Source organism: Amblyomma mixtum, chromosome 3 (assembly GCF_055824585.1).
Source record: "Amblyomma mixtum isolate Tamu chromosome 3, ASM5582458v1, whole genome shotgun sequence".
In the NCBI taxonomy this organism is placed as follows: Eukaryota; Metazoa; Arthropoda; class Arachnida; order Ixodida; family Ixodidae; genus Amblyomma; species Amblyomma mixtum.
Window position 1 is genome coordinate 249,722,748 of NC_143014.1, and position 142,648 is coordinate 249,865,395.

The 142,648-nt window shown below is 48.3% G+C and overlaps 1 protein-coding gene and 1 pseudogene across 1 annotated transcript; one reads left to right on the top strand and one right to left on the bottom strand.

Moving 5' to 3' along the window:
- Positions 1-2,833: 2,833 nt before the first annotated feature.
- Positions 2,834-83,205, bottom strand: LOC149354299 (cytochrome P450 4V2-like). Its single transcript, XM_089575954.1, has 13 exons — positions 83,176-83,205; positions 82,488-82,683; positions 76,724-76,833; positions 75,496-75,578; positions 61,873-62,072; positions 60,663-60,729; positions 57,289-57,415; positions 44,840-45,022; positions 33,954-34,127; positions 33,124-33,190; positions 19,970-20,149; positions 6,377-6,513; positions 2,834-2,923 (listed from the first exon to the last, which is right to left on the bottom strand). Exons 1-13 carry the CDS (start codon positions 83,203-83,205, stop codon positions 2,834-2,836), a joined length of 1,644 nt encoding a protein of 547 aa, XP_089432080.1.
- A 175-nt stretch (positions 83,206-83,380) lies between these two features.
- Positions 83,381-93,239, top strand: LOC149354300 (uncharacterized; annotated as a pseudogene).
- Positions 93,240-142,648: the final 49,409 nt, after the last annotated feature.

Genomic DNA, 142,648 nt, shown 5'->3' on the forward strand with positions numbered 1-142,648 from the left:
CTGGAAAAACCTAGATGCAGCCTTTCATGGCTGCGAACAATCGAGATTAGTCTGGTCGCTTCTCGCGCCACGAACAAAAGTGATAACGACCCTTTCCTGCTGCCTTGAGCGTGAACGAACACACACTGCAATGATACGTGGCAATATCCCATTTGCCAATCTCCTTTCACGCTGAGATTTTTAAATGTTTTGTGAAATGCTTCCCAAAGCTCATAGCTGCCTTATAAATATAATTGGACACGTTGAGGCTTCGCTGTGTAACGTTTTTGAGAAGTGCGATTTTGACGCCACCTCTTATGTTTTTGCAGATGAACCTACAGATATGTACAGCCTTTGTCAAAAGTTTGGAGCCCAAGGGGTTTTCTTTTGAGCCACACTGTGTCGTTCTTAATGGATCTCTGCGCTCCAAATTTCCTGGACATGAGAAGATTTCTGGTACTGCTTCCTGCAATAGGTAGGACTTCCATGAACGCTCCTGGAGAACCAATATAAAGCTTGGAAGTGAACACCCTGGGCTCTAAACTTTTGACAGACTGTACCTGTTAGGACTGCTCACATGAGACTATGACGGTGGCCTAGTCGTTTGAGCATCCGTCTCGCATGCGGGGGTGTGGGGTTCCATACCACGTGCCGCCGGGCACCCACCGGTGATACATTTGTTTCAAGCTTTTCCCTGCTTGGTGCTCGGCTTCTTTAGGGTCAAATGGGTCTCTCACCCTACCTTCGGAAGACAAAAATACCTTGTGCCATGGCGCTCTATGGCCACAGATGCCCTTGCCCCATAAAAATTCATCAAAATGACTGCTGACATCGATGGTCCTCGCGCCAATTAGTTAAAATCCTAAATTATATTTTTGATGAGCTAGGAAATGGAATTGTTTGCCATCATAGATGGGTAATGTTTCAATTTCAATTTCAATTTATTTCCCAGAAGGTTCTGGTCGGCTGACTGGGCTAAAAGCTGTGCGTAAGCAGCTTGACGAGGCCCCAGCCAGCCGTTACAAGGCATAACAGCACACATTAAAAGAATATTCATATACATAGAGAAGCAAATAGTTGATACAACAAGGAAACAAAAGAGTATCATGGATTCAAGTAAAGGCAGTGAACATATAGTTATATTAAGAGGAAACCAAAAATATCAATTCGGCAAATAACACTAACTGCAAGGAAATATACATACAATCAACTCAATAAATGACAGCAAATCTTACACACTTTATGAACGCTTTAAACGAGAAATTTGTTAAACAAACTGAGGAAAATTGGAGAGAAATTTTGGGATGGAGCCACGAATTTAGACTGAAAATGTTGGCGAACCGCAACCAGTCAAGATGAAGAGAGAAAATAAATGGACCCCTGACTTTGGACTTTCATATTTTTTTCTTTTGCAGCTCTCTTTACTCTGACAACACAGAGTGTATTGGGGTACGTGTATGCCTTTTTTTGTAATTTTTGAAGGCTATGCAAGGAACTGGTTACTATCTGTACAATTTCCTGTCGACTGGTCGTTGGTATGAATATAGTCTGCTACTGAGTATCTTTTCCTGAAAGCGACCTGTTGGGCTGCTTGACTGAAGCCTAATCTTTGTTGATTACGTTACTACCATCCTGTAAGCATGAGATCTAAATTGATCAATAAATTTTGTCTCTAACATCCCCTTTCTGACAGAATACTATGTTGGTAGAATACTTCGTCTTCCGCACGCTTGAGGTCACGAGACACTGCACACAGACGGTGGCAAGTTTGCTTAGCACAATGTCTGCCCCATGCGTCTCATCTTATATATATCCATAGAAATCTCTGCGTATATCTGTGGTGCCGTGGCTACTTCATTTTAAAACACAAGGAGGGAATTTTCAGCTTATTAGAAATTTCCGAAATCTTTCATTTATATTAAGCTGCGTCATCTTGGAGCTAAATATAATTTAGAGCAGCTTCTTTTGCGGATTACGGAGATAGGTAGTCTAGATCCCTACCCAACATTACTTCAAAACACGATCTACTGCTGAATGGTATACAGCCTTCCCTCTGGATGTGACCATGTGACCATGTTAGCACACTTCTAAAAAAGCCACGTCACAGGAGAACATGGTACAAGAAACACGATGCTAAAACAGCTAAAAAACAACAACAACGACGGACCGAGCGCCGAATACCAACTAAGGTTTTAGCACAAAACAAATGGAAAGAACCTACATGACGGCCGCTGGAGGGGGTGGGAAATAAACCCAATTGCAGAGCAATGGGGAGGAGAATAAACTGTGGGAAAGGTTGGCATAGGGGGCAGGGCAGTTGGGACACAATTGGATGGCGACGTAATTTGTACACATAAAGCCGTCCATGCAGGTGGGACAAGTGTGTTAAGTTGTATATGTCGAAGGATGTGAACCTCCCGCACGGAAAGACTAGGATGTGGGTCGGGGTAGAGTGTACGGTGGAGGTGGAGAGCGTCGTAGTACTCTTGTATCGTGGCGCGCGAAGGGACAGTCTCAACCCGCCCTCCGAGGGGCTTGGCCAGGGGATCAAGTGTGCCGGGATAAGAGTTTCACGGTCGAGCTGCTTGGCCAGCTCATTGCCGTCAATCCCAGAGCGCCCAGGGATCCATTGAAAGAAGAAAGCGCAAGGCTGCAGCGACACAAGTGCGGCCTCATGCTCCGTGGACAGATGTGTTGGCTGCCTTGGACTCAGTGTGGGAGCGAATGAAAATGTTGCGTGTCGTGAATGATGGAGACGATCTCGTGCGGAAGAATGTCAGGGGAGTGTAGGAACGGGCCGCTAGTGTAAATAGCAGGAGTATAAAGAGGACTTGACTACCGGAGCCTCGAGGAGTTACAGAGGCATCCGTGGACGCAACTCCATGAGTATTGAAGGGGGAACTATGATGAGAGGCAGCAGCATGTCGGTGGCCATCATGCTGTTCTGGTGACATATTGGAGGGAAGAGGAAGTATACAGAGGTTAGATGGCTCTGGAGGGGATGGAGGGAAGTGTAGCTTGGTTGAAGATCCAGCGCCCATACACTGTACTGAACAGGCGAGTCATTTGTCGGTGGTGGTGAAGAAACAGGACAGCGTGAAGGGGATGGAAGAAACCAGTGGCATAAAGTTTATCTTTGGAGGTGATTATTGGGAGGTGGAGAACAGCCTTATAGAGGCAGTGGAGAGCGGTGGCGAGAGTGTTCAGCTGGGTCTGGGTGAAGGAGACGTACGCCACCCCCTCCCATGCTGTCAGGACCTGGCTGGACTGCCTTGGAGCTGAAGCTGAAGAAGAACAGCACCTCGTCGAGCAGCAGGCCATCGACGTCTTAGGCGCCTACGTGTTGCGCCTAAATAATACTACCACTGCTACTGTCGCAGTATACAATCATCAATTTTTGCCGCTTTATACTATGCGATGTGTGCAGCTGCAGACAAACAAACTAATAATGGTGAATATCAAAAATAGCATATTCTCATAGCATAAATAGCATAACCAGGCGTCCTCAAGGCATTACACTGCAGAAATTCTCCCGGACCCTTAAAGGGATGCTGAAAGGTTTCCCAGAAAAATTGAGTGGAGAGATGCACTTTACAGTTTTCCACCCTCGGAATTCGAATTTCTCGTCGCAGTTAGGCAAAGGAAAGCGCAAACCTATTTTATTTTGGTGAGAAGTGCAGCAGCAGCCTCGGGCGAGCTCGCGCGCCTCGTTGCCACCTGTGATTGGTTGGGTGCCTCGTGACGTCAACAATGGCGCTGTCCCGGTCGGCTCGGCCGCCGCCGCTGCACATGAACCGCGGCGCTCGGCGGTTCGAGGTTGTTAGTTTGCTTCTTATACGACGATGGAACACATCGAAGATTACCCGGAGTATCTTGGCGTCATCCCCTACATGTTAGAACCGATCGCAAAGAGCAAACCTCTCCAAGAAAGAAACGATGCTGGCTGCATGCAGGCTCGATTCATAACATACAAGTTCGCACAGCTTTGCGACAAAACTCGTCTAGGTGACAAACGTGCGCCTTCCGTTTTGCGTGCCAAGATGGGAGCTAGCAGTAAATTGAAATCCTTGTTTAGGCGAGTTGGCTCATGCTACAAGTCGTTGTAAGAATACTTTCATCCGTTTGCGCCGCCTTTATCGTGCTTGTTCTCAGATCTAGCGGCAAGGGATTTTTTCACCAACTAGATGGACTCGTGCTGCAACCGAGCAGGACGAATCGCAAGGCTGGCTGTAGCACACTTGGCGCACAATTATATAATATTTTTATTAATTTATGAAGCCGTGCGGTAGTCGGCAATTCTTTACGACTGCATGCGTTATTAGAGATGTATTCCTGGCAGCATTGTAAACACTCTACTTCCAAAACAGGTGTTCCTCCAACCGCTGCATTCCAGTGTAGAATGAAGAAGACTGCTGGTGCTGCCAAGAAATTAATGAAATTATCAGAAAACAGACGGTATTGCACCGGGTTTCAGTCGAGCTGACTGTTGACAGGCCCAGTGAATGCATTGTCGACAGGCTTTGGTGATAGTTCTAATCACGAAAATGGCCAGAGCATAGCACTGTTGCCTTTGACGGCTTGAAATCCCCTCGCTTCACAGCAGCGACTCACTTCGTGGAGAGCTTCTTTTTTTGATGGAAATAATGAAAGACCACATCGTCGCGGCCGCGGATGTTCGTGCAGCCGAGGGCTGCGCAGAACGCCGGCATGATGGGTCCACCGCTTCATTCGATGCTGCACACCTTTTCTGTACCTCACCACAAACATAAAAACGCAGAAATAAAGAAACACACGGCAGCTCGAAGCAGCTTATGATGGCACGCACACAGAAACAAGCACGGCCGCGGAGGCTGTGAAGCGACGGATCACCGGTGTTTACGTCACCACTCCGCGGTTTCCGGTTTTGGCTCGCATCGTCAGGGTCATCAGCAGCGCTCGGCGGACCGCGGGGGGGGGGGGGGGGGGGGGGCGGAGCTACCGCGTAATTTTAAACGGCGATTACGTGGCTCCTAAGTTATGAATCTGTAAAAAAATTTCACCCGCATGATTTATAAAGTTCCCACATCCACACTTGAGCATTTTAACGAATTCGAAAAACTCTTCAGCTTCCCTTTAATAGGAAACATCACACACGTTGCGCCTTTTTGTTACGATCGCTACATTTGTCGTCATGAGCATCCAATTCTCTCAGACAGCTACCCTTATATACCGGGTGATTTTTTTCAACCTTTACAGATTCTTATTTTTAAACCTATGAGTGATGCGTCGATGCGGTCTGTCGAACACAATTGTACAGGAAGGTGGACACTATGCCCCTCATATGGATCAATAATGAATCGATTAATTAACTAAAATAACGAATAAACTCCATTTTTTATTTTAGGGGGCAAGGTTATATTGCGAAATTGATGGAGGTCAACATCAAAGGTTAGATGCGTTTTTAAATTTCCTTAAACGGCAATGCGTTTTGAACTATCGAACGTCAAAAACACGCATTTGAAAGCTCGTTGAGCTGACTTTTGCGCATTGTATATTTATAAAATGGCGTCCCTCACGTTTTTTTGGGGTCCAATACAATCACACTGGTTGTATTTGATGATGCAGAAAATAACGATTTCAGCTACGGTACCACGCGCAGCGATGCAGTTTTATAATTAGGTAATGCGGAAAAGCCATTGCAACAAGCTTTCAAATGCGTCTTCTTGACGTTCGATATTGGGAACCACATCGCCGATTAAGAAAATTTAAAAACAGAGTTCAAATTTGATGTTGACGGTCATCGATTTCGCCTTATAACCTTGCGGCCAAAAATAAAAAGAGTTCATTAGGCAGTTTCATATTATAATCGTCTAATTCATGATCCATATATGATGTACATGCATAGTGTCCGCCTTCCTGTACAATTATGTTCAACAGACCGCTCCGCCTTTTGTTGTAACCTCCTCTGCTGCCCATAGTTCTGGCCCTTTTACTCCTCTGTTCCCTCGCTATGTGACGGCAGCCAATCGGAATACTCTTCTGGTTAACGTTTTTGCGCGTCGCTTAATTCTTTGTCCACTCTGGCGTTTTGCGACAGGCGCCATCTCGTCGATGGCATAAACAAGGAAGACCGCTTTGTGCAGCTTATGCAGGCTGAAACACTTCGCAGGTTAGTCTTCGAATTTAAAGGACGTAAACTGATGAAGCAAGTGAACCCTGTGAAGTAAGAAACCATTCTCTAACGCCGGAGGTTGAAAGCTGTAATAAGCGACGCTAAAGCAGCCTGTGAGTGTATTGAAACAACATTTTGTCCTCTCAGAAGAAAATTTTAGTCACAATTCTGTTTAAAAAAAATTTGTAGTTTTGTGTAACTGGTTTGCCGCGATTACTATGTATATCCACGTGGCCTTAACCAGACTGCAAGTCCTCCTTTGGGCTTGAGAACGATCTGAAAGGTCATCTGCACTTCTTCCAGTGGACGCATAGCTTCTATGCTGAACTTGGTGAGGATCTTCGCCAGCACAACCTTCATCTCCGTCATGGCGAACTTCTGACCTGAAAGATGGAAGCGAGGTAGATTGAAATATGGCGCATGGAGCTAAAAATTTTTGCCGATAATGTTGCTAAAGATTATTCATTTACAATGCGTACGCATCTTATGTAGTATTTCCCAATAGAAGCAGTAGTTGCGTTATGAAGAACGCTGTTATAGAGGGCTTAAATCTGAATTATACCGAGCTTAATTCATTGATCTGCTTTAAAATGTCTGTATACTGGCAGTTTTTTTTATTTCGCAGTTCACAAAAATGTGCTTGCGCGGTGAAGCATGGGCTCTGCAGTTAAAACTACATGATAAGCCACCGCAGAACGCGGAAACACGCGCGCACGCACACGCACACGCACACGCACACGCGCACGCGCACGCACACACACGCACACACACACACACACACACACACACACACACACACACACACACACACACACACACACACACGCACACACACACACACACACGCACACACACACACACACACACACACACACACACGCACACAAACAACCGCCGCTAGGCTTAACCCACCCTTACGAGTGCATTGCAATGGCAATGGGGGTCCCTCCTGTGCAAGTACTCTTGTTTTCATAGATTCAGAGATCGCTAGGTATCGTCATACCACTACTGGCGCAGTGGTGCAGGGATGCGTCCCTGCGCCGGAAGGTAGGCGTTTCAAACACAGCCATCGGTTGGGCCTGCCAGGCACAGGTTGCTTCTCCCGAGCTCACGTAAAGCTTATATTTTTCATAGATAGCTTCTCGACCAATGAGCTGATACGCGGTGCCACGATGGGCACGTCGAAATTACACTGAATTTCTTTGAACTAATTTCACTGCAACCTGCCATGGTGGGCAAGTTGCCACAAACCAGTGTCCACCGTGACAGGTATGCCACTTGCTTTTTGTGACATGGGGGGACGGACGGCGGCTTTTCCCGTAAACGGGACCTGTACTCTGATCGCATCAAAATGAAATACTTTTTGCGATTGTGCGCAGTTGCTACAAGAACTCGCTAGAGTTTCATGAATGATGGACTCGGTACCTATACTTATTTCTATTCAGCTTTGTCTCTAGATTGGTTTAATATCATTGAGAGTGTTACGTCTCGCCTTCGTCGTGGGGAAGACAACGACATGGCAGCAGCGAAACGCCGACAAACCCCGAGACGCGCGTTGGGTGAGCGCCTGGATTGCCACGGAAGCCGCGTCCGTCTGCCCGGTTGAGCGAGCGTTTCCCGTACACCGAGTGTGAACGCGCGTTCGAAATGCGCGTGAACGCCGCTCATGGACATTCCGTCGTCTGCGCTACGTGGATGGCATCGTTCCCCTCTCCCAGCGCGTGACGACGGCGTGATCTCTCGGGAGTGAGTGAGTGCGTGTGTGTCTGTGATTGGTGCCAGTGAAACCCGGCCCCCATCTAGGGACCCTAGGGAAGGGAACTCTTAAAAAGCCGGCAGCGGCACGGACGAGGAGCTTTTTGTCATCATGGTCTTCTGATGAGCTGTCGTGATGCAGCGTTCCTGTAGAGCTCACTTGTAAAGGTGTAAATATTGTATAAAGTCCTCTTTCATTGTCTTTTTCCAGCAGCCTCGTCTCAGACGTCCCTCATTCTCTCTCCGGCACACGACCATGCTACCTCGTATGTTACAAACTGGTGGCAGCGGTGGGATGCTGCTACCTCGTCCTTAACAAACTGGTTGGCAGCGGTGGGACGCGAAACATCGGACGCCAGCGGAGAGTTGCGGACAACGGGACGCTGAGCAGCAGAACGGCGAGTCGGGGGCAGTGCAACAGCCCTGTGTGATGACTGGTTGCCTGCAGCGGAACGACTGCGCTGGATTCTTGGCTGCGAGGCTGATGGAGACAACGGACGCCAGCGGAGAGATCTGTTCAACGGGACGCTGAGCAGCAGAATGGCGAGTCGGGGGCAGTGCAACAGCCCTTTGTGATGACTGGTTGCCTGCAGCGGACCGACTGCGCTGGATTCTTGGCTGCGAGGTTTGGTGAGTGCGTGACTTTGTTCTGCTGAGTTTTGCCAGGCTTTTGTTAGTGTCAGAAACAGAGCTGGTAATTGGGTTGTCGTTGCTGCTGGGTTAGTTGCAGCAAGACAATAGCGGGCAGTAGAGAAGCAGCACTCGGAGCAGCCATGGATTTGAAGACGCTGCGCAAACCAAAGTTACTGGAGCTTGCGAAAGAGTTGGGTCTGGATGTATCAGACAAACTCGGAAAACCAGAACTGCTGAAGGCTATTCTTGCGTTAGAGGCTGAAGAGGACGAGCTTGCGGACTGAGCGGTTGGGTTTTCCGCGTGGTTCTAACGCTAGCGGAGCACGAGTCACTTTGCAGTGCCCTTTGGGAACCTGCACATGCGAAGGAAGACTTCGGGGTGCGCTGAGCTCCAGAACCGCCGAGAGACAACTGACTCCGGTTGAGACCAGCCTCAAGCGACATCCCTCCGGACAACGGATGCTGTCCCCTGTCCATCGGGATCTCCTTCCCCCGGCGGGGCAGTCTGTTACGTCTCGCCTTCGTCGTGGGGAAGACAACGACATGGCAGCAGCGAAACGCCGACAAACCCCGAGACACGCGTTGGGTGAGCGCCTGGATTGCCACGGAAGCCGCGTCCGTCTGCCCGGTTAAGCGAGCGTTTCCCGTACACCGAGTGTGAACGCGCGTTAGAAATGCGCGCGAACGCCGCTCATGGACATTCCGGCGTCTGCGCTACGTGGATGGCATCGTTCCCCTCTCCCAGCGCGTGACGACGGCGTGATCTCTCGGGAGTGACTGAGTGCGTGTGTGTCTGTGATTGGTGCCAGTGAAACCCGGCCCCCATCTAGGGACCCTAGGGAAGGGAACTCTTAAAAAGCCGGCAGCGGCACGGACGAGGAGCTTTTTGTCATCATGGTCTTCTGATGAGCTGTCGTGATGCAGCGTTCCTGTAGAGCTCACTTGTAAAAGTGTAAATATTGTATAAAGTCCTCTTTCATTGTCTTTTTCCAGCAGCCTCGTCTCAGACGTCCCTCATTCTCTCTCCGGCACATGACCATGCTACCTCGTATGTTACAAACTGGTGGCAGCGGTGGGATGCTGCTACCTCGTCCTTAACAAGAGTCACTATAAAGCCCCCACAAATATCCTTTTTCCGCCCTGCGTTGAGCTTCACACAGTACCGGAAAGCGCTCAGCTATTGACTTCATAGGTATATCCTGTTGCTCCGCGCTCCTTTTGAACAACACACTATATTCCCGGCTGATCTGCATTTTCGTCGGACGTTTCTCGTGCTTCCGAGCAATCTGACGAAGCGTCACTTCTTAAATCCTGTCCAATATACGAAAGCCCAAAGGCTCTAGGAGCAGCCGCTGACGTTAACCCCAGTCACATGTGCGTCACACACTCGGATAGTATAGGCCCATTCACACTTGCGAGTCGCAAAGGGCACGCGACCAGCAGTCGCTTGCGACCAGGCAGCAGCTCGACAACACCGTTGTTCACACTTGCAAGCGCGACCAGCGGGTCGCCTTCTCGTTAGATTCTCCTTTTCAGCGAAAACTCTCGGGAATGACGCTGTTCGCGCGCTTTCGAGAGTTTGGTCTGTTTTGGCCGCGCCTCCTGTACTCGCGCTCGGTCGTCTGAACTGCTATTCGCAATGTACTACAACGACCCGAGTGAAGATGAGGTTGTCGTGACGGTTTTGATGTGCGTACAAGCGTCATGATGACAGAGGCGCGCTTCTCTGCAGGGCCGGCCTACCAGCCTGCAGTATGCCGGCCACTGGCATCAGAAAAATGCGCCAATATTGCTTGTTCGCGTTCATACCAAGCCCTTGGGTAGAGGAATGTAAAAAAATTAATCATTTTTGAAGATCGCTGGCAAATACCAAGTAGCTGGTAGAAATGATGACTGCAACACAAGCAAATTTCTTCCCATAGCCGCTTTGCTGCTGCTGCTCAATGCGGCTCGACTGTTGTCTGCTAGCCCCGCTGCTGAAGGCGTCGCGGAAGTCGAGCATGTTTTGATATTATTATGATACGAGGTCCGCAATAAAGCGGTGACGAAAGCAGCATCTAAATTACTAGCGCTGGCCAGGATCCGAAGCGCCCTCAGCTGCGGCATCGGCATGAAACCGGTTAGGCTTAGCGACGACTAGGGCAGCCAGCTGGGAGCAGCGCAGGTCGTCGCCCGGCGCACCCGCGAGCAGTGTCGTTGATAGCTTGGCTCGCTCGCTGATTGGTTCAGCGGTTTGCGACTCGCAGTCGCGAGGCTGAAAAATCGAGCAGCGAGCGACTGGCCCGCGACTGTCGCTTTTCGACCAAAACGGTCGCGCGACCTCTGCGACTCGCAAGTGTGAACGGGCCTTATACCGTTCGCGCATTCAGACCCGGTCGTATCGGCAGATTTAAGAATGTGAGCGTACAATAAGTCTGTCTGCCTTCCCTCTTAACCTCTTTTTATCTTCAAGCCTGTCAGTCATGTGGTAAGGGAAGAAAATTGTGTGAAATCGCTTCACTAGCTTGGTGCTGGCTTGATTTTACACACGCGCCCAGTTGAATAGGAGCAGCAAAAATATTACGCAACCGGGAGGGGAGAGGATGGCCATATACCGTAAACGACAATCACCCTTCAATATACTATATTTACTCGATTCGTACGCGCCCTGGATTGCAACGCGCACCCGAGAAAAAAAAGCGCAGTCACTAAGACTTTATCGCGCACCAGATTTTCATGCTTCGATAAGGAAGTACGCACTTGAGGCCGCCACATTGCGACGTGGGTCCGTACCCAAGATCACTTTATTTTACAGGGTTCGCTTTTGTTAGCTCATTCCGTATCCGTAGTGCAGACCTGCGCTGCGATAACATCATGGTGTGTCGATTCTTCGACGGGAGCTCCGGCGGTGGTGGCGCACTCGGCGAACTGTGCAAAGCGCCAATACGCTTGTGCGCCTTGGGTGTGCCTCGGCGCGGGACTAATCGGCTACACCAATGTGCGCTTAGAAATCCTCCGCACGAAAGGTCGGTTTTTAAGGGAAAGCCTTTAATGGCTCATGCTCGCGGTGTCCGTCCTTGCGCTGGAATCGTGCCAACTGTGGCCTTCCTCCGCGCAGCGGCGCAACCTCTTCCGTAATTACCTTTCACCTTATTCATTTTCACTATGGGCCCTCTTTCTGTTCCTTCTCTCACTCCCACTTCCTCCATTCCTCTGCAAACGGATCACGGGTGTCCACCGAGAGATGCGAGACAGTTACTGCGTAATTTCCTATCCTCAAATAGAATTTTCATTTTCTTCACTACGGCTCATCTTTGTCTTTCTTCTTTCACTCACACTTCCTCCCTTCCTGTACGGTGCGGTTCGGGTGTCCACCGCGACGGTTGCTAGGCAACGGCTCTTGCAGCCGCATCAACAACATAAAAGCGCGATTCAGGCGTCCACTGACACAGGGAGCCAGTTTGCGCACTTCTTTTCTTTAAAATGATCGGAGTGTAAAACGTCAACGCCAACGCCAATGAACACAATGAACGCCGAATGGACAACGGCGACTGCGACGCCGCGAAACGGGAGCCAGAGAGTTCGCTCTGAAACACTGCAATCAAAACAGAGACCGCAGTCCAGTGTTGCCACGACACATAAAAAAATAGTACTCTGCTGTATTGTAGCTTCTAAGAAATAGTAGAAAAATTGGCCACGAGATTCTTGGCGATACTTTTGAAAAACCCGGGGATCCAGAGAGCCATTGTCAAGCACGAAGAGAAAAACAGCCAAGCCCTCGGATGGCATATTCAAAGGCGTCAGGTGGTAGTTAGTACCTGAAATCTTTAGAGTATAGTATCTTCCAGACAGGGGTGATTGGGAGATCGCTGGGAGAGGCCTCCGTGCTGCAGTGGACATAAATATAACCTCGACGGGTGAATCACTAAATTAATAATTTAGTGATTCGAAAGTTCGAAAGTTTTGGTTTCATTGTTGTGGACTTGTGGCTTCATAGTTGTGGGGTACGGTAGTGCACCCACTTTCACAAATTCACCGCCTCACCTTTTCCCTATTTTGCTCAGACAGAGGTAGCGCCACGTTTGAGAGCTTGTTTGAGAGTCTGGAAACGCAAGAATGTATGTTAGCCATGGAGGAAGGAAAGAATGATGTTAACCTCGGAGCCAACCGCATTTTTTTTTCGCTCTCTAGGTGGCATCACATTAATACAAGTTCTGTACTGAAAAAGTCGTAGAGTTAATATAACCAACTGGAAAAAGTAGCAGCTTTTGCTTTCGTTTCAGTAGAAAAGCAAGAAAATCAGTATATTCAAACGCTTTATCACTGAATCAGCAGAAAATTTTAAAAATCAGTAGATCTACTGATAAATCAGCAGCCGTGGCATCACTGCCGCAGTCACCAAAGACCATAAAAACCGCACATGTGGGAAGCCCGCCACGCGCCAAGCGGTTCGGGAAAGCGGCGGTGGGTGAACCACAAGGCTTTCGCCAAGCACACTTTAGAATGTCCAAAGTGTCTTCGGTAACTTTTTTTTTGTGGCGTAAGCTACACTACGCGGATTGGAAGGAGTTTCGCGTTCCCATGCGCGGCAGACGTGTGACGTCACGAAAGGCGCATCTGCGTCGCCCTCGCCGCCGCCGCCGCCGGCGCGCGCGCTTCTCTCCGCCGCTCCGCCGGTCGGCGCATACCAGAGGCGTGACGTCACGGTCTCGCCAGACGCGCCGGAGGCGGAGCCGCGTGCGCCCGCCGCTGTGTTTACGACTGCCGCGCGCTGCTGCGCATGCGCGAGGAGGGCGCACCGTGCGTATATAATGCGCGGGACATGCGGTTGATGCCAACGTTTATAGATACTTTTTTAGTTCCGTAACTCCTCCACTGAAAGCGGGCGCTGCTTGTACCCGGGCGGTGAGAGGGCGCTGCAGTCGAGGTTTGCGCGGTCGCCGGCGCGCGCGTTGCTCCTCTCCTGCAGTTACTACTTAGCCCGTGCCCGGGTCTGTCGCTGCCTTTTTTGTCCATATGTGTTCCTGTGTGCTCTGCGAACACGTGGTCCCCATCGTGCACTAAGAACAAACGCTGCTGGCCGTGAAGCAGCTTTCGAGCGCGACGATGCCCACTTGCTTCGTGCCCAGCTGTACCAGCGGGTACAAGAGCAACCCGGAGAAATGCCATCCGTACGGAAGCAAGAGGAAATATCAAACTCATTGCATCAAATCAAACCGTTAAGTCCCTGAGGGTGACATTGATGTCAGTGCTGTGCATTATAGACTTCCTACACAACAAGAGCCTCAGCTATATACTCACAGCGAAGTTAAACCAAGACCCGCTTGAGGTAACGAGACTGGCACGTTGAAAAAGCCTACAAATCCTCATATATAATGTGTTTTTTTTTAATTCAGAGATTTTTGGCCTAGTGAGGTCATTAGGAGGTGACGAAGACCACCCTACAGTGACCAAGTTCAGCCAATTATTTAGGCTGCTTTCTTTTACACACCTGTTGAAGTAGCTGTGAAAGGGAACTGTGAGACGGGAACTTTTTTGCCGCGGGAATTCAATCTACAAGTTTCGAGCATTGTTAGAAACTGCGATTTATTGCCCTGTGTGGCCGATTTCCCTAATTAAATTGAATTAACGCCCGGCTCCCGCCTTTTTTTTTTAATTCTGCCTCGTACGGTGGGCGGAGTCAACCAATGCGGGGAGTGCCTTTTACCCAGTCCCGTGGCGGCTTGCCGCTCTGCCATCGGCGGAGTAATACGTAGTAGTCCGTAGAAGCAAATAGTCCGCGCGTATTTTTATTTCTGCGGGCTTATTTTGCGGTTATATTATCTGCAAATGAAACTATTTATTCGCGGAAACCTAAAAAACAAAATGAAGCGAAAGCAAAGCCTCCACGGAGCTGGCTGAAAGGCACTCCCCGCGTTGGTCGACTCCGCCCACCGTACGAGGCAGAATTAAAAAAAAAGGCGGGAGCCGGGCGTTAATCGATTTAATTAGGGAAATCGGCCACACAGGGCAATAAGTCGCAGTTTCTAAGAATACTAGGAACGTGTAGATCGAGTTCCCGCGGCAAAAATACGAGTTCAGATTCCTCTTCAGTGCACCTTTAATTAGTGCCTTCGAGAGCCTCGGAGAAAAGCGTCGCGACGCTCTCATCCAGAAAAAGGCTAGAAAGAACAGATCTGGAAGAAGCTGATGGCGATACCTTTCAGGGACCTCTCCGATGCCTCCAACGACCACAGATACAGTGTTCCATCACCAGAAGAAACAGCCTTGTACTATTTGGAAAGCTATGTGGCTTTCAAAATGAAAAATAAAGCGCAATATGAACTCTGTGACGCAATGTGACGCACTTGGCAGGCAGGATTCTCTGCCGCGTGAGGCTATGCTCATTATAGAGCGCGAGTATGTTAGTGGCAGTCTCGCGTACCCTTCCGAAAAGATGTTTGCCTGGGTAAGCCCGGTAGAGGGTGCTATAAAACAGGCTTGAAAGGGCGAGTTGTTCGGTGACCTGTTTTGGAACGTGCTGGATTCTCTTGTAAAAAAAGGCACGAATGGTGTTGGTTTACCAGAGCATGCTGAGGTGTTCACAGCTCAATTAATTTACTTTTATTAAGTGACGCGCATGCTCTTCTTTGCGCGAGCAAAGTGCTTGGAAAATAGTAGCGCCGTTAGAGCTCAAAGAGAGCGAAAGTAGGCGAAGCTTGTCTGACAAATTAGTTGACAGCAAATCTGTCAACAACGATATTTAGTGGATTTGTGAATAAAATTTTTCTATTTAAATGCCAAGGGCCTTGAATTACTCTTGCATTTCGCCTACACCGGTATCGAACTCGCGGCTTTCGGGAAAACAGCCGCGGGCCGTAGCCACCGAGACAGCGGCGGGTTTTATTTGCACCAGTATTTCTGTAATAAAACGTAAAAGTAATTTTGCGCGAAATGCGTGACACAACAGCCAGTCGCGAAAAACTGGTTCGGCGGATAATCCGAATCTATTGAAGTAGTAAGGTTAGGTTCATCTCACGAGAAGCAGAATCGAAGCATGCATGCATTTCGTCATTGCCCGTACAAAACGGCCGCTTGTGAGACGGCTCAGAATACCGCTCTTAAGTTCGCAAACGCGCTAAACACACATATGTTATAAAATACCTCCGGACAAGAGCCGGAAATAAAAAACAGCAGTCACGCAGCGATGATTCCAGTGCGAGTGCTCGTGCTAGCACGCTGCACGCTAGCAGACGACTCTCGCTCTCCTAGCACAACCCGCGATTGCAGCGCCGCGGTGGCGGGGACGGCGACAGGCCGCCTGCTGCCTACGGGCGCTGCGAGGAGTTATGGAACTAAAAAAGTATCTATAAACGTTGGTTGATGCAGCGCGCTCTACATGGAGGTTAAAGAGAGTCGGGCCGCTCGCTGAGAAGACTGGAAAACCTCAATTCCTCATACCCCTAGGTTGTCGCCTGGCAGTTAGCCGCTTACGCTGCGTATATCCTGGCATAGCAGAGCTAAGCCACTGCCAATTTTTTTTAAGGCGAAAGCCTGTAATGGCGCATTCTGTCGACCAAAATTCTGTCACACTTTAGCTGTCACTCAAACTAATGACGTCATCGGTTGTTCCTGCTGCGCATGCGCTTGGCGCCTGACAACTTCGAGCCACACATGATGGAATTCAGCGAAGATACATCAGCAGAATGATTCAGCCAAATGCATCGGTCGAATGATAAGAATTAGTAACAAAAGCGTAGTCTTTCATTCGCAAACAGCGTGCAATCAGCAACGGAGGCAGTCAGATCGGCGCGAAAAGGCTTTCGCCTCGCGCACTTGAGATAGTCAAAGTGCTCCCCTATTCTTTTTTTTTCTTCCTGGCGTCGTAGTAAACTGGGCGTGTCTTCGCAACCGACTGTTCCATGTTGGCTCAAGTCCAGGTCCGCGGCTTACTGACGGGACACTTCAGATGCTCGCGATGCCTTGTTAGGCAGTATCGAAAATATCGATGCTGGTTGGTTGGTTGGTTGGTTTATGGGGTTTAACGTCCCAAAGCGACTAAGGCTATGAGAGACGCCGTAGTGGAGGGCTCCGGAAATTTCGACCACCTTGGGTTCTTTAACGTGCACTGACATCGCACAATACACGGTCCTCTAGAATTTCTCCTCCAAAGAAATTCAACCGCCACGGCCGGGATCGAACCCGCGTCTTTCGGATCAGCAGCCGAGCACCATAACCACTGGGCCACCGCGGCGGCTATGTAATATCGATGCGCGAGAAGTTTTTATGCACCCCTGCCCTGCCCTACATGCTCTGCCCAAGCGCATATCTTCCTCTTGATTTCGACCAGGATGTGATTAACTCGCGTTTGTTCCCTCGCCCACTCTACCCGCTTCCGGTCGCTTAACGTTATTAGCTCGCTGCGTTGTCCTTAACTTAAGCTGAACCCTTTTCGTTAGCCTCCACGTTTTTACCCCATAGGTGAATACCGCTGAAATACAGATGTATATACTTTTCTCTTGATGGATATTGGTAAACTGCCATTCATGATCTGAGAGAACCTGCCATATGCGCTCCACCCCATTCTTATTCTTCTAGTTATTTCTCTCTTACGATCCTCATCAGCGCTCACTACCTGCCCTATGTAGACGTATTCCTTTACTATTTCCAGCCCCTAGCCGCCAATTGTGAACTGCAGTTTCCTTGCGAGAATGTGGAACATTGCTTTGGTTTTCTGCATGTTAAATTTTTTTTTAGCCCCACCGTTCTGTTCTCCCTATCTAACTGATTGATCATGCTTTGCATTTCATCCCCCTCTCGAATTAGCAAGTCAGTGTAATCAGCGAGTCGCAGATCACTTATGTATTCTCCATTATCCCTCATTCCCAAATGTTCTGAATCCAGGCCTTGGAATACCCCCGTAAACTGGCGATATAATATCATTGGCGAGATCGTGTCTCCCTGCCTGACACCCTTCTTTATTTTGAATTTTATTGCTGACTTTATGGAGGACTACAGTAGCCGTGCAATAGTTATGAATATCTTCAAATATTTTCACAAAAGACTCTTCTACACCCTGATTCCGCAATACCTGCATGACTGCTGAGGTTTCCATTGAGTCAAATGTTTTCTTGTAATCAGTGAAGGCTATAAATATGGGTTGGTTATATTTTGTGCATTTCTCCATCACCTGGTTGATAGTATGAATATGGTCCATTGTCGAGCATCCTTGACGAAAGCCTGCCTGATCATTTGGTTGACTGAAGTCTAAGGTTGTCCTGACTCTATTAGCGATTACCTTCGTAAATACCTTGTTGGCAACAGGCCGTAAGGTCATAGGTCTGTGATTTATCGAATCCTTGCCGTCTACTTTCTTAAGAATTAAGTTAGTATTAGCCTTCTGCCAAGCTTCTGGCACGCGCGAAGTTATAAGGCATTGCGTATAGACGGTGGCTAGTTTTTCAAGCAGAATCTCCTCTCCGTCCTTCAACAGAGCTGCTGTTACCTGATCCTCACCAGTTGCTTTCCCCCTTTTCATTGCTCCTAAGGCCTTGTTTACTTCTGCTTTCTTTACTGGCATGATGTTCTATTGCTGCGCTCTACTCCCAGTCTCATTAACATTCTGACTGCACTGGCTACTGTACAGATTTGTGTAGAACTCTTCGGCTACTTTACATGGAGTTTAAAGTCCCAAAGCGACTCCGGCTATGAGGGACGCCGTAGCGAAGGGCTCCAGAAATTTCGACAACCTGGGTTCTTTTAAGAGTGCACTAACATCACACAGAACGCGGGCCTCTAGAATTTTGCCTCCATCGAAATTCGACCACCGCGGCCGGGGTCGAACCAGCGTCTTTCGGGTCAGCAGCCGAGCACCATAACCACTAAGCCACCGCGGCAGCTCTTTGTCTACTTTAACTATCTTATCCAGATCGCTTATGGTATGGCCCTCTTTGTCTCGTAAGGCATACATCTGGTTTTTACCTGTGCCTGGTTTCCTCTTCACTGCTTTTCGATTCTCTCCATATTAAACTTCCCTATGTCGGCTACCTTGCGCTCGTTTATTAACTTCGATAGCTCTGCCAGTTCTATTCTCTCCGTTGGTTAGACACTTTCATGCTTTCGCGTTTCTTAATTACATCTGTCGTCTCCTGATACAGCTTGCCGGTATACTGCCGAAGCATACTACCGCCTATTTCTAATGCGCTCTCCGTGATGATAGCTGTGAGATTATCGTCCATAGTTTGAACATTAATATCCTCTTCCTCATCTAAACACGAATATGTGGTCTGCAGCGATATCCTAAAATCCTCTACTTACCCTATTAGCGCTAACTCGTAAATGGGCTTCCGTTTCACTAGTTTCTTTGGTTCCCTTTTCAAGTCCAGGCTAATTCGAGACCTTACTATTCTGTGTTCGCTACGCACGTTTCCGAGGAACTTCACATCCTGCACGATGCCAGCGTGAGCGCATAGTGTAAAGTCTGTTTCATTTTTAGCCTCACCATCGGGCCTCTTCGACGCGTACTTCCTGTTCTCTCGTTTGCGGAATAAGGTTATCATGATCCGTAAATTATTTCTGTATGCGAACTCTACTAACAATTCTCCCCTGCTGCTATCCCATAGTCGCCTATCGCCTAGTCTCCGGCCTGCTTCCTGCCTACCTTCGCATTGAAGTCGCCAAACAGTGCAGCGTACTGCGATTTTACTTTGTTCATTGCCGATTAGACGTCTTCATAGAAACTTTCAACTATCTGGTCAACATGGCAAGATGTAGGCGTGTAGGCCAGCACCACCTTCGGCTTGTATCTCTTTTAAACCCAATTACGCTGTCACCCTCTCGTTAGTGTTATAGAACTCCGCCATGTTCCCATGCTATATCTTGATTGATGAGGAATCCCACACGTAGTTCACGTCTGTCCGCTAGTCTACGATAGCACAGTACGCGCCCGCTCCTTAGTACTGTATACACCTCATCTGTCCTCCTAACCTCACTGAGCCCTATGACATCCCAATTAGTACCCGCCAATTCCTCCAACAGCACTGCTAAACTAGCCTCACTGGGTAAGGTTCTTGCGTTAAACGTTGCTAGGTTCAGTTTCCAATGGCGGCCTGCCCGGAGCCGATGATTCTTAGCACCCTCCGCTGCGTCACAGGTCTGACCGCCGCCTTGGTCAGTTGCTCCGCAGCCGCTGGGGACTGAGGGCTGAGGGATAATTGGGTTGTTCATAGAAGGTTGCGGCCAAGTACTACACCAGGGTGGCCAAACCATGCTCTGGTGAGGAAGTGCGTTGTCGGTTCTATTCACCGAGATCAGGCCGAACCCCGGGCCTCGTTATGCAACTCCATGGTCACGCGGAGTTTTTTTTTTCATACTCGGTGGAGAATCGCAAGGCTCCGGGATTCGAACCCAGGCCTCCTGGCACGTGAAGCGGATGTTCTACCTCTACGCCATCGCTGCACCTCATCTCGCATTCCCGCAGTAAAATTCACTTACCCATGCATGTCTTCGGGCCTGCTGAAAAGGGTATGTAGCTGAATGGGTGCCTGCTACTTTTTTCCTTCTGGATAAACCTCTCCGGTATGTACTCATCGGGGCTCTCAAATTGCTGGGGATTTCGATGCAGGCTGAAGACGTTGATCATGCAGGAAAGACCCTTCGGCAATGTGACGCCGTCTGGAAAAATCAGAAATGTGTCAATTCAGAGCTGTTTTTGTCCTCCATGCAGTGGGAGCTTTGAATTGACAGTGAAATTGGCTTGTGCCGTTAATCCACAAAGACAGCGGTGGAGGTAGTGACCTAGCTTGTGGGTTTCTAAGTGGACGCAGGCCACCAACCACCGCGGGTTCGAGCTTCGCGCGAGCCAAGGGCCCCGATCAGCCGTCACCACACACACACTGGGACACCGATGCGGCGCACTCAACCTCCGCTGAGCGTTGGAGAGCGCTGCGCCGCCAAGAAATAGGCCTCCAAGTTCACCAAGGAGACGTTTATTCACGTCGTCCTTCAGCAGTACACACACACTCAATCGTCACCCCGTCCCGGGGGCGCGCGAGGAGCAAGGCTCCGCTGCGCGCACGAAGCGACTCGAGCAATGCGCGCCGCTAGCACGCCGCTGCAGAAGAATGTCCCCGCGGCAGTGCTGTGATCTCCCTCTCGTGTCGACCGTTGGGCCGGTTGCGAGAGAGAGTGGGCAATCAACGCAAGGTACGCCTGTCAGAGGTCGCTGGACCCCGCTGGACAGGCTCGAGCCACTGCAGGTCATAGGACACGTGCGGGCGAGCTCGAGTATGCACTGGTCCGAACGGCAAAGGCCGGCACGGACAAAACAGTAGCGTACGCACCTTACGCTGTCTCGGAGGGATCCCTCTCTGGGCCCCGCTCGGACGGTCGCGCGGGGCGCGGCCGCCAAAGCGGGTCCCGAAATCCCGCCAAAAGGCACCAATGGCAAAGGCCGTTTGGGAGCCGGGGCAGAGCTGTGGCCAAATGACAGTGATTAGTCACCTAGCCGCCTCTCCACCGCCTGAGGCTGGAGCAAGGGAAAGAGGAGAAACAACGCGGGAAGCCGGCACAGCCGCGCAAAGGCAACGGCGGAAAGCCAGGATTCCCACATCCCCCTCTCCTTAAATGCCCTCCTACCCATCGGCAAAGCACGCGGCCAAAATAAAGAAATCAATACACAAAAAAAATAAGCTACACCTTCAGTTCCAAAATAAAGAAATGAATACACAAAGAAACTAGCTACACTTCAGTTCCAAAATAAAGAAATGAATACACAAAAAAAACTAGCTACACTTCAGTTCCAGCGAGAACAACGTAAAAAAACAACACACCAACACAAAGGAAAACAAGGCAAACAAACAAACACTGCCATACGCTTCAGTAAATCAAAACAGCTTGCAGATTATATACACGGTACACAAGGCGATGTGAATTTAACTGTACAACTATGTGACAGGTGGATGTCAGCCTCAAAGTTCGATGGCGCGGCCCAGTGGGCCGGTCGGCGACTCACCGCTCGCAGACTTCAAGTTGAACGGGTTGGGAGGGCCGACGACTGATGGCGGTCTTCTTTCCGTTGATGACGACGGGGCCGCGGCAGAACACTAACCTCGCGCCCTTGGGCACGACATCACGTTCGGGCACAAGACAGTTAGTGCACCCCTTTCACGCCGGCTGAAACGGGCGAGGACGTTCGGCGGCGTCCTGATGTGTAACCTTGGCCACAGCGAGGGGTCCTTCTCCTCCTCGCGCTCACGCAGAAGCACACAACGGCACAACTCACAGGCGTCGCCTTGGCTCATGGTTACGCGCGCACACAGCCACAGCCACAAACACGCATACACCGGCACGTGCGCGGACGCTGGTCGGCGAACGATCCCCTCATCAGAAGCGTCCAGAGGCGCCGCGGGCGAGGGTCAAAGGGTGCACTTTCCGCCCCCCATCGCCCCAAACGCCCCGCCAACTTCCCCTCCATACGGGCCGCACAAAACTCGCACCGCGACACACGGCTTAACGAGCCAACCACCCACAGTCGGGCCGGAAATGAGAAAAGGCGCCGTACAAACGACAGGCAAACTCTGCGCTTCAAATGATAAGTGCAAGCGAGAGCGGCTGAAGTTTACATATGTACAAGTCTGGTTAAAAAAAACTGTACGCCAACGCAGACGCATGTTGCCTATGTACATCTCGGTACGTTAGAACAAAACAAGACGAACAAGCAGGAAACGAAAGTGGCTAGAAACTGACTCAAACAAAACAAATAAATAAACTGATGAACACACAAGGTTGGAACTGAGCATGCTGCCAAAACAACAAAAAATAACACACCGTGCTTCGCCTGGGTAGGGCCTGACGAGAAAGCTCGCCAGCTAGCTGAGGCTGCGTGTCTTCGGTAGCGGAAAAGTCCGCCGTCCGGCATCAATCACACCGGTGACCGTCGACTCAGATTGTACCGGTGCTCCGTACGCTTGCGTTCCGCAACACCAGTTGTGCATTTGCGCTTGCCTTTGATACCAATGGGTACCGGCGCAAGCTCGTCAGACCGTGACGCGTAGGCCTTCAGGTAAATGAACCCCTGCTTGCTCCTGGGGAAAGGCCCCATCAAATCGCAGGCGGCCATCTGCCACGGACGCACACTGTCAATTGGTTTCATCATTCCAGGCGGCTTGCCGCCCCGTGACTTCACCGCTTGACAGACATGGCAGGAACGGCAATAGCGGAAAATGTCACGCTTCATGCCGGGCCACGTCACCGATTGACTCAGTTTTGCAAAAACTTTGGAGCCACTCAGATGACCGGCCAGTGGTTCGTCATGAGAGAATCTCAACAGTGCGCCTCTCAGACTTTTGGGGATAACCACCTTGAACGAGCAGGGTTGCCAGATTGGGCTATTAATAGCCAAATTGGGCTACTTTTTGTCCGAGTTGGCGTCAGAAATTTCGTTTTGGCTATGTGGCTACTTTTGGGCTACATCTTTTTCATGAGTGAAAAAAAAAATTAAGGTAGTTATAATGTGCTCTGTTACAATTATACAGTGAGAGAAATAAGAGGCATGCTGGAATCAAAATGCAGGCTATAGCAGGTTAAAGAAATTGAGCGCGTCTGCCACAAAATGACAATATGTAAACGCTGTGTTCGAGAAAACTTATGTGTTTCAGGTGGTCAAGGATCATGGACTTTCGATTTACGTGAAAGTTGCCCCCTGGAAACACTTCACGACCTATAGATTCCACTTAATCCGCGGACTAACGCCGCCCGCGCGCGCGCGCCACCGAACATGGACTGTTGCCGTCTGCACATGTGAGCGTTCTCCCATTGACGGTGCACCACGGGTGATCATGGAACCAGAATAGAGGGAAAACACTAAGACAACTTAAGTCTCCCTAAATGGTGTGAATGCGTAAGCATTAAATGCTACTGTTTCGCTTCTGTTGGTTTCGTGATCCTCACATGTTAACCGTTAACCGCGTAGACGTGGCCTAGTGGTTTGGGCGTTCGCTTCGGCTGCGGTAGGTGGCTGGTTGGAAACCCACCGCCAGGCATGTCCTTTTCTTGTATTGTTTATTCTGGTTCTGCGGACACATTCTGCTCAAGATACGCATGAGGCAAGTAATGCTTACGCATTAATAAGGTCTTTTTGTGTTTCTTCCTATTCTCGTGGTGGACACAGCAAGCGCGGCACTCGCAAGAGCCTACGCTTTTTCTGCAGCCTCAAGCGGCACACGTGCAGCCCTCGAGATTCATTGCGAGCGACGTGAGAGCGCCGTGTCCGTTGCGTAATCTGCGTGCACTCATGCGGAGCCATGGAGCCATCCTTCGGCGCGGAACCCACTGTAACTAACGAAGGCGGAATGTAGCTTCAAGAAGGCGCATGCTTTTGAGGTGACGCTCTCAGTGAGAACATTTCTCTTAAACCATATAAAATTGAAATGTGAGGCTGCGTAAGTATAGAGTAAGGTATTTTCACTGTCGATGTGCCTAATCTGCGCGCGAACATTCAAAAGGGGAAATATTCCTAAACTAGAGCTACGATTGCGTTATATAGCGCCGCCGTTCTTTTCCGCGTGCAGACTGGCTGCCGTCATCCGCCTCAGGTGATATGGCCTACTGCCGCGCCTGCAAAGTGGAACTGCGGCCCCATCTTTAGGACCTGGTTAGCGCACCTGGTTAGCCGCACTGGTTAGCGCGCATGACGGATGCGAAACGTAACAACGGAAAGAACACGCCGTGCGCACCCCCTCAGACATCATGTGCGGGACAGAAATCTAATATGTAAATATTGCTGCCGAAAATTAATTCATATAACAAGAAATGTCGTCACAAAAACAAATATTTTTGGCTACTTTTGGGCTACGCAAAAATTTCGCTTTTGGCTACGTTTGGGCTACTACGGAGGCCAATTTGGCTACCTGAGGTCGTAGCCATCTGGCAACCCTGTGAACGAGTCGATGGACTCGTCATCGGTGGCTATGTACTTCAGCACGAGCCCGTCCTGGTCCAGCAAATATGAATCCCCGGGGTTCGCCGCGACACACGCTGGCTTCTGGCCCCCTGCGCCCGCTACAATACCAGTAGCGTCACGGCGCTCCGTCTCCCTGAGACCGTCGCTCACCTCGCGACAATAGGGGTCATTTTGCTGGGCTTTCAGTAGCTCTTTACGGCTGAAAACGATTCCAGTCATCCCAGAAAGGAGCCTGGTCTCGTCCCCACTCAGGTTTGCAGCCAAAATTTCCGTTCGCGTCGGCACCTCCGAGGCGCTCACGAAGAGCTTTGCCTCTCGTACGCTTTGCGAAGCGCTGCTTGTCTGGTTAGCGGAATGGGTTAACCCGTTTGCGGGCTCCCCCTCCTTGCCGCTCGGCGGCTCGTCCGCTGTTTCGCCCCCTCCGCTTACAGGCGTCAAGGCGCCGCTGGCGAGTGGGGCACGGGATAGCGCGTCAGCTACCACGTTCGTGCTCCCCTTTCGATACTGCACCGAAAAGCCGTAATGCTGTATCAGGAGAGCCCAGCGCGCCAGCCGACCCGCAGGCTCGCGGAGCCGCATCAGCCAACTGAGCGCACTGTGGTCTGTCTGCACCACGAATTGCGTTCCATCAAGGTAGACGTCAAATTTGCGCAGTGCAAACACGATGGCGAGGCACTCCTTCTCGGTCACGGAATAATTCCTCTCCGAGGGCAGCAAGGAGCGGCTGGCAAAGGCCAGCGGTTGCAGCACGCCATCGAATTCCTGTAGGAGAACTGCTCCTAAACCCAGATCGCTCGCGTCAGTCCGGACTACGAACTGTCTGGTCAGGTCGGGTAGCCTGAGCTGCGCTGTCTCGGCAATGACATTAGACAGGAGGCGAAAGGATCGCTCTTGCTCGGGCTCCCATCGCCACGCGGCAGTCTTTCCCAAGAGCTTGGTCAAGGGTGCCTGCACGCGGGCACCGGATGATAAAAGTTGGCCATTCCCACACAACGGCGCAGGCCGCGTACGTCCTTGGGCGCGGGAAATTCGAGTATGGCTCGAAGTTTCTCCGCATCTGGCTCAATGGAGCCCCGGCCTCAGCGACTGCACCCCTGCCTCAGTGCAGGCTTGTGCGGGCTGCACGAACGAGGGAGGCAAGGCTCCTAGTTCGATGAGCGGCGTGGTTTCCACAGGGAACCGGGCCAGCGCCTCGCCGTTCCCAGAGCAGAATTGACTGCTCGCGGGGCACGGCGGCTGCTGTTCAAAACTGCCGGTTGCGGCAGCGTGACACGAACTCCTTTCGCACTGGGTGGAAAGCGTGCACAGCTGAGGCATGTGACCAGCGGATGCACCGCAGGGTGCTCCCGGTACAGCTCCAATGGGAGCCGCGTGCTCGACATTTTGAGTTGTGTCGCCGTAAACCCCAATGGGGGCCGCGGCAAACCACGGTGTCTAGCTATTCGAAGGAACAGCAGCCAGCGGATAAAACGACGCTACAATTCCGTAGGGAGCCGACATGTAGCTGCCGAGTGTCCCGCTGGGGGTGTTAGACATGCGCAAGCGTGATCGGCAAGGCGACCTGCTCGGCTAATGTGCCATCAAAGGCGTAAGCGCCAATGACTTAGCACGTTGGGCGCCAGTTGTGAGTTTCTACGTGGACACAGGCCACCAACCACCGCGGGTTCGACCTTCGCGCGAGCCAAGGGCCCCGATCAGCCGTCGCCACACACACACTGGGACACCGTTGCAGCGCACTCAACCTCCGCTGGGAGGAGAGCGATTCGCCGCAAAGAAATAGGCCTCCAAGTTCACAAAGGAGACGTTTATTCACGTCGTCCTTCAGCAGATACACAAACACTTAATAGTCACCCCGTCCCGGGGGCGCGCGAGGAGCAAGGCTCCGCTGTGCGCACGAAGCGACTAGAGTAATGCGCGCCTCTAGCACGCCGCTGCAGGAGAATGTCCCCGCGGCAGTGCTGTGATCTCCCTCTCGTGTCGACCGTTGGGCCGGTTGCGAGAGAGAGTGGGCAATCAACGCAAGGTACGCCTGTCAGAGATCGCTGGACCCCGCTGGACAGGCTCGAGCCGCTGCAGGTCAGAGGACACGTGCGGGCGAGCTCGAGTATGCACTGGTCCGAACGGCAAAGGCCGGCACGGACAAAACAGTAGCGTACGCACCTTACGCTGTCTCGGAGGGATCCCTCTCTGGGCCCCGCTCGGACGGTCGCGCGGGGCGCGGCCGCCAAAGCGGGTCCCGAAATCCCGCCAAAAGGCACTAATGGCAAAGGCCGTTTGGGAGCCGGGGCGGAGCTGTGGCCAAATGACAGTGATTAGTTACCTAGCCGCCTCTCCACCGCCTGAGGCTGTTGCAAGGGAAAGAGGAGAAACAACGCGGGAAGCCGGCAAAGCCGCGCAAAGGCAACGGCGGAAAGCCAGGATTCCCACAAGCTGCAGTGAGAAAGAGGGAAAGTGACAGTGGTAGTGACAAAAATTAGGGTGGTAAAAAGGCAAGAATAATAATAGCGCCCGGCCCGCACCGCAGTGGTAGTGACAGTGGGAAAGAGGGCAAATGGTTGTGACAGTGGGAAAGAGGGCAAAAATGATCAGTGTAGATGAAACACGGCATGATACTATAAAGTATTGCGGTTATGACGATAGACAAGTCAGCTTCCCAACATTTTTATTCAGACAGCAAGAAACGGTATTAAACTTATTATTCACGAACTTCGCGTTCATGGTGGATCTTGAAGCCTGATTCCAGTAAAGTGACTTGAATTTCTTCAAAAGGGGGCTTAATATTGGTTACATGTTTAGAGATACGAAGGTTAGGCAATGTCTTGAAATGAGCTTTACGATTATTAAAACGATATCTGAACAGTGTTTCTGTTTGGCCAATATATTAAATTTTGCAGATTCAACGTTCGAGGATGTAGATTACGTTGCCGGTATCATATGAGTAGTTAGCCCGAATTTTCACATGAAATTTCGATGCAGTGCTGGAAGTGTTGTCATCTGCGCGGAAACTTTGTAACGCGATTTATTGCATGGATGGCAGCCGACCCGCACACTTGTGCTTGCTTTAGATGAGTCGATCACTTTGCATGAGAATTACATGGCGTTTTTTTTTTAAATGCCCTCGACGTCCGGAACCGATGCTGAGTGGGTTAGTACCAGGTTGATTTGTGATTGATCGGACGGTTGGTTTTCGACTTTGAGGAGTGCCTCGCGGGGAAGAAGACCTGCGCGTTCTATCGCATAGTTTATTATTCGAGCAGGGTACTTTCGTTTTATCAGTCGCTCCGGAACGCCCCGATTAAACGAAAATATCCAGCGCCACTAATAAACGATGCGGTAGAGCCCTGCGCCTTTGTTCCGTCGGTTCATGGCGCACACAATAGACGCACCTTGCGGCATCGCGCTCAACCCCACACAGTGACACACCCGTGTTTGGCAGGACAGGTGAAAAAAAAATAATAATTACAAAAAGTAATAGATGTCCGAAACAGAGAATCCAAAAGAAAACAAATTTTAAAAGTAATGAAGTAATTGTGGCTTTGAAATTACGGCACAAAAATGCAATAAAACGTATTTCACTCTCCTAATTACTTGTTTACTCTTTACAATTTAGTTTCTATTGGATTGGAGCGCGCAGACGAACGGATTGCACCACGACAGGACAGCGACAGGCTCAGACATATGCCGGACTCTTGCCACGCACCTGCCATCCTTACACGCTACATTATCACTCTACTCAGCTCTGAAACGCGGCCGGCAAGCTCGGCGTTGGGAGCTGCCCGGGTAATTCCCGCAGCCATTGTTGAGGCGCTCGATCACTACGTATGTACAGGTAGACTACTACTGCGCGAGTAATTAAGTGGCCAGCAAAGACGATCAAATCTGAATACCGTTTGAAAAATTGATTCGGTGAAAAAAAAAGGGAATGTGAAGCAGGTTCGCCCACTTGGCTTTTTGAATGGTGATCTCGTCTGTGAGGAGCTCTGAAGTTCAGAGAGCCAAATGAAAGAGGTTTCATACACGCACAATTAAAACATGCCTCTACAATTTTATGCGCTCATTTTTTTTGCGGACCGCAATGTCTAAATATTAAAACGTCCTCGAAGCGACAGCATTGACATTTCTTTTTTAATGAACACTATTTCGTGGGTTGACGTCATGGTGCTGGCCGCATTTCAATAAAACGAAAAGCAAAAGCGTCTCTTTATTGTGTAGTATGTGTTAAAAGGTTCAGAGTGGACTAAATCAATATGGTCTTTCCCAATGATGTTCTGCACAGCGCACAGATGAGCTTTTGGGAGCTGAAGACACGCCGTAAAAGATCTTGGGACAATGGATGCCCGTCGAGAAATCGAATGAAGGACCTCCTTCAACGGTTCCTGAGGCTTCAAATTTCAAGTCTCGAGTGGTAACACAAAACCAAGCAGATGAGTAGCGCATTTTACTAGAACTGGTGGCGTGTGCTTCGCTGATAGTTAGGCAGCTGGTACGACTCAAGCCAGAGATGCTCTGTACTGTAATGGTAATAATAATTAATAATACAATTTATTTCTTTTCATGAGCAAGCATTACGCTTTGCGCTGCTTAAGTACAATTCTGCTTTAGTGCGGCACAGGCAGCCAGTGGCATAGCACTGCGAACACACATGGATTACGGTACGTTACAAAATTTATACACATATGGTCCAAAGAATTTTGCCAGTCAAAATACAGCTATACATCCATATTCAGTGAAGGATAAAAATAGAGAAATATATTGGAAGAGAAAATAACAAAATGAAGTCAATTTTATTGGACACAGCGAAGTCCAAGCGTTATATTTTTGCAAAACACTCGTTTTTATTTCATCTTAGCATTTTGCACTGAGTTTATTTTCAGCGCATCTACATAAGTGAATGAACCGTGTGTCAGGCATTACAACGCTCCACTAAAAACGCCGCTGTAGTGCATCCGGCTACAGTATATCGGGCTAAAACTTGTGAGAGCGGTCTTTCACTCCTGCTCTTCGGTCACTCAAAGGTGCCATTTAGCTTTTCTTCTAGAGTTGAACGTGACCGAGCTTGCGCATCCGCAGTTGCGTGGAAATCGCACTGTGAGTGACGCTGTTTAAACTCGTTCTACAAATGGAGGAGTTAAACGTTCCCTCTGGTGAGATTTTAAAGCTGTAATTCGTTCATTTTCGAAGCTTTCCGGGCAGCAGGTGAAAATTGGAACAAAAAGTATTGTTTGTAATTTCTGTTGCTAGAGAAACTTCGGATAATCTAAGCCACGGCTTAGTTTAAACTTTCGACGAGAGCTGTCATCGTTCTCAAATCTCACATGTAGGGGGCGGCTGCTTAGCGTTGACGCTTCCTAGTTCGATTAAGGCAGGTCGGTCACCTTGCAATGGAGTATGTGTGGCTAGTTAAGTGGTGGCTGATGGAGCTCCTAAAGAAAAGCAGTGGGTGGGTGGGCATAGGGTGCCTCAATTCGCGCAACCCCTCGCAGGGTGAAGTCATTCTTTGAAGGGGTAAACGATACCGTTTCGAAAGGCGACGTTCATGGCGCTACCCACGCTACACTGCTGCGGGTTGGGAAGACGCGAGCGGGGCGTTTTTTTTTTTTTCTGGGGGGGGGGGGGGGGTGGCAGGAAGGTGGGGTTGACATATGAAAGAGAAAGAGTTTCTGCGGTTTGCCAAGGCTCCGGCGGAGCCCTTCACAACGGCACCTCTTTATGCCTTCCTTCTTTCACTCCCTCTTTTAGCCTGTTCCTCACGGCTTCTTCCGCGTCTTTCGATGGAAGCGAAACGAAAAAGGTGCCTGAGGGCTGTGCGATTTCAGTGCACGTTAAAGCTCCCCAAGTGGTCGAAATTACTCCGGAGCCCTCCACTACTGCACCTTTCTCTCTTTCTTCTTTCACTCCTACCTTCCTCCCTTCCCTCATGGCACGGTTGGGGTGTTCACATAGAAGTAAGACCATTACTGCGCCATTTCCTTTCCTCAAAAACCGCTAATTAAAATCCCCTAATTTGAAAGCTTCATGGTTGACTACGACTGACGTTCTCAACACTGCAATCGCATAAGCTGTTCTCCGTGTATCCGATTTCGCATTATCGTTCATACAAGTGACATTAAACTTATGTGTAGTTGGCAAAGCTAGCTTCGGAGATAACGTGAACGGACACTGAGAATAGACGGCAAACAACATTTCTTCAAACTCGTTTGGGCAACAGCTCTCGCATGTAGCGGTTCCTAGAGGAAAGCCCAGAGGCTTTTTAAGCCCACCGCACTGTGGAAGGCGCCTGCAGATGAAGGTGTTTGCTAGTTTGGCTCCGCCCAGCGCAGTGGCTCAGTGGTTAGAGCGCTCGGCTACTGAGCTGGAGTGCCCGAGTTTTAACCTGACCGCGGCGGCCGCCTTTCAACAGATGTGAAAGTCGCCCGTCTACTTTCACTTTTCCCATTCGAAGGGTGAGAGTGAACGGCGGGACTGAGAGCCGGCGGTTAGTCTTGAGGAAAGTAACAGTGCAGTAGCTGTCTCGCTTCGCGGTAGACGCCTCAATCTCAGTAGCGTTACGCGTAACGCTTCGTAACGCGTTACGTCTGCCGTTGTACCCCCTAAACGCATCATACAAAGCTAACAGAGCTTTCGCTGTAAAACTGTAACCTTCGCTGTAGTTTACCTCACCTCTGAAATAACCATTTAACGTTCGTAGAACGTCACTTAGGCACGGAATTCCTCCAGTCGCACATCGATTACGTGACATCACCCTCACTGCTTTTCCTCGGCGCGGCAGCATACAGCCTGTGACTGGGGTAATCGGTGATGGAAAACAATCTGAAAGCGGGGTGTGTCATGCCACCTTTTCTTGTGTCCAGTGACTGCGCTTTTTTCTAATGAGATTTATCGTTCAGCGGGCAACGAAGACGTCTTGACGCGGCTGGTGAGGACGTGGTTTACTGCTGCCACTAAATGCAGTCATTAATTTCACATTGAGAATAAAAGGCTACAGAGCACCAGTGATGGATCATTTTCACCTCCGATGCTTATTTCGGTGCTTTCTTCACATTCTTAACGCAGCAACCCCCCCCCCCCCCCCCCCCCCCCCATTTTCTTCTAAGTGAACTCTACATACAGCTGCGCGGTGCCCGTTGGCTGCCTACGGAGTGGACCTCAAAATGGATGACGCCTTAGCACACGACGTGGCGGTCGTCACCCTGCACAACGGGTGGGGGGGGGGGGGGGGTGCAAATCGAGGCCTGGGCCCGCAACTTCAAGTCCTGGCACAGCTGAGGCCCGGAGAAAGGACGTATTTTCCAGCCCGACCTAGCCCGCGGGCCACGCCAGGGCTTTCGGACAGGCCCGAGCAGAAGCAGCGGTTTACTGCTTTGCTTCCTCGCAAACGTTGCTTGTACAGCCTATAGCAGCTACGGTGAGGTGTCCCTTTGCAGAGCAGTGCTCTGCTCGAGCGTTCTACTCAAGAGCGACGCTGAGTGTACACATTAATTAAGCGTTGCACTCAGGTGCTTATAGCTGTTTCTGTGCGTGTTTTACCGAATACAGCCAGTGAGTCAGCTGTGGAGGGGGGGGGGGGGGCAACTCAAAGCAAATCAGGCTATGAGGGACGCAGTAGGGAAAAGGTTCCGAAATTTCGACCACCTGGGATTCTTTAACGTGCACTGACATCGCACAGTGCACGGCCCTGTAGCATTTTGCCTCCATCGAAATGTGACCGCCGCGCCCGGAATCGAACCCGCGTCCTTCCGGTCAGCAGCTGAGCTTCATAACCTCTGAGCCACCGCGGCGGCTTCTAAGGGCGGGAGAGAGCTTAAATTATTGATGTCTGCGGGACGAAGATTTTTTGTTTGTATTCATGACCAGGAATTCGGGAGAGCTCCCAGCCAGGGCTACTAAACCTAGCGGCCTATCACATTTTGTTCTGCGGCCAATCTCAGGTCACGGATGATGTCAACGCGCTATATTTTAAGGTTAAAAGCCATGCGCCACCCGGTGCCAGCGAAAAAGAACTAGCAGCGTTTGTCCCAAATTCCTGGAAATGGTAGTTAGTCCATGTGGTACAGATGGCAAGGAAAGTTCTACTGGTAGATGGGAGTATTGCTCTTTGAGTTTTATCTGATGCAGCCTCAGTTCATCACAAGACGTCTGCGTTGGCCAGGGGATCACATATGCCATGTACTAGTTTCTCGGGCAAGGTGACGTGCCTTATGATTACGTGCGAACCCCGTGCACTAGAGGTACTGCGTATTGTTACTTTGACGGGCTCGGGGTTTTCTTGGGTGTCAGTGAGGTCGTAGTGTAAATCCTCAGTGGTGTATCGGTGTTGCATTGCACGAATGAAAGACATAGATTTTGTGTAAAGATATGGATTTGATTAGGCGAAAAGTAAGTGTGAAAGTTCATCTGTGGCATGTGTCACGGCGTGCATCCCCAATCGTGTTGTGTGAAAACAACCATGGCATCAAGTACGCCTGCTAGCATCGCGTTGGTGGGCGGTTATTAAATGCAGCCTGCAGCATACAAGGTCAACGGAGCCAAATAGATGGGAAAATATTTTATTCTTTCTACCCCTTGGGTTTCCTCATGTTAACTTACTGCTATTGAAGTCTCACAAATGTTTCAATTAAGCTCATCATTTCGAAGTTACCGTTTAAAATTTCAATGATATGTGTGCGCGAACCGAAAAATACCTTACCAAGGGTGACGTCTTCGTCTAGAAGAGTTGCGATTATGGGAAACGGTGGGTAAAGCCGCATAGCCTCCTGAAATGTAAGAAGCCCCCCTTTGTTACCGCCAAGAAAGACGCGAAAAACGTTCCCTGTATACACTGGAGCGTAGCTCGTACGTTTTCTATACGCTCGCGTCTACACCGCATTTGTCTTTAACCATTGTGACATTCGGAAAGCTGTAAAATGATGTCAATGCTTGGATGAGAACGCTGTGTCCGATATCTTGCCAAATCTTCTGACACATGTGCCAGGCAGCACGATAAATTGCTGAGGTAGATTTCATACCTTGGGACATGGTTATGTATTGGTATCTATTGTGTAAGCACTGAGCACGAATCTAATGAAACTTATCTGTCGACCAAGTGACTGATGCATTCACTCATTCGCACACTGGTTCACTGACTGGCCGATTGGTTCAAAAAACAGATTGATATATATTCACTTCTTGCGAATAGAATATAATTAATCGTGGTATGAATAATAATCGCATTTCTAGAAACAATTGGCCAACAAGCTGAACAGAAAGAAGGAATAAAATGTTTTTATTATTTAGATTCGTTTTTATTCCAATCAACAATGCTGATAATTTAAGAAGGTGAACGTCTATAAGATTCATATTCTCATCACTGACCGTACTCTCCTTGCGGAACCGTGAGCGACAAATAGACTCAGCTCGGATAACACCAATTTTTCTCGCAGTTCTGTGCTCCTGGCTATCCAGTGGTTGAACGAACAGCAAAGGCAAGCTATGGCCAATTTCATGATAGAGACAAGCTCATGCACGCACGGTACATGCCTTTATACAGCATTCCATGAATTGTAGATTTTTCAGGTCCGCCATTGTATAAACCCGGTTGGCGTCGACACCCATGACGTCATCCAGTTCCTGCTGCACTTTTCGCTGTTTTTCCTGGTGGAGGCCGAGGAGGTATAGGCACCAGCTGAGGGCGCACGAAGTTGAATCACTGCCCTGTAAGCATTTTTGTTTTGTTGGGTTACATGCGCAAAAGTTTCAAAGATTCTCTTATCCATTCATGCCAAAAGCGTCGTAAGCTGCGCACTTCGCGCAAAAATGGGAGATAATTTTGTTAGTGAAGGCGAAGCCCCATTCCACATTAATATTCATTGTTGTTCATAAACCTGCTTCTAGTAAGGTACCGGGCGTAAACAACCGAAAGTGTACCTTTGTCGTGCTATGACCGCTTAGTTTGCATTAGCTTCGTGGTTACAACCCTTCACGCTCAGTTGACGAAAACTCTGTCTCAGGAGTGCATTCAAAGTGCAGCCTGTAACTTCCATTTCGTAATTAGCCTACTTTGTTCCCCTCACTGAGACCACTGCGTCGCACTTTAATTTTACAACGGTAGAAAGTTTCAGTTTTGTATTATTCGATAATATTGCTGACGGGACAGTAAATCTTGCTGGATGCGTTCGTTATAAATATCACCTGCTACTAATCGCGTAGTAGAGATTGAAATGAAAGAAGTGGGCTATCGTCACGTATTATCGGTTAAAGACTTCATTAACGTACATAGTCGTTGAAACAGAAACCAGCAGTCTGGCTGCATGGTGAAGTGGATAACCCCACAGCATACCCATGGCCCTTCGTTCTAGGATAAAATCACCAGATTTTATCCGATTGTTGAACTCTGAACAGGTTTATTAACAACCGGAATAAACCTGATTACTACCCGATTATGCTCCTTCAAGATAATACACAAGGGCAGGACAATGAGGGAATCGTTATGATATAGTATACCAAGTGTTTCAGGGAAGATGATCACTAATTTTTAAAATCGTTTTTTTTTTCGTAAAGAGAAGCATTTTGCGGTATAGTAATATCAGTGTTGGCGAAGGTAAAAAAAAGGCCAATCATATTAACTAATAAAGTGACTAACTAAATTCTAATAGCTAATTTTGCAACTATTGCCGATAGTCCCCTGATTACAATTAGAGATTGTGGCCGGCTGTTAGTAATAGCCAGATAAGTTTTTAGAAATTCGAAAACACCGTTTGCCTCGGAGCTGTGCCCAATAAATTTTGGTGACATCGCGCCAAAATACATGCGCTCTCGAGAAGCTTGCAGGCAAAGAAACCTCTCCAGTGCACGTAACTAATCGAAATAGCCAGAATTTGAAGGGCAACACAGCCTAGCGTAACCGTATTTTCAAAATTATAAAAACTGATATGGGTATTACTTACGGTTGACTACACGCCTGTCAGTAATTAAGGATCCGAAGAGTAGTAATTAAAAGTTTAACTATGCAATATTCGCTTACCACCCTGATAGCACATCTATATATATATATATATATATATATATACAAGGTCTGTTCTGAAAGTAGTAGGACTGGTTTTTTCCTTGGCGAACGGGCTGACGAGAGGCGGTCTGCGCGTGCAGGATCGTTGAAGGGGGATATTGGGAATGCTGAGTAAAATCGGCAGTCGGCTCTCGGCCGTTAAAGACAGCAGGTCGCTTGTACTGTGAACCCCTGTCGAAACGTCTCGTCACGCAGAGTCATGGAGCGTTTACTGGATCAGCGATACGCGATGTTACGGTCGAGGTAGCATGGACGTGCTCCGGAGAGTGAATTGAGGGACGCCTGAGACGAGGCTGCTGGGAAAAGACAATGAAGAGGAATTTATACAATATTTACAAGTGAGCTGCAGGAACGCTGCATCGTGACAGCTCAACAGGAGAGCATGATGACAACAACTCTTCGGCCGTGCCGCTGCCGGCTTTTTAAGAGTTCTCTTCCCTAGGGTCCCTAGATGGGGGCCGGGTTTCACTGGCACCAATCACCGACACGCACGCACTCACTCACTCCCGAGAGATCACGCCGTCGTCACGCGCTGGGAGAGGGGAACGATGCCAACCACGTAGCGCAGACGCCGAAATGTCCATGAGCGGCGTTCGCGCGCATTTCGAACGCGCGTTCCCACTCGGTGTACGGGAAACGCTCGCTCAACCGGGCAGACGGACGCGGCTTCCGTGGCCATCCAGGCGTTCACCCAACGCGCGTCTCGGGGTTTGTCGGCGTTTCGCTGCTGCCATGTCGTCGTCTTCCCCAGGACGAAGGCGAGTCGTAACAGACTGCCCCGCCGGGGGAAGGAGATCCCGATGGACAGGGGACAGCATCCGCTGTCCGGAGGGATGTCGCTTGAGGCTGGTCTCAACTGCAGTCGGTTCTCTCTCGGCGGTTCTGGAGCTCAGCGCACCCCGAAGTCTTCCTTCGCATGTGCAGGTTCCCAAAGGGCACTGCAAAGTGACTCGTGCTCCGCTAGCGTTAGAACCACGCCGAAAACCCAACCGCTCAGTCCGCAAGCACGACACAATCCCCACTAAGCTATGCCAGGCTCTTTCCCTCAAACAAAGTCAATTAATTAATCACTGGGAGTAGTTCCGCAGCACTGAGAAAATGCCCACAAATCGGCACATTACACCACAAAGCGCATCTCAATTTTAAAACAAACAAAACCAATCGGTTCAAAATCCTAGATCAGGAAGAAAAACTACCAGCAAACTGCAACTATGATGCTGATTCTTGCGCTAGGGACCTCAACTTAAGCCATCGGCATTACCTTTGAGACTCCCCTTTTTGTGATGTATTCCGATTCGTAATGACCCCGACATTATTTCATTCTGCATAGCAGCATACTGCCTTCACCTTGCATATCCCCGCAAGGATTCGCTCAACATCGAAGCCAAAGTCACCTTAATTTCCCCAAATTCCAAAAAAAATCAAGCGACTCCAGGCGCTTATGCTAGTGGCCTAAATGGCCCGTCTGGCTAGTACTTTGCGTTTTAACGGACGCTGCTACACATGGGCACCACTAGTGCATTTTTCGAAACAATCTTTGTCCAAAAGGAACGCTTCCAACGTAACAAACGCGTCCGAAACCTATTCCTGCTCAAAACTTCTTTTTTTTTCACTTTTTTTTTCTGCAAAACGCTTTTTCTGCAGGAATGGTTTAAAACAGCAGAGACATCCTCGGAATCCGCTGCTAACGAGCCGCGCCGCGGCTCAAAGGGGTCGCCTATTCTTCAACCGCGCCCTGCGCGGACGCACACCAACAGTGGCTTTAGCAGCCGACAATCGACAAAAATCAACTGCTCTTCGACACCTGCGAGCCTCAGACGCCACGCGACATTGATTTGTTTCGCACACCGGCCGCGTGTCTCCAACACCCAAGTAGCGTCTGAACATTTGAATGCGAGGGGTTGACGGACGCGCATGAAAGAAACGCCTACGAGAACTCCTTTCTCGATTCAACAGTGTCCTTCGACTGGAACGCGTTCTGCGGCGTTCTTTCATGCGGTAGCTGGGCGTCCTCTGCGACCCGCTGTGAGGTTCCACCGTCCTGCAAGAACTACCGCGGGGTCGCCGCGATGGGTCAGGTGGCTTTCGTTTTTTCTGAACGCGCCCACTCAGTCTGGCCCTTTTTCGGCGCCTGTCGCGTCTGGAGTACTCGGTTGACTCGCGGTCAATCTCTTTAAAGCAAAACGACGTCTCCAAATTTGGGCTGCTATTGTTCGCCGGCCGCATCGAAGAAATGTCTCCCTTGATTCCCTCATTGCGCCGGCCGGTGAGCTCACTATTCCCTTCCTGAGAGAAAACGCCAGCCTCACTTTTCAAAATAGCCTCGGCCTCAAAGTTAGAGACGGCCGCTTCTTTATTAGCACTGACAGTGCTCTCGAACAAAGCAGGTCGCTCGGCTTTGTTTTCGATGGGATTCCTGCAACTCACAGTTTGCTTTTGGTTCCCATTACTCTCTGCTGAGAGCAACAACTTGCCCTCCTGAGGCTTGCTGTTCGATCCTACTACCCTAACGCTCTGGCCTGCAACTTGATCTAAACCACACTCGATGGCTAACGTTGCGATCTGCCCTTGGGTTTCAGCGGTGCACTCGGGTGACTCGCAGCCGCTCTCCTTACAGCAAAGCGCTGTGTCCAAAACTTGGCTACTAAGGTTCGCCAGTCGCATCGAAGGAGGGTCTCCCTTGATTCCTTGACTGCTCTGGCCCGCAAGCTCACTAGTCTCTTCCTGAGCAGAAGCATCAATCTCGCTTGTCAAAGCAGGTTTTGCCTCAGGGCTAGAGACGGTCGCTTCTCCCTTATTAGCGTTGTCTGTGCTCACTAACGAAGCAGATCGCTCGGCTTTGTTTTCGGTGGGAATCCTGCAACTCACAGTTCGCTCTGCATTCCCATTAAACTCGGCCTTCACAGAACTTTCATCATGATTTTCCTCAAATAACCCAAGGACTACTTTTCCCTGGTCACGGAGACCTTCGGCGTCTTTCTCCTGGGTATTATCCTCCCGACCGCAGGAATCCGCCTCCGTCCCGGAAAGTGCATGCTTCTCTGGGCTCAATACCAATGCATTGCCCCTTTCCTTATTTTTAGCAGTGCCTACATTATCCCCCAAGCCCTCACGGCTTGTGGATCTGCACTTTTCCTCGTTGCTAGCCTTAGTGCTTACATCATCGCCCGAGCCCTCATGGCTGGCGGATCTGCACTCTTCCTCGTTGCTAGCCTTAGTGCCTACATTATCGCCCGAGCCCTCATGGCTGGCGGATCTGCACTCTTCGCTAGCTTTTCGACCGAACTCATCGGTCCTCGCTGCCGAAGTGGCCTTTCTTTCCTGGACCAAACCTGTCCTATGCCGCCACTTCTGCACAGCACTCGTGTCATCCGGCGACTGAGCAGAGCTTCTAACTCTGTCCCTGACACTATTGCGGTGTAACTTACCACCGTCAATGTGGCCTTCCAAATCTGCCTCCGCGGGAATTCGAAAGTATCGGAGGAGCGCACTTTTGGTTATCGCATAGTTGCGGGCATCCTCGTCAGACAACCTCGCCCAGACATTTCCGGGTTCACATGGGAGAAATCCCATCAACACAAGTGGCCAATAATCCTCGTCTAGCTGCTCCTCCATGCAAATTCTTTCAAAATTTTCCAGAAAAGTTTTGAAATTTTCGCCTTTTCTGAAAACACTTAAGCGAGATCGCGTTCTAATACTTCTGAGCGTGTTAAGTTCACGCGAGAGTTCCCGCATCTCTCTTTCGTATTCCTGTTGCCGCTGCTCTCTTTCGCGTTCCTGTTCCCTTTTCTCTTGTTTTTCTTTACGTTCGCGTTCCTCTTTCTTTTGTTTTTCTTTACGTTCAAGTTCCTCTTGTTCTCTTTTTGCCAATTCCCTCTCCTCAATAGTCTCAAGGCATTCCGCAAGCTCGTCATCTTCAGCCTCTAACGCAAGAATAGCCTTCAGCAGTTCTGGTTTTCTGAGTTTGTCTGATACCTCCAGACCCAACTCTTTCGCAAGCTCCAGTAACTTTGGTTTGCGCAGCGTCTTCAAATCCATGGCTGCTCTGAGTGCTGCCTTCTCTACTGCCCACTATTGTCTTGCTGCAACTAACCCAGCAGCAACGACAACCCAATCACCAGCTCTGTTCCCGACACTAACAAAAGCCTGGCAAAACTCAGCAGAAGAAAGTCCCGCACTCACCAAACCTCGCAGCCAAGAATCCAGCGCAGTCGGTCCGCTGCAGGCAACCAGTCAACACACAGGGCTCGTTGCACTGCCCCCGACTCGCCGTTCTGCTGCTCAGCGTCCCGTTGTCCGCAACTCTCCGCCGGCGTCCGACGATTCGCGTCCCACCGCTGCCAACCAGTTTGTTAGGGACGAGGTAGCAGCACCCCACCGCTGCCACCAGTTTGTTACGGTCGAGGTAGCATGGACGTGCTCCGGAGAGTGAATTGAGGGACGCCTGAGACGAGGCTGCTGGGAAAAGACAATGAAGAGGAATTTATACAATATTTACAAGTGAGCTGCAGGAACGCTGCATCGTGACAGCTCAACAGGAGAGCATGATGACAACAACTCTTCGGCCGTGCCGCTGCCGGCTTTTTAAGAGTTCTCTTCCCTAGGGTCCCTAGATGGGGGCCGGGTTTCACTGGCACCAATCACCGACACGCACGCACTCACTCACTCCCGAGAGATCACGCCGTCGTCACGCGCTGGGAGAGGGGAACGATGCCAACCACGTAGCGCAGACGCCGAAATGTCCATGAGCGGCGTTCGCGCGCATTTCGAACGCGCGTTCCCACTCGGTGTACGGGAAACGCTCGCTCAACCGGGCAGACGGACGCGGCTTCCGTGGCCATCCAGGCGTTCACCCAACGCGCGTCTCGGGGTTTGTCGGCGTTTCGCTGCTGCCATGTCGTCGTCTTCCCCAGGACGAAGGCGAGTCGTAACAGCGATCAAATTTTGGGTAAATCTTGGTAAAACGGGCAAAGAGACTCAGGGCATAATTAAGGAGCCCTATGATGAAATCGCCATGGTTAGATCAGGTGTTTTTTGAGTGGCACAAGCTGTTCCGAGAAGGTAAGGAAAGAGTGGAAGACGACGACCGCTCCGGACGCCTTTCGACCAGCAAGACCAAAGAAAATGTGTAGCGAGTGCAACATTTACCGAACAGTGATCGTAGGATGAGTATCAGAATGATTGCTGAGGACGTGAGCATTCCTCGAACCCAAGTTTTTGAGATCGTGACAGAAAACTTAGCGATGAGGAAAGTGTGCGCGAAGTTCGTGCCGGGAGTGTTGTCAGGAGCAAAAGGCCAACCGGAAAGCGTTCCGCCGGGATCTTCTTCATCATGTGAATGAGGACCCTGATTTTTTGTCCAGCACAAGGCGGCAACGCTGCCTCGGCCCCCGTACAGTCCCGACTTGGCCCCGCCAGATTTTTTTCTATTTCCGAGAATAAAATCGACGCTCAAGAGGGAGCACCACGGATCGGTAGAGGTGGTTCAACAGGCCGTGACGAGGGCGCTAAACAGCATTCCGGTCCAGCCGTTCCTGGAGGCTTACGAAAACTGGAAAACTGATTGGCAGCAGCGTGTAGATGCGGAAGGGTGCTACTTTGACAAATTATAATCGTTGGTACTATTCGCACGAATAAATTTTATTAAACAAACTGAGTCCTACTACTTTCAGAACAGACCCTGTATATATGTATAAGATAAAGTCACCAGAACTTGAAAAACATAACAAGATTTAATTCACGACGTTTCGGCTGGAGGGCCAGCCTTTTTCGAGTGCATTACAGTATTTGAAACAAGCAGCTTTTATAGCATCCGCGAGGCACAGAAAAAAGTGTCAAAACAAAAACGCAAACAGTGGTGAGGGGAGAGGTTTAAAAAAAAGCAGAAAAAAGAAAAAAAAGAAAAAAAAATGTTGGTTACAACTTGAAACGGCGGCAGGTGTTCGGAAGGAGGTAAGGACAGCAAAGTCGAGGAAAAGCGCGAACCTCTACAGGGCACAGCTGCCACAGGGTTGTGACAAAAAAAAAACTTTACTGTCCAAGACTTTACAAAATGGCACTCAAGACGCATTGTGGCGACAAGCGCGAAGCGCCTGGCAGCCGCACAGCGAGAAGGCAACATTTCAGGAGAAAGTTCTAGGCATGGGGGTCCGCAGGAATATATATATATATATACAGGGTCTGGTCTGAAAGTAGTAGGACTGGTTTTTTCCTGGGCGAACGGGCGGACAAGAGGTGGTCTGCGCGTGCAGGATCGTTGAAGGGGGATATTGGGAATGCTGGGGAAAATCGGCAGTAGGCTCTCGGCCGTTAAAGAGAGGAGGTCGCTTGTACTGTGGACCCCTGTCGAAACGTCTCGTCACGCAGAATCGTCGAGCGTTTACTGGATCAGCGATACGCGATCAAATTTTTAGTAAATCTTGGTAAAACGGGCAAAGAGACTCACAACATGATTAAGGAGGACGCTTCCATGGGTAGATCAGGTGTTTTTTGAGTGGCACAAGCTTTTCCGATAAGGTAAGAAAAGAGTGGAGGAAGACGACCGCTCCAGACGCCCTTCGACCAGCAAGACCAACGAAAATGTGTAGCGAGTGAAGCATTTACTTAATAGTGATCGTAGAATGAGTATCAGAATGATTGCTGATGACTTGAGCATTCCTAAAACCCGAAAACTTATCCATGAGGAAAGCGCGCGCGAGGTTGGTGCCGGGAGTGTTGTCAGAGGAGTAAAAGGCCAACCGGTAGGATCTTCATCATATGAATGAGGACCCCGACTTTTTGCCCAGCACAAGGCGGCAACGCTGCCTCAGCCCCCCTAGAGCCTCGACTTGGCTCCGCCAGACTTTGTTCTATGCCCGAGAATAAAATTGACGCTCGAGGGGAAACATCACGGATCGAGCAATGCAGAAAGTTGGGCGAGTTGGTAATACATGTTGAACTTAGCAAAGCGCAATAAAAAGACAGGGACAAGAAGAAGAAGCACGCAGGACAAACGCTTGACATCAACTAATTCTTTACTCGGGAAAAAAACACATATATACAGATACATAGAGGGCGGAAACAAATTATAAACCAAGCAATTATAAACCAAGAGAATGTACTATTCTCTTGCTTGGTTTATAATTTGTTTCCGCCCTCTATGTATCTGTATATATGTGTTTTTTTCCCGAGTAAAGAACTAGTTGATGTCAAGCGTTTGTCCTGCGTGCTTCTTCTTCTTCTTGTCCCTGTCTTTTTATTGCGCTTTGCTAAGTTCAACATCACGGATCGGTAGAGGTGGTTCAACAGGCCGTGACGAGGGAGCTAAACAGCATTCCGGTCCAGGCGTTCCTGTAGGCGTACGAAAACTGTAAAACTCAATGGCAGCAGCGTGTAGGTGCGGAAGGGTGCTACCTTGAAAAATTGCAATCGTTTGTACTATTCTCTTGAATAAATTTTGTTTAAAAAAATGAGTCCTACTACTTATATATATATATATATATATATATATATATATATATATATATATATATATATATATATATATATATATACACACATACATACCGGGGGTTTCAGCGAGCACTTTCAAAAATTTTTTAATATAGGCTTTTTGGGGTAAAAATATGGTTTTTGCGGCATAATATTACCAGTGTTGGCGGGCAGTAGAGAACCGGTGAATCGTTTCAAGTAGTAAGCTGAATAACTAATTTTTAATAACAAATTTTTTAACTAGTAGAATTAAGCACCCAGTTGCAATTAGAGATTTGTAGCCAGTGGTTAGTAATCGCCATATCCGTTTTTAGAATTTCGAGAACGCGATTACCCGTGGCGCTCTGGCTGGACAAAATTTGGCTTTTTCGACTAGTTACGGGTACTGGAGGGGTTGCTTTGCTTGCATGCTTTCGAAAGCGCATGTATTTTCGCCCGACGCAGCCAGGTTTTGTCGAGCTACAGGAACGAGGGTAATAGCGTTTTCGAAGATCTAAAAAGTGATATGGCTATTACTAACGACCGGCTAGAAATCTCTAATTGCAACTTGGCACCTAATTCTACTAGTTAGACAGTTAATTATTAAATATTAGTTAACCAGCTTACTACTTAAGACGATTCACCGGTTTTGTGGTTTCGCAAAAGCCTATTCTTGAAACTTTTTGAACGTGTTTGCTGAAACACCGGGCATTGCGCTTTTAGAATGGCCGCTCTGATGATGAACAGCTGTTTTCGCAGTGTAGAGGGCAGGTAGATCTTGCACGCACGCGGAAGTGCTGCGTAGAAGAGTGCTGAGCGCTAAGTGCGTGTGACGATAATTAGCGGCGACAAGCTACGCGATGAGCAGAGGGCCGCGAAACCCGCATTCGCTCAGGTTCTGGGTTTGCGGCAAATTTCGCCCACTGCCAAGAAATGGCTAGCGATACTTGTGCGTACACGACGAAATAATGGCAATATATTCGATGGTTCGATGGCATACCGGAAAAAGTTCACTGGTATTTCAGCAATAATGGTAATACACGAGAAAATGTCTGATTTGGTAAGTAGTTTTTATCTGTAACCACGTTTGTGAAATACTGAGCAAAATTTAGTGCACTTTTGCGTTCCGTACTGGGACGCTGGGAGCAAATTCACTTTTTCTGGAAAACTGGACCCCAGAAAACCCGAAATACAGGAAATTGTTGCTGACTGACTCGATTTGTGCGCGATTGTGAACTATAAAAATAGTTCCAGGCTATTTTACCCTCCAAATTCTGAAAAAATAAAGCCCGAAAACGAAGGGCCCTAAATATATCACACATCGCACTAGCCCGAACGGAGCATTACGGTTTGGCAAGAACAAAAACAAGCATGAAACATAGAATGTTGAATGCGTTTGGTCTCCCGAACTGCTACCCTGAACTTTCCTTAGCCGCTATTTATCATAGTGCCTTTGAATAGGCAGGTAGCCATGCTCTGGAAATAAACCTTCGATTCGTTGGACACTATGTTGATTTCTAGTTTTTTCAACTCCTCGCCTCGCTTAGACCGTATTCTTAACTTTCCTAATGTCATAATAAGTTTTCCAATCTGCGCACAGACGAATGAAAATTGCCCTGAAGCATTGTTTATATACGTTAATGGGCTGGATTCCAAGAGAAAACAAGCACAGCAGAGAACGGCAGGAATTCAGGTGGGAGGATGAGATTAGGAAGTCTGCGAGAATACGATGCCCGCAGCTGACACAGGTCAGGGTCAATTAGAGAAATATGAGAGAATCCTTTGTCCAGCAGTTGGCGTAGTTATAGGTTGCTGTTTCCAATGATGATGATAATTTCGTAGTTGTACGACATTTTTAATTGCCGGTTTCCATGATTAGCGAAGGAGAAGAATTAATATTCCGTAAGCTCACTGCGAATAACAATGAGTCCACATCTTTCCCAACGTCTTCCAACGTGTATGAGGGCGTCCTCATGTGAGCCATCAGGAGACCGTCCAAGAACAACCAGCCGCTATTCCCGGCGCTCCCGAGAAGCTCTTCTGTTGGGAAAGCTGGGTAGAGCTGCTGCAACACGCTCTTTCTTTCCTTGATCACCTGCGTAGAGAAATGAAAGAGCACAAAACGAAGCTGAAGAAGCGGTACTGAATAGTATTATTTTTCACCTTTCCTTCAATCACAGCAGATATATAGAGGAAAATGGGGGGGGGGGGGGGACAGTGCTTGGGGCAAATTACGACGTTTTGGTTCTTAGAATTCCCTGTTTTTTAGAAGTGTAGTCAAATAAATTGAGTGTTTATCTGGCACGACCCGTCTGATGTCCTCCGAAATTGCACTCAAGACTAAAGAGATTAGTCCTACCGCTGTGACTCAATGCTTAGAGCGCCGCCGCGGTGGCTCAGCGGATATGGTGCTCGGCTGCTGACCCAAAAGACGCGGGTTCGATCCCGGCCGCGGCGGCTAGAATTTCTTTGGAGGAGAAATTCTAGAGGCCCGTGTACTGTGCGATGTCAGTGCACGTTAAAGAACCCCAGGTGGTCGAAATTTCCGGAGCCCTCCACTACGGCGTCTCTCATAGCCTTAGTCGCTTTGGGACGTTAAACCCCATAAACCAAACCAAACCAAACCAAACCAACCATCAATGCTTAGAGCACTCGCCGCGTGCGCTGACTGCGGCGCAGTGGGAAATTGGAGCACATGCTCCTTCGCTGTGCCGCTTCTGCAGTGCCGCGTCGCGAGATGCTCGCGGCCTACAGGGCGCTGAGAATCATCCCGGACAGTCTCGAGGCGCTCCTGTGGCCGCGCGGCAGTGCGCGCACCCGTGACAGAACAATGGTGAGCCTCTGTGCGTTCATCGAGCAGGCCGGCTTGACTTCACGCTTGCTCTTCGCCAGGTAGTGCACACGTGACATGAACGCTCCGTGGGTGCTACCTCGGACGGTATACGCGGCCAGGCGCCCCACCCCGACCACTAGTGCAGTGTGCCGCGCGCGCGATTAGTCCGAGACAGGACGCTACGTGCGTGCGGCTATGTACCGTCTTTGTCAAAAGTAACCAGGTTGCATGGTTTGCTTCTAGCTCGTACAGTGGAGCCCTTACAGCTTCCCTGAAGCTGAGATGGTTGTCAAAGGTAAGGACTGGTAGTCTTCTTACCTTCCAACACCTTTCAATTTTTAGGAAAGCCACAAGGGCTCCACTCTGCAAGCTAGAAGCAAACCATGCAGCCTGGTTACTTTTGACAAAGACGGTACATACAGTTTACTGCCTTTTTTGTAAGTGATTGTGCGCAGTGGCCGCTCGCGCGCACTTATTTTCGGACAATGCTTGGACATTAGCGCGCGAGCGGCGCGAACTTGATTACTTTTGTATTTTGTAAATAGTGTATAAAGCTCTCCCCTGTCCTTTCTTGCTATCGCTCCCCTCTATACTCTCCTCACTATCCTCTCTTTTTGCCTTTCATTTCCGCCGGCCGCAGCTCGGGTGCTTAAGATATTAGACAGCAATTGCTGCGGCCGGTAACACTGTTTTGCTTCACGTTTTTATTTTTTTAATAAACCACTACCACCACCAGCCCGAGCACGCAGGTGTGATCTCGATAGCGGAGGCTGCGTTTCAATGAAGACGAAACAAAGGTGCCTGTGCACTGAGCGATGTCAATGCACACAAAGTATTACCAGGTGGTAGAAATTCATCCGGAGAGCTCCACTACGGCGTCCCTCACAGCCCATGTCGCTTTGGAGCGTTAAGCACCGTATACCATACCATAAGCTAACAAGAGCAGTCTCTTCTGGGCACAGAAGAAAAAAATGATATGGCGACTGCACACCTAGCAGTGCGGAATGGTGAGCGCTGGCTGGCCCACACTATGGTTTTGCAGTTGTTGCAGTTGCTTTGAACGCTCCGCCTAGGCTGCATCCATGACTCTCCCGGAACGCAGCTTATGTGCCACGTTGCCGCTGGAGGCTATATCAAAACAGCTGCGGCTGGTACTGTCTATTACCGAATGTTATCTCGAGCAGCGTTTTAACGCGTTCAGCGCTTTCTTGTTACGACAGCGCGCCCCACCTGACAGCGAGGAGAGAGGCATCAGGTAGCAGCTATCAGCACGGTGTGGCCAAGTGATCGCGGACGCTGGATGGTCACGACTTGACTGTGGTACTAATATACTACTTCTAATGCTTGTATTATTATGTTACTACTGATAATAATACAAGAACTGCCACTGTCGTCATCACATTAACAGCCTAACTACGTTATACTGCAGAACCAAGGCTGCTACCATATTTCAATTAACCTTGTTTGCTACTACTACTATACTACTACTACTATATCGCTACACTACCACTACTATACTACTACTTCTGCTACTTTACTACTACTACTACTATACAACTACAATCATTACTGCTGCAACTAAAATGATACTACTACTACTACTGCTACTGCTACTACGACTGCTACTACAAATCCAATTACTTTTACTGCTACTACTACAACTGCAATTACTACTACTGCTACCACTACAACAAGAACTACAACTACTACTACAACAACTACAATCGCTACTTCTGCGACTACAACTACTATCTCACTGCTACCAGAACTGCTACTACTACTGTTACTATTACAACTAAAAATATTACTACAGCACCGCTACTAATACAGTGCGGTGGCTGGGAACCTTCACTTTAATATCTACGCTGTAAAATTTTGTGAAGTGAGATTCGGCAAACGAGAGAGCTTTGAAAAAGGCACGAATTTTTGCACTCCCCATTTTTGCGCACTGTGCAGCTCAGCCTACACAGGGTCCTGGATTAACCTCGGTATTTATTTATTTGTTACAATTTGTTATTGGTCTTACTTTATTAAAAAAATTAGGGATCTTTGCGCCAAGAGTTCTTAAAAGGGAATTTTTTTTAGTAGTAGGCTAAACGCGGGTGCTAAAGGTGACATCTTGGTTTTCTGCAGGGCCAAAAGTGAAGATAATGGCTTATCGCTCTCTAAGATTGTCTGCACGTACTGCAAAGGAACAACATAGATTGTCGGCTGGCGCGAAGAAGACATGAATAAAGCTCCTGGAAACATCAAGCAGCCCCGATGCAACGAAGCGTCTTGGTGCTCCAAAAGACGCCCACCACTGAACAGCAAAGAAAATCAGAGAATGAGGAGAGGAAATTTGGAATCTAAATTGAAATCTAAATTGCGCACTCTTGCCGGTGGGCAAAAACGGCTGTTTGTACAACACTTCCTGATAATGGAGCAATCTTTGTTCGGTCTGACTTACAATCGCAAATGCTACTATTCACGTACTGCGAACGGAACCAAATCGCATGTCCATTGGAGAGGGCCGAAGCGACATTACAAAGCTGCGATCCTAAAGGAAAGTCAGGAGGATCGTGCAGCCACAACACGCGCAAAGTCGGGCTGTAGAGTTGCTTAGTCAGCGGGTCATGGAACAGAATACTTCCGGGCTCTGTCTGTATACGTGTACCCGCAAGTTATGCGGGTAAGCTCATATAAATTTTGGAGGCGCCCTTGGAGCCAACTTCGTATGCATTCGTTGCAAGGATGAGTAATATCTCAATATTCGAAGAGAGATAAAAAGGAAGAAGCAAGTCAGGGATTTTAACCAGTGTGCGATTATATTCACGATTATATAATTTCATCTGGTAGATTCCTCTGCTAGAATGTGAATTCACAACTTTTCTTTCTCCGTATTTTTTGTTTTGTACAAATTCTAGCTCTGCGTTCCAAAATTTTAAATATACTCCATTCCCTGGAGATGAGTGCGTTTGTATCCGCTGTGCAACTTAGCCAATACCCCGCCGTGGGAATATATGTGCCATTAAGCCTGAGGACATCATCATCATCATCATCAACCAGAAGGGTGTCCCGGTTGGCTACGCTGCACTGGGGAAGAGGGATGATGGGACTGATAAGGAAAAAGAACAAGGGGGAGGAGTAGTGAAAGTTTGTCATGAATGGAGTAGTAGGCCTTGAGGGCAGTCGACTACTGTAGCCACGGTCCGAGGATCTTATTTTCTGTTAAGTGGGCAAGTTAAGTGCACTTACGGCGAATGTCACTCGCTCTAAGTACACTTTGCCACATCTAAACGACGCAAGTGGAGTGTCACTCGCGTCACTCGAGTGCACTCCGCTAGGAGTGCGTTCACGGACCACACTTTGCTGGCCAAGTGCGTAGCCTCGTAATCTGCGACTTCAAACGCACAATATATATAGTGCGTAAAAAGTACTTACAACTTTATTTTACATGCTATACCACTGTTTTCAGAAAAAGATTCGTTCGTTATAGCTGCAACCGAAGCACCAAAACAAGGAAACGTGATCAGACGCAACACCGCTGCCCGCAGCCATCTTGTTTGTTGCCGCAAATCTGGATAGTCTTGGCTGGTCTTGGCTTTTCTTCTATTTCTATTTTTTTAATCGTTAAAAACTGTTGAACCTCGTTTTATTTGCGCGGTCACGTTAAGCGATCAATCATTATGAGTCCTTTTTCTTTTCCATCGACCTCTTCAGAAATTCCGCTCATCTTCTGTCGTCATTTTTCTTACTACTAGTGCACTTTGCTTTCCCGCTTAGCACCGCGTAGCCTAAAGTATCACTGGATCCAGATGCCGAAGCGCACTCCCCGTAAGTGCACTTGTTCGCTTGACAGAGGTACTATTCTCTGTTAATGGGCGAGGATCCAGGCGGTCCAGCGCAAGCGTATCTTTCAATCGCAAACGGCGAAAAAGCAGGGGAGGTCGGGAGAAAATGCGTCATTCCGAACTTTTTAATATCATGAACTCTCACCATGTTCCGCTTGATCTGGAATCATTGTATTTTATGAGTGCGATGCCAGGACGACAGATAACAATTCGGTACAATTTAATTGCAAACAAATTCTGAACAAAACAAGAAAAAGTCCCAGACTTCTCTGAACCAGCCACAGCGCTGTGCCACGCTGCAGCAGGGACCCCAAATTAGCGCCGCAAACGAACACAGCTGGTCAGTTTAGGTGAGCGCGTTATTTATCCGCGTACAGCGATCTCAGTAATGATGTCACCAAACTAATAAAACGGATGAAACTGACGCACGTTGTTCTACTCGTGTGGAGAGGAATGAAAGCGGAATGAACGCCACAGCGCGCCGCTGCCGAAGAAACCCTTCATACTGCTTGACGACTGAAAAGCTCCGCGCCGTGGCTCGGGAGCAAGCTAGTGAATATTTTGAAGGAAATAAGAGCCATATATTTTGGGGGCGATCAGGCCGACTGATGTGAAGGAAATGCGGTAGCATTCTTCTTTCAATCGCCAATCTGCTCCAGTTCCGATTTTATTCTGTTTCTGAATGTCACTGTGGCGCTGTGGGTAAATAGATTTATAGCTAAATAAGTATTCTAATTCTAATGCTATGCCATTCGGATTTCATTGTCTTTTTTCCCCAATCTATTCCAATTGCTCCATTCAAATTCCGAGTGCGCAACTACGCAAAATGTGTTACACTAATAGATGGCGCGACTGCACAGGCAGGTGGCTGTTTCCTGCAAAGCCACCGATGGGGCTTGTGAGTCTCAGGTTGCTCTTCCCGAGCAGCGCGAGAAGGAATAGCTCAATGCAAGAGAACGGCGGCGTAACTAAGACAGCCCAAGAAAGGAAACGACACATGCATCGCACCAACTCGCCCAACAATCTGTAATTACGAAATAGCTCCCGCAAGTTTCTTTTGGCACACGTAGTTCTTCGGGAGGCTGTCTATTTTGCACGTAGGCCTGCTGTTGTCTTACTCAATCAAGAGCATTAGCACTTAATTAGCTCGTTCTTCAATTTCGCTCCATGGTCGTCGTCGCCACCTGCCTCGGATGGAAGGTGGCAAAGTGGAGAGAGGGAAATTCCCCCGTCTACCATTAGGGGAGCGGAGGGAGAAAGAAAGTGGAAGAGCCAGAAGGGTTGGAGGTGACTGGTGCCAAAGTGGAGGAGGAAATCCCCCTCTCGACTTTGAGGAGAGAGATGAAGAGATAAAGTTTGAGAGGGAAGAGGGTGATGGTTCAAAACCCACCGCCGGACAAAAACAGGTACAAGCGTCTCTTGGCCCGACACGCCCGGCTTTCTTTGCTCTCACACCGCAGCTAATGCTCGGACATTCGCGTTACACACTCGTAACCGCACTGTGATTTTTACTTCTCGGTCATTTTCACTTTTGCTGAGTCTTTGTTCACACAGTCGCGACCGTCGTACAGTTTTCGCCTTCATGGCTCTCTTTATGACCTCTCACTAGGAGGGCCATGCTCAAGGGGATAGGCTGTGAACATGTTCATGTCATCGATCAGGCTACAGAGAAATGAGCAGAAAACTAATCGCTATACTTAGCCTTCGTCAATTAAAAAAAATGCGTTTGGTTCGGTGTGATTTGAAGAAGCATATCTGAAATGGTCAAAAGAAAAGCTACAGGTGGTGCACAGCGGTTGTAGCACTGGAAATGAGAAAAATTGGCAGTGGCTTAGCTCTGCTATGCCAGGATATACGTAGCGTGAGGTATTGGTATATCTTGGTTAAAGTTTGATCGTGTGTTCAGTTGCACGGCGAACCTTCATGTCGTCTTCTGCACCTTGAACCCGTTGTGAGGTAACTCGGACTCGCAAACATTCACATTACTCGACAGCAGCAAAATAAGCTTAACTATTTAGTTACACATAAATAAACAAGAAGAAACGAGCAAGAAGAAAACTATTTACAACATGACTGAACCGTTGATTAGACGATATCACCCCCCGCTTTACACAGAGCGCTTAGATTTAAGCACTCTGTCTCCGCCCTCGGCGGGGACAGCAACCAATAATCAATCAGGCGACAAATCTCACCAAGCGATGGTCAAGGAAGGGAAAATAAAGTTTCCGTCAGCTAATCAAAGAGTGGGGAAAGGATATCGGCTAACCGAATACTTGGGAAAGGATGGATACCGAGCTCACATACAAACAGCACTGAATTCACTGCATTCCGAACCTCTACCCTCTCCTACGTTTTACTTTCCGCACGCGTGCGTACGAGACGCACGTATGCCTCGGGAACAATTACTCAGGGTTCTTTATAAAAAAAAAGATAAGAAAGCTGTCGCTGAGGGGTCAAGCGCCCAGTGGCAACTACAGCCTAACCAGGGGACTCTTCTGGATACCCAAAGCTCAAACGACCCATCGGGGCCGCATCGCGTACCGATCGGCGACCGTACACCTGCGTCCTCGCAATTAGCTATGTACATGAGAAGAGCGAATGACTGACAAGTAGGGGCACGAGAAGGCACAAAGAAAAAAAAAAAACGTCCACTTGCCACAAAATGAAGACTGCAGGCATTCAAACACTGAATACTGCACAAAGCTGCGTGCTGGAAAGATATCTGTAGTAGGAAGACAAGACGGAGACGGAACAAGCGCCCTGGCGGCGGTGCCGTCGGCAACAATAGAGCAGCCACCGAGCCTCCGTCGTGCATCCGCGGTTCCACGAATTTGGTAACCCTTCGACCGGGGACAGGTGCACATGTCAAAGTCGCTACCTCACGCCGTGCACTCTGTGCTGGAGACTGAATGGCGCATCATAAAGTTCAGCGAACTTCACACTCGGGATCCGATGAACGAGTTTTTCAAATCTCCTGCGCCGCTCAGCAGCAGCCCGACTCTCGTTTTCCTCCATGGAACACGGCGCAGTAGCTGTGTATTCCTCCACATTATAGTGTTCACATTTATAGACCAGATTTTTTTGCACTCGCACGCAGGCTGCGGACGCGCGCCTACTCTCGACGCCAGTCGCCATCTGTCGGCGCGCGCGGCCCGAGGGACTGCGGGTCGCGCCGGCGCCGCGCATAGAACGCATGTTTACGTGTTCGCTTCTGCCGTTTTGTGCTCCATCAGCTAACGTATGAGGGTGTGTGCTGTGTGTCACTACTCACATTTGCCCTCTTCCAGACAGTGCTGCGGTTATCTTGTGCGCAGTTACTCGTTAACATGACATCCGAGGGTAGTCGACCAGGTAGTGTACGGACTGGAAACCAGCACTTCGAAGCAGATTTCTGCGCTGTCGTGTCGTTTGTTGTCGCCTTTTACGTGCGATATCATCTATGATAATATTATGCATCAGAATGTAGATCTATTGACTTGACTCAGTGGAGTAGTAACTGGATAGGCGAGCTGCAGACTGAAGGTTGTCCCGACGGAGCGCGTGTTTTCGATCACCAGTACGTGTTCAGCATCCTTGCGCTGAGCTTGCTCTTGTTCCCATTAAGAACATTTCATGCACAGGATTGTAAGCACGACCGCTACCGATTTCAGCTGCTTTTTCCGCACGCATCTCAGAGGTATCTGGGGGGTAAAGGTTTATCTATAGTATCTTTCTGCTGTTGGTATCTACCTTAGCTTGGTTTGGTTTATTAAGGTTTTACGTCCCAAAGCGACTCAGGCTATGAGGGACGCCGTAGTGAAGGGCTCCGGAAATTTCGACCACCTGGGGTTCTTTAACGTGCACTGACATCGCACAGTACACGGGCCTCTAGAATTTCGCCTCCTTCGAAATTCGGCCGCCGCGGCCGGGATCGAACCCGCGTCTTTTGGGCCAGAGCAGAGAGCCGTAACCACTGAGCCACCGCAGCGGTGCGGTATCTACATTATTCATAGGAAAACATGCGCGATTTCATTACATTTTCTACACTTAGCCAAACGCCTACGCAACGCTCTCACACGCGGCGAGAGCTCCTGAATAAAATAACGCGACTTCGGACCTCAGAATTAGTGAAAGCTGGATTAGCTGCTCATATCTATTCAAGCTTTTATAAATTAAGCGGAAGTACGTTTTTATGCACCAGGTTGCATAAACCATGACAAAATTTGTTTTCTGTTGGCGCTGCGACTCAGTTGAGCTCACAGCGGTAATTTGTTGATAAACTGGCGCGGCGACAAGAAAGCCGTTTGTGGAAGGGGGGGAGGGGGGGCTTTATGGCCGGCAGGAAGGAATAAGAGTGCATGGGAATTGGAACTGCATACTAGCCGCACACCTAATTCTTGATATTGAATAAAACGTTTCTTTGCGGTGGAGCACCAAGACGGAATTCGATTAAGCACGAGCGCGTTCTAAGCGCCGGCACAATTAACCTGAATGTCAAACTAAATGTCATTAAAACGCGTCAATGTTATCGCTTTGATAACGTAAATACTTCCTGCAACACAGCCACGCAGCGGAAGTATGCTCGACAATGTTTTTTTAGCGCCCGAAGCGCGGCTATATGCAGGCGCGGCCGCGGAACTGCCGCAGCCCCGCAGTCCCCAAAGAAACGCCCGCACCGCGGCGCGCCAGTCGGTGCAAAATGGCCGCGCCCAGGAGAGGCTCAAAAATCTGGTCTTACCATTTCATCTAGGGCGCCGCCATTTTGGGGAGGTGGCGCCGTCTATGTTCTGTTCTTGTCCCTAGCGCCATGCTGGTATGCGCGCGCGCATTTGTGCTGCGCCCACGGTGCAGTACGGCGGCGTCGCAAATTGGCGTTTCGGAGCTTCTGATTTTTTTTGCGTATGTGTGTATATGCTAGAAAAGCGCCTGGGTGACGGGAAAAGCTTTTCGAGCAAGACTGCCGCCGTTTGGTGTAGTGATGGCTGGAACTTTATCGGATTATGGGGCAGGAGGCACTTCCACCGTCGTTCGGATGATTGACCTAGGCAAACGAAATTTGTTTACGAGTTGATTGTTGCTCTAGTGCTCAGCAACGGTCGCATCGCTATCTACGATGGCGGCCGAAGAAGTGGCACAGGCAGCCGCCAAGCTTCTTTTATGCTATCTGATTGAGTTCGATAGACTACGATTACCAGCCAGCATAACAAAGTCACTTCATGAATGTTTACGTTAGCCGCACTTCACTTTGCTTAAGTGTGCGTGGTGCGCGGAAAGCAATGCAGTTTGAACAGGTCGCAGCCGCACTGACGCTGCGGCTGTTCATGCTGTGCACATGGCTCTGCGGCTAGTTTTTTCCGCTTGCGATAGTAGTTGGTGCAGCCAACAACAACGCAGTGGCATCCTGATGACCTCGGCTCACGATTCATGTTCACAGTCAGCGTCAAAGCACGTAAAAGCTGTTTTCTCGTGCAAAAGACAGCAGGACACGAACGTCACTCAACGCGTAACTCGCCGCCCGCGCATGCGCTTCTCGCGCATGCGCAGTATGGTCGAGCAAGAGAGCACGTGCAACGGCGAGACTGTGGCCAATGTTGCTCACGCTACAATAACAGCTATCAGGTTGGGTATCGGGTAGGATAACAGCTCTCGCCGTCATACTTTCATCTATGTGATGATATTTTCTTATCTCGCAACGGAGAAGTGAGGCAGTGACGAAGCAGTGAGGCCAGAGAGCGATAAAGATGCGTCAGTCTGTTGCGGCTGGGGAAGAAACTATTAAATTTCGCGGTTTAACGTCCCGAAGCGACACATGGGGTATGAGGCACGCCTTAGTGAAGGACTGCGGAACTTAGGCCACTTAGGTTTCTTTAACGTGCGCTGACGTCACACAGCACACGGTCGTTTTTGTATTTCGCCTCCATCGAAATACAGTCGCCATGGCCGGGATCTAACCCGCGACCTTGGGATAAGCAGCCGGATTGAGTGCGCAAGAATGCAGGAGGGCGGGCACAGTTACTTGAATATCAATGCAGCATTGCTGCAAGCCTTAGTTGCACACACTTTTCAACCTTAGCATTGTTCCCGCTAAAAATACACCATCCCTAGCTGAGAACACTAACCTAAACATCTAGCTTCATTTAATGTTCTCCTTTAGTTTCCCTTTACAGAGAGCCCGAGGTTTAAAAAGCCACCCTTAACAACCGAACAAAAGGCATCTACACCACATGAAACACACACAAATCTACGAAAATGTGCACAATACCACACTATGCTCAGGGACAACTTTACTTGGCAATGCTGCAGAGGCTAGGAAAGAAACGAAAGGAGACTGGCTTTTCTCCCCGTACCATGCGAGGGGGGTTGTTCATTGTTTAGGCTAGGGGTGCGGATGAGTGAAACGGGGGAAGCTATGGCGCGGAACACTGAACAACGCGGCACGGGGACAAAGCCATGAGGAATACGACATTGCAGCTTATGCAGGTGGGTTCTAAAGCATAATGGGCATTATGTACCTGGTAGAACCCTATAATTAAACAATAAAAAACTAAACTCAAAGAATCAACTTTTAATTTCCGATTGTAGAGTCAATATGATATAGCGAAATTGAAGGCGGGCAAGATCGAAGGTGGTCCCTGTTTTTAAGTTTTCTTAACCGGCAATGTGGTTTCAAATATTCAACGTCAAAAATACGCATTTCAAACCTAGTTCAGTTGGCTTTCCCGCAGTGCAAATTTCTCAAATGGTGTCGCTACGCGTATTATCGTCGCGGAAATCACTTTAATCACTTCGACGTCATAAAATACACAAACGGCGTCTGTATTTGTTGCATTAGAAATGCGAGCGACGCCATTTTATAAACATGCAACATGAAAAGCCAACTCAACGAGCTTTCAAAAGCGTGTTTTTGACGCTATATATTTCGAACCACATTGTGGATTAAGAACTCACGTTCAGTCTTGGCGGCCTTCAATTTCGCAATACGCCCCCTAAAATCATAAGTAAAAAAGTTGTTTAATAAAGTTTAGTTAATTAATCATTTACTCGCTGTGTTCTGTTAGGAACACAATGGCCGCTGTGTTTTAAAATGCACCCGCACAAACTGCACTGTCGTATCTCTAATGCCTTTTCAAAGAAAAATCTGTACTGAACAATTTCAAACACCCGGTATGTTGTCCCATTTGAACCGATAAAGCTCCTTCAAGGAGGCTTTTGTGTGTTACACGAGAAAAAATGCCAAGCTCTATTGCTGGCGGCCGTCTTGCGCAAGCAGAGATGTTTTGTAATTAATACTTCATGCCAAATGCATGTGAAGATTTCTTATTGTTTTGACTGCTGCAGCGTTACGTGAAAACTTTGCATCCAAAAGCAGCAGCACTTGAATGAGAACCGTAAATGCTGCTCCTTCTGAAAACTGTTATTAACGAGGTTAAACTCTAAATTCAAGGTCTTCGCGAATCGTCACAGCGGTCGAAAGAATGAGAAATCTTGACTGGTTCGATTACGAAGAAACAATTAGAAATAATATGGCTAGCGCTACAGCACAGTCAGCATTAGTGTTTACGTTCTGTACGTCTTACATGCAAGAGCCTTCTTGAGAAACTTGGCTATGTTCGTACAGATAATCTACCACTGTGACAGCAGTAGACGCATACTGACCGTATGCTTGGTATACGGGGTGCTACTGCGAGCCGCGATCGTGCGAGTTGAACAACTTACTTCGCGTGCGATGTCTTCAATCTTCCTTAGCGTTTTGTGAAATAGGCGTCCGTTGTGAGTCATGCTGTAGACATCGTCCAACCATAGCCAGGGTTGAAACATTCGCATACTTATCAGTACTGTCAATCTGCAAATTAGGCAACAGAATTCTTGCAAGACTTTGGTAATGCATGCTAGCGCGAAAAACGAATGCGGGAAACACATTTTTCAGAACGGAAAAAAGATTAATTTATTCGTAGTAAACAAGCTTACAAGGGCTACAATCAGTGAACATCTGCAGAAGACATTCTGAGGTTGCTGCTGTTTAAAGCGCCTGCCCAGTCATCGCGTAACCGTCGCAGCAATGACTGTGAAGCGAGTGCTGTGCACATTGGAGGTACGGCTGAGGCCTTCGAAGGAGTTCACCATACGGACCGATTTACCGATTACTCTTGCGGAAGGCATACAACGTGCAACCCTCTCGTGATATGTGGCGACTGGTTCGCCCTCATTGATAGATGCAGACAAAAAAGGAGGTCGCTTTTTCCCTTTGCCATCCGGGCTGCGGGAAAACTTTCATTTGGGAAAGAAAAAGTGTTAGATGTCCGAAAAGTCTAGGGGTGAGCGAATATTCGAAATTTTCGAATAGTGAGTCGAACATCCATCTACTAGGTTCGCTGAACGAACCAATTAGTTCATATTCAAAAAAAAAAATCTCGAAATAAATCGAATTTTTACTCACGTTTACGAATAGTTTTTGAATAACTGGCACAAAGTTCGAATAGGGCACACTGCGTTTTTTTTTCCTTTCGAAAACTGTTTCAATAACAGGGCCCACTCTGACGCCGCGTAGCATGCTGCCGAGATTGGTCTGTACGGGAAGAGGGGCGGTATGCATATGACCTTCACGACGCGGCTGGATTTAGCCAGGTTTAATAAACCCCGCCTTCGTTCCCAATACCGGAGGCAATATCTGAAATTCTCGTTTCTGTACAAAAATGGTGAATTGGGCAAGTCAGTCAGTACGGGTCCATTATTGCAGAAATTACAGCGAATGTTTTTGTTCTACTTTGTAATCAATTATATTTCAAGTAAAAATTACAGCAAAACCAATTTCACATTGATGAGCACCTCAAATTAAAAAAAAAGAAAAGCATTCCCCTATGCATTCCTTGGTTTCGAACTGTTTTGATCGAATGGGAAGCGATGCACACGGCACTTGTATCTCTTTCACTTCAGGCTTGGCGAAAGTTAGTTCACTATCATCATCAGTAGCAAAAGGTAATTTTCGTAGGCATATGGCATCACAGTAAAAAATTTATTACACTTACTTCGTGTTACGTGTCCCCTAATTAACATCAGTACTGTGTCTTCCGACAGCTACATCGGCATGACTTTTAGCGCATCGGCTAGCACTTCACTGTTTCGGATGGATACCCGTTTCGCACGAATATTGACACAAGTCACCAGATATTCTCGCAAATATTCGATTTGTGTTCGACTCACTTTCAAACTACGCGATTCGTACTCAATTCAGTAGCGAAGCTAACCTGTTCGTATTCGATCGGAAGGTTTCAAAGAGGCACTATTGGCACACCCTTACTGACAACCAAAGCGCTGTCGTTTCTGTTTGCGCAGTTACATCAGAATTGTCGCACATAGTTAACCAACACGACTGGCACTTCGCACGTCCTCTGAGAAATACTCTTGCATGTTTTTGTTTTTTTCGCGTAAATTTAGCATCTTCGCCACAGAATATTTTATCACTATCGCCAGCTGACTTTATGATGTCAATTGTACGCTGAACACGCGCATTTTCTGCGTGAGGTGAGTCTGTGGACTTCACCTGCTTTGACAGTGCCTTCGTATTTGTCACAATGAATTGACCCCATGCCCGAAACCGTAGTTAACGCAGCGAAAACATGTTCTTAGCCATTGTAGCACATGAAAAAAAGAGTTCATAGCGTGTGGCCACATGGTGCTCCTTGTGAAAAGGAGAGCCCAAATGGGCTCCCACATGCAGTGACCTTCCTCCCGTGAAAATGCTTCGAGATAATTGGCTTCTTAAATTGGGCACTACTTTTAATTACTTTTTTATCATCGGAATCTCCTGTTAAACGGTTGTTCGAAGGATAACTTTGCTGGCGGACAGTGGTGGTGCCTTTTTTAATATAGCTGAGTGAAACCGACTTTAAATGGGCCCATTCCTCCTACGTGCACAGCTGAACTCTGATGTCCATTCGTAACGATCGATCTAACTAGATGACTCATGCGAGCCATCTGCTGTCGTCATTTTCGAGAGCATCTGTTGGTGAGTTCAGCGTTCAACGGAAGGCGCTTGATGTTAGCTGTTTATTGCACCTGCCTTGAGTTTTCACCTCGCGCTGCCTTCGTACTCGTAAAGAAATAGAGTTATCAGTTCATGGTTATAGCTTGCGTGTCGTATAAGTTCATGAATCCATTTTCACGCCAAGTTTCTTGAACCTGCTATCAATACAAGTGGTTTTGAAGGAATCACGAAAAAACTTTGGGGCTGGACCAGAGCGACAATAATTTGTCTCTTGTCCTATGCAAAGTGCAACCGCATGCAGTTGCTGGCGTTCCGTCGATCTAAAGCCAGGTGTATGCCAGTTTGCTTCAGAACTGCTCGACGCAAGTAGCCTCCTTCTTCCTGCTTCCTCCCCATGCACCTTATTCTTTCTCTAAAGGCTATCTTCTTAGTCGTTAAGGCCATAGGTGCAGCTAACTGTGCTTCAGAACTGCTGATACAGGTCCCGTCACCATACTTTAGCAAAGCGATCGTGTCTCCTGATGAAAACGCTTCGATTAATTTTACTAACCGCTGGGAACACATCTACATGAGGCATACGGAAAGAAGCAAAGAACTAGGAAGAAAATATATATATGCCAAGAAAATTGTCAGTAGTGTAGACGCTTATTCTCTGAGAGGAAATTGTGGCTACAAAACACACAACTTCGCTGCGATAGGACAGGTTACACCAATCCCTTTGTAGTTGAGCGTTGAGGAGTTAAGCGACCTGGTGGTTGCCGATATGCGACTTCCCTTTGCTTCGATGAAGCAGTAAGGGCTTACGATTTCTCTGCACCACATCAGGCCGGAATTACTCTCTTTTTTTATCTTCTCTTTCTCCTTCCTTCCGCGCCTTTTTCGAAACAGCATGGTTCCTTTCAAGAAAGCAAAGCTTCAATTTGCGCGTGTGATTTTACTAATCTCGTGCGCCGGATTCTAGCTTCAGTACTTGTACAGAAGACGGGTAAAAAGTGCTCTTGCACGTAAACGAGAGCTAAGCTTTGCTGCAAGAATTATCGTAAGAACGAAGTAATTTTCACTGAGGCACAAGAGTAACAACAACGCAGTGCAAAAGATGGCTCACAAGTCAGAGTAGGTGCCATAGTTTCCATGTTTTTCTTCGGACCCGAGGCCTACTCCCAGAGCAAAACCTGGAATAGAAAATAGGTTACGTAAAAATGAAGCTGTCTTGTGGAGGCGTTACAGCGCTCCTGCTCAAATTCGCGCCGTTTGTAGCGCATGAGCCTCATTTTGAGATAGGTTCATTTTTCAAGTCAGTGTTTCTATAAGTAAAATTAACGCTTCATATGCGCTTAGCGAAACATGCAGTGATTAATTGGAATAAAAGAAAAGTTGACTAATTATATTTTGGCTCAGGAATAATTTCTATAGACTGAATATAGGAAAGAAAAGCGTGCATTTTCTTCAATTTCCATAGCGAGCCTTAACGGTCGCTCGTTCAGCAAAACCTAGCATGGCGATTCGTAGTAATCATTTCGGTGCATGTATCCGCCTCCTGCGCAAGGAATGAAATATAGTGGTTGGGAAATTCGCCATGCAGTTTTGAATGTGGTGCGGTCTGGAAGGCAAGTAGTAAAATATGCGATAACATCTCTCGTTTCTTCTGTCGCTGTCACTGACAGCGTTCATCGCCCAGAAGTCCGACTTGAATTTTTTTTCGTCACAAGCCAAGGTTTGTTAGTAACTCTTCGTTAAAGATAACTGCATCCAACTTCACGGTATTTAGTTAAAGAAAACCGACGCGAAACTGCAGCAGTCAGCAAATGAGCCGATCAGTTTTAACCTGCCGTGGTCCATTTTCAATAGACCATGCATGCAGTCACGGGAGCACACTTTTTTCGCCTCACAGAACACCCCATACTCTACCTAGCGGTCGTTACTACGAGGTTGTTACGTTTTCCTGGATTTATTTATAATCTGATGTTGGCATTATGCGTTGTCTGCTTGTGTATAGAAAAAAAGAAAATGGCTGTGGCTTAGCTTGGTTAAGCCCGGTAATTGCGAAAGCAATATCCGTAGCTACGCCATGGTTAAGCTGGTAGTGTAGCTGGTGGTGGTGCTTGTGGTTAGACTTGTGGTGATGCATCGGTTATACAATCCAATCCAATCCAATCCAATCCATTCCAATCCATTCCAATCCATTCCAATCCATTCCAATCCAATCCAATATGCTAATATGGTAGCTACCGGCCTCGCTATGCGACGGGCTGAAAGTGCAACTAGTATTGCTTTCGCAATACAAGAAATTTGGCTTTTGTAAGTAATGGACTCACGTCCAATTATGTCCAAGTTGCACGTGTGCACGATCTCCAAAATGTCGATAGGCTCGGTCGATGACTTCGCGAGCAAATGCTCGACACGGGCCACCAGAGCGTCTGCGCACTCCTGCATGACGCCTATATAGCCGTCCAAAATGCTAGCTCGTAATCCTTGCTGTAAGTCTTTGCGCCTGATCTTCCAGGCATCACCGGTCCTGAGGAGAAAAAGCAGCTCAACAAGAAAGACGGAATAGAAGATTTCATTGGCGTTAATTTGCACTCGAGCTCAACAACACACGTTCTAAATCTTTAGCCTTCAGAGAGAATGGAACACACTTCCCGCTTTAACTTTCTGCAGCGCAGTTTAAAGTAGATCATGTGCTTCAGGTTGAGTGTAGGCAGCTACCTTTTCAACATGAACGACGTTTGAGTAGGACGATTAAATTACGAACGATGTACATTAAGTTCTCACTCCTGGGCTGAAATGGTTTTGCTATATAAAGAAATTGATAGGTGTTGCATTTGAATTGTTTCGAGTGTTCTGCCTCCCACTCCCAGGAGAGCAAAGCACCTGCATGCAATGGACCTCACTCATCTACGATAGCTCCCATCCGCTAAAACAAAGCGGGTGTTTAAAGAGCGTTTCTAGGACGACATGGACACAACTGTATTTGGCTGAGCAGTCTTTTTTATTTCTATTCTTTTATTGGAACCACACTCTAGAATGAAGGCGAGCACAGCGAAGCCAATCCCTTATGAAGACATTCGCGAAATACTCAGTTGAACTTAAGGCACACTAAAGGGAAATACCAAACTAAGCAAGACGGATAGCGTATCCCTTGGCAACACTACCGACGCTTTTTTTTTTCTACGAGGAAAGGTGGCTCTATTCGACAAAGTAAGTTGATGAGCGGGTTGGTGACGCTATTCGATAACTATTTCGCGACGAACGGGACATAGAAAAAAGCAGCACGCAGGGACACTGCACAGCGCTGTGTTATGACTCTGCGTGTTCCTTTCTTTTCTGTCTCGTTCGTCGCGCTGTAGATATGGAATGGCTGTGTTGCTGAGAAAGCCGCTAATTGAAGTCCCAAAACCCTTTCATATTCAAAGTGAATGCGAAAAATGAGCTGCCATGACGTCATTTTTGCGATGTCTTTGCAATGCAGCTGCCAGACCATTCACAGGCGCCACTTCCAAACACCGGAAACGCGGCAGGAAACCGAAAACCGAAAGTCAACAGATCAGTGTTCACGGCGGCAAAGCGTGAGTTCAGGCCGTCTCATCCCCAAGTATTTTGATGGGGGCTCTCTGCTGCATCGTGTGCGTCTGCGTCTCGTTGCAAGCGCGCGTACGCTAGAGATAGGCTGCGTGGGTGCGAAAGAAAGTGCGTGAAGTTATTGAGGGCAGCCGCAGACTGGAGAAAAAGCTGCTGATCGAGCTCACGCATGAATACGCCGGTGACGATAACGATGAGTGACGATGAGTTTTAGTTTGCTGAATGATCGTTCGCCTGTGCAGTTCGTAACTATCAGGCCCAAAATGTCTAATAGCGACATGAACATCCGGAAATGAACCTTCAAGCTTTTTTCGAATTAGAAGTTTCAGCATGTCTGTCGCAGAAGAACAAGCCTTCGTTGCTCGCAGATGAAATAAACTGCTCAAGTTCATCGGGAAATGTGCCGGCCAGATCAGAAGGATATTTTGTGACGAGGTCCATTGCCTTAAGCCGCCGCTGTGCTGGGGAAAAGCTCTTCCAATCCGCAATAAAAGCAAACTGCGAGCAGACTTCGGTGTAAGCGCTCAAGCCAGCTGTGAGTGCATGCAGGAGGTTGTCGATCATGACGAAGAAGGTCTCACAGCGAAATTTAGCCGAAAGATCTTGCGTCTCTGGTGTGCTTGTACATTCAGCGCTGTTGTGTCGTGTCGACTGTTTTGGTTTTCTCTGGGTGCTTGCCTTGTATGGAGCATTGTCCGACGCTTCCTTCGCAAGTTTTTCAATTTCATTGAACCTCTCTCTTTAGCCGGATACATAATCACACAACGATTTCATCGGGCTCACAGCAGCATTCAATGAGAGCGTTGGGCTTTGAAGTGCCTTACTGGTGGCGTTGAAACGTTGCAAAACTCTATCCCAAAAAAACTTCAGTAAAACGGCGAGTTGAGCGAGTTGGTACATCTTGAGAAAAAAACAGCGCAGGAACAGGGACACAAGAAAAGAAGACGACGGGACAGGCGCTGCAGTGCAGCGTTGCAGTGCAGTTTCCAGTTTCCAGAAAATCGTCCCAGACCGAGCACGTCTGTAAATATAACAAAGATGGTTTTACTTAAAACAGGCGAGCAGTCAGCGCCTGTCCCGTCGTCTTCTTTTCTTGTGTCCCTGTTCCTGCGCTGTTTTTTTCTCTCTATCCCAAAACTCGGCCATCAGTGCAGTTTCCACCGTTGTCATTGTCTTCAGCAAACATTTTGCCTTGTGCTTCGTTTCTCCTCTCTCATCTTGACATTCGGATAGTTGCATCAAGGCGGCTATGATTTCTTTAGAGCCGGTCACGAGAGCCCTCGTTACCTGACCCGGGATACCGAGAGCCTGGGGTACCTTACGCTCCTGCTATAGGCAACCTGCAGTGTAGTTTGCAGGTACATGTGGCGCCGTCTCGTGGCCGAAGAGACAAGCACTGAGTAGGCAGCTCGGCGCGGCCCGACCGGCTCCGCTTCCCGAGGAAGGCGCAAACAGCGAGTTTGTGCAGCTTTGCGGATTTTCTGGAAGCTTTACCTCGGCCATCCTACGCCATGGATGTCGGTCGCACTCGGGAAAAAAACCAACCGGAGATACTGTTGCGTGAAGGACTGTCATACCCGAGAAGGGAACGGAGACGTGAAGCTGTTTCGTTTCCCTGCAAGGCCGTACGGGTCAACCCGGCGACTGAAGTGGATCGTCGCAGTGCGTCGTGTCAAGGAAGTTGCACTGGTGTTATAATTCACGTGAAGCTAAGAGGAGAAAAAAAGTATAAATGTGGAGCGGCTGAATGAAGCTATAATATTGAACGTTCATTAAATTCGCCGCTAGTAGTTCTCTTGCTTGGTATCGTCGAAATGCGGTCGCGCTCCCGCGTTGAGAAGCCGTTTTCTGGTTCTGTCAGAACAACGGTCTTCAAATCAGGATTCGTCGCTTTCGAAAGCAGGGCTCTTGGTCGCGGTTTTGTCCTATACTGGTACTCAAGTACGTGCGCTCAACGTTAGCGCGTACGTGTCGAGGTACCATGAATTAAAGGCAGCACGCCTCGCGGGGTGAGTCGCAGGTGATTAATTCAGGTCCCACTCCCGTATGTCGTTCCCTTATGTGTTTGCCCGTCTCGCGCAGATTTCCATGCTTTGCCTAAGGGGTGAATTGATTTTGCAGTGCTTTGTGTCATACAAATTTGGTTGCATTATATTTTAGTGGTGAAGACTTCTTCAACTGCAGCCCAAATGACAACACAAAAATATGTTCAATACACTTTGTCCGTGGTGAAGACAGTACCACTGAAACGCATCCCGGTTAGCTCCCGACAAGCAAGGTCATACATGAAACTGCCCTAACATTATTAACAACCTGAATTCAGCTGTAAACACCTCGATACCGCGGGAGTCATAAAGAGGCTCACTGTGTGGTTGCTTGGACGTTCAGTCTGGGCTCGATAGATGCAATTCTTTCTGTACACCCACCACTGTTTACTGTGCTTTCGATTACACGCTACGGGAAAAATTCACATAATCACGGGTCCTGTGCATCTAAACTTTGTCCCTTTATGTTTTTCAAAATCTATTTTCCAGATCAGTTACCAATGCAAAGCGGCGAGACGGTTGCTTACACATGCACTGTACATGCACAAGTTGAACGTCGTACACGTGTTTGCCCCGCTGAGACTGACACTTCGCCGAAATTTCAGCGCCGTCCGTTTCCTTCACTGAGTGAACATGGTTGCTCTCGTAAAGGCGACATCCTTTTTAGAGCTCCGGTCGCCGAAAATACACACCGATGGCATCAATAGGCTTGAATCGGCAATATAAAACAACCGACATTTTCAAATTCCTACTGGGCATGCACGCCGCAAAGAACGACCGCCTACCCAGTACCAAAAAAACATATGGTGGCGGCGCTGTAAGCAGCGCGACAGCGGCGCCGCCTGGCTATTGCATGTTGCCTATACGTCACACGGACCTGTCAAGGGCCTAAAACACTTAAAGCTCTGGCTCGGCCATCGTGAGTCGCCCAGCATCGGACTGTGCACCCCGCATATACGACTCTCCACGGATCGCGAGGTGAGCGGCAGGAAGAACCAATGCACGAGAACAAGAGCTGCCGATCCAAGGTCACCTAAACACATCCCAAACACGAGGGTCCGTGCGAGGCGGGCTGGGAGGGAGAGGCGAACGGGAGACGCGGCCGAGTGACGACACAGCAGCAACGTACTTCCCGCCCTGCAGATCCTCATAGAACCATCGTTAAGTTTCGATAAACAGTTCTCTTTCATCGACTATCCAGCGTATTGCTGTCACATAAATTTCATTAGGAGTTTGCATTATCATGAAAAGACATTATAATTTAGAAACGTCTACCTTAACTTAGTTCCGATGATTTTTTGTTGTCAGAGCATAAACGAGGTTTCAAACCTCAACAGCTCTTTATGCGCCTTGGCATTGCGGGTTCCGAAACTGTTGAACCGTTGCAGCCCAGAACGCCTATAGGAGCTAGTCTGTGCGTTGACCAGCTGGATCAGCCCCGTCCTCTCCATCGCTCTGCGCGATGCATGGGTTTTTTGGCCGAGTGCAATTTTCTTCTTTCGACTGGGGAAATATGAGCTTATAGCGCCCGGCGACGCTATAAAGCGCCGGCGCTAAGATCGGCGTTACAGCGCGCGCTAGAAAGAGAATAAAGTCGGACAGCGCGTGCTCGTGGCGCACGCCCGGCACGGGCAGTTCGGAACTAGAAGCCTGCCACGCTGGTCGTCTCTCTCTTGCTGGTGCTCCGCTGCGACCCCGCAAACCCTCAACAAGCTGACTTCGGCATCAAGCATATGATGCGATGAAAAGCTTTTTTGCGTGTAGACAGTGAGGAAAAGAGAGAGTGATGCCGCAGCTCGGAATTGTGCCTGTCGTATCACGTAACCGATGAGCGATGCGGATGTGCGAGGCTTCTCGAGGGACCGAACATACCGCAGCCACCACAGCGCCGGTGCGGCCGCGTGGATTCCTCTTCGCGTCCTCTACACATTCATTATATCAATAGATAATCGCTGTTTCAATCATGGGAAACCTGCAGGAAACTGATTTGACTTTTCGGGCCAAACCATGAAATCCGCCATTTTGTTCAGCCCTCGGAGGGCCCCTAAGCACGGAGGGCCCGGTTCATTTGAACCCTTTGAACCCTTGATAATCCGGCTCTGAATTTACGGCCGCTGCACCTCGGCAACTAGACAAACCCCTAGAGTTATACAGTAACTCTACACACACCCCGACCGCATGGCGCCATCTGTCTGCATTCGAGAGAAGCAGCGAACAAATTATCGTCGCGCCGCCGGGCGCAGTGTCAGCACTTAATTATATTCATACACCGTGGTCCTAAGGCGCAGGAACACAGAAAAGGTGGTCGTCGAGCACGCTAGCTAAAGATTTGGCCGGCTGTACTCGTAAGCTTCGAACGATCCTCAGAAGCATGCAAGCAGCAGTCACGCCCTAGCGCATTTTATTCAACACCGCATCTGAGTGAAAAACTGCATGAGCATTTCTCATCACACGGCACACTGCGCTGCCGATTACCACTTTTTTTTTGAGTAACTACGCAGTAAGTGTGATCGCGCGCAACCCTTGACGAACACGCGTCAGCTGGTCGACGGTTCTTCTCGCGGAAAACTCCGAGTTTCGGAGGTGCTGGAGTATGTCTGAATATGTTGTGAGCTGGGTGGAGGAGACCGAGTAGGGGATGAGGAGGGATCCCAGGGGAGAAATGATGGCGCCGAACAGGGCCGAAGCGTTTGCGCATTCATTTTTTTTTATACCTTGGTGACCAGGCACCGACACTAGCTGCTTTCGCGAGGCGTGTACTTTTAATTGTTCAAGAATTTGGTGGGCCTGCCGGGCCACTCTGCCGTGCGGGAAGTTGCAATTCTCTGTTTGAGAGTCGGTGAGAATATATTGTGAAGAGGGATTAGACGCGGCTAGAGCGATCGCGGCCTCTTTCTTCACCGAAATTTCCCGGCACTTGATGGAAAGCCCATCCATTGTCTGAGCTTTGTGTGCCACCGCGATGGTTGAGATGTCGTTAACCGGACGTCGTTAACCGGATCCGCGGCATCTACAAAGGCGCTGTCCTTGTTAGAAAAGCATTGGTGCATTTTCTGGTTTCATGCTTTTCTCCGGGCTTTTTGGTAGGTGGGATGCATGTTTCTTGGGGGAAAGAAGTGCTTGAAACAAGCCTTTTTCATTCTAGGGGATTATCTTTCTGGCTGCTATGTGGTGGAGGCAGTCGAGACGGAGGTCGGCGAGGACCTGCCGACGTGTTTTCTTGCAGGTGAGCCGGATCGCCTGGGCCGTGAGGTAGGCGGCTATCAGCTCGTCAGCCATATTGTGGACTCCCAGCTGAAGAAAACGACCGGTGGATGTCTCTTGAGGGGGAGTCCCAGTTCCTTCTTGTAGGCAGTGCGGATGATGTCGAAGTGGTTGAGTTCAGTTATCCGCAGGAGTAAGTACTATAGCGACATACGCGATGTGGCTAAGGATGAAGGCCTGGATCAGACGCAGTGTGTTTTTCTCTAGCGTGCCCCGTTTCATGGTAGTGATGCGCGCGATCATGCCCCTGATCTGCTCACAGATCGTGCGTAATTTAGTAATCATCTTTGTTGGTGATAAGAGTCCGAAGACTCGCAGTGTTTACATCTCGGGGATAGGGGTGGCATGCACGGTGACGTGTAGGGGAGCATCGTCGCCTTTCTGACACATGGAGAGCGTCTCGGATTTGGGGGAACAGCGCAAGCCGCACCTCTCTACGTAGGTTTTGACTGCCGTGGCGGGGAGAGCTTCCTCAATTTGGCCCTGGGTGCCGGTGGTCGTCCCGATGGCGATGTCGTCTGCGTAGAGGCCATGGCGAATGCCCTCGATTCAGTTGAGGTGGCTTGGCAGATGTATTAGGGTGAGGTTGAAGAGTAGGAGAGAGAGCAATCCCTTATGGGGTACCTCTGGTGTCCACAAGGTTCGGTGGGGAACGTGTATCCGCTATTCTGATATGCGCCTGCCTGTTTTGAAGGAAGCTACGAGTAAAGTTTAAGATCCCGTGACTGCACTGGTTGTTTTGTAGGTTGGCCAAAATTTTGGAGTGTTTGACGTTGTCTAAAGCTCCCTTGAGACCAAGGGCCAGTATGACCCGGGTGCGACGTTTACCCTTGCCCGCCTCACGATCTATATCAATGAATGCTGGCTCACAGGCCACGTCCCACAGGCGTGGACGACCACCAACGTCAGCTTCATCTCCAAACCCGACAAAGAGATCAACATCAACAACCTCAGCGCGGCATCTCTCACATCGTGCATGGGGAAGCTGACGAAGGAAACAGTACAACCTCGTATCTCCACATACCTGGAAGACAACGATTACCTGCCGCACACGAAGTTCGGCTCCAGAGAACACTACTCTACACAAGATAGGCTTCTACAACTCAAGCCGGAGATCATCGAAACGTGCTGGGAAACTTGTGACGCGATAGCATTAGGCAGGCCATGAAGGCGAAATCTGTCGGGCGGCGTCGGCGGCGTCTGTGCGAAGCCTCTGCCTGCCAAACGGTGTTTAGGGGGATTTCCGTCTCCCCACCTGCCAGCTGTACACAGTCCCCTTCTCCCCTCGCGCTTCCCTCTCCATTTGTGGAGGAGAGAGACGTCGGAACAAGAATGGCGCAAGAAAACTGAAAATTGCTGAGAATAAAATGACCCAGACAAGACCAGGTCTACTCGCAAAATAGACAGCTTTCTGAAGACCTGTCTGTACAAAGATGAGGCTTGCGGGAGCTATTCCTTCTCCGCATTACTCGGGAAGAGCAACCTGGGTCTACAAAGCCCCATCGCTGATGGTGCTTGAAACAGCCACCTGCCCGTGCAGCGGCTCATCGCTTAACCGCGGTACCACTGCGCAGGTAGTGACACGAGGAGCCGCCGTGATGTATCAATGTGACGGAGTTTGCGTTGTCATGTAGTCCCAACTGGAATAAAATCATAATTAGGGTAGAATGTGGAGTGAAAGACAATGGACCCAGTTTTGGATTATAATTAGAATTCGAATAAACTGGCGAGTGAAAGAAGAACGCTGCTTCATTTCCTCCGCATCAGTCTAATTGAGCGCCCTTGAATTTTTTAATTTTTTTTCTTTAGTGAGCTAAACGAGAGGTTATGGGACAAGCATGTGGTACTTCTCAGACATTTTTTCAACATCTAGAAGCATATTCGCAAACACTTCGCAATATCATTACGCCCGCAGCCAGCACAAAGTAGCCGATTCGATGGCTGAAATGAGAACGAAGCCGCTTCACCGGCCGCATAGCATGCCCACAGAGCGTGAATGCCGTTGAGAGCTTGCTGTTCTAACTGCTGCATGCGTGCAAAGGCTACACGCAGTCTGCGCGCACAGAATACGAGGCAAAAGATTAAGCCATCCTGAAAACGTAGCAGCACGAAAAAAACGAGGACAAAAAAGACACAGGTACGATAGGACATATGAATTGCAGCATATGTCCTGTCGTACCTGTGTCTTTTTTGTCCTCGTTTTTTTCGTGCTGCTACGTTTTAAAGATGGATCAATACCCACTGGCCTAAACTTCGGTGCTTTTGAAAAGATTAAGCGCTCGTGTTTGAGTCTAACCTTTCTCTCCATTGTCTGCCTTGCGCTGTTTCGATTACAGGACTCTTCGCGCTGTGCGCTGTGTGCTGTGCTCGCCGCGCTGGTTTCCTCGTATTTCGACGGTAACTGCCCATCAAGGCAGCCAAAATAGCGTTCATCCAGAAAGCTCACTAATCCGTCACTCATCGCCGCTGCACGAATCTTCAAGTGGAGGCGCCGCGTGTTCCTCTCTTTTACGCAATTTTCTGGCTTACAGAAGCATCCAAAGTACCACAGCTAATCGATCCAATATTGCGAACGACTGGTTTCACTCTGGTCATTTGTAGGACAGGTGCTTGCCAATACGTTTCCAGTAGTGGGCCGATTGCGTGTGCTACTTGGGATTGTGTTCGGTAAAAATGACATGTTTGCTATTAGGCGCCGCTAGTCTAGCCTGAACTAGTATTCCCCTTTAGCGCCTCTTTAAAGTGACACTTGTGCAACGGTTGGATACAATAGGATTGCTCTGCAGGTTAAAATGCACAACTACGTGAACGGCGTAGTTTTACAAAGTGTGCCGCATTAAAATGCTTTCATGCCCTATCGAAAAATCTCATATGAATTCATATGTGTCTCGTATCATTCCATATGTGTTACATACGAGCTATATGTGTCAGATATGTGTCTCGTATGAACTCGTATGCAGCCCATATGAGTTATATGTGTCAGTATATGTGCCTCATATGAACACATATAGGCTTCATACGAGTTCATATGTGCCACATATCTGCCTCGTATGGACTCATATGGGCATCATATGAGCCATATGTGTCGACAAATGCGCCTCGTATCAGCACATATGCTTCATACGAGTTCATATGTGTCACGTACGAGCTCATACGCGTCACAAATGTCACAGATGAACACATATGCTGCATATATAGTAGTTCACGCGCTACGGAAGTGTAACTTGTATGCACTTATTACATATGTGGCATACCTCAACTGACACGCGACACTCGTGCGTACACAAGAGCTCCGATATGCGTCGTATCAGCTTACATCAATATCGTGCGAAACAGATAGCCGCTGATGAGTGCCTCTTATAGAGTGGGCCTTGCTGTTTGAAACACGCGGAAAAGAAGGGATGAACAAGCGATTAACAAGTGCCCAACCAACGCATAAAGAAAACTCTTGGCCTGTTTCAAATATTTTTCTCCCTGATTCTCTGCTTGTGCCCTCTGTTGTAAACAGCGCCTATCCAAACAGTATGACGTTAGGCGTTTCCAATGTGCTTGGACAAACGTTCAGCTAGAAGGCAAATATTGCCTTCTGGGCTTAGTTGAGCTGTTGAGCGAATAACGCCAGGTATTTTCATGCAAGAGCTTCGACTGTAGTTAACATTAGGTGCGCAATGAGAGTACTACGATGAATGGTTCAGGCGCTGTGAAAATTAAAATACATACATATATAAGATCTTTCAGTGCTTATCACCGAGCACATCAAGATTCACAATATCAGTGTAAGTGCAATCGGCTGTAGTTCAGCTCCTTAAACCTTACAAATAAACATTTGACCTCGCACCTAACCGTCAAATTCTAAAGTAGTGGGAAGCATAGCCTAAGTCTTGTCATCCAAATATAAACAGGAGATCAAAAACTTGGCAATTGAGGCCTCAGCAAGAATCGCTTTCCTGAAGAGACACCACCTTCGTGAGCTTGGGCGCACCCTAACGGAGCTACATGAGCTAGAGAGGGTAAACCCGGGTGCCTATCTCGAAGAGATTAATAACGTAAAAGCAGAGCTTCAACAATTTGCGACAGAAAGATATAAGGGGGCCTTGATACGATCTCGGTCCCGAAGGTTTCTTGATGAGCAACCTTCTCGTCGGGCCCTGAATGATGAAAGAGAGAATGCTCTTGCGAAGGAAATATTGGAAATTCAGTATGGTAATTGCACATACAGCGATGCGCCTGGTATTCTTGCTGCTTTCTTCGACTATTATCGAAAGCTGTTTGGTAGTTGCGATGATCCAAATCAGGGTTTCGATTACAGTTCCTTACTCGGAAACTTCCCTCGACTAGACGATGAGAAGTGTGCTATAGTGAAGGGATCTATCACTTTGGATGAAATTCAATCAGCCATTTCTGCCCTGCAGAGCCAGAAATCTCCTGGGCCAGATGGTATTACTAGCGAATTCTATAAAACTTTTTCGCCTTGCCTAGTGCCTGTTTTGATGGAAGTTTTCCAAGCATCTTATGATGTGGGTGTCCTGCCACCCACTTTCTATTCTGGGCACACAATATTAATTCCCAAAAGCAAAGATACTAATCGGTTGAAAACTGTTGAGGGATATCGTCCAATTTCCCTCTGCAATGTTGATTACAAAATTTTTGCCAAGGTTCTTAGCAGTCGTCTGCAGCTCGTCATTATGGACTTGATAGGTTCGCATCAGGTCTGTGGTATTAGAGGCCGCAGTATTCAAACACATATCCATATTGCACGTTCAGTATTAGAGACAATATCAGATGAGACAGGCCAAGTTGCTCTGATTCAAATTGACTTGGCGAAGGCTTTTGATAAAGTTCGGCACGATTTCTTGTTCGCGGTCTTGGAGTATGCAAATATTGGTGACGTCTTGCTCAAAGGCATAAGGCTGTGCTATAAGAACTCCTATACAAGGGTTATTGTTAATCAGGAGCTAACGAAACCAATACCACTAGAAGCATCTGTTCGTCAAGGATGTCCACTGTCTCCATTGTTGTTTGCCCTATATCTGGAACCCCTCTGTCTCAGTATAATTAACAGCGTAGCTATCCGCGGTTTCTCTCTGGCTCGATGTGAAGTTAAAGTTTTAGCCTATGCTGACGATGTCGCCCTCTTTTGTTCTGACAAAAAGAGTGTACTTGAGGCTCTAAACTTGACTAAACAGTTCTGTGATGTATCAGGCGCGGCTCTCAATTTAGAGAAATCCAAAGGCTTTTGGTTGGGTTATTGGGGAACTAGGCCAAGCCAGTTCGGTGGCATATGCTGGGACAGTAGCCCTCTTGAGTACCTAGGCGTTCCGCTGCACCAAGTTCGCAACAGTACAGCCTACTGGGATTCACAAATTGTAACTCTACGGCGGCAAACACAGGCTTGGATGGGTAGGGAACTCTCAGTGTTTGCGAGGGCACAGGTCTGTAACATATTTTTGTTTGCAAAGCTCGCGTATGTCCTTCAAGTCCTGCATTGTGCGAGGAGGAAGGTGCAAGCAATACACAGAATATTTGCAACATTCGTTTGGCGCTCTCAATGGGAGCCCATGAGGCGTGACAACTTGTTCCTTCCCTTAGAGGGTGGTGGAGTGGGTCTTGTTCACCTGTTCGTGCATCAACTTGTTTCCCGTTTTTTCTTTTTAAAATCGGCAAACCACCCGTTTCTGGTAGCTGTGCTCATTAGGCGGCTTAGTTTTCATTTGCCTTACTTATTCGCACCGACTGTGCAGGCTCGTGAGGGGACTTTGTGGGGATTCCTCAAGGAGGCTGCTGACACTTTCAATTTCCTCACTGTGCGCTTCTCTTTAGATTACCTATATAGCCTCTCGAGAAAACAGATGACCCAGGCTCTCACTGAGTCTTTGTTCCCTACACCATTGTATCGGCAGCCTTATCTGGGGTCTTTGGACATCAGTGTTCTAAAGCGTGTTAGGCGGATGTGCATTCAGGCAGCCGCTAAAACGTTCTTTTTCAAACTACACACAGCGACGCTGCCTGTCAAGACATTTCTTAATGACAAGGGGATGTTTGTACCTTGGAATGTGAATTGCCGTCTGTGTAACGTGCCTGAGACAATTGATCATTGTTTTATCCTGTGCCGTGATGCCATGTTTTTTTGGGACATACTACAACGAACTCTCAAGAAGGACATTGAAATTACACCGTACACTATTAGATTTCTGCCTGTTGACAAAAACTCTGTTGTGCCTTATGATCTGTTTATGTTGATGGGACTATTCAGTCTTTGGAAAAGCCGTATGATGGACAGACATGCCGAGCCACCAAGATCGTCCAAATCTGTGTTTCGAGAACAGTGTGCTTTGGTGAGGAGTGTATATGCTGCACGCGAAGAACCTCCAAGCTGGCTGCCGTGCCTAGATGCATGTGTGTGCCTCCCTGGATTTTGATGTTTTGATGGGGCTGCAGTGTTGAGTTAGGGCAATGGCGGGCTCCTATTAATCAGCCCGGCAACTTGAGACGCGATCCAGGCTGATTGAAGTTTTCCTCCTTTCTACGGATGTTCTTCCATGCAATAAAGAAAAAAAAGAAAGTGTCAGCCATGGTGTAGTGGTTAGTGTAGTTAGTCGTCGATCTCTAGGTCAGTGGTTCGAATCCGGACCCACCCGTAGTTTTTTCGCGTCCGAAATTTTTTTTTTTACTTTCTTTAGTTCACCTACTTCAATGGAAGCTATTTTATTGTTAATTGCCTTATAATTCCACCCCAGCCCTTCCCTTTCCTTTCCCAATAATTGTAAACCAGACACATATGACACATATCACACATATGACACATATTTCATAATCTCGTATGAACCAGACACATATGACACATATATATGAGATTTTTCGATAGGGTGTGCAGCACCAGCACAACATGCAATAGAAATACAGTTTTACATGTACCTTCATCACGAGAAGATGAACATCGTTCGCATAAGCACGCTGTGTCCTTTTAGACTAGAACGTTTCAAAAATGGAGCTTTAAAACTTTAAATGGTGTTAAACAGTCTGATCAAAAAGACGTATGAAATTACTCACATCAGCAAGACGCTTTTGCTACCGATCCATGGTACCAGAGAATTGTGGAAGACGGGTTTTTTACACTTGCGGGTGAGGACAGCCTGCCAGGGTACAAGCGTCAGAAAATGTCAATGAGGTAGAGATTTAAGGCTCGAGGCATTTTAATTAAGAAACCTTGGAAGCTTTTGATCCAATAATGCCGCTTCAACGCCTTTGCAGCCTCAGCAAATTGAACGGGTTGACATTTAAGAGCTATACATTGTTCACACTTTTCTAAAGTTGTGTAATAAGGGACAACTGCAGAAATATTTGACGGGAAGGATGCATTGGAATGTAATGAAAAAAGAAGGGTGGGAAGGAAAGGTGACGCTGCAAAATTATGCTGAATTCAGGTCTTCTCTTACTGGGTAAACAAATCGAAGATTCTTGGATGTCAGTTTTAATTGTGCGGCAGCTATGGAATATTCAGGAAGATGAGTTGTTGGGCAAGTTGGTCAATTGCACCGTAAAGGTGTGTTGCGCAAAATGGACAATCACATGAAAGAAGACGGGACAAGCGCAAGCTAACAAATGATTTTTTCAAAGAACGGATAGTTAATTATATGCAAGTCAGCGCAGGCACAAAAGGGTATCACAAGCACACAATGTGTAAAAAAAACAGGTTTACATCATCATGCTTTCAAAGAAGTTTTTCTCTCTCTTATATGGTCTGATTGATGTATGGTAATATTTTAAGGAACTTTTATCGAACATTAAAGGCAATGGTCTATTCTTCCGATGCGTAGCAAAATCTTTCTTTTAAAGTTTGTCCATCGCTCGCGTCGAGTAGTTAAGAGTGTCATAGAAAACCAATGGGGAAATCTTTTGGCAGCTGCAAAAACGCCAATAGCAAACAAAAATGCAAGCCTGCCGAGGGAAGATCTGCGGATGTATTGATTGTTATAGTGGAATCTTACGATATGTTAGAAAACTTCGTTCATAAATAATTTCCCGTTGAAAAATGTGCTTCTCCAGCATTCTTGGCATGTGTCGTAGAAAACTGTCAGATTAAAAAAAGAAAAAGAGGCTTACACCATCGTTTTAGACATATTTTGGGACCTGGAGAAGCGGTTCTGTGTCGTATGAAAATACAGGCTTCCAGAAAAGCAACACTGCGCCTTCTAGCGTTCTTCAAATAAAAATTGGGTCCGTTCTGAATTTCTTTCAATCCGCTAAAAGCAGCAGTGACAGCAGTGAATGCAATCACCTGTGCAGCTTCCGGCGTGTGTATTCCTACGACGGGAAATACTCCCAGGTATATCTTGAATGTCTGCCCTTCGTATTGCTTGAACAAGTCGCGCATATAGCTGAAGGCACCTGAAATAGTGATGGTGGCCAATAAAGCAGTGCGAGGTAAGTTTATGGTGGGAGTCGCAAGACCTGCCAAAGTTTGAGCAGTTTTGTTCTTATCCAGCACTTTTCTTTTTGCTGTCTGACCCGCCAGGGTTCACAACATGTTAACTTGGAACAGTTTATTAAAACGCCGGCAATCACATTTTCAGCCTTTAGCGACACTTCTTTCTTGTTGCTCCGAATAAATAGCGAGAATGAAGAAGCGCTCACTTAGGTTTTCGGGAGCCCCACAACGCAAAGCGAACTTTAGGCCCCGTAGTGAGGCTAAGCTATTGCTCTTACGCACATGTGCGGTGGTCTGAGTGCTTTATACAAAGACAGGAGGACTTAGTATTGTTATTAGTTATACAATGGTGGTCTTCTTTTTATCGGGGAAGCAAAGCAAATACGCTGTACCTTTCTACAAGATGGAATTTGAGACACCAACTTTCATTGTGCGTTTTTAGAGCCGATACATCAACTACCTAGGACTTGACTTGCGAGTGGCCCCCTCTTGTCTTCTTTCTCCCCATTCTTTTGAGTGAAAAGTACAGTTATATTTCTTTTTCAAAATATTTTGAATCGATGGGAAACGGGCACCTCGAATGATTTTTAGGTAATGAACGCCGGTAACGTCGCGATATGTGAAGGGAGAAAATGTCGCACTAAGAAAGCATCCTTGGAAAACGAGATCAGCTTCGGAATGTTTTAACTGACCCACCTACCGCTGCATAGTTCAGCAAACTTTAAAAATGTCTTAATTCAGCACAGAAGTACGTCATACTTTTCACTTCCCAGGACAGCAAGATGAATTCGTTTTCCCTTCAAACCGAGCGCGAGCATCTAGTTTTCTACTTCTACTAGTTAGTTTGTCCTTTGAAATGATAAAAATTTATTTAAGACATGAAGGCCCAAGCAGACGAGTCGATATGAGCCCGTCTATGTGCCACTATATATCTTCTTGTGTTGCTTTAAATTCATGGCTTGGTAAGCGCGAATCAGTTCCGTCAAAAGCTAAGACTACCAAGACTATTTTCTTGTACTGTGGGCTTCTTTCATTAATATGCTTCAAACCTTCAAGCTTCTTTGTTGTTGCCGCATGCCTCACATGTCTCACCCCATTTTATCTAAGAATGGAACATGTAGGAGCCCAAGTTGTTGCTACCACTAGGGCTGCCAAGCCGTCGTATGAACACGTGAGTGAACGTGCAACATCGCTAGCTCTGATGAGGGCCGACAGGTCCTTTTATTCTATGTCTTGCTCTCAATCATATGTTGCTTTAAATATGAAGAAAAAATGGGGGAACAAGAACTAGCGTTGTGGGTAAGGGCATTTGATACTCTTGGACTTGTGGAGAATTTTTGTGGACGTGGATGCTGACGACGACATAGCTGCTACAGAAAAAGTGACCAAAAATTACCAAAAATTCGGTTCTTCAAAAGTCAAAGTAACCACTCGAATGACTCCTTTTCCGTGCTGTACCATGATTTCTTCGCTGAAAGCTACAAGGAAGTATCCAAAAATGTATTTTTTTTAATTAACCAGCTGATGCTTGAAATGGTCGAAAAACTGGATTGTTTTTTAATCCTGCTATCTTTGCGGCACCGCGAACGAACGGCGCTTTCCTGGGCTTGGCGGAAAACTTGTTTCTTCCCCTTCACATATGGCGTCCCAGCTACATTCCATGTGCAGAAGCAAACACACAAAAAGCAAGTGTTTCAAACTTCTTAAACCAGTGCAAAAGACACGGACGCAAACAGAAGAGACACACACAGCTCTGACTTGCAACTACATTTATTTGCAAGTCAGCAGTTGCAACGTAGTTGTATATCAGCGCTATGTGTGTCTCTTTTGTCTGCGTCCGTAGAAGCATGGACAACCAACTAGCCCGCACGTCTACCCATAAATGTTTCAGAGCCTCTCCACGTTACTGCCGCGTGTGAGCCACGACGTCAGCATTTGTTTTCTCTGCGGTCGCCCAAGCAACCGGCGACTTTCGCGCGGGAGGCCATGGAGCAGCATCAGCTCTTGGAGCTCACACTGCTGTACCTCCCTCGGGGTCGCAAAGTTGCCCGCAACACGAATGCTCTCTCTAGACCGGACGTGGGGGAAGGCTCCCGGTGCACCGTAATGGGAGGCAGAATTAGACGCATGGGGTAGCAGTGATCACACCGCCATAAACGTTGGTTTCAATACGACACAAATGAAGAAAATGAAACAAAAGTCTGTAAACACGTTGGGATGGTGCTATGCAGAATACTGGTACCGAAACCGTAAGCCCAGATACGCTTGCGCCAACATTACAAGCGGTACTCAAGGGCCACACCATCAATACAACAGTAAACAAGGATCTGTCAACCATAGACCTCCACCTTCCACAACTACACAGTTTACTGGCCACCTTGAGGATGTTCAAGGAAAGATAGCGTTCAACCGACGAACATATCTATCAGGCACGCTGCCATGATAAGCAACTGGCGCATAAGAGGTGGACTGACTGGTGCAGTAGTTTTGGCGCCAGAAGGCACAACAAAGCCCTCCGGAGGACTTTCTGAGGCACAGAAAAGGGGCGGCATAATAAAGATTATGCTGAATGAATTCGACTCGCTCTACAGTTAATACCAGAGGAGTTTTCAGATCAGGCAGCAGTCCTTGTCTTCGCAAATCATGCGCAGTCTCCAGCCCTACCCCCGCCAAAGGACGCAGTAGACAAGAGGAGATTAAAATCTCCTTTTACCACAGTGGAGCTGATGGGTAACAATTGCTATAGAAGCGAGAGAACGAACAACACCGCGACATGACAACCTGACATACAAAGTCTTCAAGAGCCTAGAAAGAGAAGATATCGATCCCTAGGGTTGTGATAAATGAGGTATGACAGAGGGAAAATTCTACAAGACTTCCATACGTCCACATTCGGTCGTCGTTGTCATACTAGAAGCTGGAAAACATCCTACCAGCATACAATTACTAAGGCCTACAACATTACGCCCTCAATGTGTAAAATTTATTAGATTTAGGAGAAACAGGAGAAATACCACATATTGAGGGGAAAAATCACGTAAACAGTTCATTATATACGCGGATGATGTCACGATGTGGTCCACTCATAAATATCTTGAAAAGCAGAGCCTTCATTTAAAAGAAGGCTTGAACACACTGGAAAAGTACAACTGAGAATCAGGCCTGGTTTCACCACATAAGTCCAGCTAGATTACCGTGTCTAACAATAACGAAAGCAATAAAATTGCAAGATGAAAGATCCACGCTCAAGGTTGGTAACCAGACATTGCAAGATGTGGACGAGATGAAGGTCCTTTAGCTAGACATACATAAGAGAGGCCAGGGAACACAATGACTCCAAAGGACAAAGAAAGCAACAGCGACTACGCTACACTTGACCCAACGAGTTTCATCTAAGAGAGCAGCGGCACTGAGCTAGATGGCCAGCTAGACGTCTTGTACATTCAGTACTTCAGCCCATAATACTATACCAGGCTCAGTTACATTGACTGACGAGACGACAGCGCGTAGCACTAGGAGCAAGCAGGAACGTAATGCGCACCATCAAGGCCTTGTCAAGATTTACACGCATCCCGGTCCTCCAGGAATATGCACAGTTGAATACACCGACTAAACTTATTGAACAGTGAGAGGCAACAGGACATCTAAAGAGAAAATACATTACACCCGTTGCAGCCGTATACAGTGAAGTGACAGCACAGGCACCGAAAGTGAAAGACCCCCATCTGTGAGCATACAACACAATAGCTAGGAACAAGACGTCTCAACTCCATCGTAAAGCCATGCCGAAAGCTCGAATGGTGGTTGATATCAGTCCAGGAACATGTACACCTTATACGGATGCGTCGGTCAGAGACAACGGAGGTAGAGCGGAAACTACTAGACCAGCCCACACTGAGTTAATCACCCACCAGTAATACGTCTCAGACCACCCAGACCCGCCTGTGATAGAGCTCTGTGGTACCCGTGGTGTGTTGGACTCTTTAAATTATATAGCGTCTATACGAGAATTTCATGAGGTTATTAAGAACTGAAAACAGTTACAAAGACGCTAAGTATCACTCAGGAGATGCGTGCTCTCAGTGAGAAATATTGAAACGCATCCAGATATTTGGAAAAAATAAAGTGCTCAGAGACTTGACCAGATGAAAACAGACGCCCTTACACACCAAGCCCCCAACCCGAATGCATCCCGGCCGCACCAGCCTACCGTTTGATCGCCGCTCCTCTTCCAATATTGTCGTCCTCTGTGAAGAAAAGTGCGCGTGCCCTGATTCCCCCGACAACTTCCCCCCTCATAACTTAGAGATTGGAGGATGTTTCTTAGAAGGAGAAGGGCTGGGGCAACCTTCAACCTTTCGGTAACGCACCGATGGGGCTCTCAAAAAGACTCAGTGGCGAGCCCATGCCCTAAACGGTCCACGCCGGCCGCTGCGGTGGACCTTCGCCACGTTTTGTTGGTGTGTCCAGGAATGCAGGCTTCAAGAACAAGACAAATACAGGAAGTTTGACTTATAATGGTTACAAGGGAAGAAAACCTCTCAGCTTCTGGCTAATGGACAACGCTAGGAGCTCCAGAACCTGCTCAGGTTTCTGGAGGAAAACAGCCTCTACGATGTATTCTAGCTTATCCACAGCCTCATCTTATGCCCCATGGCGAGTCCTCAAAATAAAAAAAATCTCATGCGCTTGGCTGGCTATATTTGCACCTGCTATTTCGTCTCGCGATATATTTTGTTTTCGCACTTCACGGATCAACAAGAAGAAAGTAAGAAACGGCACACTATTAGAGCTGCCGTAAGTGTAAGTCGCCAACGGCAAAGAGTGGGAAGAAGGCCCCTTTCCGTGCTCCTGCGAGTGAATTTATCGTTGAGGTATATAGTCATGGACGCGCATGCGAGCACTTCAGCCTTCACTGGTAGCGCCACCGGGGAAAGTGCATGTTTGGTAAGCAAAAAAAAATGTCAGCATCGTTACAGTCAAGCACTGTGAAAAGTGGGGTGATGTAAATTATTTCGCTCTAGCGCGCCCGCGTTTTTTTTGCCCTACATGCGACACTCCTGGAAAACTTGAGAAGACTGACCGTTCTCTTGGACGACGTCTCACGCATCGTGCGCCCTGAGGTCTCTTCAACTGAGCGGCGATCAGGGTCACGATCACTCTTGAAGTTTCTAGAGCACACTCACCTTATGGAACAGTGGTAGAGCTCGCAATGATTTAAATCAATGATTGGGGATGAGCAATTTGCAGCAGGATACTGTAAGGCTAATCCAACCTGTACATTTACACCACAACAACCTGCCGACTCTTGGCCACTACTATTGTCCTGTTACTATTTTTTTTGCCTTGCCACGATGTGAGCGCGAAATAATACACAATAGACATCTTCCCTCCGGAGTGTTCGGAATCACTTCCTCACAGGAAGTTAACTTTGGAACAAGGCGCTACATGAGCACACAAGACAACAGGACGGCCAGCACAGGCGCATGTAGCGCCTTGTTCCAAAGTTTATTAACATGCACAAACAACCAGCTGGGCAACATATCTCAAGTACTCACAGGAAGTCAACCAGCGGCCTGCTTTAGGTGAGCCCGCCTTTCAGCGTAGCGCTTACCTTCAGGAAAGTAGCCGATGGTCAGTCGCTTCCAGTACTTCCAGTACATCCTGAAAATATACCATATCGGTATTCCATCCCATGGTCCTGGTAAGGGCCGCAGCGCCAACCAAGTCCGCAGCCACGGAAGATACCAGCACTTGACGAACCACGCCACGATGAACAGCGCTGATGTCCACGTGAGTACGCTGCTGGGCTAGGATAAACACAACACCAATATCATCATCAGCAGTCTAACTGGGTCCACTGCAATACAAAGGCGTTTCCCCCAGCTCTCCCATTAACCTTTCCTGCGCAAGCGGAAGACAGAATGAATACACTTAGGTTTTATGAGCCTCAAGATCAGTACCGAAGTTGCTCCTTAGATACTACTGGAAGAGTAGCAGCATGCAGTTACTGGCCCATCGCAGGTGCTTACGTCGGAACCCAGATGTACGCTCGGGGCGCACTGCCATTTGTGCACAACGTGGTTTATTACACTTGCCGGCCGGTGGCTTAAACAAGGTACCAAAGCATCCCTATTTGTTTTACGACTAGCGTGAGCCCGAAAGGGACGCGATCAGCTCGCTTTGCATTCAAGTCGTCGCTCTGCTTCTCGACCAATCTCTGCCCGCCTACCACCCCGCTTGCTTAGCAAAAACGATTCGCTTGAACCGCAAACCACATTTCCACTCTCCGTTCTCTTTACCATTTGCGCACTGCGTTTCCTGTTGAACATTACGTAAAAGCGACTGACGTGACTCCGAAGTCTCACTGGCACGTTGTGGCCGTTCTTGCGCGCGGCGCTTAGGTTTGCGATGCAGAATTTAGTTTTTTGACCGCGGGCGTTCTTGAGCAGCTCATGTGAACGGAGCGGGGAGGAGGAGAGTAGAAGGGATACAAGAAGCTGCACTATGCAGGTATATTCACGGACGTCGATAGTTCGCAGCGGAAGCCACGCAGTTTTAGTGATAATTGATAAAAGCAGTCAAATAATGATTATAACCAATATGCTTGTGATCGAACGAGTTGAATAGGTGGTATCGTATTTAAAGCATGATTTCATCATCTTCGTGCCTCAGCTAAAATGCATCAAGATAAAAAAAACGAAGCCTTCTGGTGAATTTAAATAAAGTGAATGTTGTTAGCAGGCGGCAATAACTAATGAAGTTTTTAAATACAGCACACTCCTTTTAAGACTAACTTGTAGAAACCAGAAAATTTGTCTGTCTCATTACAGGTTCATCTAAACAGAAGAGCGCTGAAAAGCGATATGTATGTACCGCGGACAGCACGCTTAACACGAACGCTCGAGTCCACGTTTTGCCCTGGCATTAGAGCCGCTGAGCGCTGAGTCCGACACAGTATACTGCACAGTGCGTTTGCGGCCGTTGGAGACAGCTGATGACTTGCTTCCACCTCAGCATTGTCTCAGACCCAGCGGCCAACGACCAGCGGCGCTAATGTGAGTTGAAGACACCCGCTCGAGCGTTCGTGTTAAGCCTGCTGCCGGCAGTACATTATGTATGTCCAAATATCTGTCAAATAAAATCAGTGGATGAAATGACGTTGCAATGAGAGGATAATTGCAAAGGAATATATATGGCACTATGCATGAAGTGAGCTGAACACTGAGGGCATAAAACAGAGTCACATTGTTCTTTAGAAACAGCATTGGTGTAGTTTTCTTCTTTTCATTGTCTCTTTTTCGCTCCCTCTCTCTCTCTACCACAGCCATTGCTTTTTTGCTTTTTTTTTTGTTTCTGACGACTTTCGAGGCTACGAGTGCACTGAACGTTCCCAGCTGGGTAGCTGTGCATCTGTCTTTTCTTGCTGCTTACGCTGTGTAGTTGTTAACTCTACGATAAGGTGCACATGCACCTTTCCGTCTGACGCAGGCAGTGGCTATGCAGCGCCGATATCTGGCTATCTCTACGCCGCGATAACGCGTATTGTGATGCCGTGTGGGCTAAAAATTCAGCTCCAAACCGTTTAAGTCCTAAGCCAAAAAGCAGGTCTACTCTGCGCCTACGCGCCTTTTAATCCATCGGTGGAAACGCGTGGCACGTGATATTTCGCGCAGACAGGAATAGGTTTTTTGAGGTATGTTAACTAGTAAAGTGATTAAATAAATCGATAGGCACCTGAGTGCAATTGGAGATTTTAAGCCGGCCGTTAGTAATAGCCATATGAGTTTTTAGAATTTGGAAAAGCAACAACCCTCGCCGCTGTGACCCGGCTAATTTGAGCCATTTCCCGCGCCATGCGAAAACCGCGCGCTTGCGGGAGGGCACAGAGAGACGTCAATTAAATCGCGACAAAGACATTCTCAACGCGCAACGTGACATTCTCTGCCCTGCCCGCGATGGAGCAGCGAAGTGGCAAGGAGTAGGGAGAGGTTGTCGTGTGGCATGTGCGTCGCGGAATTTCGTGATCTGATTGACGTCGCATTGCGCCCTCCCGCAAGCAAGCGCTTTTCGAATGGCGCGGGAAATGGCCGAAATTAGTCGAGCCACAGCGGCGAGGTGGTGGTGGTAGTGGTTTATTTAAAAAATAAAAAGTGAACGAAAAGAGTATTGCCGGCCGCGGCAATTGCTATCTAATATCTTAAGCACCCGAGCTGCAGCCGGCGGAAACGAAAGGGAAAGGGAGAGGATAGTGAGGAGAAGTATAGAGGGGAGCGAATGCAAGAAAGGACAGGGGAGAGCTTTGTACACCATTTACAAAATACAAAAGTAATCAAGTTCGCGCCGCTCGCGCGCTAATGTCCAAGCATTGTCCGAAAATAAGTGCGCGCGAGCGGCCACTGCGCACAATCACTTACACAAGAAGTAAACTCTATGTACATAGCCGCGCGCACGTAGCGTCCTGTCTCGGATTAATCGCGCGCGCGGCACACTGCACTAGCGGCCGGGGTGGGGCGCCCGGCCGCGTATACCGTCCGAGGTAGCACCCACGGAGCGTTCGTGTCACGCGTGCACTACCTGGCGTAGAGCAAGCGGGGAGTCAAGTCCGCCTGCTCGATGAACGCACAGAGGCTCTAATTGCGTTTTCGAAATTCTAAAAAATTTCGCTTGCCCAAGGGCAGGTGTAGTTGGCGTCGCGACGTCGCCACCTTCATGAATCGTCCCGCAGGACTGCACAAAGGCAACAACGTCTCTGAAGATCCGCCGGTCGCCAGTCAATCCGCTATGCTTGTCATTTCTACGGCCGCGCGAATGCTTCCCTGCCGACAGGCCCCTTGGTACTAAAGGGAATTACTCCGACCCTGCACTAGTGCCTGGGCTGTCTGACTGACGAGATGCCGCGTGCGTACAGCGACCTTACAGCAGGTTTTAAGACGAAAGCCTCATCGTCGTCGACAGAAGGCTGTCAGCAGAGGTGTCACGCTTTTGACGGGTGTCCACCGAGATATGTGAGAATTCCTTTCCTCAAATACAATTGTCATTTTCTTCTTCCGGATGACGGCCCGTGCAACGCGCTCTTCACAGCGGCGGAACTGAACGACGCGCTGCACCACTGCACCCGCCGCTCATCGCCCGGGCCAGACGGGGTTACGTACCAGATGCTGCGCAACCTGGACGCGGACCAACGTCAAGTCCTCCTGCGGCAGCTCAACCTGGTGTGGGAACGCGGGGTGCTACCTGAGGAGTGGCGCACAGCGGTCGTCTGCCCGATACCGAAGCCAGGCCGCCCACCCACGGAGCTCAGCGGATACCGGCCAGTGGCGCTAACGTCGGCGGCATGCAAGCTGATGGAGCATATGGCGCTCCAACGCCTGCATGCGCGGGCCGCGGAGGCAGACTTGTTCGACGTGCGTCAGACAGGGTTTCGCGGGATGCGCTGCGCGGCTGATTCAATCGCGGACGTTGTCTCCGCACTCGAGCACGCCGTGGCGGCGCGGCAGGTAGCACTGCTCTTGCTGCTCGACGTGTCGAGTGCGTTTGACAACGTCCACCGTGCGGTAATTCTCGCGAGGCTGGAAGAGGCGGGCGTGGCCGGTCGTCTGTTGCGTTATGTGCAGGGGTTCCTCAACGCGCGCACTATTCGCGTGCGCGTGGGAGCGGCTCTCTCTCAGCCCCGCCCGGTGGATCTAGGCGTGCCGCAGGGGTCGGTGTTGTCCCCGTTCCTCTTCAATGTGGCGATGTCGGCGGTGCCGGGCTGTCTGCCCACAGGCAACCGGCACCGCGTGTACATCTCCATATACGCGGACGACATCGCTCTGTGGTGCTTGGGACCTCCGGGCGAGGCTTCCCGCGTGAGAGACTGTCTCCAGTGGTCCCTTGACGCTATCGGCGACCGGTTGCGGGGCCTCGGCCTGGCGCTTTGCGCGGAGAAGACTGCAGCCATGGCCTGCGCAGCTCGCAGATGCGCCCGCCTGGCGCCGCTGACGTTGGCTGGGACGCCTCTGCCGTGGAAGAGCTCCGTGCGGTACCTGGGCCTGGAAATCGACCAGCGCCTCTCCTTCCGCCCCGCGGCGACCAGGGCCTGCCAGCAGATGAAGAGGACTACAGCCGCTGTGCACAAGCTCACCGCCCGGGGCCAGGGGATTTCTCAGCAGGCTGCGCTGCGCCTCTACAACGCCGCAGCCTTAGGGGCGATACTCTACGCGCTGCCCCTTGTCACGGTGCGCAAACCATCATGGAAGGCACTGGAGGTGCAGCATCGCAAAGCGCTGCGGACCTGCCTCGGTCTACCCGGAAACTCGCAATGCGAGGCGACACTGGCCGAGGCGGGCGCGTGGCCGCTGCAGCTACAGGCCACGCAGCGCTCGCTGCACCACATTGACCGCCTTCACCGCGCACCAGACGGCGCGGAACTCCTGCAGCGCCTTCGTCACTACCCGCGCTCAAGAATGGGCGCGGCACTGCAGCAATATGACCAGCTGACGCGCGCCACGCCCCCCTACGGCCTCTGCTCCCCCTGGCCCCTCACGACGGAGGTACAGCGAGAGATCGTCGGCATCGCGGGAAAACGCAGCACACCACTATGTGCAGTGCAGCAGCTAGCCGGAGCCGTCATCTACGAGCAACTGCGCGACCATCTGCTTGTGTTCACTGACGGCTCCGTGGTGAGCGAAAACTGCTCGCTCGCCGCAGCGGCCACCATCCCCGCCCTGCAGCTGCACCGCCAGCAAAGAGTGGCTTACCTGGGCTCTTCGACCACGGCGGAGCTACTGGGTCTTCGCCTGGGCTTGGACCTGGTGCTTACCCTTACTCCGCCGCCACCCAGGTGTGCTCTGCTGTGTGATTCCCGTGCCGCCCTCAGCCGCCTGCAGACTCCCGGCCGTGGCACCCCGTTGCTGTGCGCGTTACGCGAGCGCATTGAGCGCCTCGCGGAGCGCAGATGCAGTATTCGCGTGCAGTGGGTGCCCGGTCACTGCGGCATCCGCGGCAACGAACAAGCCGACCAGCTCGCCACCGCCGCACATCAGCTTCCTCCCAGCGACGAACCGCTCGCCCTGGAAGACGTGCGTGCGGTGATCTACGACCACCTCCGTCAGCAACACCCGGACCCTCGCATCGCGCGAGGAGAGCGCATTTCTCTCGTCGGCGCGCGCTCACTGTCGCGCCTCCAGCGGGCGATGATCATCCGAGTGCGCGTCGGCTGCGTGTGGCCCGGGGAAAGACGGGTGCGCCACGGACTTTCGTCGAGCGACGCGTGCGCTGACTGCGGCGCAGTGGAGACATTGGAGCACATGCTCCTTTGCTGTACCGCTTCTGCAGTGCCGTGTCGCGAGATGCTCGCGGCCTACAGGGCGCTGGGAATCATCCCGGACAGTCTCGAAGCGCTCCTGTGGCCGCGCGGCAGTGCGCGCACCCGTGACAGAACAATGGTGAGCCTCTGTGCGTTCATCGAGCAGGCGGACTTGACTCCCCGCTTGCTCTACGCCAGGTAGTGCACGCGTGACACGAACGCTCCGTGGGTACTACCTCGGACGGTATACGCGGCCGGGCGCCCCACCCCGGCCGCTAGTGCAGTGTGCCGCGCGCGCGATTAGTCCGAGACAGGACGCTACGTGCGCGGGGCTATGTACATACAGTTTACTTCTTGTGTAAGTGATTGTGCGCAGTGGCCGCTCGCGCGCTTATTTTCGGACAATGCTTGGACATTAGCGCGCGAGCGGCGCGAACTTGATTACTTTTGTATTTTGTAAATAGTGTACAAAGCTCTCCCCTGTCCTTTCTCGCTGTCGCTCCCCTCTATACTTCTCCTTACTATCCTCTTCCTTTCCCTTTCGTTTCCGCCGGCTGCAGCTCGGGTGCTTAAGATATTAGATAGCAATTGCCCCGGCCGGCAACACTCTTTTGCTTCACTTTTTATTTTTTAAATAAACCACTACCACCACCACCACCCCTGTTTCTCTTTCTTCTTTCACTCCCACTTCCTCCCTTCCTGTACGGTGCGGTTCAGGTGTCCACCGAGATGACAGAGAATTACTGCGCCATTTCCTTTCCACAAAAAGCGTTGCGTTCAGTGGGCAAGGCATCGCGCCGCACGGGTGGTGGCGTTCTGTGGTCTCCCTGGCAGCGCTATAGAACACGCTGTCGCGTTCCACTCGTAAATGCGAAGCTAAAGCGTTATTAATTAGCAGTTGATTAGTATTTATTCATTAATCAGTAACTAGTCATTAATTAATAATTTGTCATTACTTAGCAATCAGTCATTAATTATGAGTGAGATCATCCAGTGGTGACGTCACCAGGGCCACAGAGGCAGTCAAAGTGGTGCGGAAAACGCTTTCACCTTTACGCACTTTAGACGGTCAAAGGACCCCCTGAATTTTTTGGCGCTTTCTTCAAGGCGTTGCAGTAATTTCTTTTCGAGCAGTTTTTTTTTCAATTTTTTTATTTCCTTAAAGACCCGGTGACGGGGTTACACAAGGGGTGGGAACAAACGTTGGGATGGCCAAGTGTTAATACAACGAAAGTTGGTTTGCATCATTTTCGGCGAACGCGGATGAGGACTTGATGGCAGCAATGTTTTTGCATAGGTCGTTCCAGTCTGCAGCAGCACGGAAAAAAACGAAGCTTCAAAGGTGACAGTGCGAGCTCGTGGACGGGAAACTTCAAGTGGATGACGTGTGCGGTTAGATATTGTTACGTGATGGCTACAAGCAGCAGAGGTAAAGGCCGATTCACACGACGGTCCGTTCGCCCGCGGCCCGCGCATCACGTGTTCATGCGCGGGCCGCGGGCGAACGGACCGTCGTGTGGATCGGCCTTAATCTGCTAGGCATAATATCGATGGCTTGGAACAGTCGCACAGCACACAAGCGCACTCCTCAGCGTCCTCTTCGTTACCAAAGACACTTCGTCATCCTCGCAGCGTCCGTAGCAGTATGGTGGCTGATGGGACAATGTAGGGTGCGCAGCCAAGTGAACTATGGAAAAACCTGATATGAGGAAAGGCTGACACTACGGCGACGGAGTAAAAGGCGTAATATACCGGATTCTGCTTTCAGTGGTGACACGCTCACGTCGTCTGAATATGAAGAGTGAATAAATCTGGCCTCTCTGTTTTGAAGTGATTCAAGTGCATTTATGAGGTAGGCACGATGAGGGCTCCAAATGGGCGATGCATATTTTAACTTTGGTTTTACAAGAGATTTATAAGCTAATAGTTTTATGTGTTCAAGGGACATGGCGGAGATGACGGCGTAAAAATACATGCGTTTTATTAGCGGACTCAATGATATTAGTAATGTGCGAGGTCCAGGACAAGTCACTACGCAGGGTGACACCTAAATACTTCTATGATTGAACGGGCTGCAAATGAGCATTAGCTATTATGTAGGGAAGATCAAGCGGATTACGACGGCGGTGGAAGGACACTTATGAGGGCTAAGCTGCATTAACCAATCGTCACACCATTTCTGAATGCGGTTAAGGTGGCGGTCCCAGTCTGACGGTGAGCGGGAACCATTTTTGGTGAAATTTGTACGTCGACTGTACCTCGCTCGTTCGCTTCATAAAAATATGGCTCAGATATCTCCGAAAAGCTAGTTTTCTCTGCTTTCAAAAGATGCATTTGGTTTAACGCTAGCTACAAATTTGTTTCAACTGTAAAAGAAAACGCAAAGATGAAAACTGGCAGTTGAGCTCAACTTGTCTCAGGAAATGCAAAATTGTGAAAAACCTCTTGCACCTAGAGAAATATCTTTCTAGATACTTTGAGATCTGATGCTAGTGAGCATATTTAAGCATTTAGAAGTACATGTATAGATTAGTTTATTAGCCACGCATGTTTGAAAAGCACAGAAAACAGAACAATGAAATCTGCAATAACTTTTGGGATATGCATTGCACTGCGGCGACTTTTTGTACAGTTTGAGATCGTCTAATCGTTCTTCCATTCTGAAAATTTCATCCATCTGCCTTGTTTAGTTTAAAAGCTATTCCTGATCAAATTTAGCGTTTTTTCGAAATAGTTAAAAACGGAATGCAATACTGTTCAGGTAACCAGCATGTGGCAGTTCTGAGATTTTGCGTGAAGAAACTTAATACTTCGCTCTACGCGGCTAAGCATCGCCTTTACTCTACGGCTTTTGGGGAATGAGCAATGTCTAGTTGATTTTAGCTACCTTTTTTGTTCTCCTTATGAAGGGCACAAGCTGTTGAAACGTTCAGCGGCTTCTTTTTTTCTTGCAAATATACTCTTAAAATGTCGGTCTCTCATTCTTTTAATCAACGTGTAACAATTGCCAACAAGAAATTCCACAGAATACAAACAATAATAGCAATAACGCAGCGACATGCGATAAATGTAGATAAATGTAGGGTGCCTCGATGCGCGCGCCCCCGCTCAGTGTGAAGTCACCCTTTGAACTACTCGACGCCGCCAAAGCCGGTTTTCGCGCGCTCCCTCCGCCATTGCGTTTCCCGCGTCGACCTCGCCGCTCTGCTGTCGTGCGGGCGGCACTGCTGCGTGCCTGCGTTCGCATGCCTTTCATCGCCGTGCAATGACTGGATGTTGTGTTCCTCAGTGCTCCAACCATTCGAGAAATGGTTGGAGGATGTTCCATTTTCCAAGAGACCCGAAAAGGAGGCTTCTGTGGCTGGTCCGGATCAAGCGTGACAAGTGGCAACCGACGAACTCCTCATGTGTCTGTAGTGTAAGTGCTGCATGTTGGTTCAGTGCTGTTTTTGTTGCTATTCACCACTGTTGCGTTTAGCCAGCTAAGTGTAGTACAACATTTGCATTAGTCAGATGTCATTTCCGCACTATTCGTTTTGCTCGGCGTAAAAAAAAAGGCACGTTTCAGCGCCGAACCGCCCATTGCCTCCCGCTTGCCTGTTTGCATCCGAAATTGCATGACGCAATGTTTTCGCTCGTGAATGCGTACCAAACGCGCTTCCGCCGCTTCTGTTCATTATAGAATAATTGCCTTTACGAGGCGCTTGTCAGCGAACCGCGGCCGACACGAATCAAGGCACAGAGCACGAGAACAAGCGAGGGCACATAGGCTGTTGCAATTACTGTGCATTTGAGTTGTCTAGGAACCAGCACGGATTAATTTACTTACAGTTTTAGAGTTTTGGGCACGTATGCTGCGTTCGGTAGCGTGCGCTGACTGTTAGCTCGATGCTTCGTCCAACGACGCCGCATTAGGTATGTAAATGAGGTTAACAGAATATGTTGTTATGTGCAGTTTGAGGCGCTCATTAAAGTAATTCGACTGATATATTTGGACTACTTTGTTTTCTTGTGCGCTATGCTCATTGTTTTCATTCTCGAGCAAGAAATGCGGGACTAATTACAATAAAAAATTAATCTGCAGGCTAATTTCGAAGACAAGAGCTTCAAACAAAACCGCGCGGATGGATGGAAGAAGCTCAAGCCCAATGCTGTCCCAACGGTGTTCCCATTCAAAGGTCAGATACCTGCTAACCTTGGTGCTTGTTGCCATGTTGCTTATTGCCTCGTCGTCTACATCTGAAAACGTTGAGTGAGGAAGTGGTTGGTGTGCATGCATGTTAAGTTTTCTGGCTCGTCTTCTGTGGACCCTTTTGAAAACTTTGGAGGTCAGCTCCTTGGCACTGCAAAATTCATTCACCCTGACCGCCAAACCAGCTTTGGGGTAAAAAAAAAGTGCAATGCTGCAGACATATATAGCCCAATGCCGCGTTCCTTTCCTTTACACGACACGCTGTCGGGATAAAGGATTAGCACCAGCTTTGCGTAGCCACTACTTTTGTTGAAGGGGGGTGAAAAACAGCTGCACATGACGTTTAGGATGGGCCGTCATGGTGAAGGGTCCTTTGCAATGCAGAAAAGCTTACTTTCGGAGTTTTTCAAAAGGACCACTATTTTAAATATGTTATGTGCTCTTTTCGCTTATTTATCTGCTTCCAGAACTTCCTAAAGAGCGGAGGCCACCAAGGGACCGAAGTGTGCATGTGCCTGCATTATTCAGTGATGACGCTGCCGCACAAGGTTCTTCACCAGACGTGAGAAGCGTCCTTCCCTTAAATACGCAAGAGTATCCTCCAGCAGATTCATCGTAAGACGGAGTGATAAATGAGACATTGGTGGGTACAGAAAACAGCAATGCTAGTCAACAACTTACTCCGGCCGCCACGGATGTACGGCCTCAAGAAACTGCAGTGGTTCGTGCGACCCAACCCTTTGATTCTGAGGCCGCAGAGCTTAGGAAGAAGATATCAGATCTCACAGCAGCCAATAATAAGCTGAAACATTACCATAAGAGTCTAAGAACACTGTCAAAAAACTACAGAAGCAGAATCGCAAGCTGCAGAAAGAGGCAGCTAATTTCTCACGAAATACGAAGTTTTTAAATGAAGACCAAATTCATGCCCTTTCTCGGAACAACAATCGTGGCAATTCATGGTCAGCGCAAACAGTAAAGCAAGACCTAAAAATTAAATTTGCTTGTGGAACCACTGGGTATGAAACGCTCAGAAAGATTGGCTACCCTCTTCCATCAAGCAGAACGTTAGCAAGAAGAATTCAGAGCGTAAAGTTTCTGCCAGGTATCCTGCACGAAGTGATCGACGTGATGAGGTCGAAAGCAGAGGGAATGGAGGACGTGGAAAAAGACTGTGTTCTCTTTCTAGATGAAATGGAGATAGCACCCGGATTTGAGCTCGACCGTGGAGAAGACGTGATTTTGGGATGAACGACCTTGCCCTCGAAGCCTGAAGAAGCAGCCAACCATGCTCTGGTGTTTATGCTAGGTGGGGTAAACCAAAGATGGAAGCAAGTCATAGCCTATGAATTTACTGGTAGGCACGTGGACGGCTCTGTACTCAGAACGTATGTCCCGGAAATAGTCCAGATATGCAGCCAGATTTCTCTAAGAGTACGGGTAGTCACCTGTGACATGGGTGCAGCAAATCGCACTATGTGGAGAGAATTTGGCTTTTCGAGTCACCGCCATTCGACAACTTCGTGCTCAATACCCCACCCAACCTTAGACGGGAAGGAACTTTTTTTTTCATCTCTGACCCAGCACATGTCCTTAAGAACCTAAAAGGACAGCTTCTAAACTGTAAAGTGTTCACACTCAGTGATGATACAGTAAGCAAGAACGGACTGACTTCCTCGAAGGTGAAACTAGAGCATATACAGGCCGTCTTGGACTATGACGCTGCCAATGAACTTAAGGTAGCACCAAATTTATCAGAAATCCACATTAGTGGCGGACACTTCACAAAGATGAAAGTTGGAGTCACTGTCCAGCTTTTCCGAGAAGCCCCGCCAGCTATTCGGTTCTTAATAAAAGAAGGAGTGATTGAGCCAGAGGCCGAAACAGCAGCGTGGTTTATGGACCTCGTTTCTAGGTGGTACGCCCTTATGTCATCGCGTCATTCCACCATGGCGCTAAGCCGCAGGAACATGACTAAATATCATGCCGCCTTGGACACACTGCGTATGGCAATAGACACGATCAGAGAACTGAAAATGGCACTGGATCTCAGTGGAAGCCATCGCAAGCAGGGGTCCTAATTTCAACAACGGTGGTCCTTCGCCTTCAAGAAGTGCTTCTTGGCAGTGAAAGGTATGAATTCGTTCTGACTAGCAGACTGTTGCAAAACTGCCTAGAAAACCTTTTTTCTGTGGTGCGGCTCATGAAGCCAGTGCCCACTGCGTACGACTTGAAGTGTGCACTTCGACTCATCAGCGTCAGCCACTTTCTTCACAACTCCCAGGTCGACAAGTTACGAACTTGACGACCGTGACTACCTTGTCGATCTGCTTGCACACGCCAAGAAGGAAGGTACAGAAAACGAAGTCGACGAAATCAATGATTCGGAAATCCTGTTCATTGAAGAGCTCACGTCAACCGAGTGCCGTATCCTGTTTTACCTTGGCGGTTTTATTTTGAAAGGAATCCTAAAATTCATAACCTGTGCGCAGTGCAAGGCTGCTCTCCTTGGCAACCCTGACGATGAGTATGCTTCCCTCACTGCACTCAAGGAATACGTCAGGGATGGACAAAACCTCATATATCCCAGCAGAGATGTAATGAAAACACTGAAAAACTATGAAGAGCACTTTACCGCCGTCAATTCATGGTGTACCAACACATTTTTCACCATGAAGTCGCCACTTCGTTCTTTGATAGCATATCTTGCAGAGATAGACAAGCCCTCTGTGAAGACTTGCATGGCTCACAAAGAGCGAATAAGAAAAATGCTGACTGCTGTGTATGTCAGAGTGAGGCTCCGAATTCAGCTTCGCCAAAATCCGAGCCCTCATTTTAGTGGCCACGGAAGCAAAACTTGTGCTGGAGTCAGCCTTGCGTAACCATGCCGGAATATGAAGTTCTGCGAAAGTTTTGCTTCGAAGCCTGAACTCTGCATCTCTCAACCTAATCAAAGTTAACAGTTCTAAGACTTCTTTTTAGACATTTGGAGCAATAAATTATTAATATTATTATGTATATATGCAATCACAACTGTTTTGTCAATTAGAGTCATCTATTTTACACAGATGTCTTCTTTGAAAAAAGCCAATAATGTTCACGTTCCCATTAACAGAAATATTTGTAACTTTATTGTGTTTTCATGGCCACTCAATAAATGATTTCATGTTTGCTTGGGTGATAGTTTATGTGTTCATATAGGTGGACCCAGACGAACAGGTGAGTGCTTATATTTTATTACCGTTGCTGATAATCTTTGTTTCTTCAAAACGTGCAAAACCAAGACGCTGTGTCATTGACCGCGTCTGCTCAGTTTTCTTAACATCCATTGCACTCACTTGTATTGGGACATTTATAGCTCAAAACTTAAAAAAGAACGCCAAACAAGCTTGGATAGAAATCACCGTTGCGTTTCAGCAATTCTGTTAAACTTGGTAGTTTGAAATTAACTACAAAAGAAGTGAGCAGATTTATATACTTTCAATTGAGGGAGGTGTGCTATATATTAAATTTTCAAGCTCCTCCTCCACGCAGTGGTTTGCGGAATTTTGAAGAGTTTTTTTCGCCCGGAGATTAAACATGCGTAGGAAGGACAGCACCAATGGGTCTCCCAGAACCCGCGGTGGTATGCAGAATATGTCTTGACATAACCGTCATCGAGATTTAACTCATCTTAAAAGCGGCTCAAAACTTTTTATTGCATGCTCCTCTGCTTAGTAGTGGTTCCCTTCATCGTAATCTATCGCAAAACTTGGTAAATAAATGCTTTCAGGGTTTTTTTCTCTCTGCTTCTCTGGGAGGAAGGTCGCTTGACGCGAGTAAGCTAGCTGACGACGCAAATTTATTTTGGGGTTGAGTGCTGTTTCTACACACCAACGGGCGCAGTGCATAAGAGATAGGTTTTGAACTATAGCGATAGATTCTAGAGAAGCTTCACTGACATAATTGGCGCCTGTCTTGCATACCCACTTTCCTTGTTACCGTCGACACCATGTTGTTGGCTGCTTGTCCCGTTTTTAAAAGCAGAAGGCTCTCCAACAAAATTTAGTATTTTATTCTCATATAAAACAAAAGTGCACAACAAGACTCCTTATTTTTCTTATTTTGAGCGCCCGCGGCAAGTGAGAAGCGAGCAGCCCTTCCACTACGATAACGAAACCTGCATGCCGCGGAAACGAGAATGGCGGCCGCCGTAGCAGACGACGCAGATGTCCTCACCCTGAGAGGGAGTGCGCGCATCGAGGCACCCTAGATAAATGTAGTAAGTAGCGCCATCTACACACATGCTCGTATACTAAATAATCACAGTTCAAAAAAATAACGAGTGTGGCGCTGCTAAACATTTACAATCAGGAGGTGTTCACGAGAGGGAACGATATCTCTACGATGTTTGCACGTTTCCCTCGATTTTGCCCTATGTAGTGTGTGTCGAACTTCCAAGCAGATTTCCGCCATATTGCTTTGCTGGATTGTTTTGTAGCGTAATGCTAGTAAAGCCACACTACGCGGGTCATAGCCGAGTTTTGCGCGAGTGTGCGCCGCCTGTTATGCGCATGTGCGAGAAACGCGTGACGTCACGAGAGGCGCAGGTCCGCAGGTGCGTCGCCTCCTCGCCACAGCCGGTGCGAGCTCCTCGCTGCCGGCGCCGCCGGCGTGCGCTCCTCTCCGACGCGTGACCTTGTGTTTACGACAGTTGCGCCGCGCGCTACTGCGCATGCGCGAGGAGGGTGCGCGGAGAAATGACGGTCGCGCTCAACATGTAAGCTCTGGTAAGCTAAGGAGAGTCGAGCCGCTGCCAAACGGCGCAGAAGACTGGAAGATGTAAATTCTTCCGATCCCGAGGATGTCGCCTGGCAGTTCGCCGTCGAGCAGCCAAGGCGAAACGTGCGGCCGAAACACCGGAGCGCTTTACGCTACGTATATCCAGGCATAGCAGAGCTAAGCCACTGCCAATTTTTTTCACCTGACGCTACGAAACGCATTCTGGGCGTCGTATTATTTTTCGAGGACAGCTTTGGCATTGCTAAAGCGACAGGAAAGGGAAGAGACAGGCTTTCGCTTCGTGCTGCCGGTTGTTCGTTGTTCCGGCTAGCGCTGTGGAGGGGAAGTTGGAGAGCGCTCGATTCGCCTGCACTCAATGCCCCAGTTCGGCAAAGTTCTGCGGCAGCGGCGGTGCGGCGGGTGTGCACCGCTAGTTCCGGCACTTTGAGCGCAGTTTGGCACTGTCTGCTTCCAAAACGGATGGTCGAGGGCAGGCCTGGTCGTCGCTAGCCTTTGCGATGCCAATGAATTGCAGCCAGCTGTTTACAGCCAACATCAGCGGCAGCCAACATCTCGTATCTCATGAAGAATTGTGCAAACAGCACATCACAATAACATGTTGCCATGAACCAGCCTCGATCCGTTTCTTTGGAGAACTCGAGCAGCATTCTAGCTTGTCGACGAGTGAAATTTACTTGAGTCTCCGCCGTTTATCACAACCCGCAAACCGTCATCTGCTTCCATGGCGGCTGCAGCTGCACTATTTCAGCACTAACCATGGAGCAGGTGCAGTTTTCCTGAACTAGACTCGCACTTCTTTCAAACGAATGCCGTGGTTCAGAGGGCGCCATGTTCCACCGCTGAAATGAATCCATGTGGTATATAAGTCGGGTACAACTCAAGAACGAAGCAGCACATGCCCCTTAAAGTAGACCGCCCAGCCAAGCGCGTCGACCGAACAGTTCTCTGTTCGGTCTCCACAGGTGCGCCGCGACAGCACCGGTGGAGACTGAAGCCGCCACGACCGTCTGTTGCCGAATATGACTCCACCTGTAACATTCAGCGCTTTTGCGAAAAAGACTCTCTCGCGCGGACATATGCGAAAGGTGAGCACCCCAGCCCTCTCCCCCCCTCCCCCTTTATGGCCAGTGCAGCTGAGACAATAAACGGGGGCACCACACCTACTAGTACCTTCGCCTTTCTCCCTGTCTTTTCCCCTGCTCCAGCTCAGGTGCTCCTAGAGACGATGGCGGATGCCGGGGCAGCAAAATCTTTTCCTTTCTTTTTGCGTTATTATTCTTTTAGCCTTGTCCCGAACAAAAGACATCCACCCTCGGTGACACGGGGACAAAGCGCCGACTCCTTCGCTCTCTTTCGCAGGCTTGGCTGCATGCACAGCCACACAGATCGACGTGATTGGCTGGAGAGCTCGCTCTGAGTTGCGTGTGCCGCTTCGTTCTTTAGTTGTAACCGACTATAGTGCTGAGAAGTCCCCTTTTCGGGAACTGGCACAAAGGATCGCCCCCTCGCCTTGCTGCGCGCCCCTCCTGCAGGCGGGGTAGACTAGCGCCGCAGGAAAAGGAATTCTCGGGAAATGATTACAAGCACGTTATAAACGGTCTTTACATGACGGGTTGAGTTGAGGATTTCAGCTGGAAACCGGTTACTGGGTTCATGTAAACACTGTCTGGTCCGGGAGTCGAGGGGGTGGGTTGACTCAGTTGACCCCAACAGCAGATAGCACGTAAACCGGTCTGAGTCGGGTTAGTGGAAGGGGAGGTAATAAATGCGAACCTGTTATTCGCTTGCGCCGTAGCGCCTCCGAGGCAGCCGTGCATGCCGCAATCTTCCAGGCTGCCACTGCCCTTTCCCGCTGCGCCGCTCGACGCTTGGTGCCGCTGCTGTTGAACCGGTCGCGACTCGCTAAAATCGAGTTCATGTAAACATGCAGTCAAGTTGGGCTGACCTTGCTCAACTCGATCTCCTGGCTCGACCCGCCGAAGTCGGATTCATGTAAACGAGGCTATAGTTGCCTGACAATAGATGGTGTGAAAATAGCAGCTGTTCCTTCAGTTTCCAGTTACGCGCGCGTCGACACGCACGCATACACACACACATACGCGGGCACACTTTTTCATTCTTTGATCCAACCAAATCGACTCAAGGCAAGAAAAATATACATTTCAGCACGCGATGGAAAATTCTGGAGGGAATAAGCAACCTAATGATGCAAACTGGATGCAAGAAAGACGTACGTCTAAAATGAATAAGAGCACGCAGTTGAGGGTCCAAACGAGAGAGGGGAGGGGGTCGCCCTAAGTGCCTACAGAACTATCACTTTGTAGCCGACCCCCTTTTTTTTGGCAGCGTTCCTGCACCCCCCCCCCCCTCCGTTCTTCTTCGTACAATGTCTATAAAAAAAGTCTCGAGTCCGCCTCGTGAATGGTATGCATCTGTATACTGCATTTTTGTGAACCTTGGCAAAATTCCGTCTAAGTTGATCGGAATCAGTTGCAAGGTGCCGCCATATGTACGACGAATATTTGCTTCTGAGGTAAACACATTCCGACACCCTGCGGTGCTAACCCTCTCAATAGCAATTTCACGTCTCTTGCGCAATGTCGATTCATCTCAAGGGTAAACGGAAATGGACAATTTCCCACTTCTCGTTGCCTTTTTCTTTACCAACCATAGTTTATAAGGTTGGACAGGCATCCGCTGAGCGTTGACTAAATTGTATAGCTGTCTTTGTTATAGTTTTCTTATCATAGATGCAATATCATTTGATAAAAAATATATTTTTTTCAGCGCTAGATTTTGCAGGTTACACTCTCGACCAGGAGTGTTCCGACTACTACTAATATTATTATGCATCAACCGTGACGAAGTGATTGCACGCGAAAAAGACGAGGGCAGAAGGAAGGACACAAGAAAGGCACCGAATTCAACTATAAGGTTCATTGAAAAAAAAAACGCTAGAAATATATACATGGGACATAAACATAAATTATTTGCTTTATATCACACCTTCCTTATTTTTGGCATCCGCTTTCTCTTTTCGCTTACTTAGTAATTTGCGCTGTGAAATTATGTCGACAATTCTCACTAACTCTCCCAAGTTTCCACTGTATCGACGGGTTGTCTTTTGCGATGCGGGCTGGGCAGTATTATTTTTTTTCTCTGCTCCCACTAATATATGTCACGACATTGAAAACAGTAAAGTCTGTAGTCGGGTAAAATCAAGAACGAAACGGCACATTCCCTCAAAGGAGGCCCTCCAGATAACATTGACGGTACAGCTTTCTGTGGCTACGCAGCCAAGGCTAAACAAGAGAGGGAAGGAAAGGGTCCTCTGTTCCCGTGCTGGGCATCCTTATCCGGAACAAGGATCACCCCACCTCTGACGCCGTTTGGACAAAGACGGTACCCTCTTTGCCCCGGCTCTCAAACGTTTTCCCTTCACCCTTCACGAACCATAGACCGAATAAAGGAAGCCCCACTCTCTTTGGCTTTGGCAAGGGACAGGCCGAGAAAGAAGCATGCGGAACCACCCCAGCCAACACCTCCCCCCACGCACGACGGGGGCTAGCAGCCGGGTTTGCCATGGCTCGTTTGTAATCCTCTGAAGGCAGGCCCAGCAGCAAAAGAAAAGCCTTCACGCACACGGGTCAAGAAAGGACCGGACACGTATATCAACATCTCAACCAAAACCAGTCTCGGGTCGCTGGGGGCAAGACGGGTAGACACTTTCTCAGTGATGGATCAGTGTCGTAGCCTGGTGGCAGAATATGAACTACTTGCAAGATGGCGGCAGTGGGACCGCCACCTTGTGACCACCCTACCACCCCCCTGGTCGCAAACACTCGCTACCTCTCTTTGAGCGAGCCTCCTCTCCTTCCATTCCCTCTACGAAATTTTTCTCTCCCGCTCCTGGTCGAGTAGGCTCGGCAAGGCAAAATCACCCCTTCGTTCCCCGATGTAAGCCGGAGGCATAGTGTCTGTGGAGTGCGTCACATATCTACGTCATGGCCCCGCCTTCAATAGAATTCTTTTCTTGGTTTTTGCTGCTCCTAACACCCTCTCTGGTTTGCTCTTTGGGTCTCCTCGCGGTGTTTCGCCGCGTTTTTTTTTATTTGTCCTTCCTCTCCCTAGTTGCTGTTTTTTTTTCTGTTTGTAGCTTTTTTTTTCACCTTCGCCACTCCATTCCCTGCCCTTCCTGGTTGGGGGTGCAACAAAACTGCTCGACCCCTGTTACCGGCCTGTATTCGTCCCAAGCTAGACTTGTTAGCGACCGCATCCTTTCATAGATCTGTTTGTCATTCCCAGTTAGCGAGCCACCTTTTCATTTTTTTTACGCCTCCCCACCGTTTCACGAGCGGAGGGGCGGAAGTCGGTTGTGTTCGAGAGAGAGAGAAAGGAATTTTAATGAGAGAAAGGTGGAGAGGTCGGCCGGTGGTAACATGGCCCTGGCCTGCTACTCCACACAGGGGAAAGGAAAGAGGAGGAAAAGGAAAGTGCGAATGAAGGCTGATGATGGCATAATACAATGAGTTTCACGGGTGATGTCTACACACACACACACACACACACACACACACACACACACACACACACACACGCACACGCACACGCACACGCACACGCACACGCACACGCACACGCACACACACACACACACACACACACACACACACACGCACACGCACACACACACCCAACACTGGCTGGCACTCACATCGCGGTTAGTAGACGCACATAAAACTCTTAAAACTGGTGTCTGCAACACAAACACCGACACGTGTCATTAACCATGTAGGTTGTGCACAGGTGCTCACAGACGAGTATCCAGGCCTGTTTCACACAAAAAGATGAGCAGGGCCTTTATCACACGCCACCAATCAGAACGTCTCGTCCTGGCGCCCAGAAGAGTTTCTTCAGAGAGAGGGCAAGAGTCCAGTTGTTTCACGGTCGCCTCCAATGTTCTTCTTTCAGCAGTATAGTTCGGGCACTCGCAAAGAAGGTGTCCAATAGTCTCTGGAGTGTGGCACTGTTCGCAATTTGGGTTACTTTCGATGCCTATCTTGTGAAGATAGTGTTTGGTGTAGGCAACGCCAAGCCGTAGCCGGTGGAGTAAAGTCCCATGACGTCGCACCACCATAGATGGCAAATGTAATCGTGAGCCAGCGTCAAGCTTACAGACGCGGTCCTGTTGATGACTCGAATCATGCCAGTGCGACTGCATTGCCGCTTGTATTAAATCCGCCAACAAGGCTCCAATGTCTGATCTAGAAAAGGCTATCTCAATGAAAGCACCATCACTATGTGCCATCCGAGACTCGGCGTCAGCACGCTCGTTTCCCGCTATGCCGCAATGGCTCGGTATGCATTGAAACTTTATGATATGGACGCGGTGGAAAGCTTCGGCTAACAAAAGCACAATCTGGTGAACCACCGTCTCGCATGCCCTTGGTTTTACATAAGTTTGTACGACCTGCAATGCCGATCTCGAGTCGCAGAATATAGTCCATTGCTGCGCTGGCTGGTGACCAATATAAAGGACGGCTTCTCGTATGGCTGCCAATTCGGTTGCCGTAGAGGACGTTTTGTGCATGAGCCTGAAACGGTGACATGAGGCATTTCCTGGCACTATCACCGCTGCAGCTGAAGAAGTGGTCGTCACGGATCCGTCCACGAAAACATGCTGGGTGTCAGTATACATAGATGTAATGTATGACCGCGCCAGCTGTTTCAGTCCGACTGTTGGAATGTGCGTCTTCTTTGTTATCCCTGGGATTGTTGTCCGTATAGATGGTTTTGGTACTGCCCAAAGTGGCACCTCCGCAATCTGGTGTGGCGCGTAGTTCGAAGGCACCGCATTGCGCTGCATCCAAGGGGCTCTGGAAAAGGCTGCATCTGGATTCTGGACGCACCGCACTAATGTTGGTCAGGGGGTGATGACGATGCCTGGTCAGATGCCGCAAATGCACACGAAGTGGCTCCTGTTGAAAATAAATTCGTGCTGGGCAGGCGCGGGCCTCATAAAATGTGCCCCATGTAGAAGTTTAACACGGCATACCCAAGCATACTCTTAAAGCAGGAGCCTGCGCGCTTTCAAGCACACGTAGGCCTTATAGTCTGACCCCCGAGAGAACAGGTGCACTGTATCTGAGAAGACCGACTACCAGCGCCTGGTACACGTGATCGCTCAGAGGGACCCCAACATTTTCCTGCCATACACCGCACAATGCTTGCAAAGCTGTCGAGCTTTTTCTTGAGCACAGAAATGTGCTTCGTCCAGGACAGGTCACGGTCTATCGTAACACCTAAGAATTTGTGATGTGTTACGTATGGAACAATTTGCCCGTCGATTGTGACCGGATACCACGCCATTAACTTGCGTGTGAAAGCCAATGTTACGCTTTTAGTTGGCGAAAGTTCAAGCCCCTGACGGCGCAAGTACGCAGACGTAATGGAAACCGAACGCTGCAATCTTGCTTGCACCTGGGGACGCGTGACACTTGATGTCCATATGCAAATATCGTCTGCGTAGGCGGATATCGAAACAGTCTTCGGTAGTTGTTTGAAAAGGCCAATGAGCACGAGATTGAACAACGTTGGACTGAGCACTCCTCCCTGAGGAACACCACAAGCAACATGATGATCTGCTGTGTCTCCTTCAAGAGTCTCCATGTAGACTGTCCGGTTTGTCAAATAGCTTGCAATCCAATTGTGTAGACGTCCGCCTAAACACCATTCATCGAGTGCATTTAGTACTGCATCATGCTGAACATTATCGAATGCGCCCTTGATGTCGAGGAAAAGAGCAGCAGTCAACCTGTGACGGCGTTTTTCATGTTCTACCGTTGACACGAGATCAATTACACTGTCGATGGCAGACCGGCCTTTGCGGAAACCCGTCATTGTGGAAGGGTATAGCCCACGTTTTTCAAGGAACCATTCTAGACGGGTTAGCACCATACGCTCCATCGTCTTGCCAATACAACTTGCCAGAGCTACTGGTCTGTAGGATGTTAAGTCGAGTGGCGATTTCCCTGGTTTGAGCAAGGCCACAATGCGGCTTCTTTTCCACTGCTGTGGAACAGTGGCAGAGGCCCAAGAGTGGTTGAACAATGTTAAGAGAGCTTCCATTACCTGTGGGCCTAGATGACGAAGCGCATTGTATGTTATTCCATCAGGAACACATGGCGAAGTGCGGACCCGGCAACCGCCCGTTTGCTTTTCTTCATGTGTCTTTGTGTTCTGTTTTTTTTTGTGTCTTTTCTCCGCTCTGAAGCCCATGTCGTTCATTGGAGTTCAAGGCGTACGCAATATGCATGAAGGATAAGCGGTGTGTGTGCGGAGCGGTCAAGTGAGCGAGCGAGGGAAAGGCTCTGCTGCATTAGTAATTAAAACCTTGTTTTGGGGGGCTTGCATAGAAGAAAAAAAACTGAGAAGGGAGCGCGCACGCAGAGCATCTCGTGACGTGATCACGGCGGGGGGGGGGGCGAACCAACTCCCTCAGTTTTACTATTTTTTACTTTTTATGGCTAGGGTTCAAGGCTGTCGCCGCACGCTTCCTCCGCAGTTTATTTTTTTTTTGTTTCTTCATGCGGGTTTGTAGGCATGAGCCAGAACAGAAGGCGCTGCGGAAAGCGCTGTGCAGACGACGCGACGCCAAGGCTACGCCCAACCTTCTCCCGTCAGTCAGAACGATGCACCAATGGAGTGCGTTTAGCGAAAGTAACCCCCGATGACGTCAACGGGGTTCAGAGTAGTGGGGCGGGGCCGTTTTTGTTGAAGGAAAGAACGAGCGGGCTTTGATTTCAATTTTCGTAGCTTTTCGGGGTGCGCATGGCTCTAGTATTTTGCAGAGGTTATCTTCGATGCCTCATCTATGCAGTGGGCTTGTTTTTCAAAAATGTCTGGACCCTGGTCAGTGGCCCTTTAAGGTCGTCTTGAAGCGTTTTTTGGTCAAAGGTACTAGTAACAGTGCGGTAAATGACGCAGTCGTCGGCGAACATGCGAATATTAGAAGACACACTGGCGGGTAAGTCGTTAATGTATTTTAAAAATAGAAGTGGACCTAGTACCGACCCTTGGAGCCCGCCTGAAGTTACTGGTATAGAGTACTGGAATTCCAATTCCAATAACAATTCCAGTACAATATTGTTGCTGTTTGGTGTTCTGATTAGTCGGTTTAAGGGGTGTGCGCAATTTAAGTTTTTTTTTAATTCTGAATTCTGTCTAGTATAGGCTGAAGAAAGCCCCTGCAGATCGCAAGAAGGAAAATGGAACAGAAGGTTGACGGAAGGAAGCGGCGCATAATTTACTCTACACTTTTAGAGTTGAGTCAAAATTCTTTTCCTTTTTTCATCAGTGGTAGCATGTGAAAATGTTCAATTAAAAGCTTAAAAGAGTCAAAAATGATCAGAAATGGCGAAAATATTGAAAGCGTGGCTTTATTCTGGACATTTTTTTCCTCTGTAAGGTAAGTACGCGAAATCCGGAAGAAAGCAAGACTTGAACCTTCCGCGCGCGCCGACTTCGCCTGTCGCAGGTTGAGCATGGACGTACCATGTATACGGCCTCTATGGGATTGCCAGGGCGCTCAAAGCAAGTGCTCTTGCCACGAGGTCTCATATTTTTTTTAAACTTTCTTCAGAGCACGAAGATCACCTTCGCAGTGAAGCTACGGCAACATGAGTTGCACCATTTGTTTTTTCTTTTGGCGCATAGGCGTATATGCGGTAGCTTAAAAGTTGAATGATAAAGTTAGATGAGGAGTTCAATAACCATTCATAACAACATTACTACTCTTTCTTGGCACCGACAAACCATGCTGTTTTGCTTTAATTTTCCCAAACTGTAAACATTTTAACCTGTGGATAACGTTACCTGCGAAACCATGCACGCATTACCCAGACACTGAAAACTTTAAACTCTTCGTTTGGTGACCCTCTGCAATTTTCTTTGGTGTGCACAATGAGGTAGAAGCTAAACCTCAGCTATGATCGAGAAGCTCAAGTGACACGCATGAGGACGTTCTGTAGAAGCCATGTGATACACAGGTTTTTATTTATGGGGTAGCATTCACCTTTGTGGGAAAGCTTCAGACTCGTTGAGAACAGCTGTTTCTTTTATTGTTGTGACCGGGTATTTCTCTTAAAAACGAACAACGCTTCAGAAAACCTGTCACGTCGCTCATCGCTCCATCTGCACTTTTTACAGGGTGTAGCAACTGAAATGAGTGGGAAGATTTAACCTAGCCACGGAGAAACTTTCGCAGTAAAGCCACTGGCAATTTTGACAACTTATAGAGGCCACAGGCTACGTGATCCAATGTGGCGCCGTGGCGGAGGACTGCTTCGCGTGCCAGCCTAGGTAGAATCGCGCTTGTTTAAATTTCACGATGAACTCTCGCTTTGTCGCCGTTCCTAGCTGGCAGCCTCGTGTGAGCCAATAGCGTTTCTTGAGGGTGCAAAACGAGAGACAAGAAAGGACTGTCTATCTGGCGTTGAAAACAGCTGGCGTGACAGCGGAACGGTCGACGGCCGACGCGTGCTTTGGAGATAATCCAAAATTGGTACTCTTGTGCAACAGGTGAATGACATAACTAGGAGCGCAATTCTTTTTAAATTTAGCGCTACAGGTAATGCAGACCCCCGACTGTCATTCCGTTTGCGCCGAAAACAAGCTATAAAAGTTTGCTAGCCACGGGCGCTTGGGTTAAAGCTTTATCCTTTTACTTTTTGTGTGTGCTAATGATATTTAATGACCAAATGATGTTTGGTATATGAACACTGGCTTCAAATCATGTGTACTAGTGGAAATCGAGAACAATGAGGCTTCTTTTTCCGGCCCACTGTTTTCTAGAAGTCATTAACCGCGTCTTGTTGTTCGACTTTGTCGTAAGCAGGGTTTCGTAAGCAGCGGCTTTAAATAATAAATGTAGGGCTGCTATGAACGAATTCTTTTCGACCGCTTGTCTGACTGATTGATTCCAGTCACAGAAAGTGCACGGCGAAATAAAGAAGTGCAAGAAGAATTAGAGTAGAAAGTAATCATTATACAACCCGCCGCTCTCAAGCAAAACAAAACAGCATACTGTCATACGGGCGTATGACGCAATCGGGCCTGCCATTATACGGAAAGCCACGAAGAAAACTCTTCGTGCTTCAGATGTGCCCTTTAGTCATGCTTACTCAGAAATGTTTGTTAACCAAGAGCTCCTGGTATTTACATAGGCCGTTTTCGACCACGCAAATCATTTTTTAAAAATACAGAGCCCCAGGTGGTCGAAATTACCAGAGCCCTTCACTACGGCGTCCCTCATAGCCTGAGCCGCCTTGGGACGTTAAACCCCCGTAAACCATAAACCACAAACCATAACTACGCTTTCATGGTTCTAAAGGTATTCCACTACAGGTTGGAAACGGCCGGCTTCCATTGAGCCAGCACCGGGAAACTCGTGAAATGATACTTAGCGGCTCTTCTTTTCCATTATCGTGCACACATGCACGTAACAACGCGCCTAAAATAAGGTTTTGCAGCAAAACTCTGAAAGCAATATTTAATGCGCAATACGAACCAATAGTTCACGGCACCGCAGCCGCGTGACGTCGAATAGAAACTTGCCAACAGGGAAGCAAAAATTAAGCTATTTGGAATTGCGAATGTTTGCTTCTCTTACGCAGATTAGAGCTTAGTTAATATCGTTAAGTGTTCAGTACATAGAGTTGGACTTAAAATATACGGCTGGTATTTCAAGGTGGTGAATAAAACTAATGCTTTAGTTTAATTTTCGACACGTGCACCAGTCATTCTGGCTCACCTACACAGCAACGTCCTCTATTCAGGGTTCTCAGCGAGATCGAAAGTTGACCAAGCACCGTTCATAGGTTGCATCTTCTGATGGGTTACGCCGCAAGAAAAATTTGCATAGCAGCAGACTCTCGCATTGTATGCGGAAGGTTATTATAGTTTCTATTTCTTTCTTTTAGCAAAGGAAGTGGGTTCATAGCTGATATAGTTGATATTGTTGTTATTTAGTATTCGAGTATTGCTCAAGAGAGCGATTAGCATAACGTGAGGGATTAACAAAATTAGAGAAAGGGAAAGGTAACTCTACGTCCCTGTCCGAAGACCAGAGGGCCGACCCCTCTTGTTATGTAATATAGACCCGTCGGGCTATCATTAAACGAAGCAGAGCAACATCATAGGCTCACCTCTGGCCAAGGATCGCCCATGTTAAGAAAAAAACGCGGCATAGGCAGTTGTGTCAAGATGTACGCTTGCCCTTTCTGACCACAAGAGCACTTGTGTGACGTGGTCCACAGGCCGAGGCTTCCGATAAAATGGCGACACTGTCAGGTTCGAGTGGGCACCATGGAACTATTTATGCCGGAGTCAAAAAGGCAGCGGCAACCTCAGGATAGCATTTGCTGCCGCACGTGTCACAAAGGCCGCATTCTGTTAGTCGTGTTGATTCGGGCCTGGAATGCGTGACAGACTCGTTTGTCTAGTTGGTGGAGTGATAGCTGCAGTTTTGATCAGCCAGTGAAACCGACTTTTTGCGAGATGTTTTTTTGCCTACGGCTGGTTCTCCCCCTGTCGAGTTTAGCTTCTTTTTTAGCATTTATTTGCTTTGAGTGAGGCAACTTCACAGCGGCGCGCAGCTGTGCGGCGACGGAGGTGGCAGCGTTTCCGCCGCGTGCGACCTTCTGTGCTGCGTTAATTGTGTAGTACAAGCCGACGTTACAGGAGGCCGGTTGGATGCGATGGGAGGATGTGCAATGGCGACGACCCAGGGGCAAATGTCTCATAAAAAAAAACTGAGGGCAAAACTTTGGACCAAAAACTTTTTATCGCGCGTATTTACAAGTGCTTCGAAGGTCACAAATTATAGGAGGCCACTCAGCGTGATATCTTCGGGCTACGTTGTCAATAGCAACGCCGTTACTGGGGCAGTTAAGAAATGACACTGCTTTGCATTTAATGTTGCCCTTCCACGTGTTTTACTCTGTCTGGATAATGTTTGGGTTTTTTTTTGTTTATGACATGGCCTGGTTTCCGCTCGACGGCCTTCACCGCTATCAAGGAGTAGCCAGACGTATCACCGCGATGTTTGTTTTGTTTTTTGTTCTTTTTCCGCGAGTGCCAGTGATGCACTCCATAAATGTGGGCGCTTCGCATGCAAATAAATCAGTTGCAGTACGGCGCTTTGTGGTGTGTGTCTTTTCTATCAGTCCTCGTTTCATTCTCGTGCGCTCGGAAATTTTTGAGAACCGAACCAAGCCCGTATTTCTTTCGTCATCTTGGGTGACGCTGCATGTTGCACAGTCACGCTTGCAGACTGGCTCGCGCAGCGTCGCAACCACGGTCGACTTAAAGGGGCTGCGAAACACTGCCTGGGTGAATACCGGCTATACTTCAGGTGGGTTCTTTATGTCACACAGATGCTGACTTAAAAAGAATTACAGGAATCGATGCACAGGAACGGGAGTTATTCAGTGAAGAAATTTCAAAATACAAGCAAACAAAACGCTGCCCTCAACTCGATTTTGGCGGGGCTTCCCACTCCTATTTCGCTCTCCCAATGACGGCACGTGGCGCAACCAATCAAAACAGCCAGCGTTGTTTCCATGCCAGAGCGCCCCTGGTGTTGTATTTTTATTTTACTTGCCTTGCAGGGCTTTTATCTAAGACAAACAAATTGTCTTTGTTGATATAATATAAAACGCAGACAGGTGACAAAATGTTTCTCTATTTATTCACACAATTTGCAGTATATTTAATGTTTGTCCGGTCATCAAGCTCGCGCCAGGTGATGTCATATCCGCTGCTAAAAACCCGCCACTGTGTGGCGACACCATCAGAGCCATGAAGTTGTTTTTGGGGGGACATTAAAATATTAAAAAACGGAATATACGCGGTGTTACCGACGCTAATAGCACCATTATAACTCACTGTATGCAATCAACAGGCAAAACAGTTAACTAAGATTGTGTTTCTGGGCCCTTTAAGGCGCGTTCACACTAGGCCGACGAGACCCCGATGCCGACGCGACGGCGACGCCGACGATCGGCGGTCGCGTCGGCCAACCTGGTCGTTCCCCGACTAGCCAGTCACACTGCACCGACGAGGACGACGACGCCCCCAACGTTCAAACGTCGTCCTAGTGTGACAACGTCGCCGACCAAAGATGCCGACGAGACCCGTCGGCCGACGTGTCTTCGGCAGATCGGTGGCCGAGCGAAAACATTCGCCGACCAAAAGCGAGTACCGAGCTCACAGCGCGAAGTGCAATCATTATGTAGACAAATAATGCACGCGCAGCAACATTCATCACGCCATATGACTACTTGGCCGACGCGCAGCACCGATCGTCGCTTGCGAACTGCCGCCCCACTGCAAGTAGGGACACACGGAGCGGTGAACATCGCTGCGCCGCTGTACCCAAGCTCCGCCCACAATCGGTGTCGCACTTCGCCGCCGTGCAGCAGTGCCTGTGCGCTGCTTGGGATGGTGTACAAATGTCACAAGAAAAGACAAGATCGCCTTGTCGTCAGAAAGACTGCTCGAGCAGCGATAAAGCATGCCTGCTTATGTTTCGAGCTTTCGGCAACGGCACCGCTCGCGGGCGCTCCGGGCGGCGAGCTCTGCTGCTGCCTGGCTGCCGTGGTCGTCGCTAGGCCTATAGCCTCTTTCACATCGGAGTCGCAGCGGCCGGCGCTTCGGAAGTCGCCTGAGCTATAATAAAAAGGCCTACTCTACACATCGCTTTACTGTCAACAGCATCATCTCACAATAAAATAATAATATGGTAAATTTCCGCGACGTCTTCAGCAACGAAGCGAGCGTGCGCAAGGCGAGCCGGACCCCAACGTCAGGCCAGCGGCAGCTGCGAGGCGGTTGTGGGAAGAAGTTTGCTCGTATCACAGTCGTTACCTTTGCCAACAGCTCAGTATTGGTCAGCGATCCTCAGAAATGAAACATTTTTCACATTTCTTATCACAGGGTTTAATATTTACGTCAAGAACACTCTTCAGCTCGTTTTTATGACGCCGGCAGACGGGATCCAGGCTGGCCGGCCGGCCGGCATGCTCGGTGTAAACATGAACTTCACTTGAAAGCACGAGCTGATGGGCGAGTTGGTTGTACATGATATGATTGAAACAGCGCAAGGCCGAAGGCCAAAAAAGAGAGCAGAGGAAAGGAGGAAAAGGACAACACAGCGCTGAACTAGCAACTGACATTTATTTGGCACGCTGCGCGTATAAATACATTCAGGCACCAAAATAGAAAACCACGCATAGAGCAATTCATGCACCAGGATCCCTGCAAGCAAACGCAAACTAAGAAGTGCGATTCAGGAAGCGAAGTTCTTTTTGTGATAAAGACACTGATGCAGCACTTACACATGTATCACCATACTTCTTGATATTCGAAGCCTCGATAATTTCCCGGCAAAGCTGGTCTTTATGCCTAGCAACAACTCGGCAAAAATTAAACTGTGGGGTGCAATCACATTCACGGCAATGCATGCTAAGGTTACGAGACTCTTTGTTATCTACATTGTTGCGGTGCTGCCTGAGCCTATCATTTAAGCACTGTCCAGTCTGGCCAATATAAAACCTATTACAAGTGAGAGGAATGGAATACACGACATTTTTTTGACACTTCACAAATTTGCATTCATGGTTTTTGGGGCAATCGGGGGAAGTTTTCCCTGGGTTGTTGACACGCGTACACAAGCTAGATAACTTAACGGGGGCCGAAAAAACAACATCCACTCCGACTCTTTTACCAACACTTTTCAAATTATGTGATATCTTGTGGATATAGGGAATGGCTGCTACTCGCTTACTTGTTTGACGTTCAGAACTGGCGGAGCATTTCAGTTTCTTCAACAAAACTTCGGCCACAGAAGAAAGCACGGCCTTGCGCTGTTTCAATCATATCATGAACTTCACGTTCGCACAAGAAAATACGAAACAGCCGTGAACCAGAAAGGATGCTTCCTAGATTAGAGCAACGATAATGTGCCTGTGCAAAAGTGGATCTTTCGGCAACGACACCGCCTGCGGCAACGCCGGGCGACGAACTGTGCGCTGGGCCCAGGCTGCCCTAGTCGTCGCTAGGCCTAGGTGGTTTCGTATCGGCTCCGCAACTGACGGCGCTTCGGAAGTCGCCTGTGCTGTAATAAAAGGCCTACTATTCACATCGCTTTACTGCCAACTCGTCCCATAATAAAAGGTATGTTCGATTTCCACGACGCCTTCAGCAACGGGGCTAGCAGACGGGCCGCGCGCACGAAGCAGCAGCGTCGAGCTGTCGGGATAGGACAACGTCGGCGTGAGGTCGGCGCTGTTGTCGGCAGAGTGTGACACGCGGGTCGGCCGACGGCTGCTATGTCGCCGACGCGACGGCGATGCGCTCGTCGGGCGACGATCGGCGCTCGGTCGGCGTCTGCGCAGTGTGACAGGCGCGCCGACGGCACGAAAATCGCTGCCGCCGATCATCGCCAGACCGAAATCGGCCGATCGTCGGCCTAGTGTGAACGCGCCTTTATCGGCCTGCCGGAGCAATGAGGTCGTCGCGCCTTGCCGGCAGCTGATTTCGTTCACTCAAGCCACGGTTGAGAGCAGCACAATCGTGGCGCTCGAATGCGCTAGTCACGTGATTTTTTTTTTGTATTTCGCGGCTTTTTTTCGGAGCTCAGAAAAAAGATACACGTGAGGTTTCCTTCCTTTATCGCACATAAATACAAGGGGGTTTCTGGAAGTGTCTCCAACTTTGCTGTTCACATCTGCTGTATAAAGTCAATATTTACGGATTGAGAAAAATTATCGTAATTGCTAATTAATTAATTGCAAAACAAAAATCTGCCTATGATGCGCAAGCCGGTTGGTAGATGTTTGTAAGTGGTTTCCCTGGCCTATCTCTCAAATATCTTTTTTAACCCTTAACTAAAGTTAGCCTGGACACCCTGAATATATATCAGATAAAGTCGCCAGAAATTGAAAAACATAACAGGATTTAATTCACGACGCTTCGGCTGGACGGCCAGCCTTTTTCGAGTGAACTAGAGCATTCGAAACACGCAGCTTTTAAAGCACGCGCGAGGTACAGGATAGCGTGAAGCACAAATGCAAACAATGTGATCTTGTGCTTCCCGCTATTCCTAATTGCATCATAAACAAGCACAACCTTGCAAAATTTAGACAGGCATTATTTGACCAATGCAGCAATAAATAATATTGAATAATGATCTTCAACGCAGTGCCTTCACTCATAGCGAATTTTATTTTTCTTGTTGTTCTTGCCTCCTGCTGCCCTTCTGCCAGACTGAATTCTCTAGAGTTGCATTGCGTTATTTCAGTCACACTGTATTTATTTTATTGTAGTGCATTGTGTTGTATTGTCCTTGTACTAATTCTCTTTACATTGTATTTGCGTTGTGGTTATCCCACTTCATCTAATGCCCCAGCAAGGGCTTTAAAAACAAAAGAAATTATGATGGTGGTGGTGATGATGACGATGCTGCACCGTAGGTACCGTACGATACCAAACTATGCCATACAACAACATGCCACACAATATCATGCAGCCGGCGGTGTAGCTCAGTGGGTATGACGCTCGGCTGCTGACCCGAAAGATGCGGGTTTGATCCCTGCCGTAGCGGTCGCATTTCAATGGAGGCGAAATGCTAGAGGCCCGTGTGCTGTGCCATGTCAGTGCACTTGAAGAACTCCATGTTGCCGCAACTGTCCAAAGTCCTCCACTATGGCGTTCCTCATAGTCGCTTTGGGACGTTAAGCCCCATAAACCAACGAAACCATCTGTTACTTTTCATCGTGTGCTTTTATGTTTAACTGCGTCGTTTTTGCACTCTATGTCTTGTAATGAATCAACCAATTGGTCTATCTAGTACCTTTATTTCCGAGGCACCACCCCGAAAAACCCCACTTCTATTCCTTTCACTTTCCTAGCAAGTGTCAACGGTGACGTTCATAAAATGTTCGAACAGAGAACGCGTCAACACCGAACAGGAATACCGCTGTATCAGCAGTTCAGTGTATCAGCAGGCCGCCGCGGTGGCTCAGTGGCTATAGTGCTCCGCTGCTGGCCCGAAAGACGCGGGTTCGATACCGGCCGCGGCGGCTGAATATCTTTGGAGGAGAAATTCGAGGCCCGTGTACTGTGCGATGTCAGTGCACGTTGAAGAACCCCAGGTGGTCGAAATTTCCTGAGCCCTCCACTACGGCGTCTCTCATAGCCTTAGTCGCTTTGGGACGTTAAACCCCATAAACCAAACCAAACCAGCAGTTCAGTGGCTTCGCGTCACGAGTGGCAATGACCCTCCTTCAAGCGCTATATTTAAAGATGCCACCTTTATACTGCCCGACAGAGTGAACGCCATGTGTCATGCCTAATCGGTTTGTGAAAACATAAGCAATTCATGACTTCTTTTTTTTTCAGTCACGAAAGCGGGCTTCCCTTGACGTAATATTAGCAGGGCTTAGAAAACGTGGTGGGCGCACAGGTGCCATCTGTAACAGCGACTGCTGAACTTTAATAGAAGCTTGCAGAAGGTGACTTCTACTTCATCTGGCTGAAATTTCGCATCGATGTGTCCAAAATATACCTCTCGATCGCGACCAACATGCCTGTGGCAACAACTATATGCAGAGAAATGTTGGTTTGGAAGAGACCTGTTCTCTGTTTCATTTTATCTAGACCTACGATACCACTCCCAGTTCCAATTCTTGACGCGCTTTAGTTTTTCCCTTATTTTGTTTAACCGAGTAATGACACCAGAAAATCAGAGGCCACCGTATTTCCTCGCATAATGACACCTCTTTTTTCCCGAAAAATCTGTCAAATTTTGAGGGGTGCGTTCATTAGGCGGGGTAAAACATTCAGAAAAACTAAAGCGGCAAAAACGGGACAGGAATTTCGCTGCTTGAATAAATATTTCATTCAGTACTACTCACTTAAAAGAAGCGCACACACTCTCCAGCATGGTGTCCATGCTCGTGAGCGTAGTCCACAACTTTTGTCTCAAACCAGAACGTATAAATCGCGTAGATATTATGATATTACGGATAGAGAGCGCAACTAGAGAACACTTTAGCAAAATCCACAATATCCAGGGCCAAGACCAACCTCAAAAAGTTGCTACGGCTACAATCCTTCTTGTGGAAGATCAAATAGAGGAACTCTCTGCGACCAGTCGTAGTCTGTTTGTTCCCGAATTGTTCGTACAACGCTTTTATTGGCCATTTGTCCCGTAGGGGATCCGACATTCGACAAATGGCGTTTATAGTGTAGTAAAGTGATACATTGGTCACAAAAGAACGCCCGATAACATTCACTACCATCACCAGGGGACTGCGTGCGAAAAGAGAGGGGTGCGTTCATACGAGAGGGAAAAAAAATATTGCACTTTTTGACAGCCAAATGGGGGGTTCTGTACGTGAGTGCATGTATTACAAGAGCAATTACGGTATTAAGTTTTCAATCGTTAACTTTCTTCTCCAGATTTCTAAAATCTAACCGCCTCAATTCTTCTTGTAAACACGCGAAAAATAAGTTGTGTCACTCCGCCTGGCATCCTTCCTGATTCGTATTTTTTAACATTCCCTGTTTTCTAGCATTTATACATGCGCCTCTTTCACAGCCTGATTACCAAATGCCAGCGTGACTGCTTACATTTCCATTGAATAAAATGTGTTTTGTTGCGAAAGCAACACTACGCTAGTCGCCGAGCCATTTCGCGGAGCCGAGGAAAGGCCATACTGCGCATGCGCGAGGAGCAGTGACGGTGCACAGCTGTCACACTGCCACCGTCGCTGCGCGGGTGATTCAAAGGTGCCGCCGCCGCTCTCGCCAGTTGGGGCATGCTCAGTAGCGGCGCACAGCTAGCGTGCCAGGGCCACCGGCACACCAGCTGTGCGCAGTGACGTCGCTTGCTCCTCGCGCATGCGCAGTATGGTCGTGCAAGAGCACGCGAAATGGCGAGACTGTGGGCAGTGTAGCTCACGCTACAATATACTGCTACGTGGAGATGTTGCTTTCGCAATCCTCCAGGTTTAACCAGAGCTAAACCGCAGCCAATTTTAGCTCCGATTCTCGGCAAACTGAAGGAAACATCGTCCTGAAACCATGGCGAACTTGCAGAATAACATGCGGTCGAACACATAAAGCCGAACGTGTAGCAGACCTTCCTTCGCTTCCTTCTACTTTCGCGCGTTCGTCTTGCGCCGCGGACGTTTGCTAAGGCCAGTAAATAGCGGCAACGGCGAAAGGCGCTGAGCGCTTTGTCCAGCAATAAAATAATAAAAATAAAGCGGCTGGACGTGGAAAAGGAAGTCGAGCGTGCTGCCTAGCTAAAAAAATGCCGAAGGCTCCTGGAGTCTCAAAAGCAGCCAGGGGGACCCAGCCCGTTCCCTATAGCTTGAAGAACAGAAGCGCGCAAAGGAGGGATATGCTGAGTAGCCGAAAGGCCTGCCCAGTGCAGTTGTGCCGCTTCCGTCATATATGAGTCGCCCTAGATGATCAATGCCCTCTCCTGCAATACATTTCATGCTAACGTCTACTGTCGTCGACGAGAGCTACTAGATTTTTTATTGTTATTTATGAAAGCTATGCAAGAGATTGGTTACTTAATAAATATTTCTCTGAGACCTGATCGATAGTGAGAATGTAGGCTAACGTCGAGTTTTATTTCCGAACATCGGCCTGTTCTGGTTGATTGAAATCTTTTGTTTTTTTTATTCTAGGAGCAGTTACCTTTACAGAAAATTTGTAAGCAAGGGACATTAAACTGATCGGTAAAGTATTTTTAAATTTGTGACGTCCCCTTTCTAATTCAATAGTATGGTGTTAGCTTAATTAATACCAGCCAACTCTTCCAAGTTTTCCGTAAAATGTACGAATTCGGACCGGGATTACGATTTTAAGAATGTTGCCAAAAATGTTACAGGAAATAAATTTTATTTGCGAAAAACTTTTGTCGTTCTGCAAAAAAAAAGAAAACACCGTTGCCGGTGGTACCTTGCGCCGCCATGAGGACTGTATATATGAAACATATGTGAAATTAGCAACAGCAGCTGGGACATTGTACAGGTAGTAGATGAGTCCGATAGAAGAGAACTGCCCGCTTCACGTATGTCGAGTTGGAGAAGAGAACCTGGCCTGCACCACTTATGTATTGCAGGTTATGCAGTAAAACATCGTTAATTCGACCCAACTATATAAACGTTTATTCCTACTCTTCAACATCCGTTAATTCGGATGATCCGGACTGCCGCCAGAGTCCCGTCAAACGCCCGTGCACTGTTTATGCGCAGGCGTTGGCATCGGTCAATTCGGACGGACTCCAGAAGTGGCGACGTGTCATTGTATGACCTGCTCGACAAACTGATCGCTCAGATATTAGTCCCCAGGCCTGAACTGCATGCTACGTAGCTTCCGGCGCTCCTCTGACATGCGCGCAACTGCAGGTGTTTTGACGAAAGGCGGGCCTCCGTCGATAAGCGGGCCGATAAAGTGTCTGGCCGCGGTTTCGTTTTCGGAGCTTCGCCACCAGCCCGGAGCGGTGGCAGCTATTGGCTGCGCTTGTTAAAGCCCTTCAGCGCTTGTCACTCGGTCAGCCGAGGTAGACACCGTTTAGAAGGATGACTGCGTTGTCATCGACATTTTTTTTGTTCGTTTGTTTGTTTATCGAAGGCGTCTTAACTGCTGCTCCGGCAAGACTCTGAAACCATGGCGCGCACCCCTCGATTCTGGCCGCGTGATACTTCCGTTTTTCCAGTGCGCCGAAATTTCGCGTTCGTCACGTGAAGTTCACCGTTTGTACGTTCACTCACGTGCGACGCCACGCTAGCGCGTCGTACGCTGAAACAAGGGACGCAACGCTACATTTTCCTTTAAAAAAATGTGTACTGGCTACCTCCTCCTCCCCACCTCCCCCTCCCCAACCATGGTTGCCTTCAGGAAAGCAGGTATGCTCATTTCCATACTTCCCGCACACTTGGAGTCATGCACTGCATATCTGGAACAACGTCTCCACCGCACCTCTCCTGCTATACGCATAGAAGCCACTGTGTATATGTCCGTTATTCGAGCAGTCTATTTTTTTCGAACAAACAAAAGCATTTTCAGTTCTTTGGCAATTCCCAAGTTCCTTTTATTATTTTATGCTATTTTACCGTCTAGGCACGCACAGCAAAATACCTGGGGCGTCATTCGGCCCTGGATGGTCTTCGCCTACAACACCACAGTGCAGAACACCAAGAAGGCATCGTTTAGGCTCGTCCACGAGAGGGGCCCCGACCGCGCTCGACGCCATACTGCCTAACGTAACCGACAAAGACAACCTCGGTATCACCGCCTACCTTCAGTGCGCAGACGCCCGATCGCTTGCCCGGCTACTAATCAAACGCCAGCAGAGCACAAACACCCGACGCTACAACCTACGAAGACTCTAAGCAGAGTACAAGCCAGGTTACGTGGTCTGTGATGGGCAAAAATCCGCCGTCGAAGACTTAGTGAAAAACTCTTACGGCGTTATTTCGGACCTTACAAGATACTTCGACGAAAAGGTTGGGCGCGAACAGCCGTGCATTCTACTGTGGAATCTATAGCGTCAGTCGCAAGACCTTAATTACCTAGTTACTTGCTTTGATTAATCTTTCTTAGTCAAAGTTAACGAGTTAAATTAAATTAAATTAAATGGCCGAGAACAATGTCAGGTGGCAGTCCCTCTCTCTCAACATTTAGAAGACTGGGGGGGGGGGGTGCGAAAGGGAAGAGCTGGAGGGTGGAAGTGGCCTAGTGGCTTGGGAGGTTACGGCCAAAGCGGAGGAATGCGCAGCAGGTAGGTGGCTGCCACAGGAAGAACCGATAGGGTGGCTACCGTGGAAGGAGAAGGTTATGACGAAAGCAGAGGAATGCGCATTCTATGGGCTGTTTCGCGGCAGAATGCAGGACTACAAAGCTAAACCAAAGCTTTAACAGCTTTCGCTGGTTCATGCGCGAAGCCTAGCCTAGTTGAAGAAATTTTCTTCTTATGATGTTCATATTACGGACCACTCTCCTCGGTTCTTTATATGATCGTGTTATACACTCCGTTAGATCGCTATTGTTATTTTTTATTTTTTTTTCTTTGTTTTGTGCGGCGTCTTATTTCCAAGCCCTGTGGGGTTGTCCTTGGAAATATAATTCAGACTATTGGTAGTGTTATTAACGACCCCATTTTTTTCTGATAAAAAAAGCACTTCAAAGCGCGGAAGCGGGTTTCAGGCAGTGAAAAAAAAAACAGCGAGAAGGTTAACTTCAAGCTGTACTGAATCTTCGAGCCTATGATTACAACTTCGCATGGCGTTGTTTCAAAGCTGCCGAACCACAAGAGGTCAAGAATTCATTCAAGCAATCTGCTCCCTATGTCATGGTAAGTAGGGTACTCGCAATTCTCGCAGACTCCTTCTGTTACTTGAAGTCATTGAGCTACCCGATATCTTATCATGCGTCGCTTTTCCGAGTATCCAAAGTTTTACCTGGTCTTCCTCACAGCAGTATATGTCTGCATGCTCTTTCAAGACTGTTTTCATGCAAATACACGTATTTCATACACACAGCGCTTGCAGGGGTGAGTGCTCATGGCTTTGTGGACGTCATGTTCGTTTACTCGCGAGTGAGTGCGCGTCGTAGTGCGATTGGCTTGAGAGGGAACGTAAGGCAGTGAGCGTACTAGATGCATGCCCGTGAGCGTGAGCCAATGCTTGAGTTAACGGCAATTAGATATTTTCAGTTTTGCGAAAGAACGAAAGCGAGTGACCGGCCTTGAGCGTAAAAGCGGACGCGGCTCTATGACCTTGAGTGCGAGTGAACATGTTTTTCAGGGTCAGGGCGTCAGCCTGTGTGAGTGTCCCCTATTTTTACTGCTAACGCAATAGTAGCGTCATCCTGCGAAAAAGCCGGCGCTGTCGTTGGAGCCAAAGCCTCACCGTAAGAGGGAGAGGAGGGAGAGAGGTCAGCGGTGACGTCACACAAGCGAGAGAGGCGTAACGTGTGAAGAAAGCGCCAGGAAGGAAAAGGCTTTTGACAGGGGCTGAGCGCATCGAGGTACCCTCGACAAGACCATAGATACTGCACAGGCGATTTTTCACTAAATTGACGCCATGCTGCGGCGGCGCCGCGAACTAGTCTAAGAAGGACCTGCGTGCGCGGAACGACGTTGTTTGCTTCATTGCGTAAGCCATTGGTTGGCACATTCAGACATTGCTATCAGAGTTTGAAGGGAGACTTAGTACACAGCATGCGTGTTAATATTGAGAATGCGATAGCATTTATGTCTGAAGTCCGCTCGGTCTGCTTCTCCTCCTCAGTCAGTGCTGCTCGCAGCATGCGCTGAGTTTGCGCAGCCGCCGATACTCATTTTAGCTACATGCTTCCAAGGTCTACCTCTCTGCCTGAGGGATTTTCCACTACCGTAGGCACACGCGGCGTTGATTTCGGCTCCGTTCCAACCTGATACACGCAGCTATCTAGACACATCTGCACACAACCAAGCTCAGCTGCCAACTGCCTCCGAGCCCACCACCGCGCTAGGCCATGTTACGTAACCAGCGCACCTGCCAACTTTCAGCGCACTTGCCCACTCGGCCTTTTCGCGCCGTCTCATGACGTCACAAACCCCGTCTACAAATCATCCCTTGGTCTCTTCACGTTACTCTCTGACTGACGTCATCAGTGCCTCGACCAATCACCGAAATTTAGGACTCACCAAGCTATGTTTTTATGAATAACCACATGCCAATTGGCCATGCCAAGTGGTCTCATAATGTCACATACCTCTCTTAGGAGGGCTGTCACACGAATTTCTTCACTATGGGAATATTCACCGACGTGACAGCAACCGCCGTTTTGCTGTCCATGGAGAACTGCGAAAGGCCGCTCGAGTGTCTAAAGGTATCGTCTCCTGCTCCGGCCTGCAGTGCTGAAAATACGCGCTGGACAGCAAAATGGTGCCTGTGACGTCACGTGAGCAGGATCACGCATGGTTTGTACTACAGCTACCACATTACGCAAACCTCACTCCTCTGGGCGATCCTGAGCGGCCAGCGCTGAGTTGGCTGCCGCCGGGTCGCGGACCGGATTGAAAATGCCGGCTCCTATTCCGCTCGTTTGCAGGTGGACCATGCGCTCGCTGGCTAGCTACCTGGAATGAAGCTGCTTTGCAGTGCGTGAACGATTTTCGTTTTGGCGCTATATTAGTACGCACGGAATTGCGGTGTGCGTCTACCATTGCTTTTCTCGGTGCGTGCTTTGTGCGTGTACGCTTTTTAAGTTTTCTTCGTTGTTCGGTTGGCGTATGTGCGTGACTCCGGATTTTGTTTTGGCTGTTTTTGCTCCAGCGTGGATGCGGTTCATTCGAAAATACCGCTCTGCAACGAAGAGGTCATCAATTTTTTTTTTTGTTGCCGAAGCAACACTACGCTAGGTGTGAGCAATTCGTGGAGCCCCGGAGAGCCCCAACTGCGCATGCGCGAGGAGCGAGTGTGAGACAGTTACTGCGTAATTTTCTTTCGTCAAATACAATTTTCATTTTCTTCATTATGGCCCCCCTTTCTCTTTCTTCTTTCGCTCCCACTTCCTCCCTTCCTCTACAAACGGATGACGGGTGTCCACCGAGATATGTGAGACAGTTACTGCGTAATTTCCTTTCCTCAAATACAATTTTCATTGTCTTCATTACATCCCCTCTTTCTCTTTTTTCTTTCACTCCCACTTCCTCCCTTCCTGTACGGTGCGGTTCAGGTGTCCACCGAGATGACAGAGAATTACTGCGCCATTTCCTTTCCTCAAAAAGCGTTGCGTTCAAAGGGCAAGGCATCGCGCAGAACGGGTGGTGGCGTTCCGTGGACTCCCTGGCAGCGCTACAACACGCTGTCGCATTCCACTCCTAAAGGCGAAGCTTAAGCGTCATTAATTAGCATTTATTAGTATTTAGTTTAGTTTAGTTTAGTTTATGGGGTTTAACGTCCCAAAGCGACTAAGGCTATGAGAGACGCCGTAGTGGAGGGCTCCGGAAATTTCGACCACCTGGGGTTCTTTAACGTGCACTGACATCGCACAGTACACGGGCCTCTAGAATTTCTCCTCCAAAGAAATTCCAGCCGCCGCGGCCGGGATCGAACCCGCGTCTTTTGGGTCAGCAGCCGAGCACCATAACCGCTAAGCCACCGCGGCGGCTATTAGTATTTAGTTATTAATCATTAATTAGTCAAAATTAGTAATTAGTAATTAGTCATTAATTCTGTGTGACGTCACCAGTGCCACAGAGGCAGTCAAAGTGGTGCGAAAACGGTTTCGCCTCTACGCACTTTAGACAGTCAAAGTGCCCCCTGAGATGCCGATGCCGCTGCGATTGCCGCGCCGTTGCTTCCGCAATTCTACTCGGGATGGCCATTGGTCAAACCACAGCCAATTTTTTGCGCTCGTTGAGACGTTTCAACCGCAGGCGCTTGTTTTCTGCTACGTCGCCCTTGAAAAACTCCTAGCACAACGTGTGCCGGACACCCGTACCTTCTTATTACATGCACGGCTTCGCTCAACGTGGTCTTTTATTCGCCGAAAGGACTTTTTTATTGCCCTCTAATGCTTCAACAACCAAAGTCAATGCAGAGAGGCAACACTGTCACTCGGCATTCATGTTGATAATCGTGTCAGGTGTTTGGGAGCTGCGTGAGCAACGCAAGTATGACGAGATATGAGGACACGCAGATGGTCCGTCGCGTTCGTGTGAATTCCCGATGTTCGGACGTGTCACAGCGCCAAACAAATTTAGGAGGTGGTGGCCAAGCCAACCTATAAGGCAGGCGGCTGGCAGCAACGCAATGTATTACTTCAAGATGAAACATGAGCATGAAACAAATATATATCGCGTGCCTAACATAACAACTGGAGGGGGAAAAAAGGAACACAGAGAGGGACACACAGAAAACGGTCAGAAGTGCACGCAGACACTACCACTTTCGAAGTATGGCGACACCACAGGTTATTCCACAAGCGCTTGTACACTCGCCGTGACATGTTTTCTTGTTGGTGCTTCGAAAGCAAGAATGATCATGATTCCATAAGAATTACTTACCTGAACTTCTAACCCTGCTGCCTTCATCACTGATATCTTCCCGGTAACGCACAATAGAAGCAAACGACAACTACTTGACGAGGCGAAAGAAGCTGGAGTATTCTGCACGGGAGTCCTTGCCGTGACGTTAACAGGCTGACCTATAGACAGGACGCGACTCAAACTTCTCGCGACTAACACTATGGTACTAATGTAGTTACAATACAGCTGCCGGCATACGGGCTGACTCAGGCGGGAGCAGAGCGGAGCTTGGAACGAGGGCAGACAAGCGGGGATGGACGACCGCGCGCGTCCTCAGCGAAGAGAAAGCATGTGTATAACGCGCCATACCGTGATTCGTCGGCCGGATTACGCCACCTGGTCGCGCGTTCAACCACGTCACCGGCAAGATCAAATGACATGGGTCACCACGGCGAGGTTCTAATGCGGCCTGTAAAACCAAGTGCGAGCGACAAATTGACCGAATAGACACACTTTACAATGACATTTTTAGCATACGTCTGGCATCCTTAACCTAAACAGCTGTATACCAGTTACTCTAACTAAAAAAAAGTTTGAGCCATATCCACTTCAATTGAAAGAGCAACGCTCCTGTAATCATAAAAGTTATCTTTTGTTTTGTCAAAGCCTTTTCAGAGCAGCCGTGGTTACGCGGCCAGCTGCCGACTTTGGCGTACATGTGTAGGCCTTGTCCTCTCGTGACTTCGTTGCGTGCAGCTGTTCGCATTTTATCAGCGTTAATTTCGAGTTTTTGGTTACTTTTTGTCCTCATGGTACGTTCTCGTTGGAAACATGTGCGCCGTGTTGTATGCCATAACAGCCACAGTTTCATTCGTAGATTCTGACGCTGCTTCCCTCGGAACGGCGATGTTGTTCGGGATGATCATGCCCCATCAAAACCATGAAACTAAATCAACTGCGCACGACAAACTGTGCACTTGCTAACATGTGTCCCTGCACTTGCCGCAAAAGAAAAAAGGCACAAGCAAATAAACATCAGCTTGTCCTGCGGATTGATTGAGGAGGTCTCCTACTTGATGTAGAGTCGCAAGAAATCGGTCAGCGAGCGCCCTCCGCAAACTGGTCGCTGGCGAGTCATTCGGGGCATCAACTCCAAGGCAAATAGGCTAAATTATATTGCTCGACCTCCTCAACTTACCCGTGTGAACGCGCCTTAGTACCCTACCGTCGCAGTGCCATGTCAGCGGAACTGTTTTAACTTTGACACTTTCCTAAGGAGCACCAGTTCATCGCGTACTACGCTCTCTAAAGCGCCTCAGGCTGTGAGAAACGCCGTAGTGTGGTCCCCGGATAATTTCGACAACATAAGGTTCTTTAGCATGCACTGACATCGCACAGTACACGGGCCTCTTGCTTTTCACCTCCACCGAAATGCTACCTCCGCGGCCGGGATCAAACGTGCGTCTTTCGGGTCAGCAGTCGACCACTATAATCACTGAGCCACCGCGGTGGCTACGCAGTTGATTTAGTATTTGAAGAGAACTACCATGTTTTCGGGGTAGAATTTTTGGCACAGGCGCTCATAAACGCTGTGAAGCATTGCCCTTTTTGTACACAGAGTAGAACCCTGAGTTCAAGGACCGTCAGAAAAAGTACGAGGCCTGGAAGGCGACCGACGCATTGTTCAACGAGGCAGGCATGTATGCAGACGACGTGTCAAGCGACTATGAACATGCTGCCTTTTGTAATGATGCGTGGGTAGTTACCGCAAGCGTAGTCCGCAGACTGATAATAACGACACGCTTTTTCGCGATTACTGTACGCTCCATGCGGGCCGTACGGTGATGCGTTTGTGTCTTTGTCCTCTTCTGAACAAATGCGATAGTAGAGGTGCATGTACTATACCAGCTGCGGGAGTCTAGCGCCTACAGCATTGTGCTCGGGCGAATTTCAATGGACGCAAAATGCAACGACGCCGCTCTCGTGTACGCACATTTTTTTGCCCGCTAAAATGGCGCACATTGTTCAACAACAACTACGGCGTGCCCTATTGATTCGTTGAAGGTCTGACACACAAAAACCTCTTCAATATAACTGCGCATATGCGTGTCAAAGAAACATCGCAAAGGCTCCCTTTCACACGCTTCGTTGACGGTGCAGTCAAGCCATCCACCTCTTAAGTGTGAAATTTCTAGTGTGCTGTCACCTACGGGGGCAGACGCGAAGCACGTAGCGCGAGCAATTCCACGCCAAGCATGCATGTTCTCGTTTTCCCTGTGCAAGTCTCGCCTTCATGCAGTTCGGTCTTCCTTTCTGACTAATTATGCGTCAAAGGTTGGCCTCAGAAGGCCAGTAGTGTGCTGTTTTATGTTCTGTGGCACAGTATCCTATCCTATACAATTAACAATGCGAGGGTTGTACCGAAAGTAATGGAAAAGTTGGCATAACTTTATTTCCTGGCATACATCGTTCAAATTCTATATTTTTTTGTAGTGTGACTCTTCTTCTGTAATAACTATTTTTTTATCCCAGTAGCTGATGGAGTTTTTGAAGGTAACTAAGGAATCTTTTTGCTCTCTGTAGCTAATGGAATACAAGGAGAAGCAGCAGGCCCTTATGGAGCTTTTGACGAAGGAAGGATGCAGGGTGTCCGACATCCACGGAAGTCTACTGAAAGCTTGTGAACCTGTCACCATTGGCGAGAGCAATGGGCTTAGATAAGTTCGAAAAGGGACACCAGCGTTGAACGCAAACCATGCAGTGGGGTTTTGATAGAGGCAGCATTGAGTAGTACCTTTAAATTGAGAAAGAGCTGATCTGCAAGTGTGTAGAAGTTTAACAACGTCTGTCAGTTAACAAAAAAGGTGGAACTTTTGCATTACTCTCGGTACAGCCCTCCTATATAACAACAAAGATTCAGCCCTGAGGGTATAGTTGAATAACTAAATAAAGAGCAGCTATCGAGACAAGCCTGAATTCAAAACGAATGGCAAGCTATGATGAACACTAAGGCATCATGAATCGTTTTTTTTTATTTCAGTGCCCTTTAGGAGATTGAAATTTGCATGCATATTATGCAGGCTTATTTGGCTGCCCTCGATTAAACTGTCTATTAATATGTTGGTCTCAAGAACTGACATTGTTTTGTGCGCTGCAGGCAGTGTATGCAAGAATTTTTTTTAATTGGAAAGACGTTTGTTCAGAATCAAAACTAAAATAAATAAAAACGACAAAAAGTGGTGAAGATGCATCACACATGCCAACAATCAAACGGCTTCACTATTCGTCCAGGACGGAAATAGTGCAAAATTCTTCAGAGCCTGCAGTGTAAGTTCGGTCCTTATCTTATTTAGACGTGAGTTCGATCTTCGTGCACGTTTAGGGAGGGGCACAACCACAGACGCGTGACTGAGGACACAAAAGTCACGAAATATTGGAACATGTATGGCTTGAATTCATGTCCTCATTACTGATTAAACAGCAAACATCTGTATCCCTGAAAACACTCAAGTTCCAAGAAACTAGATGAAATAAAAACACAAGAGAGGTGCAAGAGAATAACCTATGGGCGTTGTGACCTTTTCCACGTGCTTTTTTTTAGCTGGCATACCTTTGTTTACCACTGGACAAATTGTGCGAGACCACCACTGTTGTCACAAAATACGCTGTATGCCATTTATGTAGTGTTGGTAAACTTGGAAACTCAATTACATAACTTTCTTTTGCCAGGCTATACAGCAGCTTGAACAAAAACAGCACATGGTGAGAAGTTGTGTTTTAAATGTCCTTATATTAAAGTGGCAGTGATTACAATACCAGCGCTACTGAAAGCAGAGCGCAAAAAATCCAGGCGCTCTTTTACAAAGCAGGTATTCAGCCAAGATCACACAAATGCCATTGAACATCTCAGCGCAACGTGTTTTAAGCATACATGGACTATCTTAAACCAGGGTTGTGTGCTTTGCACTCAAACGTTACAACAAGTCAGGAATTGTTTGTTTCCTGAAGGCACTAAATGAGATGAGACTGGAACACCTGCCACTGCTCCAGGAGTGGAACCAGGCCCATTTTCTTTGGAATGCATAGCGGTTTGATGAATTCATTTCTATTAATGAGCCAACTAAACAACCGATGAAGTTTGCCGGATACAAACCTTTAACTAAATATTAGAATGAAGTATCATGAAATAAAGTTTTAGAAATAAACGAAGCCAGGGCTGAAAATTTAAAAGAAGTAGTTTATTTCTGGTCCACTTCTTCAGGTGCCGTGTCAAATGTCACAACCAATCATTTTGGGCCGCCGCGGTGGCTCAGTGGTTATGGTACTCGGCTGCTGACCCGAAAGACGCGGGTTCGATCCCGGCCGCGTCAGTCGATTTCGGTGTAGGCGAAATTCTAGAGGCTCGTGTACTGTGCGATGTCAGTGCATGTTAATGAATCCCATGTGGTCGAAATTTCTGGAGCTCTTCACTACGACGTCCCTCATAGCCTGAGTCCGTTTAGACGTTAAACCCCCATAAACTTAAAACATGCAATCATTCTAATTTATTTGAGGTCACATTCCCTCAGTCAGATGCTACCCATGCTGCTCAACATTTCACACCTTAAAGTATGCAAACAATCGCTAAAACTGCAGTAGTGCGTACTGCATTATTTTCCTGCATTATGCCACGTACTGGTAGCAAGGAACTGGCTACCACGAGAAATTCAGAGTACCAAAATTGCCAGACCGGAAAGACAGTTTTGAAAATATACTCTTCAAAGCCAGCTGCTTGTTAAAGCGCTGAAAAAAATTTACACAATATACCTTTCAATTATACATGTATGTCGACACGTCACTATTTTTAGTTTCTTTCACGCAAATAAAAATGAAAGTACACCAGCAGTTCAAGAAGTCTATACAACTCCCTGTTCTTTTACCAATGCATTGAGCTTTTCACTTTACACAGGCATTAACTACATGAAATGAAATGTGAACACAGATAGGCAGTATACGTGGAAACAGTGCTGGTGCGTCAGGGTACTCGTTTCACTCGCTTCTTTCTCCCTTCTCTCAGGGGCACCAAAAGTGAGACGTATACAGCGCTTTTCTTTTCCTCATAAGTCATAACCAATGTCTATTTCGTATACATGCTCCAACCTTAACAATTCTTTTTCTTGAGACTACATCACAGCGGAGTAACTGCAGCTTCTGCAGACGCACAGCAAATAATAGTCGGTCTTGTCAAAAGTTTTCCTTGATTTTCTGGGCATTCCGCGTCATGTGCAAACACAGAACGTGTGTTTTAAGAGCGTGAGCTCCTACTCACCACGTTTCTCGTTTGCTTGGGTCTGCTACCACGTCCCTTCGGCGTGAAATTTTCTGAGGAATTCTAGATGGCGGCCGCCATAGCAAATCGATATAGCAACCCAACTGGTGATTGATTGCTGACGTCACTGATTTTGTGACGTCATAATTAAATCGTAATAATTTTCTTTTCACATGACTATGTTTAATCGCTTTTAACTCGTTAAATAATGAGGCACCACAAAACGAATTACGTATTTGGTATCCTCTACATGATTAGAACAGGTTAGACACCAAAATTAACTAATGAAGTTAATATTTAGTTATGGTTAGGCTTAAAATGGCGGCCATGTCGTCAGCACTAGGCAGCTCACAGTTTCATACCTCATGGCGACCGGGCACCTATCGTATGAGGTAAGGAAAAATGGCCCTCCAAAGAATCGAAAAACGTTTTCGGCCCAAACTGGTCAAAAATATCCGACCACAAGGCGTTAGGCGCCCGCCCGCCGTAAGGTATGGAAAACCAGCCTAATCACGTGCAATACATCACATGGACGATAGATGGCGCTACCGAACAGCTAATGCTCGTTACCTGAACGTCTTTCAGACGGTGGCGGCATTTTTTTTCCCTGCGCTTCTTTGTAGGCCTCGCAATGAACATGTCCATTTTTGTTTCATTTGGTTCCACTATTAATTTCATGCTTCTGAAAGCATCGCGTTTCAGTTATTTTCTCTAGTTCGTGCATTAATTCATTGCCTAAGTATTTGGTAAGCGTTCAATAAAGTTGTATAATGTCAGGCACGTTATATTTGCCCCAGTAATTATACAGGCGCTTTAAAAAGCAAGCCTTGGTAAACATCGATTTCACACCGGCATTGAAAATGAACACAGTAAAACATTGAACAAAAATAAATACCGAAAAAACGGAACCCCCCCCCCCCTCCCACACACACACACATATATATATATTTTGTTCTGCTTTTCTAATCTATTAGCATTAAGCGATAATATATTCAGTAATAGTCTAAATCGAAAAACAGCACAAACTAAATAAATTAATTTAAAAAAAATCCCCTCTTTCCCTTGGTTTCTGTGGCTGTTGGCTTCTCTCTCACACACACACACACACACACACACACACACACACACACACACACACACACATATATATATATATATATATATATATATATATATATGGTTTGGTTTATGGAGTGTAACGTCCCAAAGCGACTAAGGCTATGAGAGACGCCGTAGTGGAGGGCTCCGGAAATTTCGACCACCTGGGGTTCTTTAACGTGCACTGACATCGCACAGTACACGGGCCTCTAGAATTTCTCCTCCAAAGAAACTGAAATTATATATATATATATACATATATATATATATATATATATATATATATATATATATATATATATATATATATATATATATGAAGATGATGATTCAGCACCGCCACCAACGACGACGAAGCGCTAGCGCCGCCCGTGAAAGGCTCGTGCTGGAGAACTGCCGCTTGTGTGCCGGGCTCTCGCCTCGCTGGTTCCTAGACGACTTGCGCCCGGGTCTTCGTTGCCGGCGCTTCAACGTGCCAATAAACCACTCTTCAATATATATATATATATATATATATATATATATATATATATATATATATATATATATATATATATATATATATATATATATATATTGAAGAGGGGTTTATTGGCAAGTTCGAAGGACTGGCAGCGAAACGATGGCACAGGCTGTTCGAGTAGCGGCGGCACCAGAACAGAACCAAGAGCGAGCTCGAGCTCTCCACGCGCGCGGCCGCCGGAATCGGAGGACGCACAAATCGCTTCGTCGTCGTTGGTGCTGGCGCTCTGCCTTCTTCATTGCAATATACATATATATATATATATATATACCAGGTGTTCCAGCTAAATGTAACCAAGCTTTTAAAAAACACGGGGTGTCCTTGCCGTCTGGAACCAAATGAGGGTTGTTTAGGGTCGCGTGACCTAGTCTGCAGTATTTTTTTCGTTCCTCAAGGTTGACTAATTAGTTAAGCTTAATTAGCTAGCTTTTTATTATTTACTTGAGGAACAAAGTGTAAATGGAAAAATTGTAGATCGCTTTGAGAAACAGCGTACTGAGACCTTTGCAGCAAAGTAATCTTTACGTAAAGTAGTTTTTTTACCGGCCTTTAACCATAACCCGCAGAATAAGAAAAAGCTTCCACATGACAACTGTGGCACTTCAACGTCCCAAGACGCGCCTTAAAAAATAAAATCCGTTTTTTTTCTGAAGTCCTCTCCTCGATGAGACTTTGGGTGCACATTGGGGCAGAGAAGTGAGCGAGCAGCTGATCACGTGACAACTTTCTTTTAAGGCCAATAAGTGAAGCTACGGAAATCGTAACGTGACGGAAACAGCACTACTAGCGGTTTTTCGAGGCGATCTAAAATTTTTTCATTTGCACTTTCTTCCTGAAGTCAATAATTAAAAAGTTAGCTAATTAAACTTACCTAATTAACTAACATTGAAGGGCGAAAAAAATACCCAAGACTAGGCCACGCGACTATGAACAACCCTCAGTTGGTTTCAGTGGACTAGGACACTTGGCCTTTTTTAAGAGTTTGGTTACATTTAGCTGGGACACCGGGTATACAGTATATATATAATGCTCTTGTTTTTGGCAGAATGGCATCTCCCTAAACACAAAGCGCGCGCCAGTAAAGTTGGTATACGTTTTCTGTTTTCACTCTAACTGAGAAACATCTGCTTCTCAATTACAAATATTTTGTTGCACATTGTGCAACAAAATATTTTCATTTGGCAGAATGAACCTCTTTCTAGTAACGTCCTGCGCATGCGCCTAGCCACCGGAGTTCTCTGCACGTGTTCATTCACGAACGACGTTTCTTGGGTCAACAACGCAACGAACTTTGGGACAATAATTAGGTGCAGTGCTAGCATCTTCTAGGCCCTCGCAGATGCACAAGTGGTCTCCGCACGCACCGGCCCCAAGAAAGAGGACGCGGTCAGGCTCGCCGCCCTCCATTAGTCACGAATTAAACAGATGAAATGCAGCACTAAAGCTGTGTCCACAGATGACTCGCGCCTATCTGCTCTGGCTAGGCGAACTACTGCCTGCAAAATCAACCCACCACACCATTCAAAAAAAATTTTCGCAGAAATTGTGCGAAAGAGCTTTGACAGCCCGACCCGGCAAACGTACTTCACCTGACGGTCACTAGAGCGATGCGCTACTGGGAAATTTTCCATTCCCGCAGCACGCCGGTGTTTCAAGATCATAATCATCATCATTATCATCCTAACTACGCCCCCTCCAGAACAAACGCCTCTCGCATGCCTATAAAATTTATCATTTTCTGTGCCAGCTGCGGCTAACTTATCCCCGCAAACTTCCTAATCTCATTCGCCCACCCGCCTTTCTGCCACGCCTTGCTACGCTTGCTTTGTCTTGAAATTCAGTCCACTGCCAACGACCATCGGTTACTTGCCTTTGCATGACATGGCTGCCCATGCCCGTTCCTTCTTCTTGATTCCGAGGGGGAGGTCATTAACTCGCGCTTGTTCCCTCACCCACTCTGTTCTCTTCCGGTCTCTTAATTCTTAGTGAAACAGCGCAACGGCACGAGGCCTAAAAGAGAAGTCGCCTTCTTCTTTTGGCCTCTTGCGGTTGAACTGTCTCACTAAGAATTTTATCTGACCAACTCGCCCATCACTTCATGTTGCACTGTCTCTAACGTTATACATATCAATTCTCTTTCCATAGCTCGCTGCGTTGTCCTCAATATATGTTCAACCCTTTTCGTTAGCCTCCACGTTTCTGCCCCATAGATGAGTACCAGTAAGGCACTGCTGCTATATTCTTTTCTCTGGAAGAAGACTGGTTAACGGCCATCCATGACCTGCGAGTACCTCTGAAATGCACTCTACCCCATTCTGATTATCTTGGTTATTGCTCCATGATATTGTCGCATAGAGAGTTTTCGAGTTTTTCGCGCCAATTGCTGGAGCCGGGAGCCGACGAGAAGAGTGCGTTCTTGGTGCCATCGGTTTTCGTATAGTTTCGGCCCTCTTGTTACGAGGAAGACACAGCTCCCCTGTGGAGCGGTCCCGCGTGCGTCCCCCACTTCCTTTCGCTAGGGGTGGTCGGATCAAGTTACAGAGTCGGTGTTTTGCTGTGGATTCCCGACCGCTTTCTGGCGCCGTTTCCCGGGTCTTGCCGCGGGGGGCTCTCTGGCCCGCGTTCCGCGTATGCGTTTGTGCAGTTAGGTCCGTCGTCACCCGGTTTGCGCACAACACACACACACACACACACACACACACACACACACACACACACACACACACACACACACACACACACACACACACACACACACACACACACACACACACACACACACACACACGCACACACACACACACACACACACACACACACACACACACACACACACACACACACACACACACACACACACACACACGCACACGCACGCACACGCACACGCACGCACACACACACACACACACACAAACGCGCGCGCATTCCGTCCCTACTCGTACAAGGTTGCGAGCTGGCGCACACTGGGTGTTTTTGTGTATTTTAGTCTGAGAAAGTGTATGAGTTTGCTGTCGGCATGTCTTGAAAGGATGTGTTCTGATTGGTTCCGGTAACGGCTTTTCTGATTGGTCTAATTGGTCCCAAAAAGGATCCTCAGAATGCTGCCGGAGCTCCTCTGGTTGGCTCCGGTAACGGCTTTTTTGATTGGTCGAGAAAAGGGTCGCCAGAATGCTGGTGAAGTGTATTTAAGAGCGGGTTTCTCAACAACAAGGGACTCGAGAGAGGAACGGCTGACTCCCGGCAGCTGCTCGGGACCTCCGCTCCAAAGATGCTGCACGCCCAGGGGTATGGCTGACTGTTTTACTATGTGACCTGTTATATTTTTGCCTCAGTTTCTAAGTCTAACCAGTGATTCGCATCTACGTTTAATAAATCAAGTTGATCAATGCATCTTATCGACGCCTGCTGGTCCCCTACTTCGATGCGGCGGAGCTCTCGTCCCGGCACGGAAGCACGCTTCGTTACAATATTCACCTCGAAATCACACACTCAGTCCGGGTTATTACATATACGTGGAGGCGACGATTGGGGCAGAACTTGTGCAGATGTTAGTCAGCCATTTCTAATGTCGTTTCGTCTCCAATGACATAAACAAAAAGGTGATGACATCTGTTGGTCAGCTTCGAAATCTCATCTGTTCCTCTTTCACCTTCAAACATTGAAGTCCAAGAAGCGCCATGCGCAACAGCTGCGTCACACCGGCAGGTGCTACGTGCCTATCACCACAGTATTGCTTTCGTAATTACACGTATTATATTGAAATTTACGAGCCGGATATCTCGCTGGGAACATGGGCATGCTACAATAATTCCACAAAATGGAATATTTTAAGGAGAAGACCGCCTATAAATTAAAAATATTGTGACGAAGACGAAGCTGGCAGTGGCGCGGGACGGAGCGCCCGTGCTAGGCCAGCGGCCATTAAATCATCTCATAGCCATGGTTCACCACGTGTCATTCTTCGGCTGGCCGCCGCGTAACATTTGGTGGAGGTGCTGGGGTCCCTTCATCGCCATCCTGGTCACGCAGCTTCGGCGTCCTGGGCGTGCCGTGGACGTCGGCCGTGAGTACCTGGTCAACGCCGCACGGCCGTGCCCCAGCCCGCCCGACCTGAACCGACCTCGACGCTCACCCCAGCCCCGTCCCCCGCCCGGACCACACTACACGACGACCCAAGACCCGACGGACCCAAGACCCGACGGACCCAAGACCCCACCGACCCAAGACCCCACTGACCCAAACGTGAAGACACCGTCCCCCTGCCTCTGCCGTTCGGTGCGTCCAGAGACCTCGGCCGTCAGCTCCTGGCACCCTACGGCCCGGATGCTTCGTGGACCAGGACTCATTCTCTCATCTTTCTCATCGTGGCGGCCAGCACTGCACCATCTTCTACATATTGTTCGATCCTTCACTCAAGACCATCGCCATTCCGCCGTCTGTTCGTCACCGATCGGGACGATCGCTCGGAGGCCCCGGGTAGTGTGACGAAGACGAAGCTGGCAGTGGCGCGGGACGGAGCGCCCGTGCTAGGCCAGCGGCCATTAAATAATCTCATAGCCATGGTTCACCACGTCTCATTCTTCGGCTGGCCGTCGCGTAACAATATTGTAAGGCTAAAGAAGAAGATGCGTCTGATGATTTGCAAAGACGAAGGCGAGGTGACAGTGCTCTCGAGAGTTTTTGCCAGCGCTACGCTTGTGTGTCTTTTGCCGACCTGATCCCAGACTGCTGCCCTTGCCGTTCCCGTCGCCCCAGTACCTCGTAACAAACCCCCCGTTACATTTGGTGGAGGATGCGTCTGATGATTTGCAAAGACGAAGACGAGGTGACAGTGCTCTCCAAGCACGTCGCTCCTGACCACACGAATTGGGATATCGTCCTTCCGTACGTTACTTATGCGTACAATACCGCTACGCAGTCTACCACCGGATTCTCTCCTTTCTTCCTACTTTACGGCCGCCAACCCTCTGCTACTATTGACACAATTCTCCCTTACTACCCTGATGAATCCGAATATCGGCCTGTTTCCGAAGCCGCGCAACACGCCGAAGCCTGCCGCCAAATTGCCCGGTCACTCACGACTGACACCCAGCATCGCCAGCGCTCCCGCCTCGACCAAGACCAAACCTCACCGAACTACACTTCTGGCGCACTTAATTGTGTGGCTCTGGATCCCTTCAGGAACTCCCGGTCTCTCCTCAAAATTTCTTGCGAAGTACCATGGTCCCTGCCGTGTGCTGGAGCGCACCTCTCCGGTTAATTATGTCGTGGAACCCCTCACGCCGTCTCCTGATCTCCGCCGCCGGGGACGGGAGACCGTTCATGTCCAGCGCCTCAAGCCCTACTACGACCCCGCCGTCTTGCCATCATCCTAAGTCGCCAGGATGGCTCCTCTTGTCCCCGGGGCGATTGTAAGGCTAAAGAAGAAGATGCGTCTGATGATTTGCAAAGACGAAGACGAGATGACAGTGCTCTCGAGAGTTTTTGCCAGCGCTACGCTTGTGTGTCTTTTGCCGACCTGATCCCAGACTGCTGCCCTTGCCGTTCCCGTCGCCCCAGTACCTCGTAACAAACCCCCCGTTACAATATAAACATACTTTATAACTGAAGGCAGTTAAAAGGTATTTATACATTTTTATTTATCACAAAATTGACGACGGCAGTTAAACTTTCACTTCATGTCCACTTTCTCGAGTAACCTGCCTGACAAACCGCTTTCGAATGCTGCTCATCGTTTTGTTATGAAAAATACTTAAAGCTTATTTTCAAATAACATGTGCATGGCTGCTGCACTGATCACCCAAGACACACATTAACGAGATGCGTAGTAAAGGGGGGTAGGGGGAGCGAGTGAGGGACTCGAAGCACAAATTAGTGAGAATAAACAATGAATATATTGCAGTTACAACTTAATTCTTGTTCGCGCACTTCAATAGAGCTCGCACTGTTCCACGCATGTCCGCTCGTCACGCTCGCGCACCACACTCCGCGCTTCCCGTCGTCAACGCTGATGAGTCGACGCGCCGCACTCGTGAAAAACGACCGTCACAAACACAAACGGCGTCCAGACGGCGGCGGGAAGAGAGGAAAGATAATAGGCGGGTGATGCGGTAGGCACTCAGGACCTACCGGCGCACCGAGCCAGATTCACGTGAGCGCCACTTCAGTCGAGGAGACGACTGCCGCCGTCTGGGCGGGAGTAGGCGCCGATCTGGAATTGCGTCATACGATCGCTTAGAGTAGTATACGGCTCGTCACTCCCTACTGCGAGTTTGGAACGAGAAGGACATACATAGCATGAGGTGTCTTCAATATTCCTCGGCATTTTCTGGATTAGGCGTCCGTTGTGAGCCAGGTTGTAGATCCTGCCCCACCATAGCCAGGGTTGAAAATTTCGCAAACTCATTAGAATTGTCAACCTCAAAATTAAGCAATATAGAATTCTCACACAGCAGCGTTAACGCATGCTTTCACGGCAGACAGATATTTTAGACCACTGAAAAAAAACATTTTGTTCAAGCAACTCACAAAAATCTGAAAGTGCTACGATCAACACCATGAAGCACACCATGAAGATAGACGCCAATTACCGTAACTAGTACTGGCCCCGACACTATCCCACGTGTTAATTGTCATCAGCCGCCGCTCACCCACTCAAGAATTTACGCTCACTCCCTTTGTTGTTGCCTCTGAAGCGATGGCACATACCCACGATGGGGGATCGCTCCCTTTCCTGCTTGTGAGCTATCTTTTTTTTTTTTCCTCTGCACTCTGTCCGGTTGCGCCGCGGACGCTTTTTGACGACGACGAACATGCGTCGGCCGGGAACCTTTGTCTTGACAGCTAGGGTAAATCTCTGAAGTCTCCTACGTTATCGCGTAAGATTTGCGATGGGAATAATGGTTGATTAGGCCGCTGAATGATTCGCTGAAACGAATCTGAACACGGGCAGAAAATGCTTTTGAGATTAATATGGTGAGGGCGCTGTCAGTCGACGCGTGACCATCCCAGAAATGGACGTGAAGTGAGCGTTGCGAGCATTGGAGTTGCTTCTGAGACGGTTTAAAGGCGTTCACTACACTCACTGATTCATGAAATGGGTTTGCAGACGTCATATCACATGGCACCGCCTCAGGATTTGCAACAACTGGTTCGCGTCGCAGATTGATGCAGACAAAGAGGACGGCTCTTCGTCGCTTGGCTACTCGGACGACGCCAAAGATTGCATTTAGATAAAAAAAAATGCTCGCCGCCTGACAACCAAGTGTTTTATGTACTGTATCTTGGGAAAAGTTGATCAGAATGGTCGCAAACATAAACGAACATGACGGATACTTCGCAAGGCATTTCTGAACAACCGATTCGCGTTTTAATGAAGCAGTGTGGAAACAAAATTTTGGTTGCATATTTTCTTCTTCCGTAATGATGCTTAAGACATTACTCTGCGTCATCACGTGATATTCGCCTAGGAGAGTTAAATAATTTTAGAATTGGATTTTTTTACGCCATTACTTTTCTTCACAATTATCAAAAACCGAATACAGCTGAGGTATTCCTTTGGTTTTTTGGTTTATGGGGGTTTAACGTCCCGAAGAAACTCAGGCTCTGAGGGACGCCGTAGGGAAGGGCTCCGGAATTTTCGACCACCTGAGATTCTTTAACGTGCACTGACATCGCACAGTACACTGGCCTCTAGAATTTCGCCGTCATCGAAATCCGGCCGCCGCGGCCGGGATCGAACCCGCGTCTTTCGGGCCAGCAGCTGAGCGCCGTAATCACCGAGCCACCGCGGCGGTGCTAATGTATTCCCTATCGTCCTGGCATCACGCTCACCAAATATGCTAAGCCCAGCTGAATAGGAATACAGCAAAATTTATTGAAATTTAAAACTTCAGAATGTCGCAATTTGTCGCAAGCCTTCTTCACATGTATTTATTCGCTCGCGCAATAAGTGCATTCAGTTGGTAGTCAGCGCTCGTGTGTGTTGTTCTCTTCTGTACCCTTCCTTTCGCGCAGTGTTCCTTCATGATTGCACCAGCCCATTGGGCAAGATCAGACACCCTTAAAAAATCGCCATATTACTCACCCCTGCAATGAATGTGCACGATGTTGGCTCCATGTACACCTGGACAATGTTTGCGAGCCTATTAGAATGTCAGACAGTCTACTAAGACCGCACCCGGCACTGTTTTGTGTCATGGCTTACTGTAGTACAGGTAGTTGAATGAATGTTTAGTTGACAAAAATACAAAGAAACTCTGTCGAGGAGGCTGTCAGAAAGGCAACGAATGCCTAAGTGTCAGTTCAGCCGCCGGGCTTTGCATGTATCCTGGCTACGTGATGTTTTTAAATTTCTTGCCTTCAATGCCCCCTTTTTACTATTTCCTACATGTTATGTGGTTCGATTCATGGCGCTTGAACACGAGGTTTTTAATGTCATTGTAGGCCAGACCGAACAGAGTTTGCTCCATTGTCAGAATGTGTTGTACAAATATACCCGTCAGAAAGAGTGGGACGCTGAGACTCTCAAGACATTTTATACAGTTTCTGCTTCTCATATTCTCTCTTTTTGTTTACTATTCTTTGGTGAAAACTTTTGGGAACCCCAAACGTTCGATGGCACCGGCGTTGCTCGTGTGTCTCCGGAGCTTTCTTTATGTTTTCTGCTCGCTAGTCAGCATACAGTTTTCCTTTTCTGCATTCAGACTATCCCACTGAGCGGGAAATCATGGATAGAGCTTTAGAGCTAGGAATAAAAGAAGTACACTTAAACGTCAGTCCCACCAAAACGTCATAATGTCGCGCAGCCTGCAGCCCCAAAACAGCCTGCAGCTAAAGTAATTGTATCTTGATTACCAGCGGCACAAAAATTCTCAAACTTTGCATAAGTCAAGAGCAATAACCAATTGTGGTAGCTAAACACGTGCCTTAACCTAAGCACAGCCGCGCTGATTCAGTTGCGTAGTTCTGAAATACCTGCCATGCAGAAGTTTGCACCTTTTCGACCGCTTTCTCGTTTCCCAAGGCTCCACTTTTTTTTTCTCTGCTTACATAGAGTCAATCTGGTCAACCTTGAAATCAAATGTAGAAGACATGGGGCGGGTTACAGCGCATAAATATCAAGTTAATATGGGAGCTCATTTAAAACTTGGGGCCGGTAAGTAACAAAATGTCGCGTTGTGCCTCAAATCTCAATTTGCCCCTATCCCCCCTGCGTCAAAAGCCAGTATAGGTCACGTGAGGCATAAAGAAAACTGAGATATAATCACTGCTTCTTCGCTAGTTGCGATTCCGGCTCATGGTGCAGGTTGATTTTAGCGTTGTATTGAACGAAAACGACGCAGCAGCGATTATATCTCGTTTTCTCTTATGCCTCACGTGACCTATACTGGCCTTCGTCGTCATAACCGTCTTTCGGATGTTGAAAGTAGTGATACAGATGACAGAATTAATTCGATTGTATATTATTTAGTAGTCATAGGCGAATACCACGTGGTGATACATGTCTTAGGTATCATTAATAAGAAGAAAACACGCAACCAAAATTTTGGTGTCCATACTCCTTTAATTCTGCGTATGCGACACCTTTTGTCAAGCGTTAAAGCCATGCGTGCAGTGTGAAGGACAACGAAAATTTGAATACAAACCTACTCGGCGCTTCCTGTCGACATATAACCAATTTTTCTTTTTTCGCAGGAGACGGAACAGCCGCATCTGCGTTATGTAAATGGCACAGGAAGAATTTCATTGCTCGGCTATTCCGTCTGGTGGGGGGCGTGCTTCCTATAAACAATCTTGCTTGCAGTCTATAGGCCGCCTTCCGAGAATGCAAACGTTTTACTCTCCCAACAAGACGATTTCTACCGCTCTTTATCGTCCAACTGCGTTGTCTGTGTGCTCAGTGACTTCAATTTCGACATTCTTTCACGGTCTCCTATACTTGTACTTGAATACCTAAACATTTTGACAAAATGGAGTATTTGCCCAACGACTACAAGGTACGAAAGAGTATTTAGCTGGCAAGATTGTAGCAGCTTGCCTTGACCATATGAACATTAGAGCTCCACACGCGCACATTACGTTTCAGTTGTTAATCATAAACTCTCCGACCATTACTTAGTAGTCTGTCATCTCGTTTTACCTAATTTTAATACCAAACATCTAGCGCGGAAAATATAATCGTCCTCGACATTGCTAAATTTGACAGCTCTGTAGCGGCATTTGATTGTAATTGATTTCTTTATGAAGTTACTCCACATAATGCTCATGAACAAATTTGTCGAAATCACTGATAACATGAGAAATCTAAGGCTTGGTAATACTGATATTTTAAAAGTCAAGAAAAAAAAAAGGATGCTCTATGAGCACATTTAAAACGCTCCCCGAACAATTCAGGCTTAAGGGATGCGTTCAGGTCCGTTAGAAATAAGGTTACCGCAATGCTACGAACTGCAAAGCATTTCGACTTCAAAAAGAAGCTCAGTGAAAACGGTGTTCTTCCTGAGGTTCTTCCTGTGACAAACCTGCACAGCAACTACTTAATCTCTGTCAATAAACGGAAACTAAAGTGGTCTGTTTCCATAACCCTCACAAATAAACTGATCTTTGTTTCACAGCTAGTTCTTCATGTGTCTGATTTCCATTATTGCCGAAGTACGCCAATTCAATTTCTATGAGTGTTAAATATTTGGGTGTCACTTTTGACCATCATTAAGAGTCATTTCGAACAGTCACTTGAGTTGTTAAAGTCAACAACTTTACAATCTGTCATCCATATTACCATATTATTCAACACGCGCTTTCTGCTGCCTTTGCCAACAGGGAAACTAGCAGTTCATGCCTTGCGCATGGTGCACTAAGGTACAGAATTACTGTTTTCTATCACTGTTGTTTCACTTGGTGTTTTAAGATCAACTGATGATGATGATGTCCTCAGTCTTAATGGCACATACCCACGGCGGGGGATTGGCCAGGATAGATCAACTTATTCTTGAAACAAATTCTTCGTCGTCAGCTTACAATGCGTACATTTCACCGGGTACTAACCCCTTCTCCTCACTATTGTTGCCTTATGTGGACGCGCTATTTTTTCAAACCGTCGTTATTTCTTACTTTGTCGTTCCGTCTTTTTAGTTCCACATGATCCAGTCTGTGCATTTCTACAAAACTAATCGCATTCTGTTCCAAGATGTTATACCCATTAACGCCATTTTCTGGGAAATAATTTTGTTCTTACGGTATCTAATTCTTTGCCGGAGCCTTTGTTTTCTTTACCCACAAAGTATACTTTGAGGTTGTATCGGCGCATTAAGTTCTGCAAGAATGAATAATTAAATTACTGCAAGTACTATTTTTATTCGCTCTTCTAAATTTATTTGTATTATTTGTATATCCTGGTGCTACCACTGACTGCTGGGTTACAGCCCTACAAGCCTCTACGGCGTGGGCGGATCTGCTCTTTCGTTCTAAATATTTATATTACCAATACACGCTTTATTATTTGTTATTATTAAATATAGTGTTTTTTCTGCTTTTTTTTTCACACAGAACCGGAGCCCAGCACACAATGTGCCCGCTGGTGACGTGCTCCAGTGCCTGCGACGCTTAATTTTAACCGTCTTTGCTGTTTCATATGAAAGAAGCCAACAACCACTGTTGCTGTTTCATGCTCGGCACGCACTTCCTTTTCCTTCGTCGCTCCGAGCAAGGAAAAGAACAGTCATCGCCAGCGACGTGGTCGTAGTTTTTGAGACCGCAGTGGCTGAATTTGTCCTCCTTAAATGAAAGACCCCCGGTGGTCGAAATTATACTGGAGCCTTCCAATCCCTCCTTTATCCCTTCCCTTACGGCACGGTACAGGCGTTCACCGAGATGTGAGGAGGATACTGCGCCATTTCGCTTCCTCAAAAACCCTTTTTTTTCCCTCTTGACCGGCCCTGTATTTAAGAATTTTTCAGAGAATTCCTCAAAATGGCCGGTATATTTAGTCAACGCACATGGCTGACAGGTCATTAAAACATGAGCTCTAGCGGCTCTTTGGCTACGGCAGGATGAAGAATATAAATAAAAATGCAAAGTCAATGTTTTATGATCGACGAAATGAAAGGCGCCGTAACTGTAACCCTCTCGGTGTACACCCTGGCCAGGCCGTGAGGGAAATGATGAATGTTGGAATGAACGTAATGAGAAAAAAGTGCCGTAGTGGAGGGCTCCGGATTAATTTCTACCGCCCGGGGTTCTTTTACCGTGCGCTGAAACAGCACAGCACACGCAAATGTTTGTATCTTGCGTCCATCGGAATGAGGCCGCCGCGGCCAGGAATTGCCCTCGCTACATCGTACTTGAACTTGAACTTGAGATTTATTTACCAGAAAGGCTGGTGGGTCACCTGGGCTAAAAGCTGTAATCAAACAGCTTGACGAGGCCCAGGCAACCCTTACAAGGCAGCATAGACGACACCAATAAATGATAACAATACTAA

What these genes read in the sequence shown, in the direction of transcription:
- LOC149354299 (XM_089575954.1), bottom strand. Translation starts at nt 83,205, where the DNA reads ATGTTCAACAGGAAACGCAGTGCGCAAATG. An exon ending in CAACTTGGACATAATTGGAC is followed by an intron (nt 60,730 to 61,872) that starts GTGAGTCCATTA and finishes TTTCTATTCCAG; the next exon opens with GTTTTGCTCTGGGAGTAGGC. An exon ending in TATGGCACCTACTCTGACTT is followed by an intron (nt 57,416 to 60,662) that starts GTGAGCCATCTT and finishes CCTAATTTGCAG; the next exon opens with ATTGACAGTACTGATAAGTA.